At 43.9% G+C, this 144,179-nt stretch overlaps 2 protein-coding genes across 6 annotated transcripts in view; one reads left to right on the top strand and one right to left on the bottom strand.

Annotated features, from left to right (window-relative positions):
• MLLT10 (MLLT10 histone lysine methyltransferase DOT1L cofactor) overlaps positions 1 to 7,380 on the top strand; it is a 220,057-nt gene extending 212,677 nt beyond the window's left edge. For all 5 annotated transcript variants that reach the window (XM_075271697.1, XM_075271694.1, XM_075271693.1 and 2 more), the window contains 4 exons: positions 659 to 1,008; positions 1,117 to 1,219; positions 1,533 to 1,736; positions 3,481 to 7,380. In XM_075271697.1, coding sequence (XP_075127798.1) covers positions 659 to 1,008; positions 1,117 to 1,219; positions 1,533 to 1,736; positions 3,481 to 3,525 — 702 coding nt within the window. In that variant the 3' untranslated portion in view covers positions 3,526 to 7,380. The remainder of the gene's footprint in view (positions 1 to 658; positions 1,009 to 1,116; positions 1,220 to 1,532; positions 1,737 to 3,480) is intronic.
• Positions 7,381 to 32,213: 24,833 nt separating this feature from the next.
• On the bottom strand, positions 32,214 to 129,611 carry DNAJC1 (DnaJ heat shock protein family (Hsp40) member C1). The gene is made up of 12 exons (XM_075271732.1): positions 129,340 to 129,611; positions 106,605 to 106,706; positions 106,314 to 106,360; positions 81,453 to 81,618; positions 79,766 to 79,863; positions 74,610 to 74,703; positions 69,060 to 69,150; positions 65,876 to 66,048; positions 46,286 to 46,405; positions 36,909 to 36,957; positions 35,035 to 35,474; positions 32,214 to 32,445 (listed from the first exon to the last, which is right to left on the bottom strand). Exons 1-12 carry the CDS (start codon positions 129,490 to 129,492, stop codon positions 32,377 to 32,379), a joined length of 1,602 nt encoding a protein of 533 aa, XP_075127833.1. The 5' UTR covers positions 129,493 to 129,611; the 3' UTR covers positions 32,214 to 32,376.
• Positions 129,612 to 144,179: the final 14,568 nt, after the last annotated feature.

The following is a 144,179-nucleotide window of genomic DNA, read 5'->3' as shown; positions in this document are numbered from 1 at the left end:
ATGTGTTTTCTTTGCAGTGATGCAGTGAATCAATATGAATAATTCCACTATCATTGACTTTTCTGACATTATACATCACATTAGAGGGGTCCTTCTGTATATAACATGACATTATGGGGGTCTCTCCGTATATAACATCACATTACGGGGGTCTCTGTGTATGACATCACATTACTGGGGTCTCTGTATATAATATCAGATTATAGGGGTCTCTGTATATAACATCCCATTAGAGGGGTCTCTGTCTATAACAACCCATTACAGGTGTCTCTCTGTATATGGCATCACATTACAGGTGTCTCTTTGTATATAACATCAGGGTCTCTGTATATAATATCAGGTTACGGGGGTCTCTATATAAAACCATATTAGGGGAGTCTGTCTGTATATAGCATCACATTACGATGGTCTCTCTGTATATAACATCACATTATGGGGATCTCTGTGTATGACATCACATTATGGGGATCTCTGTGTATGACATCACATTACGGGAGTCTCACTGTATATAACATCACATTATGAGGGTCTCTGTGTATAATATCACATTACGGGGGTCTCTCTGTATATAACATCACATTATGAGGGTCTCTGTGTATAATATCACATTACGGGGGTCTCTGTATAACTTGTCTATATATTTTTTAACCCTTCTAAGGAACTTGCATCTAGTGGGCAAAGCACCAGCAGTTCTTCCTCTCTCTCCACTCCGCCCCCTGATGGTCAGAGTCCAGCACAACAAGTCCAAGGGGTCCAGAGGATCAATGGTGTCACCATGGGAACACTAACAAGTGGCATGCAGTCAGTCCCGCCAGCTCTTCCTGCCGTGCCGGGAGTGGGTGCAATCATTGGAGCACTTCCAGCAAACCAGCTGGCCATTAATGGCATTGTTGGGGCTCTGAATGGAGTGATCCAGACTCCGGCCACGTTACCCCAAACTACTGCCCTCACCCACGGGACAATATTGCCTAATGTTACACACCCCATCTCTTCTACATTAACTAACAGGTAAGGCCGGCTCTGGCCATCTATGGAATAACGGGGCTGCCATGTGAGATTTGACTGTGTGACCGACCCCTATATAATGGTGGTATATAAAGCTGTGCCTTCTTACAGTGCCTCAGGTTTGGGACTCCTCTCCGACCAGCAAAGACAGCTGTTCCTCCATCAGCAGCACCAGCAATTCCAGCAGCTCCTGAGCTCGCAGCAGCTGACCCCGGTAAGTGTTACCATGCAGGGTATGGCCGCTCTATGGGGGCCCTATTACCACCACCATATGTGGACCCCGTAGTGTTAATGAACTCAGAGCAGTCAGTCCAGTAGACGTGTGCGGGGTTACAGTGAGTCTGTCAGCAGAACCCGCATATCACCCAACCCGCCGATAGATAGGATAGCCCACCCCCTAGTGGTGATATTTATGCTATCCGAAGATGCCTATAAGTAACATGCATTCTGGAATGACTACTATAGATGATGGAGAACAAGGGCAGGTGAAGTTTGTGTCTTTACGTGTTTTTTTTTGTCGCCCCCAGGAGCAGCACCATGCCCTCTTATACCAGATCATGCAGCAGCAGCAGCACCATCACCAGCCTGACCTTCAGCAGCTGCAGATCCCGGCCGCAGCCCAGTTACCACTCAACAACCTGCTGGCCGGTGCTCAGGCCACCACCCTGCACTCTACCGCCACCAACCCCTTCCTGGCCATGCACGCCGACAACACAGCTCACAAAGTCGCAGTAAGTGTCTACAGATCTGCTATTTATCAGCAGTCGTGAGAGTGCCGTCTCCTGGAAAGCAATGATATTACCACATTCTTGCATGACATGCACACAACCATAGTCATGTGCAGGTCTTTGGAAAGCACACAGATAGCACAGACCCTATCAACAGAATAGACAGGCAGAACCCTGCAAACACTTAGTGCTGTACACCCTGCACCTGGAGCGCTGCACTAACTGCATGCTGTGCTGCTTTCATTCTTCGGATTGGTGGTGTCCCTTACCCAGTGCTCACATCAGCTCCATTGTATCAGTTTTTCTGGTTTGTCAGAGGACACCAGTGGAGCCCGTGGAACCCATCGACAATAATAAAGTCCGACGAGTGTCCATTCTTTTAATCTGAAACCGCTGCGCTAGGGTTGAGCCAATCCTGACTTTTCAGGATCGATTTTAAAATCTGATTTCTGATCATTTTTCATTCGAACCCGATCTCGATCCCAATTCCGATCCCAATGCAAGTCTATGGGATTTTTTTTATTAATCGGAGATCGGATTTTAAAAGCAATCCTATTCACTATACAGCATGGAATCTAAGAATTGTTAGGATCCACGCTGTGTAGTGAATCACTAAGTAGCCAGAGGATTTTTTTTTAAATCCTCTGGCTACTTAGTCCCCCCTGGTGTCCACTTACCTCCAGAGATGGCTGCTCCGCTGCTCTTCGCCTCGCTGCCGCTCCAGCTGCAGTCTTCTTCTCCCTTCGCTGCCCCCTCCCTGCCAGGTTAGGAGAGTGTGGGCGGGTACTGGGAGGGGAGACGTCACGTCTCCCCGCCCTATACCCGCCCACACTCTCCTAACCCGCACTCTCCTAACCTGGCAGGGAGGGGGCAGCGAGGCGAAGAAGACTGCAGCTGGAGTGGGAGCGAGGCGAAGAGCAGCGGAGCAGCCATCTCTGGAGGTAAGTAGCTACTAGAGATGTTACTTTAGTCTCCCATTAGCGCAGGGGGTTAAGGCTGTGTGCCGGCTGCTTCCATTCATTCCTATGGAACCGCAGCGGAGCCTTCACACTGTGGGAAATACTACCGATCTCGATCCCACCTAAAAAGATCGTGTTCGGAATTCCGATCGCGATCGTGAAATTTTCTCGATCGCCGATCGGAATCCGATTTTTTTCCAAACACGATCACTCAACCCTACGCTGCGCTTTTTCGTTGGTTGGCTGATTTTCGGAGGTCACTGCAATAGAGTCTCCAAATGGAAGCAAACCCATCCCTAGATTATTATGGCCCCCACTGCTGTGATCTCCATCTATTACTACTACAGAAACAAAGTTATACAACTCACATCACACTTGGCTGTTTCCAGCTCCCACAGCATTGAATGGCTGCTGTACGCACATGCTCAGTCACAGCTGGAGGAGTAGTGAGAAACCCCCTCTTACTAGTGATTAGGGGAAGGGGTTAGATAGGGGATTGGTTATGGGTAAGCCCTTTATCTGTGACCTGTTTGGTAGGTATAAGCTTAGACGGATGATGAGCGTCAGAAGACTGCCCTCACTCACAGTATAGCAACTGCAGCTACTCTCCATAGACTTCTGTGTAAAGTAAATCAGCTTAATAAGTGGAGAAGGAAACAGATTTCTTCAATATCATCTATGACACCTCTTCTTATATTCCCCTGTACTATTCAGTGGTTTATAACTGGTAAGTGGTATATATTCATCAGGGCACTGAATAATACGCTGAACGTCTTCTATCTCCTCAGAGACTTGGAGAGAAGAATGGACCAGTTATGCAAGATAAGAGTTGATGGGTGAGACGCCCAGACCTCCAGGGGTCCACCTGGCACTTGACTTTCTGAAAACCCAACGTCTTCCTTTTTGTAGCAAAGAAACAATGCAAACGAAGACCTATTGACTGTCCTCCATGTTCACCTTCATCCCTCCGACAAATGGGGAAGTAGCACATTGCAGGGTGTTGATGGACTCGCGACTTCGGAGGGAAGAGACGGCAGCCTGACAAGGCTTCAGATATTTATTCCTTGTGACTTTCTTGTTGCTTTGTTGCACTGATACTTGGCTGTAATAAGTCTGAGAAAGGTAAAAACACTGTTGTCCGTAGGAGTGCGATGCTGGACATGACCGGCGTCTCCTGACTGCTAGGGGGCGCTTGTGATACCTTGGTGCAATTCTGCCACTGGTCACTTAAAGGTATTAATGAACAATATAATTGTTACCAAACGTGTTGTCCAGCACCTGAGGACTCTAGTAAGAGATGACAGAAGGGTTGGTGAGGGGACAAGCGCCATGTTATTCCAATAAAAGTGCCTGAGGTTCCCAGAGCAGACATGGGGAAGACTGCCGGAAGCATTCACATTGCACTAGAGGCTCGATCTGTCTTCTATGCCACTACTCCTGCCTGTGGGTCACGCTTATTTATTTCCGAACAATGACTTATGCAACCCTGGGAAGGATTCCTGACACTTTGGGGGAGGGATTCGTGTTAGAGAACTAGTGTTGTGGCGCCATTTTTTTGTAGCACATAAGGACTGCCGATTCCAAGACGGGGAGAATTTATAGGTGGAGCTTACAGGGTTCATGTACCTGTAATGATAGGTATTCCTGGGACTGAGAGGAGCGGCATGTGATGTTTTACTCTTCAGCTGGGAATGCTACCATTTGCTCAGTTCAGCAATGTCCTGGTTCATGCACCGCGCTAGCTAGGATCGATCCTATCAGGACATGTGACCATGTTGCCCTGACTGTGACCCCTGCAACCCCTCTATGACCTAGAACACATCTAACCCCGGGATACTCGAGCTTACCATTCACATGAATGGCCACCATATCAGACTACATTTCCCTTGTAGTGGCCGCCATATTTGTTTTTTAGGGCTCCAGATTCTTGTGGCCATACACATTAGGAAGTTGTTTCCTGAATGCTCGCTCAGTTGATAGAGATTCCTTCCAACACCTTATGCACATACACACAGGGCTTGTGTGAGGTTGCGTGTGTTCCCGATAAGAACAGGGGAAGGTTATCTATACAACATGCCCAATCCTTATTTACCCCGAGATCTGCCTTCATCATAGACACTTCCATATATTGCCAATTCTCCCCTGCGCCCCCTAAATCTCCAGGTCCAGCCAGGTTTCATCTCAATGTGTATGGGCATCTTTAGGGTTAACCTTAACCCTTATAGGCTGTGGTAAATACCAGGAACCTGCTGAGCTAAGCAAATGGAAGACGCCAAGACCTACATAGTACTAGAGCCGGAAGAAAATACAGCAGGATTTGGAAAAGTAGACTTGTAAAGTCATTCTGTCCCATACAGGTGGTTTTTCCTGAACGTTTCTGCAAAATGAGGCTGAAATAATAATAATAATAATAAAAAAAAAAAAAAAAAAAAGTTAAATATTTACCTATGACCCCAAAAGTTCAGGGGGTTCTCTTTCCTTATAGGACATTAGGGAGCAACTAAAAAATTACAGCTACTAAGGGTAAGCTCACACAGAGGAAATTTGGTGGCAAAATCTCAGCCTCCCATTGATGTGATATTGTCGCAGGTAAGATTTCCGCATGGTGAGTCCCTCTGCAAAATCCTCTGTGTGACCTTTCCTATACACATAGGTGGTATGTGGGGCGCCCAGACGGGTCATGACAGGGGCTCTCCAGTTGTTGGTTAGACTTCCTACAGCTGTGCATGTAGTGCGGGTACACTCAGGACAGATAGTTCTGGGCTCAGTTCTCCAACACCTTTCTGTTCTCGCTTTGGGGGGAGGTTGATCAGAGGACGCCTCACTATGGACGTCCATCTGCCCTAACAGGGTGACGGGACTGACCTTCAAATATCAAAAATGGGGGGGAAAAACCAGCAAGGTCAGAGATGAGGGGAACATTTGCAGGAGAAGTTTTTAGGGTCATGTTACCCAGGAAATATTTTTGGGGTTTTGTTTCCCAGGACAAGTTTTTGGGTTATTTTTTCAAGGAGAAGTTTTGGGGGTTATGTTTCCCAGAAGTTATTGGGGTTATGTTTCCCAGGAGAAGTTTTTGGGGTTATACTTCCAAGGAGAAGTTTTTGGGGTTATGTTTCCTAGGAGAAGTTATTGGGTTTATGTTTCCCAGGAGAAGTTTTTGGGGTTATGTTTCCCAGGTTGAAGTTATTGGGATTATGTTTCCTAGGAGAAGATTTTGGGCTATATTTCCAAGAAGTTTTTGGGGTTGTTCCCTTCTCCTTTTGCCCGTTGTACTTTCCTATTTTTGGGGACTGAATAAGGACAGGAGAACGGACCTCTCGCTGAAAATCTCCACTTTGGGTCCCTGAATGGAAACATCCTTTGTGTCCATCTATCGGCTGAAATCCTGTCTAGAGCATGTGCTGCTCCTACAGCGATACACCCTGAGATGTAGCAGAGCTGCCTTTTGTTACAAGCCCTGCAGCTGTGCGAGCAGTAGATTTTCAGGACACAATTTCAGCCTTTAGATCAGACGGTTCCGTTCACTGGCGTTAAAATAGCAAAGAATTGGAAAAACTATTTAAAGGGGTTGGCAGGAATTTTTAATTTATGGCCATAAACATGAGATTAGTGGGGGCCTCTACATGGATCAGCCGTATGGGGGCGGCTCTGACACTGGCACTATACACAGTATAGTGGCCGAACAGCGGTACTGCAGCTCAACATTGTAGTCAATGGGGGCAGAGCTGCAGTTATGGGGACCAAAGCCAACCCATCCGGCTGTGTTCTGTGTATAGAAATAAAAATTCCCGGAAAATCCCATTAATCCCTTATTTCCCCGCAGTCCCACCTCCCTGCTGCTCTTTACCTCCCGATCCAGTCTGGACATATAGAAATGTCCCCTCGGCCAATCATTAGCTGAGTTGGGTCATCGCCATAGCCAGGTTGAGTGGGCACTCCCTGTGGCCGGTACCAGACGTAGAGAGCAGTGAGGACCATGTAGGGGTCTGAATATAAGTTAAAGGAAAAAATATTCCTTTTTGAATTTTTTTTTAACCCGTTTTGGCCTTTTTCTGGGGTGACCCTATCTACCTAAAACTAGGACTGGCTCCACCTCACCAGCGCTCTGAGCACATTACACAGATACGTCCATTTTGAAGTTGCTCCCTAATGCCTCCTGTCATTGACACCCTGCGGCCCGGGCTCGTGGAGCTGTAGCGATGACGCAGTCGCGGGGCGGCCGGCCGGTCTGTAGTCATTGTCTGCATTATTAATGGTAATAGAGATGTAGACCCCGCTGCAATCTGACCTCCACTGTGCGTCTGAGCGCGACCACGCGTTTCTCCAGTAATGTGTCTTGCAGGTTACTGCTCAGCCCTTACCTCATTCTGTACATAAGGAATTTTTTTTTTTTTTGTGAATCTGTTTTTGTATTATTAAAGAAAAGTTCATATGGAGACGATAATATTCTGATTTGTAAGATTTCTAATCGGCAAATGGAACAAAAAAATAAATACAAATTAAAGTTAATTTATTTTTATATTTTCAGGGGGATTTTAAGACCTTGGTAAAGTGATTTTTGTACACGGCGGCCGGCGCGCTCCAGTTTTTCTATGCTTTGAGAAATTGGTTTGCGCTCTTACTTAGATGTCAAAATCCATGTGTATTGAGAGAAATGTACAGGAAGTTTTCAGAATAAATTTTAATATTGTACACCCGAGTTGGCTGCGTTACTGTGTGATCGCCATGCGGCGCGGTGTCCCCTCCCCCCCCTCCCCGGCTCTGTAACACACGGCTTTGGAGGCCCACGTGTATACAGGTAGTCGTGTGGGTGGGGAGTGGGGCCATTGGATAATACCGCTCACATCTACGGCTTTTTATCAGGAATCTTGGCTTCGGGTACAAAGACAAAATTTCATTTAAAAAAAGATGCTGCGGTGGAAAGGTGAGTGCGGATAAGCTGTGTAATACGAGAAAGTGTCTTATGGATATTAATAGTAATAGAAATGGATAGCGAAGCTAAAACAGTCACAGGAACCGGCCGCGGCAAAGGGGCAAATAACCAAGTGATCAGCCAAGACTTTAAAGTGCCCCTCCGACAATATAGGCGTATTACATGAGACGTATTTAGGAAGACTGGTGTATTGAACACCGGTCTTTATAACCTTGAAGGAACAGCCACTTCATTTGTAAGGAGACGGACATCAATCCATAGCATATCCAATGCTACATCCTAACCCTTCCACACTGAGGGGCATCAGTAGCTCCATTCTAGTGATGGTGGCGCCCTCCAGTGATCATATAGTTATCACCTGGGCTATGTCACTGTAATAAGCTTGCCTTCTGGAAGTGAAAGGTTTCCTAGTTATCCCTTTGATCTCATGACTTCTCCCTGATAAGCCTTAGAAGAGGAGCCCAGTAGCAAGTGTTCAGTTCTCCTACAGCACCACCGCAGGGGAAGTGAAGTATTACACTTGTCCATATAAAGCCTGGGCTTGCTGGGTCCTCCTTAGCTACCCTGTCCTAATAGATCCTTAAAGGAAGGCCCTGTAGTAGGATATATAAAACTAGATGATCATTTTAGGAGAATATAAATTGTACAATGTAATGTAATATATTAAGGAACATGTCACCAATTGTGTTATTTATGAATACCAGAGTGTGAAGTCACTTTTTTCTATTCTGTTTTTAATTTATGATAGAATTTAAAAAAAATACAATTTCCTATACATGACTATGGGAGCGGCCATCTTGCCTGAGCTTTTCCTCTGCTCTGTTCACAGCATTTAGGGATATGCTTTACAGCATGAACCTCGTCAGCGCAGCCTCTCACTTCTACCAAGTCCGTTCTCTCTACGCTGCGCTGACTAGGTCAACCAGACCAAAACAGCCGTCCGTAGCTGAGGAACTGACTTGGTAAAAATCGCACATTATGCAGTAATGGCTTCTGGGAAAGTCGGGCATGATGTACAGGGTGCTTCCTATAGAGGGCAGCATAACAGAGGCACTGTCTTCCTATTTACATCTTGGGAGACAGATTTGCATACTCTCTGTGACGTAAATGAGATAACTGCTGCAAAGAAACCCTCTACAAAATTGGCAAGTGTGAGTCTATTATTAGGCTTGGTGGTTAGAGTAAAAACTGTACAATTTAAAAAAAATGGTAAAAATAAATCTTAAATATAACTTAAAAACGTAGTTTGAAAAATATCGTGTTTTCTGGCGAGGCATTCCCTTTAAGTAATGTTGATTGTTTAGCGGCCGATGCTCCAGTCCCTCTGCGTGCTGGTGCGTGCCGGATTATCACATCTAGAAATCTTCTGAGCAGGTTTCCCCGCGGTGTTCCCTCTCTGTACGTGGCTCTAATGTCTGCTGTCTTCACGTACGAAGCCTAGAACCCACAATAGGATTCACATTGGGCTTGTGCTCGGCCGGAGGACGTCAGCGTGGAATTTTCGAGTTCATCGTCACTCAGTAAAACATTCTTGTGTGCGCGCAGTAAAGCTGGCAGTTTATGATGTGGCAGGGACATTGATTTTTACTTTTTATTAAAGATTTCGCAATAAGCAGGACGATTGCTCTCCCCATATGTGCAATGCATTTAAAGGAAGCAGATCAAAGGACACCATATTTTATTTCACCATGCACAGAGCAGGAATCCTTGCCCTAACATTACTAGCACCCTATTAATCATGGGCTTGGCAGGTTACCACTTCCAAGATTACAGAATATAATTTAGTCTGATGGCATCTACATCTGTATATTAAATGTAGCGGAGGGGCAGCTCGCCCGCCGCCCGCCCACTCTACAATGAGGCGCTTTTATTACCAGGGACTGCTAAGAATTATCTGCTCCAGGTGTCATCGATTGTTTAATACATGTTCATGGCGAAGAGTGGACTGTCGTCATCGTGAGCGCCCACCGAAAGATTCCGCAGCGCCCCTTATACCACACACTAAGGAAGAGAATCCGATTGGTTACATTAAATGACATCACAAGGTGTTTCCATCTTAGGCATTGGATATGTTGTATATGGGATTGCAATATGGGGTTGATAAGGTTAATAAGAGAATTTTGGGTTAACATTATTTCCTTGAGATACTTGTGCTTTATTGTGAGAGTCATAGAGTTGATTTACATGTCAACACCTGTGCAGAAGAGCTTACAATCTATGAGGATGAATCTAGGGGGGCGTCCCCATCTGGGTTATTTAGGACTGCCTACATCCCTACAAGTGAATGGAAATATCTGCACGTGCCCAACCATGGAACCACAAGGTGGGGTGATGTATGTACACAAAATAAGTGGGGGGGGGGTGTCTCAGGGCTGGGTATTCCATAACTACTAGAGATGAGCGAACACTGTTGGGATCAGCCGATCCGAACAGCACGCACCCATAGAAATGAATGGAAGCACCTGTGACGCCGGCCGGCCGTCGGCAAAGTCAGCGTCACAGGTGCTTCTATTCATTTCCATGGGTGCATGCTGTTCAGATCGGCTGATCCCAACAGTGTTCGCTCATCTCTAATAACTACCCAATATGGAACTATCCCTGAGATGTGGACGCCAGTATATCACAGATATATAGAATACTCAGGTTAGGACCGACCATATGTGCAGGTTTGTATTCAAGTGCATGGTGGAGGAAAGTAACAATAGAGTCAATACTGGCATCAAATTTGGAAATCTGGTTATCACGTAGCGGGCTGCGGAGTTGGGGGCAGTCTAGGGTGGACTCAGACTAAAGCCACCGACTGACTCCAACTTCAAAATCAATGATATAAATAGAATTCTAAATATTATAGAATGAATTCCATAGTTTGTTACTTATTGACTTTCTTAAGAGTCAATCTCTGGCTTTTCCATGAATTAGAGGATCTGCCTGTGACTGGCCCTGGCTGGAAGGAGTCGGAGTCAGATTGTGGAACAATAGAGGAGTCAGAATTGGTGTTTTCGCCGATCAACACCACAGGGACTGGTAAAAAAGCTTCTAATTGCACAAATTGGGACTATGGCAGATGTAACGGAGGTGAGAGATTAGGATTACATTGGAGGAATTCTCAGAAGTTACAGAATTACCGAGTGGCCATCTTTTAATGTTTTTGTACAGTTGGGAATCAGTTCGTAGGTTTTTGATCAAATATTCAATGATCTAAATGATGAGGGATTGCTGGGCCTTGTTGTACATTTTACATATAATATATTTATCAAACCAGAGCTCAAAATCCTATAAGCCTCAGCCATTTTCCTATTTTCAATTTTTGTTTTTGACTCCCCGCGTTCCAAAAGCCACAGAGCCGTATGCGGGGATTCATTTTTGCAGGACACAATGTACTTCATAATGATATCATTTAATATTCCATACAATGTACTGAGAGGCTGGAAAAAAATCAGAATGGGGAGGAATTAGAGAAAAATGGCATTTGCACCATTTTCTTCTGGGTCTTGTTTTGAGGGTGTTCATTCCTCAGACTGACTCTTACCTGGGTACTGGGCATCAGCTGAAAGAAATACTAAACCTAATCCTAGATTTCCATGTATGGGGCTGTGTAAGGTGCCTTTTTTTTGTTGGGCCAGATGTACTTTTTATTTATACAATTTTGGGGAATTTCTGATGTTGTATTTTTTTTTTTCTTAGACCCCCAGGGAACCTGATCATTAGTACAATACACTACAATGCTAATGTATTGCAATGTATTATAAAATGCCTTGAGTTCTATTATAGGCTACCTAACACAGCCTGCAACAGATTGCTTTTAGGACAGACCTGGGAGACTTCAATAGCCCCCCAGCTTCCTAGCTAGTGGCTCGTTGACCCAGATCTTATTCCGGGGACAGTGATCATCAGTAAAATAGTGACGCCCATGCACCACCAGTAAAACAGTGCCTCAGTCAGATTTGACCAAGGCATCAGTAGGGTTAATGCCCACGATCTGTTTAACACAGCCCCTATACTTAAACACCTGACATTTGCCATAATAGTACGTCAGGTGTTGGGAAAAGTTAACTGATAAAATAAATGCTGACTGTAACCACCACTAGAGGGAGCCTATGAGCTGACTGCATAGTATATAAAGGGGTTAACCTAACATAGGTGATATGTGCCTGATCGGTGGCAGTTCCTACAAAGGTAGCCAAGTACGCTGCCCGACTATCATTGCTAGTCCCGCATAGATTAGAGATTAAGTGTTGGTACATGGTTGACGGCTGCTCCATTGAATCTGTATGGGATTGGCAATGAGAACCAAGCGTTTGTTCTTTTCTTCAGTGGGACCTCCACCATCGGGCCCTTATCATCTATCCCATGTAAGTTGGTATTTTGGGACAACCCCTCTACATATTGAGTTCAGTGTTTAACAGTACGACCTTCTTAGCTCCTCCTAGTGGTGACTGCAGGAAGCCAGAATTATATAATTTGGAGCTGTCAGAAAAACATCGCTCTGGTCCCTTAGATAATAATTAGAGATGAGCGAACACTAAAATGTTCGAGGTTCGAAATTCGATTCGAACAGCCGCTCAATGTTCGTGTGTTCGAACGGGTTTCGAACCCCATTATAGTCTATGGGGAACAGATACTCGTTAAGGGGGAAACCCAAATCCGTGTCTGGAGGGTCACCAAGTCCACTATGACAACCCAGGAAATGATGCCAACACCTCTGGAATGACACTGGGACAGCAGGGGAAGCATGTCTGGGGGCATCTAACACACCAAAGACCCTCTATTACCCCAACATCACAGCCTAACAACTACACACTTTACACACTCAATACCACCTCTCTGACAGTAGGAAAACACCTTGAAACATGTGTATTTGGCACTTGCAGTGAGGAGAGCTTGTCACCAGCAGTGAATTTGGCCCTTGTAGTAAGTTGAGGTTGGCACCAACATTTGTTTTGAAAATCAGGGTGGATTGAGCCTCTAACCAGCAGAGTTTGGGCAAATTCATGGTGGAGGGAGCCTCTAAAAACCCCAGTTTGGACCAATTCATGATGGAGGGAGCCTCTAAACAGCCCAGTTTGGGCAAATTCATGGTGGAGGGAGCCTCTAAAAACCCCAGTTTGGACCAATTCATGGTGGAGGGAGCCTCTAAACAGCCCAGTTTGGGCAAATTCATGGTGGAGGGAGCCTCTAAAAACCCCCAGTTTGGACCAATTCATGGTGGAGGGAGCCTCTAAAACCCCCAGTTTGGACCAATTCATGGTGGAGGGAGCCTCTAAACAGCTCAGTTTGGGCAAATTCATGGTGGAGGGAGCCTCTAAACAGCCCAGTTTGGGCAAATTCATGGTGGAGGGAGCCTCTAAAAACCCCAGTTTGGACCAATTCATGGTGGAGGGAGCCTCTAAAAACCCCAGTTTGGACCAATTCATGGTGGAGGGAGCCTCTAAAAACCCCAGTTTGGACCAATTCATGGTGGAGGGAGCCTCTAAAAACCCCAGTTTGGACCAATTCATGGTGGAGGGAGCCTCTAAACAGCCCAGTTTGGACCAATTCATGGTGGAGGGAGCCTCTAAAAACCCCAATTTGGACCAATTCATGGTGGAGGGAGCCTCTAAAAAGCCCAGTTTGGGCATATTCATGGTGGAGGGAGCCTCTAAACAGCCCAGTTTGGGCAAATTCATAGTGGAGGGAGCCTCTAACCAGCCCAGTTTGGACCAATTCATGGTGGAGGGAGCCTCTAAAAACCCCAGTTTGGACCAATTCATGGTGGAGGGAGCCTCTAAACAGCCCAGTTTGGACCAATTCATGGTGGAGGGAGCCTCTAAAAACCCCAGTTTGGACCAATTCATGGTGGAGGGAGCCTCTAAACAGCCCAGTTTGGACCAATTCATGGTGGAGGGAGCCTCTAACCAGCAGAGTTGGTGGAAATCAGGGTGGAGGGAGCCTCTAACCAGCAGAGTTGGGGGAAATCAGGGTGGAGGGAGCCTAGTATTAGCAGAATTGTGCAACGCTTATGGTGGATGAGTATGAGGATGCGGAGGAATTGGAGAGGTTGAGTACAGACATGGAGTTTCATGTTGGGGTGCTTTACACAGGTGGGCACAAAAATGAAGGCTCTATCCAGTGGTGGTTCATTTTTATCAAAGTGAGCCGGTCGGCACTCTCAGCTGACAGACGGGTGCGCTTGTCAGTGATGATGCCACCGGCTGCACTGAACACCCTCTCAGATAGGACGCTGGCGGCAGGACAGGACAGCACCTCCAAGGCATATAGGGCAAGTTCAAGCCACAGGTCCAACTTCGACACCCAATACGTGTAGGGCGCAGAGGGGTCGGAGAGGACAGGGCTGTGGTCGGAAAGGTATTCCCGCAACATGCGCCTATACTTCTCATGCCTGGTGACACTAGGACCCTCCGTGGCGGCACTTTGGCGAGGGGGTGCCATCAAGGTGTCCCAGACCTTAGACAGTGTGCCCCTCGTTTGTGTGGACCGGTGAGAACTTGGTTGCCTACTGGAGGAACTGCCCTCCCTGCCGCCAACGTCACATGCTGGAAACATCTCCATCATATTCTGCACCAATTGCCTGTGGCAAGCATTGATGCGATTGGCCCTCCCCTCTACCGGAATAAAAGACGAGATGTTGTTTTTATACCGGGGGTCAAGGATAGCAAAGATCCAGTACTGGTTGTCCTCCATGATTTTGACAATACGCTTGTCGGTTGTAAAGCACCCCAACATGAACTCAGCCATGTCTGCCACAGTGTTAGTTGGCATGACTCCTCTGGCCCCACCGGAAAGTTCAATCTCCATTTCCTCCTCATCCTCCATGTCTACCCATCTGCGCTGCAACAATGGGACGATTCGAAGTTGCCCGGAAGCCTCCTGTATCACCATCACATCATCGGACAACTCTTCTTCCTCCTCCTCCTCCTCCTCCATTAAACGCAGTGAAGCGGACAGATGTGTGGACCTACTCTCCAGCTGTGACGGATCGGATGCTATCCCTAACTCCTCTGTGTGATCTGAGTTATCCCTGATGTCAATCAGGGATTCTCTCAGAACACACAAGAGAGGGATTGTAAGGCTCACCATCGCATCTTCAGAGCTCACCCTCCTTGTGGACTCCTCAAAGAACCGTAGGATGTCACAAAGGTCTCTCATCCATGGCCACTCATGGATGTGAAACTGAGGCAGCTGACTTTGTGGCACCCTAGGGTTTTGTAGCTGGTATTCCATCAAAGGTCTCTGCTGCTCAACCACTCTATTCAACATCTGAAACGTTGAGTTCCAGCGTGTGGGGACGTCGCACAAAAGCCGGTGTTGTGGCACATGCAGGCGTTGCTGGAGAGATTTTAAGCTAGCAGCGGCTACTGTCGACTTGCGAAAGTGGGCGCACATGCGCCGCACTTTCACCAGTAGCTCTGGAACATTGGGGTAGCTCTTTAGGAAACGTTGCACCACTAGGTTGAAGACGTGGGCCAGGCATGGAACATGTTGGAGTCCGGCAAGCTCCAGAGCTGCTACCAGGTTCCGGCCGTTATCACAAACGACCATGCCTGGGCCCAGGTGCAGCGGCTCAAACCATATTGCCATCTCATCGAGGAGGGCATCCCTCACCTCGGAGGCAGTGTGCTGTCTGTCCCCCAAGCTGATCAGCTTCAGCACAGCCTGCTGACGTCTACCAACGCCAGTGCTGCAACGTTTCCAACTCGTAGCTGGGGTCAATCTAACAGCGGAGGAGGAGGCGGTGGCGGAGGAGGAGGCGGTGACGGAGGAGGAGGAGGGGGGTGTTCTTCTCGTGTCCCTGCCAGGAATGTTAGGCGGGGAGACGAGGTACACCGGGCCAGTTTGGGAAGCAGTCCCAGCCTCAACTACATTCACCCAGTGTGCCGTCAGTGAAATGTAGCGTCCCTGTCCGCATGCACTTGTCCACGCGTTGGTGGTCAAGTGGACCTTTGTGCAAAGCGCGGAACTAAGGGCCCGCCTGATGTTGAGTGACACGTGCTGGTGCAAGGCGGGGACGGCACACCGGGAGAAGTAGTGACGGCTAGGGACGGCATAGCGAGGTGCCGCAGTTGCCATCAGGTCCAGGAAGGCGGGAGTTTCAACAAGCCGGAACGCCAACATCTCCTGGGCCAGCAGTTTAGCGATGTTGACGTTCAAGGCTTGCGCGTGTGGGTGGTTAGCAGTGTATTTCTGCCGCCGCTCCAATGTCTGAGAGATGGTGGGTTGTTGTAAAGAAGCGCCTGATGGTGCCTTTGATGGTGCAGGAGAAGGAGATAAGACAGGAACAGGGGAGGATGAGGGAGAAGTCAACAAAGTGGCGGAGGCAGATGAAGTGGTGTCCTGGCTCGTCCTCTGGAGTGCATCGCCAGCACAGTCAGCAGTGGCAGTGGCAGAGGCAGAGGCAGTGGCAGTGGCGTGAACGGCAGGCGGCCTTTGTCCTGCCGTTGCTGCCTGCCACTGATTCCAGTGCTTGGATTCCAAATGACGGCGCATTGAAGTGGTGGACAGGTTGCTCTTCTCAGAGCCCCTAATCAATTTCGAGAGGCAAATTGTGCAGACAACACTATATCTGTCCTCGGCGCATTCCTTGAAAAAACTCCACACCTTCGAGAAACGTGCCCTCGAGGTGGGAGTTTTTCGGGGCTGGGTACGAACTGGAACATCTTGGGAGATTCCGGGTGGGGCCTGGCTTCGCCTAAGCTGCTGACCTCTGCCTCTGCCTCTAGCTACCCTTTTTGGTGCTGCACCTGCCTCAACATCCACACTACTTTCCCCGCTTGACATCCCCCCTGTCCAGGTCGGGTCAGTGTCCTCATCATCCACCACTTCCTCTTCCAACTCCTGTCTCATCTCCTCCTCCCGCACAATGCGCCGGTCAACTGGATGCCCTGACGGCAACTGCGTCACATCATCGTCGATGAGGGTGGGTTGCTGGTCATCCACCACCAAATCGAACGGAGATGGAGGAGACTCTAGTGTTTGAGCATCTGGACACAGATGCTCCTCTGTTAGGTTCGTGGAATTGTGACGTGGAGGGGCAGGTTGAGGGACAATGAAAGGAGCGGAGAACAGCTCTGGGGAGCAGGGACAGTTGGGGTTATTGTTCTGTGAAGCTTGGGAATTTTGGGAGGAAGGAGGACAAGACTGTTGGGTAATAGGAAGAGAGGAGGCAGAGTCTGACTGGCTGCTGGACAATGTGCTGTAAGCGTTCTCTGACAGCCATTGCAAGACCTGTTCCTGGTTCTCGGGCCTACTAAGGTTTGTACCCTGCAGTTTAGTTAATGTGGCAAGCAACCCTGGCACTGTGGAGTGGCGCAATGCTGCCCCACAGGAGTAGGCATGGGACGCCCTGTGGCTTCACTGCTACCTTGCTCCCCAGAACCATTCCCCCGACCTCGCCCACGGCCTCGTCCACGTCCCTTTCCGGGAGCCTTGCGCATTTTGAATTCCCAGTTAGAAATTGGCACTATATACCAGTAGCAAAAATTGTGGGTGCACGTAACCCCAATATATTCTTTGAATACCCAGTCAGACAATGGCACTATATACTAGTAGCAAGAAATGAGGGTATTTATAACCCCAATATATTCTTTGAATTACCAGTCAGACAATGGCACTATATACCAGTAGCAAGAAATGAGGGTATTTATAACCCCAATATATTCTTTGAATTACCAGTCAGAAACTGGCACTATATGGCAGTAGCAAGAAATGAGGGTATTTGTAACCCCAATATATTCTTTGAATTCCCAGTGAGACAATGGCACTATATGGCAGTAGCAAAAATAGTGGGTGTATATAGCCCCAATTCTATTGCTAGGGGACTTGCAGGGTATTTCTGGGGTGAAGGTGGGGGGGCACACCGTTGGTCAGTGTATTCCATTCAGGATCCGCGGAAAGCTGGGTTGCGGCGATTGAGCCCGTCAGTGCCACGTTACACTGACAAGCTTCTCCCTGGAATTTAGCTCTTACAAGAGCTGTTGGTTGTCTTCTCCTTCCTATCCTAGCCTGTCCCTGCCTACCCAGAATCTAAGCCCTAGCTAGCTGGACGGAAACCTCCGTCCCCGGTGAATTGCAAGCTCAGAATGACGCGAAGCTGGGCGGCGCTGTTCTTTTAAATTAGAGGTCACATGTTTTCGGCAGCCAATGGGTTTTGCCTACTTTTCTCAACGTCACCGGTGTCGTAGTTCCTGTCCCACCTACCCTGCGCTGTTATTGGAGCAAAAAAGGCGCCAGGGAAGGTGGGAGGGGAATCGAGTAATGGCGCACTTTACCACGCGGTGTTCGATTCGATTCGAACATGCCAAACAGCCTAATATCCGATCGAACATGAGTTCGATAGAACACTGTTCGCTCATCTCTAATAATAATACATCTCTTATTTAGAGCTTTTGTTGAAGGGTGGACGTTTACTTTAAGACCATAAGACCTTCATTTTGTTAAAGGCATCATCAGTCGAGGATGTTGGCGATACTCAGCCACCAATATGGGGCCTACTGTGTTGCTGGGTCAGCAGGTGCCGCAGCTACTGTTCCCTATAGAATAAGGCTCTTGGCTCTTTAGTCTTATTTTTCTATCGGCTTCTTATAAATGGAGTTTACTTTCCTTTAATAAAATCCTATAAATGTTACTTGAGGAATATCTCAGATCTTAATGCAGGGCTCCGAGCGCCAAACTAAATATCTTTCCAGACAGAAGCTGCAAGTTCATGAAAAGCCTGGAAGATCCGCTGCCAAAAAATGTAGGTAGTAAATGAAACGTATCAGGGCAGAGGCGTCGTGCTCAGCAGAATGTACAGAGTATAGAAGCGAAATAGAACTCCCTAAAATTACCCCAAATGTTTCTATTGCAATAAAGATTCAGCACCAAAAAAATCTCATTATTGGAGAAATTGGAGCCGGCCCTTTGGTTTTCTCCTGGATTTTTTATTTTTTTGGGAGGGGGAAATTTTATTATTACTTTTTTTTTTTTTTAATAAAATCACAGCCACCAGATGTAGAATGGGAGAGAGAATTTTTCCTTCAGATAAAAGAGGTCTCTACATTGTATCACCTTCTTGGCGTTGTTGTGTTCTCACAATGTCCCATCACAAGAATGAGAACAAAGTTTATCTGCTGTTCTACATTTCCGAGACTAATTTCTTCAAATTCTTTTCTATTTCTTGTGGTTCTTTATGATAACTGCAGGGTATTCAAAGAAGAGAAAAATGCTCCTTTCTCCACTCCTCAGGATTTTTTTTTCTTCCCCTGCTGGTCTTCCTTGCTATAATGACTTTCACTCTTAAATCCCTCTTGAATGCCATTTTGGAAGAGCAGAAGGTCACAGAAGTATCGAATTACATAGAAGTCTATGGAAAGGGGGAGGGGTGAGAAGAAGAGACTGGCTACTGGAGCTGAATAGAAAGTTTCTTTCTCCTCCCCAGTGCTTTTTGACATCATACATCAGTACTTTTCTATGTCCTCCATGTGGGGAGACGGAGACCAGCTCCGTAAAGGGACCCTATCACTGGATTCCCTTTTTTTTCTTGATAACACGTAGGAATAGCCTTAATAAAGACTATTCTTGTCTTACCTTTAGATGTCTTCTCGGTAGAAATCCAGGTTTTCTTTGGTATGCAAATGAGATCTCTTACAGCACTGGGGGGCGGTCCCCAGCTCACAAACAGCACTGGGGGTGTCCCCAATGCTGCGAGAGAACTCTCCAGCGCCGCCTCCATCTTCTGGAACGCCCTTTTCCTATGTCTTCTTCCATCCTGGGTTTTCAATTTTCTCGGCCTTGGGCAGAGCCGACTGCGCATGCCAGGGCCAAAAGAAAATGGCTGCTTACACCAGCTTATGGAGCGGAGTACTGGCTGTTATAACAACCGCTAGCACATGGCCTGAGAAACTTGTCATGTCAGTGATTCTATAGAAGACTTTATTGGAACAAAAAGTAACAGTTGTCAATAAACTAGTACACTTCCAGGTGCACTAAGTCAGGTTTCACACATAGGAGAGTATGGGGGGAAGGTTTACTTTGAGGATTTCACCTGCCTAAAACTATTCATATGAGTCTAGTGAAGATTTTTTTCACCACCAGTTTCCAGTTTTCAAGCCTGTTGAGAGGAACGGGAAGTGGAAGAAAACATGACACAGTTTTTATACAAACTATGTCAAAAACCCTGCTTTTTTTAATTTTTTTTTCCTCCAATTAATTTCAATAGTCTTTGCAATGTAGAATCTGCCTGAAGATGGGTCGTGATACTTTTATTTCTCTCCATCTGAAAAAGTCAGGTGGAGGCAAACAAAAAATCTTCTACTGACTTCCACTGAAATGAATGGGAGGTCTTAAAGGGATTCTCCCATGTCCTTGTTTCAGCAGTTTGCCTGCACTTCCTGTATTTCTCTCCCCCCTCCTCCCTCTCACTGAACGGGACACAGAACACTTATGAAGATCAGATAATATGCAGATGCTTGTACAGAATGGACTCTCTGTTATCGGTGTGTTTACATAGAGAGATAACAGACTGCAATTAGCTGAACGATTGTCCTGCCGGCGCTGTGTAAGTGACGTCACATCCTATTTTCCAGGTCCGTGGTTATAGCAACACTGTGTAAACAATGGGAGGAATAAATTCACATCGCAGGCAAACAAAGCAGCATTTCTTAAGCAATATATTTAAGAAAAGTCTTCAAGTTACACAAGCTACCAGTATAGATAGGATCCTTGAGATGGGACAACCCCTTTAAAATCTGACTGCATAGAAATACTCTGTGTGAACATATCCTAATAGTGAAAGGGATAGATCTGAAGAAAGTTGTCCCTGATTTCTTATTCCATGGCCAAAAAGTATTTCCAGTTCTGTCAATTTTAATAAATCCGTGGCTTTTTTTTTTTTTTTTTTATCTAAAGTTCTAGAGAATGTAAAACTAGGACGATGGGGCACATTTACTATTACAGTTATGTCACTTTCAGGTTGTACTTCCTGTATTTCTCTCCCCCCTCCTCCCTCTCACTGAACGGGACACAGAACACTTATGAAGATCAGATAATATGCAGATGCTTGTACAGAATGGACTCTCTTATCGGTGTGTTTACATAGAGAGATAACACTGCAATTAGCTGAACGATTGTCCTGCCGGCGCTGTGTAAGTGACGTCACATCCTATTTTCCAGGTCCGTGGTTATAGCAACGCTGTGTAAACAATGGGAGGAATAAGTTCACATCGCAGGCAAACAAAGCAGCATTTCTAAAGCAATATATTTAAGAAAAGTCTTCAAGTTACACAAGATACCAGTATAGATAAGATACTTGAGATGGGACAACCCCTTTAAAATCTGACTGCATAGAAATACTCTGTGTGAACATATCCTAATAGTGAAAGGGATAGATTGTCCCTGATTTCTTATTCCATGGCCAAGAAGTATTTCCAGTTCTGTCAATTTTAATAAATCCTTGGCTTTTTTTTTTTTTTTTTTATCTAAGGTTCTATAGAAAGTAAAACTAGGACAATGGGGCACATTTACTATTACAGTTATGTCACTTTCAGGTTGTAAAATTCTCCAAAATTTTGGTGCATCAACACATTCACCAAATATACATATTATAAGAATAACAGATTTATGAAGATACAGATTTATCAATTGTAATAATAATTGTCTTTAACATGTTATATAAATAATATGATACAATTTACAGTTTTATGCCGATGTCCATTGTTTAGATTTTTTTAACCCCTCCTCATCCGGAAAGAGGTGACTTGAAAAGTATTTCTTTAGAATACAGGGGACAAATTTAACGAACTTAACTGAGGTTTTCGGTACCAAAAAAAATCACAGATATTTACTAAAATTCATTAAAAATTAAGAGAGTCTATCTTTAAGACAGAAACCACGATTTGAAAAGATTTTTTTGGCGCAGACACAATAAAAGGTAAATACTAAACAGTAGAGTTGATTCGAATACTAGATCCAAATATCTCGCTCCATAGGAATGCATGTTAGCGGGCGGCGCTTAACCCCTTGGTGTTCGGCCGCTTCCATTTATTCCTATGGGAGCGAGGTATTCGAAACTAGAGTTTCAAATAGTTTTCGCTCATCTCTACTAAACAGCATTGGCCTCAATAGTAAAGGTGGTGAAAATCTAGATAAGTAAATAGGAAATTACAGACATTTTTAGTAAATCTGCCCCATTGTAATAAACCTGATCAGATGTGGAATAATCGGTTACATTGCGTTTTAATGGCGGTCACTTGCACCTATAGCTTTGTTCACCACTGTCCGCACAGAACAAGTTTAGTTTACAGTCTTCGCCCACACTAAGGACACTGTGAGTGTACACGAGCCTATTACAGACTGTGACACGTAGAAGATTCCCATATCTCAGCCTCATGGTCAGGGGCCAGAATAATATTAAAAAACATTGACGGAGGATTGCACAGTTAGACGTCTTAAAAGTGGAACCCAGATTCCAATTTGCAGGTCTCGCAGGAAGTCCCCCTGGGACGCTATATGTGAACACGATCAGAATCGGAGACTTCAAATAGCTCCTGTTAAAGTCTTTCATCAATAGTGCGAGTCCTTACAAAGGTGATGATGAAAGTGATCTTCAAAGGCTGTAACCTAGCAACCGCACCACGACCTGCCGCCTGTCCGTCCTCTTCATCACGTACAACTCTCCAAAGTCGCCTTCACTCGCAGGATCGAGAAGTTTGTAATCCTTCAATCCGCCGCGACACAAACAAATACATTTGTTCTACCTCCCACATCTTACCAGGGCTGTCTGCTAAATATCCTGCTATGGTGAGGGGTCCTGAGCTGCACTAAGACCCCCCCCCCCCACCAGGCCGCAGTTATAGTGCGGGGCGAATACCAGAAAACCCAGCAGGTTTAGTGGAGACTGAAGGACAGGAGGAGGCATTGTCCTGAGAACGGGGATCAAAAGTTGAAAAGTAACAGAGGTGGATTGATGTTTTTGGGTCGACTTCACACAGTTCTCATAGGACACAAGGAACATTGCATTGTAAGGTAGTGCTAAACTCCATACTGGGTCTTATACCTATGATCTCTGGCTGATCTGACAGTGGGCATTTATGGTAGTTTCCATGGCATGGTACCAGCCGGAATCATCTCTACTCACTTTTGGTACCAGGTACTTTGTTTTCCAGGGCAGATATATTACCCTGTCAATGTCGCTGGTCATACTGCAGCGAGCAGCAACCCAGTAGAGGAGACCGGAAGATGGGAGCAGTAGTGACACCGGCTGTGCCACCTGCTAGGCCCAGGACACTCCTCACTTACTGCAATCCTTCTGCAGGGCTGTACATGGCCAAGGGGGAGGTCCTGCAGCACTAACTGATGGAGAAGATAATGATCTGGTTTCCCCCGGGGCACTTCTAGTTGGGAGAGGGGACGTCTTCTAGGTGAGTCGGTGTGATGGTGTTCAGGAGGGCCCTCGACAATGACTAAGGAGTCCAGTGTTGCAGGGTAAATCAAAGAACTCTTTATTAACAGCGTCAAGGGTTTCAGCAGCAGCTTGTAGATGGGTTACAGATACAGTTCAATTCCCAATGCCTTGGACATAGGAGGATGGCCAAGGATAACACAGACTCTGCAGAAATACACTTGCACTACTCCTCCTCTCGCACCACTCCCAGCATAAGTAGATAGGGATTGTAGCAGGGTAGAGACCTGATAGGGACCTGGCTACCTGGAAACTAGGCCCGAATGAGTTACTGCTGTCAGGGTTCTCTGTTGCTCCTACTGGCATGGCTGGCAGATCTCTCAGAAATGCACCAAATTGTCTCCCTGTCTCAGGAGCCATTTCTGGATGAACCTGGGATAAGGAGAAATCCTCCTAGGGCTGAACTGGTTAACGTTGGGATCCTGTCTAACTTCTCCTTCTGCACAGAACAGCATAACGTGCAGGACTAGGCTGCAGACACTCCACCGGAGACTATAAACTCTCTACAACTCCACCCAGTGGCCTGTGATTGGCTAGGGCACAAGGCACAAATTTGAACTGTAGAGGAGGAAAATTACAGAACAATTTACATTTAACATAAAACACGTAGGACAGGACAAACCAAGACAACCTGCAGGTACAAAGGGGAGACACACACAAAAAAGTAGCAGCTCAGTCTGGGATGCTGCAATACTAATGATGCAAAAGTACAAGGTGCCAAGTACTATCCAGGACCTCGTCACTGGGGGAAAAGCAAAGTGAGCCAAGTCAAGTAATGTCAAGACTGTGCCTCACGGTGGAGAGACACAACCGGTTCCTGGTAAAGTCAAGTTGATCCAGGGTTTAATACAGATTGTTGGATTTGGGGTCAGGAAGGAATTTTTCCCCTAAGGCCTGGTTCACATCTGCTCATGGGTTCCGGTTTGGGAAGTCTGCTTGGGGAACAGAAACCTAATCCGCATAAAAAAGCGGTTACTTAGGAAACTCATAGACCCCATAGACTATAATGGGGTCCGTGTGGTTTCCGCACGAAAAATGCGGAGAGAAAAGCGCCGCTTGCTGCACATTTTTAATATGAAGGGAACAGAATGGCCTGAACACAGATGTGAACTGGGCCTAACAATTGATCTTGTATTTTTTTTTTTACCCACCTCTAGATTGACACTGTAGGTCAGACTGAGTCTTCATCCAACCTCATCTACTATATTGCTGGGTGATACCGTTGCCACACGTACAATACCCAAAAAGCATCTTGGAAGAAGCCTATTAGATTTAGGTTATGTTCACACACCCAAGCCAAGGCTCGGTCATGTGAGTGCAGGATCGGTGCAGCACAGACCCATTTACGAGTGAATCAGGTCAGCAAAAATGGCCCAGTCCTCTTTTTTTTTGACGGATCATGGATGCCACATGGCCTGAATCCTATTGTTTCTATGAAACAGGACCTGGGCACGATACCTTCCAGTTGGCATAAGATTGCTATTGTAACACCCAGAAAGCAGTAATGCCTCTCTACACCAATGCCAGATCCAGGAGACCTCCTTAAGGCTAAGGCCCCACGTGGCGTCCTGCAGCAAAAAAGTGCTGTGGGAAAAACTGCAGCTGCAACGCATCATGGCTCTTCCCGCAGCACCTTGCACTGGCAGTCTGTAGAGGTTTCCTCTGCTTCCATTATACCCACAGGGAAGCCATCAGCGTTTCTGTAGGTATAATTGACATGCTGCAATTTCCAAAGCTGCGACAGTTTTGGAAATCGCAGAGTGTCCGCTACACGTATTTTGCAGCAAACTGGGGATGGGATTCTCTAAAATCCCACACACTTTACTGTAATTGTAAAACGCCACATTTATTTCTGTGGCATTTCCACCACCTGGGGCCCGGCCTGAAACTGGCCATAATGTAGTCACCTTTGGTAGGTCAGCACGCTGCAGCTGTAGGTCCGTCTGAACAAGGACATAAAATATATCTCTACAGAAAGTGAAATTTATCTGTGTTGAAAGGGTTAAAAAGGTCTCACTCTTAAATGGGGAATCCTTGCAACGGATGTCTACACCCCCCAGGACCTCGTACACACTGCAGACTTCCCGCAGCCTTGAGGTTGTTCCATCACAGACACACAACAAGCCTGTGCCAGGAAGAGACAACCACATTGATGCCGCCGTATTAACCATCTCAGCGCCAGGGCACTGCCAATTGTAGAAGAGGAAAAGCTAATTAATTAATCCTAAATGGACTTGGTGCTATTCATTGTGACGGCTGACATCACCTGACTACATCTCGGAGACATCATCTGTGCACTTGTAGCCTGCAGCGTCTCTGGTTTCTCAGTTTGCCTGCAAGCTATCTGCTATAATGGTTACATATGTAGGCAGCAATGAGGATTTTTCACTGGATTTCAGCCTGTAACCAACCGCAAATTGGATATACAGACACAAATGGCTGCAGCATAAACTGCATCTCCCCGGGACAAGATCATCAAGTGTGACACCGGCAGGTCTGTGCTCCGAGGATGTGCAGAAACCTCCTCCATATAAACTGCTCATTCCATCCCCTCCTATCATGTAAAACCGCAGCACATCAGACACGACCCCCTCTATAGGGCAATTGGTAAATTTATTACTAATCCTGCAGATCCTGTAATATAATAAGGGCTCATTCAGACCCTCACTGCATGCACAGGTCACACGTCTTAGTTACATAATGTGACCAGAGCCCTGTAATATTTCTTTATATTAACTCACAAACAGTTATAACCAGGACAGGGGAGTCGGCAGGCAAACCTCCAAAGTCGCCATGAACAACTAACCGCCATTGTCAGAAAACCTGGAGATTCCGATGAAAATAAATGTAGCAAACTATACCGCTAATGTATTCATTGTAAATTTATTTTGAAGCTGGAGTTGGTAACTTATTTCCATCTGTGTCTCCATTGCCTTGGTTGTAGCTATAAACAAGGGCACACAGGGGTGAGTGCAAAAAAATAAAATAATAATGATCCTGGTTCTTGTGGAAATCCCTATAATCTTGTGTAAGGAGAGGAGATCCCTTCACGGGTTCTTGCCACATGTTACAAAGACAGATGTAGCCAAAGGCTCACCGAGGGTCCACATAGCAGAATCAAGTTCTTCATTAAGGCTGAGACCTCACATTGCAGAAACATAGCTTTTTCTGTTGCAGATTTTGCACCAAAGCCAAGAGTGGCTACAAAAGGAATGGGAACTCTATAAAAAGTTCTTATGCTTCCCTCTTCTGCTCAATCCACTCCTGACTTTGGCTCAAAAAACCGCAACAAAATCTACAACAAAAAAAGCTACGTTTCCGCAATGTGGGGCCTCAGCCATCATAAATGGGTTTTTTGGGACTATAATACTGATGACACAGCAATGTAGTACTGAGCCTATCCTAAAGATAAGGCCGAAGTCTGGGAACCCCCAGGATCAGCTGATTGAAGAGGCCACAACCCTTGGGTGAACTCTACCTCCTCACCAGCCCAGTGACACGTCCATTGGTCACATGGTCAGGCTTATTGCTATTCAAGTTGCAATACCAAATGCAGCCACTATATAGCATACAGCGCTGTGCTTGGAAGGCCTCAATAATCAATACAAGTGTCTTGAAACCCCCCCTTAATGGTCTGTACCACCTTAGGTTACGTCATTTTGTAGCATCAGAAAAAAAACATGTGAATCTGGCTACTGGACCACAAGATAGAAACTGATCCCAGTCATTTGCCCTTTGCAGCAGAGCTCTGGTTAGCTATGAACATAGGCACTAAAACTAAATGTTTTTAGCAGAAAAACTCAGTAGTGACCGGTGTCAGTGGTGCAGCTCAGTGGTGACCGGTGTCAGTGGTGCAGCTCAGTGGTGACCGGTGTCAGTGGTGCAGCTCAGTGGTGACCGGTGTCAGTGGTGCAGCTCAGTGGTGACCGGTGTCAGTTGTGCAGCTCAGTGGTGACCGGTGTCAGTTGTGCAGCTCAGTGGTGCCCTGTGCCAGTGGTGCAGCTCAGTGGTGACCGGTGTCAGTGGTGCAGCTCAGTGGTGACCGGTGTCAGTGGTGCAGCTCAGTGGTGACCGGTGTCAGTTGTGCAGCTCAGTGGTGACCGGTGTCAGTGGTGCAGCTCAGTGGTGCCCTGTGCCAGTGGTGCAGCTCAGTGGTGACCGGTGTCAGTGGTGCAGCTCAGTGGTGACCGGTGTCAGTGGTGCAGCTCAGTGGTGACCGGTGTCAGTGGTGCAGCTCAGTGGTGACCGGTGTCAGTGGTGCAGCTCAGTGGTGACCGGTGTCAGTGGTGCAGCTCAGTGGTGACCGGTGTCAGTGGTGCAGCTCAGTGGTGACCGGTGTCAGTGGTGCAGCTCAGTGGTGACCGGTGTCAGTTGTGCAGCTCAGTGGTGACCGGTGTCAGTTGTGCAGCTCAGTGGTGCCCTGTGCCAGTGGTGCAGCTCAGTGGTGACCGGTGTCAGTTGTGCAGCTCAGTGGTGCCCTGTGCCAGTGGTGCAGCTCAGTGGTGACCGGTGTCAGTGGTGCAGCTCAGTGGTGACCGGTGTCAGTGGTGCAGCTCAGTGGTGCCCTGTGCCAGTGGTGCAGCTCAGTGGTGACCGGTGTCAGTGGTGCAGCTCAGTGGTGACCGGTGTCAGTGGTGCAGCTCAGTGGTGACCGGTGTCAGTGGTGCAGCTCAGTGGTGACCGGTGTCAGTGGTGCAGCTCAGTGGTGACCGGTGTCAGTGGTGCAGCTCAGTGGTGACCGGTGTCAGTGGTGCAGCTCAGTGGTGACCGGTGTCAGTGGTGCAGCTCAGTGGTGACCTGTGTCAGTGGTGCAGCTCAGTGGTGACCTGTGTCAGTGGTGCAGCTCAGTGGTGACCGGTGTCAGTGGTGCAGCTCAGTGGTGACCTGTGTCAGTGGTGACCGGTGTCAGTGGTGCAGCTCAGTGGTGACCGGTGTCAGTGGTGCAGCTCAGTGGTGACCTGTGTCAGTGGTGACCGGTGTCAGTGGTGCAGCTCAGTGGTGACCTGTGTCAGTGGTGACCGGTGTCAGTGGTGCAGCTCAGTGGTGACCTGTGTCAGTGGTGACCGGTGTCAGTGGTGCAGCTCAGTGGTGACCTGTGTCAGTGGTGACCGGTGTCAGTGGTGCAGCTCAGTGGTGACCTGTGTCAGTGGTGACCGGTGTCAGTGGTGCAGCTCAGTGGTGACCTGTGTCAGTGGTGACCGGTGTCAGTGGTGCAGCTCAGTGGTGACCTGTGTCAGTGGTGACCGGTGTCAGTGGTGACCGGTGTCAGTGGTGCAGCTCAGTGGTGACCGGTGTCAGTGGTGCAGCTCAGTGGTGACCGGTGTCAGTGGTGCAGCTCAGTGGTGACCTGTGTCAGTGGTGACCGGTGTCAGTGGTGCAGCTCAGTGGTGACCGGTGTCAGTGGTGCAGCTCAGTGGTGACCTGTGTCAGTGGTGACCGGTGTCAGTGGTGCAGCTCAGTGGTGACCGGTGTCAGTGGTGCAGCTCAGTGGTGACCGGTGTCAGTGGTGCAGCTCAGTGGTGACCTGTGTCAGTGGTGACCGGTGTCAGTGGTGCAGGTCAGTGGTGCAGCTCAGTGGTGACCGGTGTCAGTGGTGCAGCTCAGTGGTGACCTGTGTCAGTGGTGACCGGTGTCAGTGGTGCAGCTCAGTGGTGACCTGTGTCAGTGACCGGTGTCAGTGGTGCAGCTCAGTGGTGACCTGTGTCAGTGGTGACCGGTGTCAGTGGTGCAGCTCAGTGGTGACCTGTGTCAGTGGTGACCGGTGTCAGTGGTGCAGCTCAGTGGTGACCTGTGTCAGTGGTGACCGGTGTCAGTGGTGCAGCTCAGTGGTGACCGGTGTCAGTGGTGACCGGTGTCAGTGGTGCAGCTCAGTGGTGACCGGTGTCAGTGGTGCAGCTCAGTGGTGACCGGTGTCAGTGGTGCAGCTCAGTGGTGACCTGTGTCAGTGGTGACCGGTGTCAGTGGTGCAGCTCAGTGGTGACCGGTGTCAGTGGTGACCGGTGTCAGTGGTGCAGCTCAGTGGTGACCGGTGTCAGTGGTGCAGCTCAGTGGTGACCGGTGTCAGTGGTGCAGCTCAGTGGTGCCCTGTGTCAGTGGTGACCGGTGTCAGTGGTGCAGCTCAGTGGTGACCTGTGTCAGTGGTGCAGCTCAGTGGTGACCGGTGTCAGTGGTGACCGGTGTCAGTGGTGACTGGTGTCAGTGGTGCAGCTCTGTAATGCACTACTACTGGGCCATGAGAATGTGCAGGAGGACTGAACATTTGCTCAATGTGGTTGTAGAGTTTCCCTTACTTGTCATTCATGTGCAAGACCTATGTCAAGTGGGTTGTCCAGGGCCAGAAAATTAAATGCAGACAGCAGGGGACGGCTACAACACAAGAGACCTGACTTACCTGTAGCCTTCACTTCTGGGCCGCCACTGCTCGGTTTGTATACAGAGCTGCAAGAGTGGGGATTTCGATTTTAACACCCATTTTACATGTGGGGGTTTGTGAATATTTTGAAGTATACTTCATTAATCAATCTAACTTTCGCTTTAATAGAAAACAGACTCCCCGGCAACCCAATAACTGAGCTGTTGCTAGGGAAAGTCTGCACACAACAATATTGTAACATGCAGAGCTGAGGCATTTACCAGAGGAGGGGAGGTCACTTCAAGTGGCTGTATCTATGGTTGTATACTACCTAGAAAAATGGTTCTGGTTTCACAATTAGGGTTGAGCCGATCTTGAGATTTCAAGATGGATTTTAAAATCAGATTTCCGATCATTTTCCAGCTGATCTCAATCGTAAAATTTGCTCGATCTCCGATTGGATTCCGATCTTTTCCGATCCCGATCCTCAACCCTAGCCAATGCTTCTCTATGGGAAAAGTCACTTTTAGGGTTGAGCCGATCTTGAGATAACCTCTGATCTCGATTCTGCTGGAATTCTGTCAAAATTCCGATCACGATCGTGAAATTTACTTGATCGCCGATTGGAATCCGATCTTTTCCGATCCCTCAACCCTATTCACAATTTTTGTAACTAATGATATCTCTAATTACTTTATACTTCGTACCATTGTATCTCGCTATGAAAACTGAGAATGTCGTTCTTGTGATGCTAGAACTATTTTTGTAGGTGGTATAAAACCAGAGATACAGCCATTTGAAGTGACTATCCCTCCTTTGGTAAATACTTCAGACTCCCAGGCAATGCTTCCCATACTATTGGGAATTTTACATCCTCTTTTCTATGAAAAGCAAGTTAGATAGGTTAATAAAATATAATAAATCATGGTAAATGGGAGTTACACTTTCACACTCCAGAGAATCACCACTCAGCAGTATACAGCTAATACAGTCCTATGAAAAAGTTTGGGCACCCCTATTAATCTTAATCATTTTTAGTTCTAAATATTTTGGTGTTTGCAGCAGCCATTTCAGTTTGATATATCTAATAACTGATGGACACAGTAATATTTCAGGATTGAAATGAGGTTTATTGTACTAACAGAAAATGTGCAATATGCATTAAACCAAAATTTGACCGGTGTAAAAGTATGGGCACCTCAACAGAAAAGTGACATTAATATTTAGTAGATCCTCCTTTTGCAAAGATAACAGCCTCTAGTCGCTTCCTGTAGCTTTTAATCAGTTCCTGGATCCTCGATGAAGGGATTTTGGACCATTTCTTTCTACAAAACAATTCAAGTTCAGTTAAGTTTGATGATCGCCGAGCATGGACAGCCCGCTCTCAAATGATCTGAAAACAAAGATTGTTCAACATAGTTGTTCAGGGGAAGGATACAAAAAGTTGTCTCAGAGATTTAAGCTGTCAGTTTCCACTGTGAGGAACATAGTAAGGAAATGGAAGACCACAGGGACAGTTCTTGTTAAGCCCGTAAGTGGCAGGCCAAGAAAAATATCAGAAAGGCAGAGAAGAAGAATGGTGAGAACAGTCAAGGACAATCCACAGACCACCTCCAAAGAGCTGCAGCATCATCTTGCTGCTAATGGTGTCACTGTGCATCAGTCAGCAATACAGCGCACTTTGCACAAGGAGAAGCTGTATGGGAGAGTGATGAGAAAGAAGCCGTTTCTGCAAGCACGCCACAAATAGAGTTGCCTGAGGTATGAAAAAGCACATTTGGACAAGCCAGCTTCATTTTGGAAGAAGGTCCTGTGACTGATGAAACAAAGATTGAGTTGTTTGGTCATACAAAAAGGCGTTATGCATGGCGTCCAAAAATAACAGCATTCCAAGAAAAACACATGCTACCCACTGTAAAATTTGGTGGAGGTTCCATCATGCTTTGGGGCTGTGTGGCCAATGCTGGCACCAGGAATCTTGTTAAAGTTGAGGGTCGCATGGATTCCACTCAGTATCAGCAGATTCTTGAGAATAATGTTCAAGAATCAGTGACGAAGTTGAAGTTACGCCGGGGATGGATATTTCAGCAAGACAATGATCCAAAACACCGCTCCAAATCCTCAGGCATTCATGCAGAGGAACAATTACAATGTTCTGGAATGGCCATCCCAGTCCCCAGACCTGAATATCATTGAACATCTGTGGGATGATTTGAAGCGGGCTGTCCATGCTCGGCGACCATCTAACTTAACTGAACTTGAATTGTTTGTCCAAAATACCTTTATCCAGGATCCAGGAACTGATTAAAAGCTACAGGAAGCGACTAGAGGCTGTTATCTTTGCAAAAGGAGGATCTACTAAATATTAATGTCACTTTTCTGTTGAGGTGCCCAGACTTTTGCACAGGTCAAATTTTGGTTTAATGCATATTGCACATTTTCTGTTAGTACAATAAACCTCATTTCAATCCTGAAATATTACTGTGTCCATCAGTTATTAGATGTATCAAACTGAAATGGCTGTTGCAAACACCAAAATATTTAGAACTAAAAATGATTAAGATTAATAGGGGTGCCCAAACTTTTTCATAGGACTGTATGTACCCTAGGCATGGGGATATAACAGAGAGGAGTCCGACATGTTACAGCTCGTGGAGCCTTTGCAAAATGAAAAGGAATATACCAAAATTCTGAAATTAGAAATTTGGGATTTTCACTTATCCAGACATTACAATCGGGAGGGGGGTGTAATGGTGACTGCCCTCCCTTTTAAGAGGGGGAAAGACAAAACAAGTAGACCGTATGTGATATAAAAATATGATTTACTCATTCCGCACATAGAGTTGGCATTTTTATAATTCATATATTCTAAGGCACGTTGAATGTCAAAGAGAATACTGAGGTCCAGGTAGCGGCTCTTACATCCGTCTTCTCCATGCCTCCATCATTGTTGTCGTCGTCCTGACTCAACTTTTTGCCTGTTTCTTCTTCTGTACCAGTTCTACCAGCATCTTATACCTATATATACAGTCCTCCTGCAGGGGAAGAAGACACAGCCATTACGAAAGTGAAGCTGAAGAAAGGTGTGGGGTTGTAGTCAGCGGACGCCATATCTGCAGACGCCCCGTCTAGAGTTACTCTGGATACAGCACATTCTTCTGGCGTGGAGGGTTACACCTCCCATTACTGACAGTCCTGATAAGTCTCTTCAGGACTAACAAAGGCAACTTGTTGAAAAGAATACAGAAAAATGATACAACTTATCAGAAAGTGTGATTGTACTAAAAGGGTCAGAAGAGCGAGGGCATCGGCCTACTATTGGGTGATCGTACTGAGGGCCCACCAGACATCATGATTCTGGGCCCCCTCCAACAACCCCTAGGGAATAGACCACAGGACCTTGCAAATATGGCTGTCTGTTGCTGGATCATTATTATATTAGAGCCCGAGCCCACTAGAAGATCCTATGGTAGGCCAATAGGACATTGCTGACCCATAATAAATAGACATAGGTGGTGATGGTGGGGGAGTTTGACATGCACAGTGTTGCCTACATAAACTTAAGGATATCCACTCCTTACTAATCGGTCTTCCCCTCACTAAACTCTCCCCTCTACAATCTATTCTGAATGCAGCGGCCAGGCTCATCTATCAGGCTAGACGCTACAGCGATGCCTCTGGTCTGTGCCAGTCACTACACTGGCTGCCTATTCATTATAGAATACAATATATAGTTATCCCCCTCCCCCACAAGGCTCTCCATAATGCTGCACCTCCATACATTTCTTCCCTCATCTCTGTCTATCGCCCAACCCGTGCTCTCCGCTCACTCAATGACCTAACACTTACATCCTCTATTATCAGAACCTCCCCCGCTCGTATACAAGACTTCTCCCGAGCTGCACCACTTCTCTGGAATGCTCTACCGCGGACAATCAGATTAACTCCCAATTTCTACAGCTTCAAACACAAACTAAAGACACATCTTATCAGACAGGCCTATCACAATGTCTAACGTAAACCCTTCCGTACTATAATTAGAATCCCCAAAATCTAACCCTCCTCTGTCCCCGCTCCCACATTATCCCACATGATATGATGCCATTTCAGGATAACTTTATAGGTCCAAGCTCCATCCACATGTTACAGGACACGGCTGGTGATGGCTCATAGTTTTATGTGTAATGACAGTCACCTCTATTACAACAGTGTCTGACCTCTGTATAAGCAATGCCGCCCCTGCTACCTCTTGATGTTCCAGATACTTGTTATATGGGGAATACAAAGTATCTGCTCCGAGACGAGCAGACAGGTGACCATTTATCTGACCTCTATGGATCACCTCGTTCTATAAGTCCTATGTACCATACAGCGGTGGTCTCTATGCAAACCTTCAATCTGACAGCTCGGGGTCAGGTTCCTGACAGAGTTCACACAATTCAGCAGATTTTATTCCTGGTGAATGATATGGACCTCATATGGTCAAGGGATCTCCATCCACTTCCTCGCATCCCTGAATGAACATGAAAGGAGTTTGCGATTGGGATACTTGTGCCCTGCTTAACAATTGGGCAGATGCTGAAGCCTGTTCTCAAGTGATTTCCATCATGGTGGGGCGAGCGTGCTGGTAACCATGGCCACATTGATTATAGGGAGAAGAAATGAGGAATTGTCAAAGCCACCTACAAAGAGCAAATATGGACGCCTGTCAAACAAGGCCAACCACTTGTGGAGTGGACTCTATAGGCCTAAATCAAAGGTAAAGAGAGAAAGCCCGGCGCACACTCCACTCTGCTCCAGATCAAAGCCTCCGCCTGGCGCTCTAATGGCTTTCATGGTGGCCTCTTGTTGGTCAGCGAGACCTTTGTTTTCCCTATTGAATCAGGTCTATGGGGAGGCGGCTCCTGCGGGAGGAATGTGGCCTGGTGAGGTAGTAATCCCGTATACTTCTGTATTTCCATCACTATCTGAAGAACTACAAGTCACCTGCACATAACGGAGCCGGTCCAATATCTAGAGACTTCATATAATGTCTATGAACCAATATCCAGAATATACAAGGAGTTATAGATCAGACTAGTCATCATTGTAACGGCCATCAGAGTTTTCACAAAGCTTTCTGATGTCTAGTTTTTGGGAATAAGTGTTGGTCTCCCACTTGCCCCAAGTATAGTCAGCGTCTACCGCCATAATACGGAGCACATTACATCTGAAGGGAGCCGTTTCTGTAGCAGAGCTGAATAACATTAGCGGACATTTCTGTACAAATTCACCTTTAAGTAAAGGACTGACCATGTAATGCAAAGATAGATGAGATCTAACAGAAGGGGGCAGCAGTGACGGAGAAGTCTTAGGGGTATATGTATAGATTCCTTAATGGGCCATATAGACAGGGGAGCACAGGACACTATGTTATCCTGTATTAGTATAGTAGTGTGACCGCACATGAGCTGCTGATGTATTACATCTGAGGATGTCCATGTCTGCACCACCTTTTCTTCTACCATTACAGAGATAGACACATAGCCAAGTGCCAGATGTCATGTCTAAAATACTACATAAAGGACTGCTCAGATCACTATCAGTATGGGCCACCATGTAAGACATCCATCGGTCACTGTTACCTTTGATTTGCCAGGAACACACTTGGCTATCTTATCCCATCTCTCGCTGGTCCCCTTTGGATATTGCTGCAGCGCCAGCTCCAGGAGCTTCTGTTGGTTCTGAGTCCATATCTCTTCTTGTCCTCGACTTCGCTCCTTCCTCCTGCTCTCATCATCGCTTTCCCCCAGTCCCTCGGCCTCCTGCTCCGTATCAAAGTCTCTTTGCCGCCTGCCTCTGACCCTTTCCTCTGCCTCTTCTTTGGCGGATGCGGCGAGGTCTGCGGGTTTTGTGCTCTTCCTTTTGCGGGCTCGTGCGCCTGTCATTGGGGCCTCACCCTGACCAGTTGTGACGTCCCGCTCCTCATAATCGGCCTCATCGTCCTCTCGCTGAGTGATCAGGCTGTCGGGTAAAGTCACATTCGCCTTTGCTGTGCATCGTAAATCAGACAATCTAATAACACCTAAAATAAAGCAAAAAAATATTCATTGCATTACCCAAGTGGAGAGTCCGCCATTCCCGCCATTATAGTGCACCCAATATCACTGTCAAAGTAAAGGTGAAATTTATTAAGACTGGTGTGAAAAATTGTGCAAGAATTATGAAGAGTCTCCAGTAACTGAGGGGCCCGGGGCTGGTGTAGGCGCCGTCTATAACTTGTGGGGTTGTCTCACTAATACATACATACGTTTGGTCAATATTCTCGTTAATAAGAGAAAAATGTACAAGTGACACATGTAGAGATCTGCAAAGATGGGACAGATTTATTAAGAATGGCATTTAGCACACCAGTCTTAGTAACGGCCCAGTGCACAGATGACGCCGGGTTCACACTACGTCCAGCAGTCCGTTCTCAGGTTTCTGTCTTCTGCATGCAGAAGACTGAAACCTGTCATGCCAAGTCTGACTGTGAGCGCCGGTGAGTGTTTTATGCTCTTCACGGCGAAACCGGTTTTTTTAAACTGGACACGGAGTACTACATGTCCGACTCTGTGTCCGTTTGAAAAAAAAAACGGTTTCGCGGCGGAGAGCATAAAATGCTCACCGGCGCACACAGCCGGACACCTTTCAAACCCATTCAAATGAAAGAGTCCTGCTGTTTTCCGTCTCCTGCCCCTGTTTTGTGCAGGAAACGGAAACCTGCAAAACGGGCTCCCGGGCGCAGATGTGAACGAGCCCTGATTTGTGAATAATCCTATGCACCAGAATACAGGTTCCCAGCAGTTAAGACATGGCCTAATGATAAAACTCGCACCAGTTATAAAGACTGTCGGGCCAAGGCTCGCCCAGCTTTTATTTGCACAATGTGGAAAGTGAGGTGCAGAACGGGGGTTGTGGGGGACATTTTCCATAACAAAGCGCCTTGTCCAAACGTGCACCACATCATCATCCATCTATGCCAGAAAACTGGAAGAGGGATTAATAAATTCCCCCCGGTGTGTAGTCACGTATGGATTCCTGTAAAGACTCAAATACATCAGAGTGAATGTGCATCGGGGAGTGGTAATTTGCTTACCTGGTCCTGGGGATCGCTTATGATGGACATTGTTGGAAGTCCAGTATTATTCAATGTGAAGCAGCGTTACAACCCCCCCCCCCTCTCATAATCTCAGAGGTAACGACCTGTGCTATATGGGCTGACTATAGTAAAACCAACCCCCATAGCACAGGAAATTAATTACCTGTAAAATTGGGGCAGAAAGGGCAAAATGCTGCATCGACCCAATGTCTTAACATAGTCAGAACCCACCTGCCCATCATATGAGATTCCTGGGACCAGGTAAGTAAATTAAGACAACCCCTTTAACATTAAAGAATAACCCAGAAAAAAAACGTTACTGTCTTCCCATATCTTCCATTCATCCCTAGATATGGTGTCCCGTCATAACGTAGATACCTGGAGAGTGGGAAGTGAAATCCTTCGCCTGCTTTGCCTTCGTTGTTACCTACAAGACACAAGTAAAACTGTTGTTTCTAAGGATCCCATGAAAGTCCATTTTATACGCAAGACGTCCTTGCACAGACTAAAACTAAAGAGGCAACAATGTACGAGGAACATATAAGGGGTCACTACGGGACTTCCCATTGTCTTGAGGACTCCGTCATATTCTCCGCCATCTTGGGTCTTTATGACCGTTGTGAGATTGTCACTAGTTGTACATGTAGAATCTGATCCTCAGTTCCTGTGTCCATATTTCATGCAGGGACCCCATCGTCTGGAGTGCAAATTTCTGGGTAACCATGTCTCTTGTGAGGTTTAGAGGAGACCGGACCCTCCTATGTCTCAGGATTTAAAGAATAATTGCCCAAAAATCCATTGCTATGGATCCCAGTCAACAGACGTTATGGGGTACATCAGTTCCTGGAGAATTGGGCTCCCTGGTACAGACTAGAATTGGGCAGCTACCCGCTGGAAGTAGTCTTGGGGGTTAACTTCGTTTCATTAGTCACATTAGCGCTGGCTGCCTGCCAGGCCCATTGTAGTGAAGAAGGGCGGGCAGATGTGAAAACCCCAAGGGTCAGCGGATTCTTGTGAAGACAAATAACTGTGTTACAGCCGCTCAGGCCTCGTCTCCAGCAGCAGGCAGGCAAAAATAATACCGCATGTCGACAGCACATCATAATATTAATTGGGGATCACAGGGAAAGCCTCCCTCTTGACGGATAACCTCACAATATTAGGCGCCCGGTGGTCCATCCTACAACAAGAGTCTACCTACAGCAAGGCCCCTCATGGAAGCCAGTGTCCCCCACTGCGCCTCATACAGTTTGCTTGACTCTGAAGGAGAATGAACCCCAAAACTGGTGAGCAAGTGCCCTGCACCTGCAATGAGTCCTAACAGAGGGGGACCTAACCTCTGCGCACAGGGACCCCTCTTATCTTGTGCAGGACCCCCCTCTTAACACACTACAATGGGCAAGGAGGAGGGGGTAGGGGTAATAATACCCAGCAGGCCTTTCAGGACCGGCGGTGGGTGGCATTGGGAAGCAGAAAACATGGCTGCATATACATACTGCAGTGAGGGCGAGGAGCCGCCTGTAGTGTATAGGAGATCCCCCCCTGGTCCGCAGCCCTCCCATACTCAATAAAATGTAACTTTTAATATGCCATTTAAAAAGATACACTCCAGATAACAAAAAGTGAAAAAAAAAAAATCAGAAAAAATAAATGCACAGTGTTTAAAATAAACGCCAACGCGTTTCCAGGTTTCACTACCTCTTAGTCATGGCTTATTTTGGAATCTCAATCCATTCCTTTATAGATGGCCACAGTTATTCAGACACGTGTTACTACACACCTACAGCCAATATACAAATGATCTCCTATGTTCCATACTGGTCAATGACGTTTCTTACAAACCACTCACATTATATCGCCTGTCTCATTAGATCTTATCCTTGGCCCTAGATCACAAGTAATAATAATAATAATGTTATTTATATAGCGCCAACATATTCCGCAGCGCTGTACAATTTGTCGTATAATAAATTATATTCCATGAATTAATTTCATCATTATATTTTACCTTAATATCACCCCAGGTTTAATTCCTCCCATCTTACAACTGGTGAGGGATATTGGGGACAGGTTGTGGACAGCCTTATACGTCGCCTTCCTATCTCATGCACAGGAGATCTGCGCACACTTTTCCGTACAGTTACAGGCTTATACGTAGTCAGAAAGGTGTTACACGTGCAAATGTTTTATAATCCACAGCACAGAGTTGGATTGATTTTGGAGCGGTTGTGTTCGATATCCCACTGTTCCATATAAATCCACTCATTCTAAATCCTGGCCAAACCTTTCATTCAATAAAACAGGCTGCCATAAACCATGCACAATATTTCTATTCTAGATTTAATGTCAAACTTTTGGAAACCAATGCAAAAATCTACTATAGGCCCCTCTAACTATGTGCCATTTATAATACTGGTGCCAAGGGGCCCTCTCAGGCTACAGGGCTCAAGTGTAATAGAAGCACCTACTACATGAACAGAACCATATACACACATTGTAGAGAAGCAAGCATTTTTGCAAATATAAATTTTGCAGATTTCCTCTAACCATCTTAGTGGTGACATCTTTTTGTCTTGATCGGTTGTCAATGGATATGACCAAGAACTTTCTATGTTCTGGGACTTGTCAGACACCCAGCCATGATGTCCTCATTGTGTCCGGGTTATCTCCTCATACATGTAGTGTCCTCCTGATAACCAGCTATGATGTCCTTATTGTGTCCGGGTTATCTTCTCATACATGTAGTGTCCACCTGATAACCAGCCATGATGTCCTCATTGTGTCCGGGCTATCTTCTCATACATGTAGTGTCCTCCTGATAACCAGCCATGATGTCCTTATTGTGTTCGGGTTATCTTCTCATAATATAGTGTCCTCCTGATAACCAGCCATGATGTCCTTATTGTGGTCAGGTTATCTCCTCATACATGTAGTGTCCTCCTGATAACCAGCCATGATGTCCTTATTGTGGTCAGGTTATCTCCTCATACATGTAGTGTCCTCCTGATAACCAGCCATGATGTCCTTATTGTGGTCAGGTTATCTTCTCATACATGTAGTGTCCTCCTGATAACCAGCCATGATGTCCTTATTGTGGTCAGGTTATCTTCTCATACATGTAGTGTCCCCTCCTGATAACCAGCCATGATGTCCTTATTGTGTCCTGGTTATCTTCTCACACATGTAGTGTCCACAATAAGGACATCATAGCCAGGTTTCTGTCAAGTCCCAGACCATAGAAAGTTCTAGCCTTCATGGTCATATTCATTGCCAACCGATCAAGTCAAAAGAAATCACCACTAAGATGGCTAGAAAAAATAAATAAATCTGTAAATCTTTACAAAACTCTTGCAAAGATATTTAACTCTTACATGTCTACAAGTCTCCATACGGTTATGTACTGTACACATCTTACATAGTGTTTGGTAGATACAGTCTAGGCCTGAGCACCACCAAGCACCAAATCAAGGCCTAGACAGCGGGATCTCCACACATGTCACCCAGAAACATGTCTGCTCCCGAGCTGTAACATCTTCTTCTATGTTCCTGTAATACAAGATGCCGCCATTGTCTACAACCGCTGTAAAGAAAGAGGGGAAGAAAAAAACCCAAAACAAAACAACAACTTCACAAGCGTCTCGGAGGAGAAACACGATGCAAATGTCACATTTCTGCCTAATGTGAAGGGTTGAGCGGTTGCAAGGTTTAGTGTTCCTTAAATTAACTTCTACGATTTCTCCTTGGAGACCAGAGGGACGATTTATCTAGCCGAGCACTTCTGCTCACATGGCAAGGCTGGCCGGTAATTAAGAAAGTCCTCTTAAATCTGCCCACCTGTCTGTTGTTTTGCTGCCTACCTGAGCCCTTTTCCAGGCAGCAGGCAAATCCCCTATCAGTCTGCTATCGCAACCTGAATGCAGGAGATTAGTAACCACAGAGCGCGGCAGAATCGGTTTACATCCCCTCGGCCTCAGGAGGCGTTCTACTTCACAAGTAGGAAACCCGAGAATTTGTGGCCTTTAATTTAAAAAAGCTGCAGCTAATAATCACATTACGGCCTGTTTTGCATGCCAGACCGTTTGTGTTTCCTGTTATTTTTACAATTTAAGTGGCCTTTGTGGTTACAAAAATCATCTGGTGAAAGCTATAAATTAACATTGTAAACATTTTACCCGTGCTAAGAGCGTGTGTGGCCACTGTAAGATGGTGTAATGATTCGCATATTGCTCCTTCCATCGGCTCCGCTCGCAACAGGACAAGAGGCCTCTGCAAATGGCACATTAGAGGGGGAGGGGTCCAGTAAATAACACGTCTGGGGTCCTAACATGTCATTTTAGAATGACGCCCCCAGTCCTTGATCTCGAAGGCCATGGTAATAGTCAGAGCGCCCGTAAATAGGACATGGCCATGTTCTTCTCTCAACCGCAAAGCATTAGCTTCATGACCTCGTGACCGTGTAAGGGTTACCAGGTCTGTGACACGGAGCACTATATATATATATATATATATATATATATATATATATATATATATATATATACACACACACACTTAAGTGCCTACTTATACCCCAACCAGCACCGCACCTCCCATGAGGCGACCTGAAGCGACCACTTCAGGCGGCGCTATGCCAGGGCCCCGGGGAGGGCGGCATTTTTGCTTACCTAAGCCAGTCCAGGACAAGCTTTCCTGGACTGGCTTAGCGTCACCGAGCGGTGGATTGGGGAGGCCCTGTGGACGCAGCGCTGCTTCAGTGGCCTCCCCTCATGCTCAGGCAGAGAGCAGGTCCTCTCCTTCCCTGTTCTCTGCCTGCTAACGCCGCTCCGACACGCCCCCTTAGCTCCGCCCCGCCCCCTCCTCCGGGGGGGGGGGGGGGGGGGGGCATTTCTGTCGTCCGCCCAAAAAAGGTAGGTTCACCCCTGACCCCAACCCATTGTTGAGTATTTGCCATATACATTACATGGACGGAAGTGTTGGGACATCTATAGGAGCTTTAATGGCATCCCATTCTAAAACCGTAGGCATTAAAGGGGTTGTCTGAAATATAAAGAATTGAGAGTCTTCAGTAGTTGATACCTTTTTTTAATGGCTAACTAAAAATGATGCCAGATTGTGAGCTTTCGGGGTATCTCAGATCCCTTCCTCAGGCATAGTTTAGGGGTACTCTGGAAAGTTTAGGGTCACTTACCTCATTCACTCTTGATGAGGAACCCGGGAGGTTTCCAACATAATCCCAACCCCTGGGTCATGTGATTGGAAGCCGCGCTCTGACCTTTGGGTCGCCCTGCCCCCTCTTCCATTCTCCTATGCTATGGGCTGGCTGACTATGCAGAGAACTGCTGTCAATCACGTGCCCCGGGGGTCAGGACAAGGCCAGAACTCCCATCATCAAGAATCCGCCTAATTAGGTAAATGAATCTAAACAATAATATGGAGTTGCAGCTTCCACTCTTCTGAGGTGTCTTTCTACAAGATTTTACTTGTGGGCACTTTCGGCCATTTATCTAGAAGAGCATTTATGAGGCCGGACGAGAGGGTTCGCCATTCATCCCAAAGGTGTTGGAATGGAAGATTTCTATCATCAACTGCACTAAACTCACCCATCCTCGCCTTTATGGTCCTTGCATACGATTGTCCTTCACTGGAACTAAGAGGCCAAGGGCAACCCCTGAAATAAGCCCTCCTCCTCCATACTGTATAGTCACTCAGACAGATAACCTTCTCCTGGTATTCACCAAACCCAGCCCGGTCCATCAGATTGCCAAATAGAGAACCCTCCCCCATACATATGAATGCTGATCCTGCCATCGTATAAAGAAATCCTGTTTCTCAAGACATTCCAAAGGGGCAAGACAAGATCTTACTGTCCTAATGGTATACGTTCATGTCACCTCCACCTCAAAAACATCTCCAGAATACACCCTTTCCTTACCAGAGATACACTAAAGACACTTATTGTCTCTCTGATTCATTCTCGCCTTGACTACTGTAACTCCTTACTAATCGGTCTTCCCCTCACTAAACTCTCTCCTCTACAATCTATTCTGAATGCAGCGGCCAGGCTCATCTATCAGGCTAGACGCTACAGCGATGCCTCTGGTCTGTGCCAGTCACTACACTGGCTGCCTATTCATTATAGAATAAAATATAAAGTTATTACTCTCATCCACAAGGCTCTCCATAATGCCGCACCTCCATACATTTCCTCCCTCATCTCTGTCTACCGCCCAACCCGTGCTCTCCGCTCACTCAATGATCTAACACTTACATCCTCTATTATCAGAACCTCCCACGCTAGTATACAAGACTTCTCCCGAGCTGCACCACTTCTCTGGAATGCTCTACCCCGGACAATCAGATTAACTCCCAACTTCTACAGTTTCAAACGCAAACTAAAGACGCATCTTTTCAGACAAGCCTATCACAATTCCTAATGCACAAAATTGTCTGAACACTGTATAAGCAATGCCGCCCCTGCTACCTCTTGTGTCACCCTCTCTACCTCATAGATTGTAAGCTCTTTTGAGCAGGGCCCTCAGTCCCATTGTGTGAAATGACGTTCTTTGTTATGTATGTCTGTATCTGAACCCTATAAATTGTACAGCGCTGCGGAATATGTTGGCGCTATATAAATAAAATGTATTATTATTATTATTATACGATATAAAAAATAAGAACAACCATTTTACTCCCACATCGTGCACTCATGTGTCAAAGTGTTTAAGGCAGCGAGCCCGTAGTCATGTGCGTAGACAGACACTGGACGGGGAAAAATAAACTGGTCGGATTGTTCTTGAGGAACGGCCATGGGTAGCGAGCCTGGGGCTACACGCTGAGCGCGGAAAATGGGTCAAGGAACAGATGTGAATTAGCTGATGGGGAGAGCGGGCTACAGGTAACCAGGTCAGCCGGCAGGAACTACCATCACAGGACGACGTCTCCTCATCATTTGGGGGAAGCAAACCCAATTAACCCTTTCCGGAACTGTACAAAGTCATTAGGAGTCGATGTGAAGTGACAAAAGCATCTTAAGTAAAGAAGGTGAAAGCTTCTACAATGGGAAGGTCTGCAAAGTGGGGAAGACATTATCGGTAGGAAGGAACATGTGTCTTAAAGGTTTCCAGAGCGGGAAGGGCACAGAATGGCACGCCATCACTTACAGGACTGCCCAGGTACTACAAAACCAGGAACAGAAATAGCTACAGTCTAGTCAGCCCATTACTATCGTCATACAAGACCTGGAATATTGGCACAACGTGATACATCTTAAGATAAATGTGCATGTACAAGGTGCTCTACAGACCTTACACCCACCGAGGGGTCCTAAAGATCATTCTGTACTCGTCATATACATATATAACAGGATAGGACACCAGGAACCAGTCACGGGCTTTTCTAATACTTATTATGGACACTTATCCCCCTATGCACAGGACAGGGGCTTAATGTGCAATGCCGGGGGTCCCCCATGTGTACTTGCATTGCTAGCACCCCATCTAAGTCTATGGGGCTGCCTGGGGTCACATCCTCGGGAGCCCATAGATGTGAATAGAGCACTGTTCATTCTGGTACACTGGTGTGCTACTCACAGGAGGACTTAGGGGGACTTTTGGTTTTCCATTCTCCTGATCACTGGAGGACCCAGCGATCAGATACTTATCCCCCTATCCATAGGACAGGGAATAATGGTTTTTAACAGCACAAACCCTTTAGGTTTTTGTGCACTGACTCTTTGCAGCAACAGGTAATTATGTAATTTTTTAAAGAATTTTCAAATTTTTTTTTAGGTCTCGATATTTTTTTATATATTTTTTTAAACTCCTATATCCTGCAATTTTTACTCTGACAACTAATCATTTGCCAATTCTGTAGGGGTTTTCTTTGCAGCAGTCACCTTATATCACATACAGGAATGAATCAGACAATAACACCTCTATAGATAACACCACTGACCCATCATTACATCACTACTGACAATAGATGGTGTCACAGCTTATCTCCCCCTGTCCCATAGACCTCAGTGAGACGGCTCCAGACTATTGCTGCCTACGGCCATAAGAGTGCTGTGAAGCATAGGACTAAATGCACAGGAGAAGCTCAGGCAAGATGGTCGCCCTCCATTCATACTGTACAGAAAAAAAAATAAAAAAATTATATATTTTTTTTTTCTTTTAATTTCTTCTACAAGCAGGGAATAAAACAGATTAAGGCTGACGCCCCGCATTGTGACATTGTGGAAACGCAGCTTATTTTCTAAGCCAAAGCCAAGAATGGCTACAAAAGGATTGAAAAATGCACTCCTGGATTTGGCTCAAAAAAACGCAGAAAAATGCAAAAAAAAAAATAGCTGCATTTCTCCAATGTCGGCCTAAGGCTGAAGCCCCATGTTGTGGAAAAGTTGTGTTTTTTTTGTTGCAGATTGTGCAGCAGTTTTTTGAACCAAAGTCAGGAGTGGCTACAAAGTAATGGCTATGGCATACAGAAAAAAAAAAACACATCAGGACTTAATTAAAAAAACAAACAAACTGCCAATACGTTCTCCTGAGGTCGAGGCCCCATGTGGCGTAAATGCTGCAGTTGGCTGTGGCGTTTTACAGTCCCTGCAAAGTAAATGCAATCCTTCGAATCCCATCCACACACACATGTGCAGTGGACACGTTGTAATTTCTCAAGTCGTTGTGGTTTTGGAAATCGCAGCATGTCAGTTATACCTACGGAAATGATGGCGGTTTCTCTATAGGTATAATGGAAGCAGAAAGTCCACTCTACAGACTGTGAGAAAAACCACTACTGGGTGGCCAATAATTTTAGGCCTTGGTGGGCACCAGGGGCAGAGGGTACAGTTGCACCCAGGCCCAGGAGCCTTAGAGGGCCCATGAGGTGGCTCTTTCCAATATGATGAGACCAATATAGTAAAAAAGCAACACATTACACATGGGGGCCTAGTACAGATTTTGCATTGGGATCCCAGAGTTTTATGTTTCGCCTCTGGTGGGCATCTTAGTTCCCAACTGACCAGAAAATGAGGACTTATTGAGGCAAAACGGTGGCTCAGTGGTTAGCACTTAGCATGTTCTCTCCGTGTTTGCATGGGATTCCTCCCATTCTACAAAGACATACCGATAGGGGAAAAAAAATAAAATAAAATGATGAATGATCCGATTCCTATGGGGTGGTGGGAGCACTAAAGGCACGCGCTGACACTTTTTTGCATATGATGAGAGTGTTTTCTTTATACAGATATTCTTGATGTTTGTTGCCACTAATGTCTTCTCTTCTATGATCGTATACTGTATAATTTTGAGTCTTCTGGTTAGATACACGAGATCTAGTATCATAGACAATAGTCAGACTCTTCTCCCTTCGTATCGATAATTCCCCTCAAGCCTATGAAGGACACTTAGTAAGTGAAGGTTTTATTGAAAATATATTTAAGGAGATATTTAAGAAGGAAGTCAATTCAGCCATTTCCCCTACGGACTGCGAGGGGCTACTTCACCCAGTATAAATGGCGTTGTTTTTCTGTGATCGGGTTACAGTAGCCTAAACCTCGGAGCAGTGACCCCCGCCCCATCCAGCTGATCAGTTACAGCTGCTCATAGTAGTGCGGGACGTGCGCACATCTGCTCCATACTACAGCGAAGGCTTCCAGGACCTATAAGGATTGTGGTCACAGTGTCAGACATCATCCTGGGCCGTCTCCTCCTCCGCCTGTCTTGTTGGGTTTGTCACTTACTGTACCGAAATCAACTCACATCTGCCACTGATCGACCCAATTCGTGCGCAATCTTCTCCCATCGGCCGGGGGTCCCCCCTGGGAACTTGGCCATGCTTCTTGTCAGCTGGCTCAGGTCCTCCTCTGTCCATTCTGGGGACTGCAAGACAAGAAATGACATTACAATGAAGGACTCAAACAGCGCCGAATGGGGGAAATCAATAGAAATAATAATACAGGAGTAGAATTAAGATCTACAAGTAAGGCATTAAGGTTCACATCTGTACCGATACGTCTGAGATAACTGGACAAAAAAAGTGCCGCATGTTTAGTTTTTTGGTACGGCCATTCCAATTTAAAAAAAAACAAAAAACAAAAATGGACTCCTGATTATAGTCCATCGGGTCTCTTGGGCTCTGTTTTCATCATGAGCTTGTAACCCTAGAGTCAGCATGAGCCAATGATGATCTATCCATGTTATAATAAGGGAGATAAATAGAAGCCCCAATGGCCGACGTACACTCACTAGAGAAGACCCGGGGAAAAAATATGCAAATCTATTCTCCAGGATGTAATTAGGAGGACAGTGCCTCTGTATGTCGCCCTCTAGAGGGCAGCCCCCTTAACATCACGCATGACTCAGTTAATAAGCCTACTAACATGATACGGAGTTTATTGCCAAATTAGTATTTCTATTCCAAAAGGAACAGATTCCCAGCTATGGACAGCGCTGTTTCGGTCTTTTGGGCCTCCTCAGCATAGCGCAGGGAAACTGATTTGGCAGAGTGAGAGACTATAGACCAGGGTCACACTTTATTTTGTGCATGTATAGATATAGCAGGGCTGACCTGCCCATTATAGCGACCCTTCGATTAACTAAAAAAAAAAAATCAGAACAAACATAGAATACCTAAAAAACCTAGTATTATATCCTCCGATTTCCAGCCCCCTCTACCCCTCCACACATAAAATGCTCATGGGTTTCTCAGACTACACTATGTAATCTGGGGCGCTCTGCTTCTTGAGGTTAGGGGTGTATCTTAGACTACCAGCACACGGGGCACGTGCCAATTTTAGAAAGGTGACCAGGCCGCAACAGAACGGTTACAAAGGCGGATATAAATATATATTATACAATATATTTATGGTGAACCGGAGGACTGCCTTAACCTTATGGGGCTGCCTAATACGTTGCCCCATTTTGTACTAAATGATACACTAAGCTCTGCTCCACCTGAGCGATCTGGCTACATTTGCATTTTTATTTCCGCTTGCATTTTTTTTTCTCCCCTTTTTCTTGCAGCTGCAACACGATGTGGTCCCGCACATGTCAGAGAGGACAATAACGGCAGGGATATTGAGAAGCATAACCTTTACAGATAAATAGCTCATCTAATCACCTTTTCTGATAATGAACAGCCATGCATCAAGCACTTTCATTAGCGAGCCATCAGCACAGAACAACAGTCAGAGGTGAGTGACCCCAGGGACCATCTCCCCAGCTCCAGCAAAGCTTCTCCCTGACACTAATCCTCCCTGTCATTCTCCCACTGTGCTCTAACTACGCTGACATCCGCCTGCCGCACTGCAAGCTTACCGGGGCCCTCTCTGTCTCCCCTAATCAATGGTTCCACCGCGCTCTTTTCACCATGTCCAAATGGCAGCTTCACTCATAATCAAAGAGCACTGCCCCTGTTAAAGGGCTTCCCAAAAGGCACCGCCATTTGCATTCATTTGCAAAGCAAACTACTTTTATTCACTTTGTTCTGCTATCAGCAATGTTCCCCCCGAAGCAGATGAATTAGCATAAATACAACCTGCCACTTAGGAGTCAGTAAATAATGGCCAATCGCGGGCTGGATCGTATCAATCATTCTCTTTCGGGTCCACGTGATCCTTTGTTTGCTTAATTTCGAAAAGCCTCGAATATATTCACATTTATTGGGCTGCCGGCGTTATAAATCACACCAATAAGGAAGCTCGGAGGAGCCATGGGTGCAAATAAAAAAATGATACTATAAATATATATATGCACATATATATATACACACACCGCATATACTCGAGTATAAGCTGACCCGAATATAAGCCGAGGCCCCTAATTTTACCACAAAAAACTGGGAAAACTTATTGACTCGAGTATAAGCCGAGGGGGGGAAATGCAGCAGCTACTGGAAAATTTCAAAAATTAAAATGGTCGGAGTTTTTGGGTGCAGTAGTTGCTGGGGAAGGGGAGGGGGTGTTTTGGTTGTCTATCTGCCCCTTCCCTGAGCTTGAGGACTGAGTTTTCTTCCCCCACTTGGAATTCAGTCTGGCTGACTATAGGGGATCTGCAGTGCTCCTATTAACCCCTTCCCGATGGAACAGGAGCACTGCAGATCCCCTATATTCAGTAGACCGGGCACTGTCAGACACAGGGATACCTAATGTGTTTGTGTGTCACAGTCATTGTCTACTTTTATATGTATTCTAGGGAAAGGAGGGATTTACAACAACTTTTATTTTATTTTTTTAATTATTTTTTAAAGCTTTTTTTTTTTTTTTTCTTCACTATTTTATGGGAGACTCAAGTATAAGCCGAAAAACTGTGTTGAAAAACACGGCTTATACTTGAGCATATACGGTATATAAAAATTTTTTATATATTTTTATAATGACCACTAAACACCAGGGCTGGCTGCATAGGAAGGTATTGGATCTATTAGAATGTTTTTGTAGAGGAGGAAGATGGAGAATACAGAAGAGACACATGCAAACATGAGGAGAACCTGCAAGATCCATGCAGATGTTGATCTGCACCACTGGGGTACTGGGTTTGAATCGGACCAAGGGCAGCAGATATCCCCTGAGCCATTATGCCTGCTGCACATTGTGGAAAAGCTACTGAATCCCATCCACACATTGCGGGAAAATACACAGTTTGGATATTCTGTGATTTCCACAACCATCATGGTTTTGGAAATTGTAGCTTTTCAATTCTACCTACAGAAACGTTGTTTCCCTATAGGTATAATAGAAGCTTTTTTTGCTAAAAGCGCTGCAGGAAAAAACACAACACGTTGCTTTCCTGCTATGTAAGGCCTTGGCCTAAAGACGTTTTATGTTACCTTTTCAACTGATGTCCTATCAACACCAAGGACCCCATGGATCAACTATTTCGAGCAGTGGTGGGGCTGCTCCAGCTTCACAGACCATGTGACGTTACATTGACTGGTCACATGGCCTGATTGCAGCTCAGTCCCATTCAAGGGAATGAGCCAAGCCGTGATACCAAGCACAACCACTATATATTGTACAGCAAAGTTTTTGGTAAGCACTTTAAGGGCAAGTTCAAACGGGGTTTTTGGGACCGGAACCTGAAGCGGAGGCTGCCTCAAGTTCCAGTCCAAAAGACGGGTAGCCGCGAATGAATGCCGGTGCACTGCTCCAGCATCTGGTCACGCACTCCTCTCCAGATTAGCTCCAATGAATGGGCCTAGTCAGGAGGAGGGAGTGTCTTCAGGCCAAATCGCGAGGTGATTTCAATGGGAGCCGTCTTTTCGGTCAGGATTTTGAGGCGGATACGGCCTCAAAATCCTGACCAAAATACCCCGTGTGAACTTACCCAAAACAATGGATAGGTGTGGGTCCCAGAAAATGTTCAATTGACCCATCATAAACAAAAAACCCCTTAGAGGTGTGGGCTCATAAACATTCAGCATCTTGAAGAAATTGAGCTAATATCACCCATAGATGTCAAGTCTTGAATTTATTAGAATAGTAAACAAAAAAAATGAACAAAAAGTTTAAACCCTCCCATGGCTTCCTTTGTTCTTACCCTGTTATTATGGATAAGGGCACAACCCTATTGGCAATGTTATGGCTCGCGATGACTAGGCACCGGGGATGTGCGGCGGGTACACAAAACCATTGGCCCTGAGTATTTTGTCTCAGCCCGACCCGTGTTCAAAAACTTCTGACAGCCATAGTCACCGGCAGTAATGACCCGCTAATTCATTAAGCTGGAGTCCCGTAACAATAACAAAACTATACATCTAATTATTTATATCAAAGACTGTAGATTTTTTATTTTTTTTAAATTTTGAAGCTAGAGCCGGAAAATTTTTTAACGGACTTCACCCAAAATGGGTCCCGGCTCCTGGTCCACAACCCTGCGGGACATGCTGGGGATATAAGGTGGCCATATCACATATAGGATGACAAGTGCCCGCTGGATGCAAGGACCATTCTGTCCGGGACTCCAGGACGTCACCTCTTTTCTCAGGAACCTCCTGTTCATTTTGGAAGAACCGGCAAGTAAGATTATGAGCGACCTTTACTTCCTTATATCAGAGGACCCCTTTATACCATACCAAAGGGGGGAAAGATGATTTCCAAGATATTGAGGCTGCTGGGGTGACAGTAATACCCGTAGGTACACAACAATTTATATACAACATCATAAACGTATCATACAAAGTCCTGTCATAATACAATTCATCTAAGAGAAAGAGTGTTTAATAAAGATACAAATAAAGAACATTGTATCCATTTTATAATGCAAGACAGATGCCATAGTGAGAAAAGTGTATGAAAAATGTAAGAAATCAAAACTCACATATGAATACGGCCCTAAATGTATGCACAACTCTTAACTAAGACACAGGGAAGAAAAAAAAAAAAAAAAAAAGACACAAAAGCAGGCACACAAAGCAGCGGAGGATCCGCTCCACCTCGGCAGTAGTTAACTGTATCTTTAGATAAGGCAGAGCCTACTGTGATGTGACTAGCGCCGCGACCACGAGGGTGGCCCTGGTGTGAATGTTTTAATATGGAGCCAACTGTAGCTGTAATTCACATGAATGCATAAGCATACTGCTTTGTCACTTGGAAACATGTGCGTCCAATATTACTGAAACATTGGGCAAAGAATTCATCTGTACGGCAGTGCAATGGAGGACACCACATGGTGAGTGGACAGCTGTCGTAGCTTCGCTAGCATTCACATTCTGCATCAAAAACAGGGTCCAGCTCTCAGATTGAATCTCCATACTGAATACTAAATGGAAGTTCAGCGAGGCCCAGGCTGGCGAAGAATAAAAATTCATATCATGTCCCGGCTACAATTATAAGAAAATAAAACACACATAATGGACACGGTTACAGGGAGGAACATGGTTGGAACGGCAATTCCAAAATCAGCAACGTTTAATTGCCATCTGTTCAGGCCCGGCTATTACCTGTGCTCGCCTTTGTCTGTCTATGTGGCGGCGTATACAGGGTATAGATTATAGGTTCAACATAGAACTCAAGGAGTCGAAACATTTAGACTGATTGTTTGATTTTAGAAGAATCTCTCCTGATTTTTTTATGGTGTATCATACACGAATATACTATTAGCAAACAACACCTAGCGGGGGAGAACACAAAGATTGTCAAAGGTATAGAATATACACAGAAATAACACACACACACACACACACATATATATATATACACACACACACACACACACACTGTAAACAAATTTGTCGGTACGAGACGTATTTGGGAAAAATAGAGCTATTCCGTATTATAATCCCAAACATACCCCTCAGAGAGAAACCTGGCGACATACCGTAACATTGAGCTCATTTAATAACTAAATAAATAAAATATTAATACTAATTAGTACCATAGGTAAAGTCTGTATTACTTGGCTTGTATGGCTTCTTCTCTAGTGCACTCCAGGTCAGTACAGCTAGGGATATCATATAAGTCGTCTTATATTAAAGCCTTATCAGTATGGTTAGGAAGAATGAATGTCTCTTGCACCAGATGGGTATACGATTCTAAGTAAAAATCAAGGTAGTTCATCCACAGCTTCTGTCAGGGCCACTTTATATTAGGGCCCATGCACACAACCAAGTGTACATCAGAGTTTTTCTAAGTGCATTCTATGACTCCGGATCCATTTGGTACCCTACGGATCCATATGGAGGATTATAGAGCAGGTCCTATTCTGCTGAGAGTTAATGGAACGGAACGGCTCCGGAAGCCCCACAGATGTGAATGCATCACAGAACGCACTCCGATGTCCCTCCGAGTGTCATCCCTCTGCATTCAGTGATAAATTCAGCCCAAACTTCGATGCCTAAACACGGCCGTGTGCATGGATCCTTATAGTGCTTAAAGGGGAACGGTCACCTCTCCTAACAGGTCTGTTTTAGTCAATCATATTCCCCCCATCTATTCTGATAACTCGGTTATTCCCCCTAGAAACGTATGAATAAATTGACAACTGGGTGTTACCAGTTTAGCTGGGGCGTGTCCCTCCAAAGTCTGACAATATACAATCAAAGCATTTTTCAAGCGGAATAAGGGACAGGATACCGGAATGGAAACCAAACGCTGATGTGCGCCCAGCCTTATACACACACGAGGATACAGAACAAATCTGTCTATATTACATGTTTTTAAAATTAAAAGGTATTTTTTACAGTTTATTTTACAGTATTTTTCTTTGTTTGCCATAGGCACAGCTACTAATTGGTGCTAAGCATTGACTATACAAACAGAGGGATGTAACGCTACGGCGTGGAGTGGGAAAGTGATAACAAGGGGTATGGGAACTCCCAGTTGTCCGTTTATTCCTGCATTTCTAAGAGGAGTCACACACACAGCACAAAGTACAAAGAAATCTTCCTCCAGAATTGTCATTTCATGGGAATATAGATATTTCCTAGGACGGACACGTGCACGTTAAATATGGTTTAGTTGGAGAACTTCTTTAAGTTACTTTACTAGGGTTTAAATTTCAACTCCTGTTACATTTAAGTATCCAGCATATTAACCCGCCCCCCAGATAGATAGGATGGGGTCCCCTGAATCAGATGGAGTTTACCTTTGTTGCTGAGAGATTGCTATTGATCAATATACAAATGGACTCTTTGGAGCAATGATGGTGCAACTGTTGCTCCAAACAGGTAAGTGACTACGCCCCCATTGCTGCAAAGAGATCTTTTGAATTTTTACCAAAAAAAACATTGGATATCTCAACAATGGCTGCACCAATTCACTTTGGGCAAATTACAGCTTGATTTGGGTGCCCCTAACCTATCTGTCTGCAGGGCCGGGTTAACAGTCTTCAGTCCTGAGAAACTTGGTAGGTTTTACAAATTTGCCAAGGATTTTAGCTCCTATATTTTGGGTAAGTCATTTGCTACCCAGAATTCGTAGCATGGTCTGCGTACCTCACTATTATGCCTTCTGACTTCATATATACATGGATTTAGAGCAATTTTTTTTCCCTTAGATATTTTTGCTGCAGAATTTGTTTTTTTTTTCTTGACATACTGTGTACAATCTTACCCAAACTAGTATTTGGCATCAATGCCGGCTGGGATGTAAGGGTCGCCGTCTACGCAGGTGGATCCGGGAGGTCACAAATTGTTTGGCAGCTGCAGATATGGTAACCTTGGAGGCCACCGGGCCCCTCCGCCAGTACAAGAGGACATATAGACATCTGTGTACAAGGAGCGGCAGCGCTTTATCAAGTAGTCCTCCGAAAGGAGCTCCAAGGCCACTAAATCCTTCAGATTTCAACATCTAATTCCTGTGACAGACTTTGAAGGTTTTGTTCAAAGAGTATTTGATCTGGACTGTCTCAGAGTTCACTATCATTAACCATTTACTCATCCGTCACCAGGTCAGGCCGAACACCAGGATGCTTTAACTTGTAAGACGGCTATTTCTTACAATGAAGAATGGACGGTCAGTAACAGAGGAGTTCTCGTAGTCAAGACGTCTTTGTTGGAATCTAGACTACTTTTTTATGTCTTGGAGGGAAAAAAAAAATCACGAAAACTCAGCACAGAAGAGTTAACAGTAAATGTAAAGTGCTATAAGGATGTCATGGACGGTTAGAGTATTAGCCTTTGTAGGGGGCCACTGCTTATACTCCACACCTCAGCTGCTGCAGAACCTCATTTCAGTCATATTTTATAATATGGGCACCTTCTTGGCCTGCTTTATAAGGGCTAACCACAGTGATCCCCTCCATACAATTTCACCATGGTGCACCTATGTAACCAACTATACAGTTACACAAATACAGTGAACATAGCGGGCGCCATTATTTTAAAGAAACAGTAAATCTCATAATAAACGGTAAAAGCAAACAGAAAACCATCTTGTCCTCGCCGTTTGTCCGTCTGCAGCACTTGCTGCATAGTTCTGGAACAGTCTAGTAAAAAAGTTTTGCAGGGAACAAAAGGTTAATCTCTGCTGGTCGCTACCATTTTCGACTAGGAACCTGTGCACCAAACATTAAAGGGCAAAAAAATTTAAGAAATTCTGAAATCTCAGAAGAGGCAAAAATACATTTTAAATAATCTAACCAGCGGGCGACTAAACTTTACACGAGAAGAGATCACCGTATATACTCGAGTATAAGCCGAATTTTTCGGGTCGGCTTATACTCGAGTATATAAGAGTAGAATAAAATAAAATAAAAACGTAAATAAAACATTTGCACAATTTTCACGCTCAGCTCCCCAAGGCAGGGGGTAGCAAATGATTTAATCCTCATTTGTTATAAAATATTAAGACTCCGGGCACATTAAAGGGAATTAGAATAAATTCGCCAATTTCGGTGGTCCATTATCTAATGTGGATGGGGTTCCTGGAAGAAGGATCGAGCACGCCGATTTCCAACGCCCGATTCTTTAGCTACAAGTGAAAGTCAGCCATTGGGCGATACTCGTGTTCAGTGCAACTTACAACACAACGATCCAGCAGCGTTCACATCTATAGGAGGAAGTAAGATGGACGCTGCTAGCGATATACGGCAGAATAAATCCAGGGCTCTCCATCAGTCTGTGAAGGAATGAAGCCAGAGGATACAGGCGCGCGTGAAGACGGTGCAGGCCCGGACCTCGGCAGCAGGAGGTTACACGGACTCTCTCCAGATGGCTTTAATCACTAAACCACAACAGATTTTTACTGGAGAGGACGGCACATGTATAACCCAAGTCGCTGCAACTCAACCATTGCACTGGGTTTCCTACTCCTTGCCCAAAATAACCAAACTTTACAGTTTATAAAACATACCCTCAAGTGAGGCGGTGGAAATATAATGAAATTCTGCAGTTTTATATCTAAATGAAAAAAAACTTACATTAAAATGATGTTTTACCACCAATCTCACCCACATTGGGAATGGAAAAGAGCCCTCATTCAGTACGGATTGATCTGACTATATGTATTTCTAGCAGTCTAAGAGCTTTTATAGTACAGGGCTCCGAATCCTCTGCATAGACCTACAGTAAGGGAGAAAATTGTGAGCCCCATATAGGGATCACAATGTACTATTTTTTTTCCTATCCGTATGTCTTTGTAGAATGGGAGGAAATCCACACAAACATGGGGAGAACATACAAACTCCTTGCAGATGATGTTCCTGGTGGGATTCGAACCCAGGACTCCAGCGCTGCAAGGTTGCAGTGCTAATCACTGAGCCACCGTGTTGTATGGTCTTTGAAACAGATGTATTAACCAATGACATTCAGGTAACTAAATCTATGGTCATATACTCGCATCTAACATCATCTATCTACAGTGTCTATCTTATCTATAATATCTATCTATCTATCTATCTATCTATCTATCTATCTATCTATCTATCTATAGTATCTATCTATCCATCCATCCATCCATAATATCTATCTATCTATAGTATCTATCCATCTATAGTATCTATCCATCTATCTATCTATCTATCTATCTATCTATCTATCTATCTATCTATCTATAGTATCTATCTATCCATCCATCTATCTATAGTATCTATCCATCTATAGTATCTATCTATCTATCTATCTTATCTATCGTATCTATCGTATCTATCTATCTATCTATCTATCTATCTAATATCTATCTATCTAATATCTATCTATCTATAGTATCTATCTATAGTATCTATCTATCTATAGTATCTATCTATCTATAGTATCTATCTATCTATAGTATCTATCTATAGTATCTATCTATAGTATCTATCTATAGTATCTATCTATCTATCTATAGTATCTATCTATCTATAGTATCTATCTATCTATCTATAGTATCTATCTATAGTATCTATCTATAGTATCTATCTAATATCTATCTATCTATCGTATCTATCTATCTATAGTATCTATCTATCTATAGTATCTATCTATCTATAGTATCTATCTATAGTATCTATCTAATATCTATCTATCTATCTATAGTATCTATCTATAGTATCTATCTATCTATAGTATCTATCTATCTATAGTATCTATCTATCTATAGTATCTATCTATCTATAGTATCTATCTATCTATAGTATCTATCTATCTATAGTATCTATCTATCTATAGTATCTATCTATCTATAGTATCTATCTATCTATAGTATCTATCTATCTATAGTATCTATCTATCTATAGTATCTATCTATCTATAGTATCTATCTATCTATAGTATCTATCTATAGTATCTATCTATCTATCTATAGTATCTATCTATAGTATCTATCTATCTATCTATCTATAGTATCTATCTATAGTATCTATCTATCTATCTATCTATCTATCTATCTATCTATCTATCTATCTATCTATCTATAGTATCTATCTATAGTATCTATCTATAGTATCTATCTATAGTATCTATCTATAGTATCTATCTATCTATAGTATCTATCTATAGTATCTATCTATAGTATCTATCTATCTATAGTATCTATCTATCTATAGTATCTATCTATCTATCTATAGTATCTATCTATCTATAGTATCTATCTAATATCTATCTATCTATCTATAGTATCTATCTATCTATAGTATCTATCTATCTATAGTATCTATCTATCTATAGTATCTATCTATCTATAGTATCTATCTATCTATCTATCTATCTATCTATAGTATCTATCTATAGTATCTATCTATAGTATCTATCTATAGTATCTATCTATAGTATCTATCTATCTATAGTATCTATCTATCTATCTATCTATCTATCTATAGTATCTATCTATAGTATCTATCTATAGTATCTATCTATCTATAGTATCTATCTATAGTATCTATCTATCTATAGTATCTATCTATAGTATCTATCTATCTATAGTATCTATCTATCTATCTATCTATCTATCTATCTATCTATCTATAGTATCTATCTATAGTATCTATCTATAGTATCTATCTATAGTATCTATCTATCTATCTATAGTATCTATCTATCCATCTATAGTATCTATCTATCTATCTATCTATCTATCTATCTATCTATCTATCGTATCTATCGTATCTATCCATCTATCTGTCTCCCATCTATCTATGTATCTCCTATCTATCTATGAATCTATCTATCTATCTATCTATCTATCTATCTGTCTCCTATCTATCTATCTATCTATCTATCTCCTATCTATCTATCTATCTATCTATCTATCTATCTATCTGTCTCCTATCTATCTATCTATCTAATATCTATCTATCTATCTATCTATCTATCTATCTATCTATCTATCTATCTCCTATCTATCTATCTATCTCCTATCTATCTATCTATCTCCTATCTATCTATCTATCTATCTATCTATCTATCTATCTATCTATAGTATCTATCTATCTATCTATCTATAGTATCTATCCATCTATAGTATCTATCCATCTATAGTATCTATCTATCCATCTATAGTATCTATCTATCCATCTATCTATCCATCTATCTATCCATCTATCTATCGTATCTATCCATCTATCTGTCTCCCATCTATCTATGTATCTCCTATCTATCTATCTAATATCTATCTATCTATCTAATATCTATCTATCTATCTATCTAATATCTATCTATCTATAGTATCTATCTATCTATAGTATCTATCTATCTATAGTATCTATCTATCTATAGTATCTATCTATCTATAGTATCTATCTATCTATAGTATCTATCTATCTATAGTATCTATCTATCTATCTATCTATCTATAGTATCTATCTATCTATCTCCTATCTATCTATCCATCTATCTATCTGTCTCCCATCTATCTATCTATCTATCTATCTATCTATCTATCTATCTATCTATCTATCTGTCTCCTATCTATCTATCTATCTATCTATCTCCTATCTATCTATCTCCTAGCTATCTATCTATCTATCTATCTATCTCCCTATCTATCTATCTATCTATCTATCTATCTATCTATCTCCTATCTATCTATCTATCTATCTATCTATCTATCTATCTATCTATAGTATCTATCTATAGTATCTATCTATAGTATCTATCTAATATCTATCTATCTATCGTATCTATCTATCTATAGTATCTATCTATCTATAGTATCTATCTATCTATAGTATCTATCTATAGTATCTATCTAATATCTATCTATCTATCTATAGTATCTATCTATCTATCTATCTATCTATAGTATCTATCTATCTATAGTATCTATCTATCTATAGTATCTATCTATCTATAGTATCTATCTATCTATAGTATCTATCTATCTATAGTATCTATCTATCTATAGTATCTATCTATCTATAGTATCTATCTATCTATAGTATCTATCTATCTATAGTATCTATCTATCTATAGTATCTATCTATCTATAGTATCTATCTATCTATAGTATCTATCTATAGTATCTATCTATCTATCTATAGTATCTATCTATAGTATCTATCTATCTATCTATCTATCTATAGTATCTATCTATAGTATCTATCTATCTATCTATCTATCTATCTATCTATAGTATCTATCTATAGTATCTATCTATAGTATCTATCTATAGTATCTATCTATAGTATCTATCTATAGTATCTATCTATCTATAGTATCTATCTATAGTATCTATCTATAGTATCTATCTATCTATAGTATCTATCTATCTATAGTATCTATCTATCTATCTATAGTATCTATCTATCTATAGTATCTATCTAATATCTATCTATCTATCTATAGTATCTATCTATCTATAGTATCTATCTATCTATAGTATCTATCTATCTATAGTATCTATCTATCTATAGTATCTATCTATCTATCTATCTATCTATCTATCTATAGTATCTATCTATAGTATCTATCTATAGTATCTATCTATAGTATCTATCTATAGTATCTATCTATCTATAGTATCTATCTATCTATCTATCTATCTATCTATAGTATCTATCTATAGTATCTATCTATAGTATCTATCTATCTATAGTATCTATCTATAGTATCTATCTATCTATAGTATCTATCTATAGTATCTATCTATCTATAGTATCTATCTATCTATCTATCTATCTATCTATCTATCTATAGTATCTATCTATAGTATCTATCTATAGTATCTATCTATAGTATCTATCTATCTATCTATAGTATCTATCTATCCATCTATAGTATCTATCTATCTATCTATCTATCTATCTATCTATCTATCGTATCTATCGTATCTATCCATCTATCTGTCTCCCATCTATCTATGTATCTCCTATCTATCTATGAATCTATCTATCTATCTATCTATCTATCTGTCTCCTATCTATCTATCTATCTATCTATCTCCTATCTATCTATCTATCTATCTATCTATCTATCTATCTATCTATCTATCTATCTATCTGTCTCCTATCTATCTATCTATCTAATATCTATCTATCTAATATCTATCTATCTATCTATCTATCTATCTATCTCCTATCTATCTATCTATCTCCTATCTATCTATCTATCTCCTATCTATCTATCTATCTATCTATCTATCTATCTATCTATCTATCTATAGTATCTATCTATCTATCTATCTATAGTATCTATCCATCTATAGTATCTATCCATCTATAGTATCTATCTATCCATCTATAGTATCTATCTATCCATCTATCTATCCATCTATCTATCCATCTATCTATCGTATCTATCCATCTATCTGTCTCCCATCTATCTATGTATCTCCTATCTATCTATCTATCTAATATCTATCTATCTATCTAATATCTATCTATCTATCTATCTATCTAATATCTATCTATCTATAGTATCTATCTATCTATAGTATCTATCTATCTATAGTATCTATCTATCTATAGTATCTATCTATCTATAGTATCTATCTATCTATAGTATCTATCTATCTATAGTATCTATCTATCTATCTATCTATCTATAGTATCTATCTATCTATCTCCTATCTATCTATCCATCTATCTATCTGTCTCCCATCTATCTATCTATCTATCTATCTATCTATCTATCTATCTATCTATCTATCTGTCTCCTATCTATCTATCTATCTATCTATCTCCTATCTATCTATCTCCTAGCTATCTATCTATCTATCTATCTCCCTATCTATCTATCTATCTATCTATCTATCTATCTCCTATCTATCTATCTATCTATCTATCTATCTATCTATCTATCTATCTATCTATCTATCATCTATCTATCATACACACACTGCAAATACAGATCACTTATGGTGGACCCATGTGTCTCCATGGTAACAGACTACAAATAAACTATGTGTAGTCTGACCCTACGTACTGCCATGTCTCTACCCACTATTAACCCTATGTTAGTACACATTAAAGGGAGTGTAACTTCAGAATCAAACTGTAAATGGATTGCAAGTATTCTTCATGTAGACACAGCGCTGTATAGGAGCTATAGGTGAAAGCTGAACTACAGAGAATTATTGATTTAATGACATGACCAGGTATTAAATCTGGACCTATGTCTATAACACATCCTTTCCGTCCTACGACCTGCTGACTGATCGCCTCCATGTTAGGGTTTATGAGCACCGACCGCCATGTCCTATATATATATATATATATATATATATATATATATATATATATATATATATATATATATATATATATATATATCCCTCCTCTGACCGTCACACATGGGTTTACGACTACAATGTTATATAAACACCAATACACAAAATAAAATTCAATTACATAATGTAAAAAAAAAGTGACCCCTCAGCAGCGGAGCTGCAGGAATTCGGCATAATCAGATAGTGATTGATGGAAGACAGAAGAGCGCTTGTATACGGTAAGGACGATGCTGGAAGATCAAGGGAACAATTGGTAATATGAGCTTGACAAAGGAGCTAATCTTCTGAAAATAGTAGAAAAGAGGAGTAGGTGAGGGGGTCACTACAATGCCGAAATTAAAGGAAGATGAGTGATATGCAAAAGGCCCCTTGTTTCAAGTTCTTATAGGAATGAAAATGATTAAGTCAGACATAGGAAATCACTGCAAGACCCCAAACACAGATGAAAGCCTACAATAAACTGCGGCAATGCAGGGTTTATTGCTTTTTCACTTCATTTGAGAACAAAAAATTTTTTTTAAAAAAAATCGTTAAATGTAGTTGCATATAGGCCTTAGCAAAGAAACGTGTGATAGACAGGGGATTTTATGCCTTTAAAGGGATCCTACCATTCAATCACATTTTTTTTTTTTTTTTTATCATTAACACGTCGGAATAGCCTTAAGAAAGGCTAGTCTTCTCCGCATCACTGTTCCGTAGGAATCCCGCTTTTTCTCGGTATGTAAATGAGTTCTCTCGCAGCACTGGGGGTGGGTCCCAGTGCTCAAACAGCACTGGGGGCGCCCCCAATGCTGCCAGACAATTCTCCAGCGCCGCCTCCACCTTTTTCTGGAAAGAGGTCTTCACCGCGTCTTCTTCCGGTGGTGGCTTCTAACTTCTAGACTTCGGGCCTAGGGCAAGCCGACGGCGAATGCCCGCCGGCCACAAGAAAATGGCCGTTTAGAATACTGTGTAAGCGGCCATGCGTAGTCAGCTTTGCCCTAGGCCAACAAGTTAGAAGCCACCACCGGAAGAAGACTCGTGAAGACCTCGTTCCAGAAGAAGGTGGAGGCGGCACTGGAGAGTTATCTCGCAGCATTGGGGACGCCCCCAGTGCTGTTTGAGCACTGGGGCCCGCCCCTGTGCTGTGAGAGAACTCATTTACATACCGACAAAAACCAGAATTCCTACAGAACAGCGGCACGGAGAAGACAAAAGGTAAGAGAAGACTAGCCTTCCATCTATCTATCTATCTATCTATCTATCTATCTATTTATCTATCTATCCATCCATCCTTAGGTCTATCTATCTCCTATCTAACTATCTAATATTTATCTAGATATATATTTATTAATTTATTATTTCCAAAAATATGTATATTTTTTTAAAAATATATTTTTCTATATTATATTTTTAATATATAATTATATAATATATACTATATAATTTTTTAATATGTATGTGTGTAAAATACAAATATACCCCCATATAGAACAGAACGCATAGAAGGGTTGTGTCTGGGATTTACAAAAATATCTGTGACTTAACCAATACACTTCTTGTCCGGGAGTGATTTTGTTTTTATGTTATTAACTTTTCTGTCCTTCAGTAAAAATTTTTTTTTTTTTTTTTTTTTTACTCCCAGCCAACCCCCTTTAAGTAATAACAGTATGCAGTTAGCTCCCTCTAGTGGTGCCTGCAAATAGCCAGCAGGTTATTTAGTAAATTTAGGACTACGAAGGGGATTTGGAGCCTTGTATCATAAAATCTGAGCTCCAGCCACTATTATAAGATACGAGGAAATTGATCGAGCCAGAATTTTAGACCTAAAAATGACAATGATAAAAGATGAAGATTTAATTTAAGGTCGATTCCATAATAGCTACAAATGTACCAAGTCTCAGATTTCAGAGTGGAAGCAAAGATTAAGTAGCACAAGTCAAGAAAAACATAGCAGGGAAAAAAAAAATCCAATTGGCATGGTAACCTGTCCTACCACAAAATGAGATGAGCTCATAGTTAAAGTGATCCGTGCAATTAAGGAGCCGAGCTCCATCCTAAGGGAATAATAGAAATGTCTTAGCATAAGCCTTAATACGGCTATCAGCGCAGAAGTGTCCCTCAACTCCCCTTGATGACAGAGAATCCGCCATACAGGATTAAAAGTAGCAGGTTATTAAATTTGCAGAAAGTTTGTGGTGTTTGAATAAATCAGGGTCCCCCGTCCCCAATTAGTCCAACCAATCACATTCACTTTAGAACCTCCGGCATTGTGACAAAAAAAACGGGGCACCGCAAAAGAAATAATGAAACACCAAGGAGAGAAAGATAATGGGGCGTAGAGAGGGCGAAATAATAGGGAGCCGAGAGAAACAGAAATAATGGGGGGCAACGGAAAAAATATATGTAATGGGGATCCAAAGAGAAAAATAAGAGAAAAGATGGAGCAGTGTGAGAGGGAGAAGTAATCAAAAAACAGGGTACTAGAGAGGAATGATGGGGCACAAAGAGTGGGAGAGATGAAAATTATAGGGAGGCGTTAGAGAAGTAACGGGGGCACAGAGAGATGGAAAAAGAGAAATAATGGGGGGCAATGGAAAAAATATATGTAATGGGGATCCATGGAGAAAAATAAGAGAAAAGATGGAGCAGTGTGAGAGGGAGAAGTAATCAAAAAACAGGGTACTAGAGAGAAATGATGGGGCACAAAGAGAGGGAGAGATGAAAATAATAGGGAGGTGTTAGAGAAGTAACGGGGCACCGAGAGATGGAAACAGAGAAAAAATGGGGGGCAACAGAAAAAATATATGTAATGGGGATCCAAAGAGAAAAATAAGAGAAAAGATGGAGCAGTGTGAGAGGGAGAACTAATCAAAAAACAGGGTACTAGAGAGGAATGATGGGGCACAAAGAGTGGGAGAGATGAAAATTATAGGGAGGCGTTAGAGAAGTAACGGGGGCACAGAGAGATGGAAACAGAGAAATAATGGGGGGCAATGGAAAAAATATATGTAATGGGGATCCATGGAGAAAAATAAGAGAAAAGATGGAGCAGTGTGAGAGGGAGAAATAATGGAGACAAGATCAAAAAACAGGGTACTAGAGAGGAATGATGGGGCACAAATAGAGGGAGAGATGAAAATAATAGGGAGGCGTTAGAGAAGTAACGGGGGGCACTGAGAGATGGAAACTGAGAAATAATGGGTAAATAAAGGGATGCTGAGAGAGTCATAATGGGAGGCCAAAAAAGGAGAGAGAAATGAGGGGGTAAGAGAGAAGGAAAAAAGGGAGAGGAATAAGGGGGCAGAGAGATGTATATACATACACACACATTTAGAATAGGTGGGAAATAATGGGGCGCAAAGAAAATTATTTTGAGGCACCAAGAGTGCTATGAGAGAGAAATGATGGAACACAAAGATAAAGAAACAAAGGGGCAGAGCGAGAAATAATGGGGCACCACGAGAGAACTATAATTATGGGGTACCAAAAAAAGAAATAATGGGGTGGGAGAGATAATGGGATGTCGAGAGAGAGATATAATAATGAGGTGCGGAAAGAAATAGCGGGGTGCAGGTAGAGAGAAAACTAATGGGGCACCATGAGAGAGAGAATGGGACTGTAGAAAGGAGGAGATACATCGATTGCTCCACCACGCTGATGTTCTGTTCTATTCCTCGTACGCGATCGCTTAGTCTTCAATGATAACAAAAACAGTTGTTTAGTAAAAGGAAAAAAGGGATTAAGGCGCCGGGTGATGTGACGGGGACAGAGTCAGCACAGAGAGGTGAGGCAGGAAACACTCGCAGGATTTACAGCCTGGCCATTCTGACGATTGTTACAAGACCTGAACAGAATCTCCATCCTTATCCTCCGCAGGAGGCCACAACTATTTGTGTAACAGAACGGTCGGATTGCCAGATCGGTTTTGCTGTTGGCAATCAAATGATGGCTAAAAGTTTTCACCTATTGGTGAAGCTCAATGTGCAGAAGAAGCTTGTGCAGGTCAGATAGCACAAATAGATGGAAAACCCCCCAACAGATATGGCAGAAGAGAGGTCACCTAACGTCTCCTACATAAGGAATGGGGCTCTCCAAGCATGTGCACAAAAACAGCCGGGTAACATAAGAGCCCGCACAGACATGTGACGTATATAGTATATGCATTAATACTGCTTTGGGGAAATCACTAAATAAAGGAGCACTCCGAGGTTTGCAGAGGGTGAACAAAGTAATGCAGAGTACTGCAGGAAAAATGGACTACCTGCGTTATGCCTAGCGCGTGGCCTGAGCGACGCATGAAACGGATGGCTCTGAGCCCTGTATAGTGGACGACCACAAAGACGGAATTCAATAGGAGCGGAGCTGCAGTACCAGTGGCCACAGCCATTTGCTTCCAGCTCTGTATACTGCATAGTACACAGGTACCGCCAAACAGCTGAACAATGCAGAAGCTGGCTGTTGGACCAACTTTATTCAGATATTTATGGGCTATATTTTAAAGGACATACCAAAAAATTATAAAAAAAAAAAGTTTATGGACAACCCCTTTAAGCCCCACACAAAGCAGAAGACAAAATCGGTTTTACCTGAAGGGTGGCCAAAAACCGATATAAATGGATTATCTCTACATTGTTGTTTCTTGCCTTGCTTTAAGTCAGTGGTGACAGGTCCTCAAAAGGGGTCGCCCCCTTGTATACGTGTCGGGTGACTAATACATGGACTATCCTGGTGCTGAAGTTCACATAAGACACCGGAGACAACAGCTTAATTTCCAAGAAGTTTCTCGTACCTTCTTTTTCTGCGTTTTATTTCGATTCTCCAACCAGTCATCCATTTGCTCTTCAATGTCCTCAATGCTGACGCCTTGATCGTACGACGGGACGTAAGCACCAAAATTAGAATCAGCAGCTGAATAGACAGGAAATTCAGATTTCGGCTTTTTCACTTTTGGCTTCTTCTCTTCTGCAAACAGAAAGCAAATGAAAGAAATCATTCAGACTGCTTCTATATAAAGAGCCTGTTCGACTCTAAACACATTGTGCAGTTTCGGTTCGCTTCTCGTGTGTTGTGGTTTCTGTATAAAATGGAAATCAAGTAGCAGTGCTGGATCCTGCGCAGTACGGGCACCCGACAGATCCAAGTGATTTTCAATGGGGTCTGTCGGGTTTCAGCAGTGCCCGCTGCACGTAACACTATTTTATCCTGTGCTGGCGTCTTATCTCGTGAGTCAGTGATTCTGTCTGTACTCCATACACAAGCATATCAGTTTACAATGAAGTCTATGGAGTGGGAAGGAAAAGTTAAATATTTAAAAAAAAAAATTTTTTTTTTAAATTCCCCTTTAAAATAATTTGCACCTTTTAAAATATGAGAATGGAAAAACCAAAAATATACATATATTTGTTATTGCAATGTTCATGACAACCTAACATTATTATAATATTTTAGCCACATGGTGGAAAATTAAAAATATTTTTAAAAAAATTAAAAAGTAATTCCAAAAGTCACCATTATTGGTTATCCCACCATCCAAAAAAAAAAAAAAACAGAATACAAAGCCATCAATAAGCCTCTTGGTTCCTAAAAGGATACTAATGAAAAAGTGTCCTTGTAATAAGACCTCTTCATACTTGGCATCACCATAATCCTACCGCCCGCAGAATAAATTACCGTATATACTCGAGTATAAGCCGACCTGAATATAAGCCGAGGCCCCTAATTTTACCACAAAAAACTGGGAAAACTTATTGACTCGAGTATAAGCCGAGGGGGGAAATGCAGCAGCTACTGGAAAATTTCAAAAATTAAAATGGCCGGAGTTTTTGGGTGCAGTAGTTGCTGGGGAAGGGGAGGGGGTGTTTTGGTTGTCTGTCTGCCCCTTCCCTGAGCTTGAGGACTGGGTTTCCCCCCCCCCACTTGGAATTCAGTCTGGCTGACTATAGGGTATTTGCAGGGCTCCTATTAACCCCTTCCCAACGGAACAGGAGCACTGCAGATCCCCTATATTCAGTAGACCGGGCACTGTCAGACACAGGGATACCTAATGTATATGTGTGTCACAGTCATTTTCTACTTTTATATATATTCTAGGGAAAAGAGGGATTTACAACTTTTATTTATTTTATTTTTTTATTAAAGCTTCTCTTTTCCACTATTTTATGGGAGATTCTGTACATTACTATTGTGGCTGGTCATGGACATTTTTTTTAATTTTTTTTGCTTGACTCAAGTATAAGCCAAGGGGGGACTTTTTCAGCACAAAAACTCGGCTTATACTCGAGTTTATACGGTAAGTTTTTTTTACCATAAAATAAAATGCACAGAATTTATAGTGCACAAATCAATGGCAAAATTGCTGTTTTTTTTTTTTTTCTCTCCAAGAGTTAAAACAATGTTAATTACTAAATGATTAGCGTCACAAAAATGGCGCGATTAAAAAAATTTAACTATCCCACAAAAACACAAAAAACAAGCCCATAAATGACTAAGATGGCAAAGTTATGGATCTTGCAATAGGATGATAAAAATATGAAAAATAATGGTGTGTCCTTTAGTGGTTAAAAGGCATTTTCTGTCCCCAAATAAAATGTTCATACAGACAGTATGTGATCTGTAGGGATCCGACACCCAGATCCTGCACAGATCAGCTTTTCTAGCAGGTGTCTATCCTGCAGGGAAGGACAACAGCCTGAAGATTCTACTTGGGGATGGAAAACCCCTGAAATTTTCCTACAATTTCTGGAAAAGAGTAAGTGACGTTCCAGACTCCAGCACAAGATTTCATCTTGTCCCTTAACGGGACGATAGAAGTCGCTCATGTCTATACACCCGTCAGAGCCTTGACACATGTCAGACCTAAGAAGAGAGGATCCAGCAGGATGAGTTTTTGCTTTCCCTGGAGATAAGCGGCTGCCGCATATGAAGGTAAGATGTGTTAATGAGGATGGTAACACTTTAGAGGGGTTATCGAGGAATAGAAGTATTCTGATACCAGCCACAGCCCATGAGTGGCGCCATTTTAGTTTTTTTTGTTGTTGTTGTTTTTGAATCTTGGACACCCTTTAAGACCTTTTCGAAATTAGTAGGTGTCATGTGAACCCTTAGGGCATAATGTTGTGCCTTTAATATCCTGGAAATATAATACTGAATATAAAAGACTTATCTTAAAGGGTTTGTACCAACTTTTGAAGTCACTGTGATGCCCCATTCTGATGGAGCCACAGGCCAAACATGTGTCTCTATGGCAGTACAGTGTGGGCTATATCCGGCTCTCCCATGGGGAATGAATAGTGGCCAAGTGTATGTCTGACCTGTCGCTCCATAAGGACAGGGAACTGTATGTCTGTTCTCAGGATCAGCGGAAGTCCTATCATTTAGCACCACCCCCTTAAGGATAGGTCATGGATAGAAGATCTGTGATGGTCTGACACCCGCCATCCCTACTGCCCAGATGTCTGAAGAGGCTGCAGGGTTCGGGCGAGTGCTGCAGACTCCTCGCTGCACACCAAGCACAGCGCTGTACATTGGATAGTGGCTGTACTTGGTACTGCAGCTGCACATAGACCATGTGACTCATGAACGTACCAGACATTGAACTCCCCCAACGTGACAATGACGACCTATTCTGAGGACACATCATCAGTATCTGTGCCACCTAAATAGCCCTTTAAGATTCAGAAAGTGGCACCCTCTCAGGACCTGGGGGTATACGTGTGGTTGGCCATTTGATCTGCATTTTATAGCAAAAGGCGAACCTTTTATAGCGGAAAGAGCGTAAATTACAATCTGTAAATGGCATCTTAATCTGAGATCCCAGTGACAGGTCTTCATATCTGATGCAGATGTTCCGCACATGGCAAACAGAAGAAATGTCTCCAAGTTTAACCCTTCAGCTCCCTGTGGGCACAGAGCCCCCCCGGCAGGGTGCAGACGGCCACAATACGGATAGACATAGACAATACGACCGCACGTACTTAGCAGGGTCTCCAGCTCCGCTTGGGCTTCAGCCTCTTCTTTCTCTTTCAGTTTCTGCTCATTGTAGTCGGCATAAAACTGCTTGGCGTCCTGTTTAATCATAAGAATTAAAGGATATAAATATCAGACAGTATCACATGGGTTAATAGACTCCCCTTCCCCCATTAACACCCCCCTCCCCCCCAAAAAAAAAAAAAAAAAAAATCTATTGCTTTTCTGATCAGGAAGATTTCTCACATCCTCCTGAGTGACAAGTGGCATAAGACACCTCTCCCAACATCCTGCAAGTGAGAAATTCACATCTTAAACCAGGCAGTGAATCGGTGAATGTACAATCTCGTTAATTTTGTAATTAACTTTATTTGCTAATTTCGCAACTTGGGTGGAGCCGAAGATGTAATCTGTAAGCAGGTGAGGGGTTAATGCCGTACAGTAAGAAATAGAAGGGTTAATCGTTTATTTTTGTCCATTAACAAAATGAAGTGAATGAAGAAAAGAGAAATGTAAATCCCATCAATATTCGGTGTGACCTTTGCCCTTTGCCTTCCATCAGTTCTTCTCGGTACTTGCTGACAGGGTTTGGCAGAGCTCGGCAGGGAGGTTGTTCCCGCCATCTTGGAGAACTAAGCACAGATCTTCTGTGGATGTTGCTTGTTCCAATCCGTCTGTCTCTCCATGTCACCCCAGACAGACTGGACTCCTCCTCCACAGGGCAAAGGTCGCGCCAAATATTGATGAGTAAGTTCTTAATCTCACTAGGTGTGCCTTATCCTCATCGCCATAATGTCTTACATGATCCTCCTGCTGCTTCTGAGGGAGTTAGAGAGAGTCATGGAGCAGATTCTCCTCTACTGTGTGCAGAGTATGGGAGACATTGTAGCAGCCAGTCTTCACTGGAGAAAATTAATAATAAAGCCTTCAGAGATGAAGACGGCCACAAAAGTGGAAAACAAGTCATATATTGGTCAGATGTTGTGATATTTCACAAGTACATATAAGTTACTACTGACATATGCAAAGTCTGTCATAAGGTTAGAACACAAATCCTCACACACAGACTACTATATATTGACAAATAGCACACAGTGCTCATGTAGCGACTCAGTTACAGAATTCAGGTTGGCTGTTAACGTTCCAAAAAAATTTTCATCACATTTCCAGCCTGTTTGACAATACACCAAAAGGTTGAGACAAATCACTGGATATGGTTTCCTGCAGTCTACCATACTGCAAATAAATAACGTATACCAGCCTGGCAAAGTCCTCTCCAAGACGGAAAACAGGGCGATTTGGGACCCTAAACCCCAGTCTATAAGGACCTGTGGGTGGTTTAGTGTCCCAAATCAACAAAACAAGTGGTGTAAATTTACTAATCCTTCTGCACCTAGAAAGTGGCCAAAAACGCACCTTAACTTGGCACATAATGGGAGACCTCATCACCTCATCCACTCCCACTTGCCAATTGTTTAGACAGTGGGTAGACCAGAATGGGAAGTTAGGTGGGATGAGGCATGAATGCCCTGCTGTGCCAGATTTACTATAACTCACTCCAGATGATGAGTATGAGTTACACCCGACTGCCGCCATTCTGAGATCAGGCACATTTACACTTGCCGTACATTACAGCACATGAGCCCCGAAGACATGAAAGGTCTGGGATTCTACCATTAAAACCTTTTTTTTTTTGTAGATAAGACGTCGGAATAACCTTTAGAAAGGCTATTCGTCTCTTACCTTTAGATGTGATCTCCGCCGCGCCGTTCCTTAGAAATACCGACTTTTACTGGTATGCAAATTAGTTCTCTGGCAGTGATGGGGGCGGGCCCACTGCTGCTTGAGAACACGATCCTGCGACGCCTCCATCTTCGGCTGGATCCTCCCCTTCTCTGTCGTCTTCCTTCTGCGTCACCTCCGACGCCTGCGCCGTTCGCTCTGCCAGTGAGACACTGCGCATGCTGGCCGGTGGCCATTTTTGGTAAGCCACATTTGCTCTTGTAGTTCAATGCAGGAGCGGCCTCCCAAAAATGGTCGCCGGCCGGCATTCGCACTCGGCTTTGCTGGTGTCTCACTGGCAGAGCGAACTGCGCTGGCGTTGGAGGTGACGCAGGAGGAAGACGACAGAGAAGGGGAGGATCCAGTCAAAGATAGAGGCGTCGCAGGATCATGTTCTCAAGCTGCAGTGGGGACGCCCCCATCGCATTTGCAGCGCTGGCGCCCGCATCGCTGCCAGAAAACTTATTTGCATACCGGTAAAAACTGGAATTTCTAAGGAGCGGCGCGGCGGAGATCACCTCACCTCTAAAGGTAAGAGATGAATAGCCTTTCTAAAGGCTATTCCAACGTCTTATCCACAAAAAAAAGAGGTTTTAATGGTAGAATCCCTTTAATAGGCCAAAGCCAGTTAGTAATTCAGGATTGTCTGGTGCCTTTTGGCAAATGAATTCAGGCTGGTGTACGAAATTCCAGTCTTAATACATCCCCTTGTGTTTGGTATTGCAGATCATCCCCAATGCAAGAAAATAAGCCCCTTTAGCATTCGGCATGTACGAGGACACATCTGTACAAGGGATCTGCACTGTTCACCAACCTCATCCATTCTGACCAAACCAGATTAAGTATATAGAAAACCTACACATATAACTACACGAAGCCCTTCAATGGCTGGCACTGGCATCTTTATAGCACACTGTGCCCCGTTTACAGCTCATGACTGTTATTTCATTACTTTTGTATAAAATCGGGCTCTTTCCTAGCGGCCATATGTCATCGGTACGACCTGTATATCTCTAGCAGCGGGGGCTCAAACACAATCCAGCGGACAACCTGGAAGACAGCTGGCGTCACCAAGGCTTCTAGAATCTAAGGGATCAGCCTGATCCCCAGTTATAGCCCTGAGATACAGGCTCAGCATGTATGGTATGCCGGCAATAAAAGTAAGGGTCACAAGGACAAGAGGTGGTCAGTGCAAACCTAAAACCCATCCACAATGCAAACGGATGCACTAATCTGTGCGCTACATTTATAGGCGGATACGGTTACTTATAACCTACATCTATACGTACTGTAAGCTCTAGAAAAGTTATATACTCATCGTATTACTGCAAATAGCAGACTGAAGCTAAAAAGTAAGGATTGTATAATACCCCTGCAGCATGTACACCAGTGCGCCATACACCGTGCTGTAAGAAATACGGACTTTTAGCTAAGGTTTGGGGGAGGGGAGGAAGGTTTGCCTCTCCAGGTTTCAGCAATGATTATATACTTTTTTATATACATTTATGACAGCTTACAAGGTAGAGTCTTACCCTCGCTCCAGGCATTGCCCTCATATACAGCCCATTATAGTAATAAGGATAAGGTTCTGTGAGGACGCTCACGTGTGCCATGTTATTACTGCATGGGTCTTAATTCTGCAACAATACTGGCACCCCAGGTTCTGCGCCGACTCCGGAGGTTGCTGCCACCAGGTGGAAGCCGAGGCGCAACATGCCGCAGAATCCGCCTGAAGAAAAGGCAGCCCGCTTCTTTTTTCCATGAATGGCAACATGCCACTCACGGAGAAAAGTAGGCAAGCGGTCTCCATAGACCACCGTTGTCAGGAGGCGGATTATGACGTGGATTACGCGCCATAATCCGCCCCCTCTGTGCCCGTGTGAACGAGCCCTAAGAATGCATGGTCAATAAAGAGACAAAATGTCAGAATGTAACTGGCAACAACATGGTTACATCTCTAAAGCAACGAAAATAAACCCAAACTCACGAGTCACGTCCTTGCCAGTTATATTCTATAAGCTATAAATTATATACTACTATCGTTTTTCACTTAGCGTCTTATACTTTGTAGCAAAGCTCCAGTGACCTGTGAACTTTCTCCTACATCATGCACATACATGATACAGCGCAGGATTAAAGGAAGGTTTCCATATTAGACATTTATAGCAAAGGCGTAGAACCAGAGTCACAATTTTTATAATATATCCAGAGCTGTAATCACAATTCTGTAGTCTTCAGAGAATAAATCTCGTAACTTTCCTTTTTTATCTCTGTCTGGACAGAGTGTGGTTTTGTAAGCGCTGTCCCCACGCAACATACACTGTCTACCAATAAGTATTTGGACCCCTGCGGTAGAATAGAAAAACACCATTTCTTCCTATCCAATACTTGGTAGACCCCAGCAGACGCTTGCTTACGGATGGGATTGATGGACACAATACTCCCGGATGCCTGGTGACACTCCTGGTGTATGTGAGCCATCGGTTGGGTGCGGTTTCTCTGCCCAGCACTTGTCAGTCTCTATCTCCCAGTTTCGGGGGTCTGCCAACTCGGGGCACATTCTGACAATCACTGTTCACCTTCCACTTCGTAATCACATAGACCACTGTTGATTTTGGGTAATCCAGTTCGTTTGCTACGTCCCTTAAGCATCGACCATTTCTGTGGTGCCCCACAATTACCCCTTTCTTGAAATTGGACAATTCTGCACTTCGTGGCATCTTGCATGCGACTAATGCCAATGCTGGCATATAGGGATCACAATGTACATTTTTTTTCCTATCAGTATGTCATCCACACAAACACGGGGAGCACATACAAACTCCTTGCAGATGTTCCTGGCAGGATTCGAATCCAGAACCCCAGTGCTGCAAGGCTGCAGTGCTAACCACTGAGCCACCGTGCTGCCCCCATTTTTTCCAAGTACTTGCAATGAATCCACAGTGAAAATCTGCTACAACAATTGACAAGCTGTATCACAGGTCAATTTCCGTGTGGATATTTGTTGGGCTAAGGTCACACGGCAGTTATTGCAGCGAGACCAAAAATCAGCCGCAAAAATCTTTACAGTTAACAATTAGAAGCAGATTGCATTTTCAAGACCTCAGTGGAAAAATAGTAAATCAAAGCATGCTGCAAATTTTCACATCTTGCATGAAAATCTATGAATTTTCCCTTTGCAATGCAGATTCAACATTTGCACCCTGTCCCAGAGGATTAAAAAAAAACAAAAAAACAAGAACTTACAAGGCTTTCTAGATGCAAAGACACACTGTGCATGTGTGGAAGGACACGGCTGGTGATATGCCAACCATACCCAGCCCATGCCATGCTCCTAGATGAGCTGTATAGCAGGACGCAGCTACATCTATACAGAAGTATCATCATGGCTGATGCCACTGACACATCCGATCCAGAGCAGGGCTGCTGTTGTCTACATGTGGACAGCCTGTTATTACCTGTTGTGAGAATTATTACGGCATGGTATCATGAGTGTTTTCATATGAAGGATATAACTACTGGAATGACAGCTGCCAATGTGGATTGTGCTTAATGCATATAATTCACAATAGAACTAGTGCTTTCTAAGATGGAAAAATAGATCTAGGAAATCCCAGACATGCAAGAAAGCTACATGGTAACATGGAGGAACGCCCACGAGAAAAGCGCCTGTTTAATCTTCACAACCTTCCTATTACAGCGGGTGGAGAAGGGAGGCATTTGTGGGCAAGCACTCAACGCCCAATTACGCTGCTGTGTACGGACAGGGCGCTCACCTGGAATAGCTGCGGCAGCGATCTGACCGTGAGATAAAACCAGACGCCCAGCTTGAAAGGGAGCAAATCCCGCCACTGTGGTTTCTCAAGGACCCTAAAAAATAAAAAAAATTGGGGGTTAAAAATAATTCCCATACATAGCAGGCTGCAGAATGCCGTTCACAGACAAGTCTCCAGCCCCTCTCTGACCTCTCCTACATGACCTTCTAATCTGATTTTTTACTAAATAAAAATGAAACTATTATTATTTAGCCATAAAATGGCGCACAAGGTCTTTAGGAGAGGAGATTAAGGGGCTGCAGGACCATCTGAGCGCCCGCTTCACTGGGACTGGTATTCTGCAGCGCCCATGTACTGTGATACATACATGCTGCAGAATACAAAGGGTGCAACATTTGTTTGAAAAATTGACCAAGTACTTTTGTGTCTTGTTTTAAACCTAATTCCTCATAGATTGTAAGTTGCTGTGAGTAGGATACTTACCTCAATTATTCTAAAGCGGGGTCAGGAACCATTTTGGCTGAGGGAGCCATGAATGCCACATGAATGCCAATATGTGTCACAACACATATTGACGCAGGCCCCAGTCGTGACATCTGGGACGTCACACAAGTAGGCCCGAAGCCTGCCCGGAGAGGTAAGTGACATTGTTTTTTATGTCCCCTTACCTCTCCTGGAAAGAAGAAAAGAAAAAACCCCCGGCACCGAGCCGTTCCTTGTGTAATACCTTTGGTATATAGTTAATGAAAAGGAAAAAAAAAAAGGGTATGGAGAAATCAATACAGGTGTCCGCTCACCTGGCTAGGTTGTGTTGGACACAACAACCTATAATCGTAGCAATCAGAGAACCAGTGTGTTACTGGCAGGCAGCCGCTGATGGCAGTCACGTAGACGTCAGGACAACAACCAAAATACAGGACCAGCCTCGCGGAGAAAGGCAGAAAATCAGCGCTCACCCGGTTTGGAATAGGAAAGGCAACTTTATTTGGCACCCTGAAACGGAGAGAAATCTATTGGATTTACAAATATGATTGTTTATTTCCGAAGGGTCTTAATGAGACCTTGGAGGACATCACCCAATGACATTTAGTGGCATTCTGGTATAGTTTCGGCCCTTTGGGACCATCTGGGTAGACACAAAACCATTTTTAAATATTATGTCCCTTTTAGATAACTAATTTATTTTAATTGTAGTTTTAATATAGACCCATATATATTAATTCATGGGTTGTGTGTATACAGGGGATAGGTATATATGTGTGTATATATATGTGTGGATATAAGAATGCCACCATGATTTAGGTATAATCCTATGTATTGTTACACCAAAAGGATATGTATATTTATCTATTTTTTCTTATCCTATCATTTATTCATTTTTTATTTATTTATATATTCCTCTATTTATTTAAGTAATTCTCCAACTATTTATCTATTTTTCTATCATACATTAATTCATCTAATATGGTTCTTGTTTTCATTTTTTCATATAGTTTTATTATTTTTCATTTATTTATTACTTATTTATTTTTATATTTATTTATTTATTTACTTATTATCATTTAAAAAGTTCATCAATCATTTTTCTCCATCTTTATGTTGTTACCCCTCCTGGGCTTATTAATGGCCATGGTAGTAACATAAGACAGGTACAATGTTCTTATTCAATCCTTGGTAACATCTCCACTAACCAAAGAAGCGCTCCGTGCACGGAGCAATCCAAATTCTATAGCCGCATGTCATTTCTATTGACATGCGCTCCAGACAGGCAATGCGCATGCGTTTGGAAGATACCTTGCACATGCGCACTGTAGTATCTTCCGGACGCCGCGAACACGCGGCGCCCGACAGCATGTGTATCGGTTTGGCGCGTGACGTCCTTTCCTGCCATACACATAGCTGATTCCTTTATAAACGGTGGTAAGCCTGAGCACTTTAAGCAACCTGTCCACAGTGGTGGGGTAAGTGTGCTCTCTATGTGTTTTTTCATTTTATATGTTAATTATGCTTGGCACAAGTCATGGTAATTGTAACAAATTGCAACAAAGTGAGGTTATAAACCGGACTATAATAAGTCCTATTGACGAGCAGATTCTAATATGGTCTGAAGCAGATGAACATACATGCCTGTTTGTCTGTTTGGTGTTGGAACCTGGGACTTTTGTGTATATACATTGTATACTCTCTGGTGAATATTTTAGTGAATACATTGTAAACTATTTATTAAGATGGAGTTCCATAATGGAATACACACTTATACATATATTTATTTATATATATATTATTATTTTTTACTTGCTGATACTTTTTAAGATTATGGGGTGTTTTAGCTGAATGTAATTATGAATATTTGTTTTAAAAGATTTGTATTGCACTTGAAAAAGGGCTTGTTGCCCGGAACGCGTGGTGCCAAATAAAGTTGCCTTTCCTATTCAAAAAAAAAAAAAAAAAAAAAAGTGCCAAATAAAGTTGCCTTTCCTATTCCAAACCGGGTGAGCGCTGATTTTCTGCCTTTCTCCGCGAGGCTGGTCCTGTATTTTGGTTGCTTACCTCTCCTGGGTCTCTGATCATTGTACTAGAGGGTCCGAAAAAAAACCAAGTGTAATAGTGCTTGTGTGGCCGAGCCCTGGTAGTTATGCCCCTGTCTGCAAGCAAGATGCAGCCATCAAAAGAGACACATCTGGGTCGCAAGCCATAGGTTCCCGACCCCTGTTCTTAAGGTTAGGGTGTTACTTTGTATTGTTGGACTTCTTTATATATGTATCCCCTAAAAAAAATGCTACATAACATGCTGGTGCTGCATATAAGGTATATACAGTACAGGAGCGGGTTATACCACTGTAGACTGCAGTATACATACCTTTAGAGCTACACCCATCCCTCTATAAAGGACATGCGATAATCCGTGTTACGGAGGTCATTACTTAGGTGGTCATCCCTATATATCCATCACTTATATGGTCTCGCTCATTCCTGTCTGGCATCCTTATCACATAGACTTACATCATTTCCCATGATCTCCCACAAGGACTAGACAGAATAACAAACCAAATATACAAAAACCCGTGTAACGGCAGAGCGCCATCCCGGATCCTTCATTCACAGATCTGGTCCGGCCTGATGGTTATAGGTAGGACGTTCTAACCAAAAGTCTCAACAAGTCATTAAAGGAAGGCCTTAAAATCAATACTGAAATAACTAGTTTGGAAAGCTGTACAAACACGCCAATGTCTTAAAACAACATTAATGTCATCAGCAGTTCAGTGAAGCATTACCGGCTGATGTCACCAGAATAGAAAACAGGCAGAGCGGCCTCTGATCTCCTCTTTCCATTGATCCAGCTCCTGCCCCTGCTGGGTGAACTATTCAAAAATGCTTTAATTCTCTCTAGAAGTCAATAGGAAAAATGGTTTTATCTTTCAGGACGGCGAATGCCATTACCCACCAAGCTGTACATCCGCCAAGCGCGGCCTCGACGTCACCAACTTTATAGGGAGAGGCTGAGAACAAAGTAGCGATGGCTTTCATCGTGGCCGCCGTTCATTATCAAAGTTTCTCCGTATCCGTGTAGAGCGGGAGGTCATATACTCGCCGACTCCTTACACTGCTAAAAACGATTTATTCTCAGCTTTCCGAAACAAAGGTATAGGATGATTTTTGGACATGTGACCATTTCGATGAATTAGTAGGTAAGTGCAACTCAGTGTTAAGAGGCCAACTGGTAACTGGAATACGTCTTTTAATTGGAAAAACCCCATTGCTTAGAGTATTACTTTATGTTGCTCAGGTCAATGATAGCTCCCTTCTTATAATGTCCAGAAATTTTACAAAAGAACTGGGTAAGGGTGTGTTCACATCTGCGCCCTGTCTATGGTTTAGCCAATCCGGTCGGTATCAGTCTTCTGCCCCACGAAACTGGACAGGAGGCGGAAACCCGGCGGTCAGCTTTCAGAATGGGTTTGTAGAGGTGTCCGCCTATGTGCGTCTTCTGCTTGTCCGCAGGAAAAATGTTTTTGTTTATTGTTTTTCTTAGCCAGGCACAAAGTCGGACATGCAGGACTTGTGTATGTATGTATGTATGTATGTATGTATGTATGTCCAGTTCAAAAAAAAAAGCTGACCACCGGGTTTCCGTCTTCTGTCCAGTTTTGCGGGGCAGAAGATGGAAACTGGCCAGATTGGCTGAACTGGAGACCGGGCACAGATGTGAACCCGCCCTAAGAAGAGTAATACTGATGAAAAAAAAAAAAAGAAAAGAAATTTGTACTTGATACAATAAAGGGGCTCCATCAGCAAAATTTTGCTGTATGAGCCCCACATATGCATGAATAGCCTTTAAAAGGGCTATTCAGGCACTGCTAATCTTATTTTAAACCCCCATCCCATTTTAAAATAAAACTATAAAAATATATATGTAAATCATACCTGAACGTGCACGCTGGGCAGTGATGCACGATCTGACTTCATCTTCTGGCACGCCTACCTCTTCTTTCTTCTTGCAGTGACGCCCTCTGGTCCTGGCTCTTCCACGTCTTCAGCGTTCTCTTCTTCCGGCGTGATGGCTTCAAATCCCATGCCTGCGTAGTAGCGCTTCCCTCCGTAGCACTACTGCACAGGCTTCGGCGCCATTTTTAGCAATGGCAGTTCGCGAGCGTACTGCGCATGCGCAGTACACTCGTAAAGTTGTAAGGAGAACTGATCATCCTGAGCGCCGAAGCTGCACAGTAGCGCTGCGGAGGGAAGCACTACTAAGCAGGCGTGGGATTTGAAGCCATCACGCCGGAAGAAGAGGACGCTGAAGACGTGGAAGAGCCAGGACCGGAGGGCGTCGCTGCAAGAAGAAAGAAGAGGTAGGCGTGCCAGAAGATGACGCCAGATCGTGCACGACCGCCCAGGGTGCACGTTCAGGTATGATTTACATACATGTTTTTATAGTTTTATTTTAAAACAGGACGAGGGTTTAAAATAAGATTAGCGGTGCCTGAATAGCCTTTTTAAAGGCACATTTTCGGCACCTCCACAGACTCCTAACATCCCTGAAATTAATAAATCAATAAATCTTTTCCTCAGTTATAAGCGGAGACAGAAATTCCATGCTTTTGATCCAGCAGAAGAGCAACCATGTAAAAGTTTCTGCACAAAAACCAGGATCTTACCGCTCATTTTTTTCTAGTAGACTGGATTTGACTTCTTCCCCGGATTTCCCTCCGGCTTTCTTCTTCTTTTCTTTTTTCTTTTTGCTGAGCAGCTCATCCTACAAAAATAATCCACTGGATATTAGCAGTTCCTTACCTTTTAGAACCATTTATTAGAAGCGGTAAGTTACTAATGACCACAGCGCTCCCAAGCCATGAACTAAAGCGGATATGTAAGTTAGTATCTACGGGGGATGGTTACCGGCTATTTATCATCTTCCCTTCCATTGGGGTATAGCTGTGATCTAGGACTACAGCTCAGCTACAGTGCTTACATGGAGTCTGAGACACGCCTCCTATCTCCTCATTGGCTCCCTTCCCTCTTCCTGCAGCTTTGGAATTTCAGATTGGCTACGGTGTTTAAACACAAGCCCCGCCCCACCAGGAAGTCAATGCATGGACAACGGTTCTCCAAAACGGCATGGTTATAACACACCGATCACTAGGAAGAAGATTATCAGGTAACTGCCTCATGGATTCACACCAGCGCCTGAACTCCGTTTTCAGGTTTCCATCTTCTGCATGCAGAAGACAGAAACCTGTCATGCCGAGTCCGGCCGTGAGCGCCGGTGAGCGTTTTATGCTCTCTGCGGTGAAACCGTTTTTTTTAAACCGAACACAGAGTACTACATGTCCAACTCTGTGTCCGGTTTTAAAAAACGGTGAGTGCATAAAACACTCAACGGCGCTCACGGCTGGAGACTTTTCAAGTCCATTCAAATGAATGGGATTGAAACATGCCGGCAGGTTTCCTTCTCCTGCCCCTGTTTTGTGCAGGAAACCTGTAGAACGGACTACCGGGCACAGGTGTGAACGAGCACTAAGGGGAAGGAGTTTTCGTAAGGAAGAAAAAAAAAAAAAAATATCAGGAAAAATCCTTTCAATATTTAATCAAGAGGCCGATTTTTCCACAGGAAGTTTATTTTTTTTCCTTTTTAAATATAGATTGTGAGCCCCATATAGGGATCACAATGTACTTTTTTTTTTCTATCAGTATGTCTTTTGTAGAAAGGGAGGAAACCTACGCAAACACGGGGAGAACATACAAACTCCTTGCAGATGTTGTTCCTGGTGGGATTCGAACCCAGGACTTCAGCGCTGCAAGGCTACAGTGCTAACCACTGAGCCACCTTGTTGCCCCCCCACAGGAAGTTCTCAATATTTAAAAAACGTTGTATTACATGGCAGGCCTACAGATGGGCGACTATCTGTATAATACACGAGCAGTCCTCTAAACTCCAGATAATAATAATAATAACAATAATTAATAATAACAACTAATAATAATAATAACAACAATAATAATAACTGATAGTAATAACAATAATAATAATAACTGATAATAATAATAATAAATAATAATAACACCCCTACAAATCAATGAGCAAACTAACTTATTGTACATTTTTTTCCGTAATCAAAAAAAGTCTAAAATTTTAAAGAAAAATTCCTGTATAAACAAAAAGTTGACAAAATCTAGAAATAAAGGAACAAAAAGATCCACCTCCCGCTCGGTGTGCCAAGGAACCCTGGTACAATTCGCATAACAAAACATTCTCCGGTGATAGATCCCCCTTAATGCAATAAAACGGAGGCACGGCCAGAAATAATGATTTCTTCTTAATTCCCATTTCTTATGAATACTCACCAGCTGCTTCTCCAGGTAGATGGACCAGACCACGGCATAATGGCCCACTGTGAAAATAATGAACAGGAGCAATGCTAGCTCGGCATTGCTCATCTTCCTCACCCGCCTGTAATAGAACACAGGCTGTCGCCAATCCGGGAGGCCATTAACAAGGATATCATCGTACCTACGACAACAAAACCATTGGCAGCTTTCAGTGCGGAGCCAGCAAATAAACATCAATAATAGCAGGAAAGAAGGAAATGTTAATCACATGTACAGAACGCCGGGAATTCTCACAGAACATTAAGTCTCATTTACACATTTAGGGAATTCAACATTTTGCAGGAAAAGTTCTCATACACAGCAACGTCATGGGCAGGAGCCTGAACATGGCCTGTTTTTGCCCCTACATTTCTGCACCACAGCCCCATATTCACCCCAGATGAAATTCTGTGTAATATAATATGTGATAAAGAGTAGAGATGAGCGAACAGTGTTCTATCGAACTCATGTTCGATCGGATATTAGGCTGTTCGGCATGTTCGAATCGAATCGAACACCGCGTGGTAAAGTGCGCCATTACTCGATTCCCCTCCCACCTTCCCTGGCGCCTTTTTTGCTCCAATAACAGCGCAGGGTAGGTGGGACAGGAACTACGACACCAGTGACGTTGAAAAAAGTAGGCAAAACCCATTGGCTGCCGAAAACATGTGACCTCTAATTTAAAAGAACAGCGCCGCCCAGGTTCGCGTCATTCTGAGCTTGCAACTCACCGGGGACGGAGGTTTCCGTCCAGTTAGCTAGGGGTTAGATTCTGGGTAGGCAGGGACAGGCTAGGATAGGAAGGAGAAGACAACCAACAGCTCTTGTAAGAGCTAAATTCCAGGGAGAAGCTTGTCAGTGTAACGTGGCACTGACGGGCTCAATCGCCGCAACCCAGCTTTCCCAGGATCCTGAATGGAATACACTGACAGTGTATTCCCGTATACCCGATATATACCCCCGATACCCGTTCCAACGGTGTGCCCCCCCACCTTCACCCCAGAAATACCCTGCAAGTCCCCTAGCAATAGAATTGGGGCTATATACACCCACTATTTTTGCTACTGCCATATAGTGCCATTGTCTCACTGGGAATTCAAAGAATATATTGGGCTTACATATAACTTCAATTCCAGGGAGAAGCTTGTCAGTGTAACGTGGCACTGACGGGCTCAATCGCCGCAACCCAGCTTTCCCAGGATCCTGAATGGAACACACTGACAGTGTATTCCCGTATACCCCATATATACACCCCAAATCCCCGTTCCAACGGTGTGCCCCCCCACCTTCACCTCAGAAATACCCTGCAAGTCCCCTAGCAATAGAATTGGGGCTATATACACCCACTATTTTTGCTACTGGTATATAGTGCCATTGTCTGACTGGGAATTCAAAGAATATATTGGGGTTACGTGCACCCACAATTTTTGCTACTGGTATATAGTGCCATTGTCTGACTGGGAATTCAAAGAATATATGGGGGTTACGTGCACCCACAATTTTTGCTACTGCTATACAGTGCCATTGTCTCACTGGGAATTCAAAGAATATATTGGGGTTACGTGCACCCACAATTTTTGCTACTGGTATATAGTGCCATTGTCTGACTGGGAATTCAAAGAATATATGGGGGTTACGTGCACCCACAATTTTTGCTACTGTTATACAGTGCCATTGTCTCACTGGGAATTCAAAGAATATATTGGGGTTATGTGCACCCACAATTTTTGCTACTGCTATACAGTGCCATTGTCTGACTGGGAATTCAAAGAATATATTGGGGTTACGTGCACCCACAATTTTTGCTACTGGTAGATAGTGCCATTGTCTGACTGAGAATTCAACAAATAATTTGGGGATTCATTCACCCTACATCTCAGGCTCTTGCCATATTCACCCAGGTTGTCAGTGCTGCACCAGCTCGTTCCCAGACAGCTCGGCCCGAAAAACACGTTACCTATATAGAGGATTTGGACAATGAAGACAACATGTTCTAAATCTAATGTCTGCACCTTCTCCAGAATTAAAATAAAGGCAGCGTTTAACTTTCAAATAGCACTGCACAAAGGAAGAGCTTATCAGCTTGTCTCATGACATGCTACTGAAAAGTGTCATTTGTGTATCTTAATGTAAATATAGTTGTATAAGCTTTTTGGGTTTTAGGCACTGCCAAGTTATTTATTACCACCCGCTCCCTTATAATGATGACGCCAAAGTCACTGTGGGTGTTCAGAGCTCACAGCTTTGGTTGACATTTGTCTTGCTCTCTGTCGGTACCAGCTGTCTTTTTGGATACCGTAAAGTTATGTTGACTTTATTAACAGCTATAGAAGCTTTAGCCAGGTTGTGACGGTGTGTAACCCTAACAACACTAAGTGGGATGCACATTAATAGTCAGTCTATGTACGCTAAACGTATCACTGAAGTAATTTTTTTTCCCTCTCCCCTAATATAAGAAAGGAACAGACATTAGACCTAGACCGGGGTTCGAGGCTTGTAAAAATCCAGTATTATTTGTTCTTCATGATGTGAAATATGTGTTGAAAAGCAACCCAAGATGAAGTCAGCCATGTGTGCCAGTGTGTTACTTGGCATGCCTTTGCTGGCCCCAACTGTAAGGGTCACTCTCCATTTCCTCCATTTTCCACTCCCCTTCACACCATTTGTGGTGAAGCAATGGGATGCACTGAAGTGCACCCTCTAGCCTCGTGTGGGACAGGGACATCAGATGCCACTCCAACCCCCTCGTCTTCCTCCGCCAGCCAACGGTGCGAAGATGAGAGGAATGTGCTCTGAATGTTTTCTGCCTAGCAGAGGCTAGTTCTCACTTATGAAAATGGCCCCACTTTGACCTGTATATCAGGCACAATGGTGTAGGTTTCAAAGAAACATGGCACCAACAAGTTGAAAAACGTGGGCCATGCGTGGACCGTGTTTGAGTCTGGCAAGCTCCAGATCTGCTACCAGGTTCCAGCCATTATCACAGGCGCAAAAATGCCAGGCCCCAGGTGTAGCAGGGAAAAAAAAATGCCATCTCAGCCAGGATGGCATCCCTGACCTCGGAGGCACTGTGCTGTCTGTCCCCCAAGCTGATCAGTTTCAGCACGGCCTGCTGACATCTCCCCATGCCAGTGTTACAGTGTTTTCCGCTAGTAGCTGGGGTGGAGGTTGCAGCATCGTAGGGTTTCAGTCTACTCCTGCCATGAATTTTGGCCTGGGAGAGGAGATAGGCCACCCCAGTTTGCACCCGGGGAACAGACTCCACCACATTCACCCTGCCTGTCATTAAAGATAAGCACTGCAGCATCCCTGACCACAGGCGCTTGTCCATGTGTCGGTGGTCAAGTGGACCTTGCAGCAAAGCGCAGAGCTCTGGGCCCAACTGATGTTATGGGACACATGCAGGCGCAAGGCAGGGACAGCACACCAAGAGAAGTAGTAACGGCTAGGCCCAGCATAGGGAGGTGCCCCAGCTGCCATCTGCTGACGGAAGGCCTGGGTCTCCAGAAGCATAAACAAACACCAACATCTCCAGGGCCAGCAGTTTATCGATGAGGCTGTTAAAGGCTTGGGCATGGGGGTGGGTTGTGTTGTACTTCTGCCTGCAATGAAAAGCTTGGGAAATGTGGAGTGGCTGGGAAGAGGCGCATGATGGTGCAGGCCAAAAGGGCGCATGAGGGTGAACTCCCCAATGTGTCAGAGATAGGTGTGTAGGTGTCCTTGCATCATATACTTGCACCATATTTGGCTTTGGAAGTTAATTTTGTGCCAAAAAGTGGTTAAGACAGCGATCCCTCAGCTACTCCCGTTACACTGTCTAGTGAAATTACCATCTTTGGAAGTGGACCACCACTTGTAAGATCCCAAAGGAAGCAGGCAAGAGATGTGCAGTGCAGAAAAAAAGATGAGAAAATAAGTGTAGGCTGTAGAGCACAGAGGGATCGGAGAGGACAGAGCTGGTGTCGGCCAGGTATTCCCACAACATGCGCCTATACTTGTCCCTCCTGGTGACACTAGGCCCCTGAGTGGCAGTAATTTGTCCAGGGGGGCCATTAACGTGTTCCAGACCTAGGAATAAGTCTTCCAACAGGGTAGAGTTTTGCATGCCTTTGCTTCTACCCACTGTTTTTGCTGCTTAGCTTCCCTCCACATCTACACTGCTTTCACCCCTAAACATCACCCCAGTTTATGCCTTTGTTTCTACCCTGTTTTTTTGTTGAATTAGCTTCCCTCCACATCTACACTGCTTTAGCCCCTAAACATCACCCCAGTTTATGCCTTTGCTTCTACCCTGTTTTTTTTTTGTTGAATTAGCTTCCCTCCACATCTACACTGCTTTAGCCCCTAAACATCACCCCAGTTTATGCCTTTGCTTCTACCCAGGTTTTTTGTTGATTTAGCTTCCCTCTACATCTACACTGCTTTAGCCCCTAGACATCACCCCTGTCCATGTGGGGTCGGTGGCCTCGTCATCCACCAACTCCTCTTCCAATTGCGCACTGGCCCCTTACTGCAAACCGCACATGACCACAGCTTGCCCTGATGGCAACTGTGTCTCATGATCCCCACTTAGGTCCAGACAAGTCGGTGGCGGGTCCAAAACCCCAAAATTGGAAGGAAATGGCGGATGCTGCAGTATTTCTAACACCTGTTCCTGGTGCTCGGGCCTGGTCTGTGTTGTACCCTGCACCCTGCTTAACGCAGCTGCCATATCCGAAGTTGTGCTGAGCGCATGCTAATGTTTCGTGTCCAGTGCAATGGATGGGATGGGATTTCACATAAGTCTGCCACTCATGGTTGAGCAACTGAGGGAGTTGACTTTGACGAACCCGAGGGTTTTGGAGTTGGAACTACATCAAAGGTCTGTGCTGCTCACACACTCTGCTCAACACATGATATGTTTAGTGCCAGCAGTGTGGAGACGTCGCACAACAGCCGTTGTTCCAGCAGGTACAGGCGTTGTAGGAGTGCATAGAGGCTAGCAGCGGCAACTATAGACTTTAAAAACTATCCGCACAAGCGCCACACTTTCACCAGTAGCTCAGGAACATTGGGGTACCTTTTTAAAATGATTAGCAGCAATGAGTTAAAAACGTGGCCCAGGCATGGAATATGTTGCAGGCTGCCAAGCTACAGAGCCAATCCCAGGTTACGGCCATTATCACACATGACAACATGCCTGGGCCCAGGTGCAGTGGCAAAAACCACATTGCCGTCTCATCGAGGATGGCATGACTCACTTTGTAGGCAGTGTGCTGTCTGGCCCCCAAGCTGATGAGCTTCAGCACGGCCCGCTGACGTCTCCCCACACCAGTGTTGCAGCGTTTCCAGCTCGTAGCTGGGGTCAATTTAACAGCGGAGGAGGGTGGTGTTTCAGCCCTCCTCCCAGGAATGTTGTGTGGGGAGACAAGTCAGGCCACCACATTTTGCGACCCGGTCCACGCCTCAACTACATTCAACCACTGTGCCCAAATTGAAAGGTAGCGTCCCTGTCCGCATGCACTTGTCCATTCGTAACTGGTCACATGGAACTTTAGGGCTAAGCGCTGAATTTAGGGACCGCCTCATGTTTGGGGGAAAGTGCTGGTGTGGACGGCACAGTGCGGTGGCGCAGTAGACACTCTGCCCAAAAAGGGCAGAGTGTCCCCCAGCCGGGATTCCAACATCTCCTGGGCCAGATTTCTTGAGATGAGGCCGTTGAAGCCTTGGGCATGTGGGTGGGTTGCGCTGTACTTTAGCATGAAATGAAAGGCTTGGGAGATGGGGAGTTGCTGGGAAGAGGCGCATGATGGCGCGGGCAAAAGGAGAAATGGCAGGAAAAGGTGAGGATAAGGATGAACTCCCCAAAGTGTCAGAGGCAGATGTGGAGGTGTCCTGGCTGCTGGTCTGGACTGCAGCGCCAGCCCTGTCAACAGTGGGAGAGGCAGTGGCCGCCAGGCCAAACGGCGATTATCCTGCGCTTGCTCTCACCCACTGAGCCCAGGGCTTGCCTTCCAAATGATGGCACCCGCAAGAGGTGGTGAGATTCCTCTCCGCAGATCTCCAACCCATCTTGGACTTGCAAATTGCACTAAATTTGTCATGTAACTGACATGTATATGATGAGTCTATCCATTGTCTGTTCATTTTGGTGAAAGTCAGCCTGTCAGCTGACAGACAGCTGTGCTTGTCAGTGATGATGCCACCGGCTGCTTGTACCCCCAGTTTTTGCTGCTTAGCTTGCCTCCACATCCACACTGCTTTTGCCCCTACACATCACCCCTATCCATGCCTGTGCCTCTAGCCATAAGTCTGCCACCCATGGAAACTCATGGTGCAGAAAGTGAGGGAGCTGACTCTGAGGAACCCTTGGGTTTTGTAGCTGGTACTCCATCAAAGGTCTCTGCTGCTCACACACCCTGCTGAACATACGGTATCTAGGGTTAGAGCGTGTGGTGACCTCGCACAACAGTAGGTGCTTCAGGCAGATGTAGGCCTTGCTGGAGTGTATTGCGGCTAGCTCCAGGTACTGTAGACTTGGGAAAGTGGGTGTCCAAGTGCCGCACTTTCACCCTTAGCTCAGCTAATTTGGGGTATGTTTTTAAAAATCATTGCACCACTACATTGAACACGTGGGCCAGGCATGGAACGTGTTGGAGGCTGGCAAGCTCCAGAGCCCTCCAACAAGACAAAAAAGCCTGGCCCCAGGGGCAGCGGGGATAAACAAATTGCCATCTCATCCAGGATGGCATCCCTGACCTCAGAGGCAGTGTGCTGTCCGTCTCCCAAGCTGATGAGCTTCAGCCCAGCCTGCTGACGTCTCCCCACACCAGTGTTGCAGCGTTTTCAGCTCGTAGCTGGGGTCAATCTAACAGCGGAGGAGGAGGAGGGTGGTGTTTCAGCCCTCCTCCCAGGAATGTTTTGTGGGGAGACAAGTCAGGAAAATTCTTGAAACAGGGGAGAGTTTTGCATCTTTGCCCTTGCTGCCTATGGACATCCCTTTGCCTCTAGCCACCATTTTCCCTGCTTTGCTTGCCTCCACATCCACACTGCTTTTGCCCCTAGACATCACCCCAGTCCATGCCTTAGCTTGTACCCCCAGTTTTTCCTGCTTAGCTTGCCTCCACATCCACACTGCTTTTGCCCCTAGACATCACCCCAGTCCATGCCTTAGCTTGTACCCCCAGTTTTTCCTGCTTAGCTTGCCTCCACATCCACACTGCTTTTGCCCCTAGACATCACCCCAGTCCATGCCTTAGCTTGTACCCCCAGTTTTTCCTGCTTAGCTTGCCTCCACATCCACACTGCTTTTGCCCCTAGACATCATCCCTATCCATGCCTCTGCCCCTAGCCATAACTCTGCCACCCCTGGAAACTCATGGTGCAGAAACTTTGGGAGCTGACTTTGAGGAACCCTTGGGTTTTGTAGATGGAACTCCATCAAAGGTCTGTGCAGCTCACACACCCTGCTCAAGATATGGTATTGTAGGGTTTCAGCGTGTGTGAATGACGGACAACAGCCTGTGTTTGGACAGATGTAGGCCTTGCTAGAGTGTTTTTAGGCTAGCAGCGACTCCTGTGCACTTGCAAAAGTGGGCGCACAAGCGCCGCATTTTCAACAGTAGCTTCGGTACATTTGGGTATGTTTTCAAAAAACTTTGCACCACTAGGTTAGACGTGGGCCAAACATGGAACGTGTTGGAGGCTGGCAAGCTCCAGAGCCGCTACCAGGTTCCAGCCATTATCACAGGCGTAAAAATGCCAGGCCCCAGGTGTAGCAGGGAAAAAAAAATGCCATCTCAGCCAGGATGGCATCCCTGACCTTGGAGGCACTGTGCTGTCTGTCCCCCAAGCTGATGAGCTTCAGCACCGCCTGCTGACGTCTCCCCACACCAGTGTTTTAGCGTTTGCTGCTAGTAGCTGTGGTGGAGGTTGCAGCGTCGTAGGGTTTCAGTCTACTCCTGCCATGAATTTTGGCCTGGGAGAGGAGATAGGGTACCTCAGTTTGCACCCCGGGACCAGACTCCACCACATTCACCCTGCCTGTCCTTAAAGATAAGCAGCATCCCTGACCACAGGCGCTTGTCCAAGTGTCGGTGGTCAAGTGGACCTTGCAGCAAAGCGCGGAACTAAGGGCTCACCTGATGTTGAGTGACACGTGCTGGTGCAAGGCGGGGACGCCACACCTGGAGAAGTTGAGACGGCTAGGGACGGCATAGTGAGGTGCCACAGTTGCCATCAGGTCCGGGAAGGCGGGAGTTTCAACAAGCCGGAACGCCAACCTCTCCTGGGCCAGCAGTTTAGCGATGTTGGCGTTCTAGGCTTGCGTGGGTGGGTGGTTAGCGGTGTATTTCTGCCGGCGCTCCAATGTCTGAGAGATGGTGGGTTGTTGTAAAGAAGCGCCTGATGGTGCCTTTGATGGTGCAGGAGAAGGAGATAAGACAGAAACAGGGGAGGATGAGGGAGAAGTCAACAAAGTGGCGGAGGCAGATGAAGTGATGTCCTGGCTCGTCCTCTGGAGTGCATCGCCAGCACTGTGAGCAGAGGCAGTGGCATGAACGGCGGGCGACGTTTGTCCTGCCGTTGCTGCCTGCCACTGATTCCATTGCTTGGATTCCAAATGACAGTGCATTGAAGTGGTGGACAGGTTGCTCTTCTCAGGGCCCCTACTCGATTTCGAGAGGCAAATTGTGTAGACGACACTATATCTGTCCTCGGCGCATTCCTTGAAAAAAACTCTACACCTTCAAGAAACGTGCCCTCGATGGGGGAGTTTTTCTGGGCTGGGTACAAAAGGGAACATCTTCGGACATTCCGGGTCTGGCCTGGCTTCAGCGAAGCTGTTGACCTCTGCCTCTAGCTACCCTTTTTGGTGCTGCACCTGCCTCAACATCCACACTACTTTCCCAGCTTGACATCCGCCTTGTCCAGGTTGGGTCGGTGTCCTCGTCGTCCACCACCTCCTCTTCCAACTCCTGTCTCGCCTCCTCCTCCTGCACAATGCGCATGTCAACTGGCTGCCCTGACAGCAACTGCATCTCATCGTCGTCAATGAGGGTGGGTTGCTGGTCATCCGCCACCAAATCGACCGGAGATGGAGGAGACTCTAGTGTTTGAGCATCTGGACACAGATACTCGTCTGTTAGGTCCGTGGAATCGCGAAATGGAGGGGCAGGTTGCAGTACAGTCAAAGGAAGGGAGAACAGCTCTGGGGAGCAGGGACAGTTGGGGTTATTGTTCTGGGAAGATTGGGAATTTTGGGTGGAAGGAGGACAAGACTGTTGGGTAAGAGGAGGTAGAGGCTGACTGGCTGGTGGACAATGTGCTTTAAGCGTTATCCGACAGCCATTGCAAGACCTGTTCCTGGTTCTCGGGCCTACTAATCTTTGTACCATTCAGCCTAGTTAATGTGGAACTTTTGTGCAAAGCGCAGAACTTAGGGCCCGCCTGATGTTAAGGGACACACGCTGGTACAAGGCTCAACTCACCCTAAGTGCCAAAAACACTGCTGGTGCAAGGCTCTACTCATGCCAAGGGCCTCATTCTCTGCTGGTAGCTCAGCTTAAGGTCCTGTAACTTTGTTTGGAAGGGCTCATGTTAAGGGCTAGAAAAGTGAATTTTGGAAGGTCTTACCACATCTCACACACACACACACACACACACACACACACACACACACACACACACACACACTCAAAATGACAGTTAAGGGTGAGGGCTTTTGGAATTCCCATTGCCTATTCCATTTGTGGTTGTCATGGGGAACGTGATTTAAAGGGGTGGTTGTTACTGTTTGTTGAGCTTAAATTGGGGTTTGTGTCCATCCATTTGGGGAGTAAAGAAGGTTTCCAGGTATTTTCCCACTTTGATAGAGGTTTTTTTGAATGTGGAAAGTGTGTAGTTGTTAGGCAGTGATGTTGGGGTAATAGAGGGTCTTTGGTGTGTTAGATGCCCCCAGACATGCTTCCCCTGCTGTCCCAGTGTCATTCCAGAGGTGTTGGCATCATTTCCTGGAGTGTCATAGTGGACTTGGTGACCCTCCAGACACGGATTTGGGTTTCCCCCTTAACGAGTATCTGTTCCCCATAGATTATAATGGGGTTCGAAACCCGTTCGAACACACGAACATTGAGCGGCTGTTCGAATCGAATTTCGAACCTCGAACATTTTAGTGTTCGCTCATCTCTAATAAAGAGCGATATAAATTTATTTTAATTTTTTTTGCCACTAATATATGAAATTCCTGAAAAAAAATAACTAAATGGACAAGGAATCCGCCATCAACTATCATGGCCGCTGAATTATACATGCAGCTTTTTTTAGACAATTGTTTTAACCCCTCATAGACAGGCACCTTTTAGCATTTTTGGGTATGTGTGGTCTTAAAGGGATTCTACCACTAAATCGCTTTTTTTTTTGCTTTAGATGTCGGAATAGCCTTTAGAAAGGCTATTTGTATCTTACCTTTAGACGTGGTCTTTGCGGCGCCGTTCCTTAGAAATACCGGTTTTAATCGGTATGCAAATGAGTTCTCCGCAGCAATGGGGGCGGGCCCAGGTGCTTAAACAGCAATGGGGGCGTCCCCACTGCTGCCAGAGAGCTCTCTCCAGCGACGCCTCCATCTTCAGCTGTAACCCCGCCTCTTCTGTCTTCCGTGTCGGTCCAACCTCCGACGCCTGCGCAGAACGCTCCTGTATTGAACTACAAGAGCAAGAGCGGCCTCCCAAAAATGGCAGCCAGAGACATCAATTTCACGATTTTAAGAAATGTCTGGTCAGTTTCTTTGAAATGATGAATTAATTTTTTAATTCATTTAATTAACACCAGTGACTGATGGTTCAGCGGTCTCTTCCATACAATGAATGAAGTGTATACACACCACTGTATTGTCACATGGTATAACGCAGGCCTTTAAAATGTGGAAAATTTCACCTTCAAAATGCTTTTAGACCTGGAGGACCTGGTCAGGGGCGCGAGCGCTGTAATTGCAGGAGGATGGCGCACAATTGGCAGGGCTTATTATAATCATTATCATCTACAAGGTGAATAAAATGCTGCTGCTGTGTCATGGAAAGAAAATGCCAAGCTCCTCCAACCCCCTCCAAAGCGGCACTAGAGGCGAACACAAATGGAAAACATGTGCAGATGTACAATGATATACATGAGACAGTGTTACCTATATTCAGTCCTGTACCAAGTGTTAGCATTTCTACTTCAATTCTGCAATAAACTGTTCCTCTGCTAATCCTCATGGATTTGTACAAATTGACAACCAGGTTTTACCATTTCCCTTGGTAACCTGTCACCAGACCAGAAAAGTACAATGACCTACATCATGTGATCGGCGCCATCACCCTGAGCATTTTAGGGTTTTGTATCTCTAAATCTGTTCAGGTATTCTGAAGATATAAGCCCTTTTACGGTTGATGCAATTTAGGGTTTAGTAGCCACAACCAAGATTTGTTTTTTTGTTGTTAATTAAAAAAATGTTTTTAAAAAATAAAAGAGAAGCTTTTCTATGTTTTTTTTTTTTTAAATTTCCCCCTGTAATATGTGGATGAGATTAACTGAAACCACATTCAAACGCTTTTTTTTTCCCCCTAGGGTGTTTTCACAAAACGCTGCTTTTCTGCAACGTGGGGGTTTATCCGGGACGTAGTCTATATTTACATAACAGTTGTAAAAATAATAATAAAAACAAATAAATATATATATATATATATATATATATATATATATATATATATATATATATATATATATATATATATTTCCTATCCTACAAATATTATAAATGTGAAAGTTTGTGGGTTTGGATGATTGTGGGTTTGGATGTTTGCTCCTCAATCACAGCCAAACGGCTGAACGGATTTTCAGAATTTTCACACAGGACTACATATTGGTCAGGAAGGAAACATAGGCTACTCTAAAAGTGGGTCACTCACCCCAAATCAACACAGCGACCGTCAAAATAGGTAGTGAGGTCACCCAGGGGAGTTGGTATGTGTAGCACTGGTGGGGAACGTTGTCGCGTGCCGCAGCCAGGTACCGGATGCCGTGTCTGGATGGGAGTGGCAGGCTTCGGTGCGGTACGGTGAGGAAACTGGCTCGGCGATGCCGCACATGTGCAGGGAAGGCAGACGTGTGCGCGGGGGAGTGTGGGCCTGTGTAAGTGGTGATTGGCGCAGGGAGTGAGGGCGGCGCGGATGAAGTCGCAGGTAATGCGGGTACGGTATATACATATGGAAAATGATTGTTTTTGTACCGTGTCAGCCAGTGGGTAGGAAATATAAAAACATATAACTTGAGTCTTCAGTAGTTGATACTTTCAACTACTGAAGACTCTCAAGTTTTTCGCATAAAATATATATATATATATATCTCAAATTAATAAATTAATATTATATACATATATTTTAATAATTCACATGGCCACCTTAATTTCATTGTCGCTGAATGGGGGTCATTTACCTGACCGACATTTTGACAGTCTGTTGTTGGAGACCATCAAAATATAGGCCATGCTCTATTATTATCCTTCTTCACAGATCCCTCTATACAATGTAATGTATGAGGGATCTGTGAAAATGGCCGCCCCTCGACAACAAAACGGTCGTGTAAATTAAGGCTTGAACTCTATGGTTTAGTCAAAGGAAATCCCTTTAACTTGAAAAAAAAAATTTGATAAAATTTTAAAATAGAATAACAAAAATAATAATAATAATAATAATAATTTAAAAAATCTGTAAATATGATGTATGTTTGTTTTTTTTCTTATTCACACACACAATAATGTGATGCACATCTGGAGGAACAAGTTTACCTACATCGCACAGATGTATCAATAAGGAATGAAGAAAAAAAAAAAAAAAGTAAATTTTTTAGTTTTAATTTAAAGAACTCCAACCTGTTACCCTCCCATCCAGCCGCCGTCATTGGGGATTCTGATCACATTCTGCCAAGAATTAAAATCAGCTTTGAAAGGCCTAATTTGGAGCAACACATTGACCAAAATATTTTAATTAAAAATATTCCGAGTTAGTGGCAAGCCTAATTACAGGAATAGAAATAGGGCCTATATTGTCATGCAGGTCACTAGGACTCCGTAGTAGGTTTTTCTCAAGTAAATTGACCAATCCAGGAATAATAGCGCAGCTGCTAAACTGCCAGTCTTGACATGTAAATCAATTTAAAACCAACAAATGCAGTTGCTACTTCCATACTTATTATTAAATTGATACCTAGTGTTATTTGGAGAGAGCTGGAGAGGGAGGAGAGAACGGCAAGAAGGGGGAATAAAAAAAAAATTTAAAAAAAATTTATGGATTCCAATTCTAAATGTTTTTATTTTTTGAGCAGACGAGAAAATTTAATTGCTAGTTGGCAAAAAGGAAGAAAAAAAAAAAAAGTAAAAATATACAAACACATTTTAGAGAAAAAAAAAAATAAAGCCTGACTTTACGGAATGAGGTTTTGGGGTCGGCCACACTCATCAGTTTTTAAAGTGGGTTTTGGCCATGCGGGGGTTAACCCGGTATACATTTAATGCATTAGATGCTTAAGAGAGCACTTTACTCAACAATGTCGGCTGCTCCCTGCAAACGTCTCCAAGGATTAATCCGTACAATCAATTCCCCATTGATTTTACTATCAATGAACATCATGGCCCGCACAACTGTCAGTTTTAAAAGAAGATAGCTTCCATTAAAACCCACTTTTGGAACAGAGGCTGAAAAAAAAAAATAACAGAAATCATTTAAAAATAAATAAATTGTAGCATAACCTAGTAATGAAATGTATGCAGTGTGCTGGGTAAAAATGCAGTGTAATGGGGTGTAAAAAAAAAATTAAAAAAAATATATAAAAAGATCATATAATAGACCAGGAGAAAAAAAAAAAACAACAACAACAGTAATGAATATCAAAAGGGTTGTCCAGCAAGATTTAAAAAAATAAAAAATAAGACAGAATGGTTGGAAAAAAAAAAAAAAAAAAAAAGTATTGCTCGCTTCACCATTCCCCCACTGCTACTCTTCTAACACTTTCCAGGCCCTCCATTGCTCTCTACTTGCTTGTCCATCTCAATACACTAGAAATCCCACTCAGCCAATCACTGATGGACAAGGATTACCACTATAGCCTGTGATTGGGCGAGTGATTGTGTTCTGTGAATTGTGGAAAAACAGGAAGTAAAGAGCAGCGCGGTACAGGAGCAGGAAGTAGAGAGCAGCGCGGTACAGGAGCAGGAAGTAGAGAGCAGCGCGGTACAGGAGCAGGAAGTAGAGAGCAGCACGCTACAGGAGCAGGAAGTAGAGGAGCACGGTACAGGAGCAGGAAGTAGAGAGCAGCGAGGTACAGGAGCGGGAAGTAGAGAGCAGCGTGCTACAGGAGCATAAAGTAGAGAGCAGCACACTACAGGAGCAGGAAGTAGAGAGCAGCGCGGTACAGAAGCACGAAGTAGAGAGCAGCTTGCTACAGGAGCAGGATGTAGAGAGCAACACACTACAGGAGCAGGAAGTAGAGAGCAGCTCGCTACAGGAGCAGGAAGTAGAGAGCAGCACTCTACAGGAGCAGGAAGTAGAGAGCAGCGCGGTACAGAAGCACGAAGTAGAAAGCAGTGCGCTACAGGAGCAGGAAGTAGAGAGCAGCACGCTACAGGAACAGGAAGTAGAGAGCAGCACGGTACAGGAGCAGGAAGTAGAAAGCAGTGCGCTACAGGAGCAGGAAGTAGAGAGCAGCATGCTACAGGAGCACAAAGTAGAGAGCAGCGCGGTACAGGAGCAGGAAGTAGAGAGCAGCGTGGTACAGGAGCAGGAAGTAGAAAGCAGCGCGGTACAGTAGCAGGAAGTAGAGAGCAGCACACTACAGGAGCAGGAAGTAGAGAGCAGCACACTACAGAAGCAGGAAGTAGAGAGCAGCACGCTACAGGAGCACAAAGTAGAGAGCAGCGCGGTACAGGAGCAGGAAGTAGAGAGCAGCATGCTACAGGAGCACAAAGTAGAGAGCAGCGCGGTACAGGAGCAGGAAGTAGAGAGCAGCGTGGTACAGGAGCAGGAAGTAGAAAGCAGTGTGCTACAGTAGCAGGAAGTAGAGAGCAGCACGCTACAGGAGCACAAAGTAGAGAGCAGCACACTACAGGAGCAGGAAGTAGAGAGCAGCGCGGTACAGGAGCAGGAAGTAGAGAGCAGCGCGGTACAGGAGCAGGAAGTAGAGAGCAGTGCGCTACAGTAGCAGGAAGTAGAGAGCAGCATGCTACAGGAGCAGGAAGTAGAGAGCAGCATGCTACAGGAGCAGGAAGTAGAGAGCAGCGCGGTACAGGAGCAGGAAGTAGAGAGCAGCGCGGTACAGGAGCAGGAAGTAGAGAGCAGCGCGGTACAGGAGCAGGAAGTAGAGGAGCGCGGTACAGGAGCAGGAAGTAGAGAGCAGCTGTCAATACTATATGCCTTATTTAAAGGATTTTAGCACAAGAAAGCCACAATAAACACTGCTCATTGCCTATCCCTGGAGGAACTTAAGACTAAGAAATTGCTGTCCACTCCAGACACAAACCCTTTAACAATTCCACCAACATGCAGCACACAATTTCCAATTCCATGGCAATAACACCAACAGTCTACCATTTCTCTGTTATTTCTCCTAGAAATGTATGAAGAAATGAACAATTACGTGTTATGAGTTGGGGGTGCGTCCATATACAAACTGACACCAATCAAAGCCGCCGGTATCAGACTGTGTAGGGACACACCCCCTTGACAATGTGAAAAGTAATGCCCAGTCGTCAGTTTATTCTTACTTTTCTATGAGGAATAAAAACTGGAACGACAATGCACAGGTTTAAGAAAAGATGTTTCAGAATTATTCCAATTATTGACTAAAACAGACATTTCAGGAGAGGTGACAGGACCTAAGGTGATAGGAAAGGTACAATATCACTGCGTCTATGATACTCAAGGGCAGGGTCACACTACTGATGTTACAGAGGACCGGTCATGTTTTTCTTCACATGCAGTTTTATGTATCTCTAGTAAGCAGACAGTGTGCCGAATTCCCATTATGTGCCCTGGGGCTGGAGATATCTGCCCACTGTCGGAATTGCGTTCTTGACAGTCTAGCCGGGCTGTGAGGATCGCCCCCTCCTGACACTACTCGTTCATAGCCCTGTACTGTCAGAGGGGGCGTCCCTTACTGCCCAGTGAAGACACTATCCTGTGCGGAACATCCCCCTGACTGTACTCTACAGGGGGATGGGGGGCGTTATTAAAAACATATAAAAAATAGAGACATTTGTTTATTTTTTAAGGACGGCCACAAACGTCTGGTATGCAATGTTTTTGTGCCCATCTTTAAAAAAAAAATAAAAAAATTTCTTTTGTACATACACCTCTATGTAATTTCCATTTGCGGCCTTTTTTAGGCATCCATTCACCAAACCTGCTAAATGAATATTAAAAAGAAAACGGAGTCTTCCAATAATAACTCTACTTTTTATAGGTTTTACGGCATCCAAATAGCTTGTATAATAGGCCGAGCAGTGACTGATATTTTTATGGATACAGTTCCCCAAGGTAAAAGGATTTTACTTCGTATAGACTCGGTGACTACAATCAAAGTGAATGCTCAGTATTGTTCACACTGGGCCAATAAATGCAAGAAAAAAATGTAAAAAAAAATTAAATTAAAAACCGAGATACAGGATAGGGAGAAGAGAAGGCTATCCTATCAGGAAGGTCTTTTCAAGATTATTTAGCTCCTCCAGGTAGAGATTGGTGTGCACGTTGCTGAGAGGCTGAGCTGCAGTTTTGGGGAATTTTTTTTTTATTTTTTATTTTTTCATAGGGTTCAACAATGTGACCCACATGCCCAGGAAAGGAGCGAGGCAGGATTCTTTACATTGTTAATGCACATGGGGGGGGGGGGGGGGGAGCAGCTCGCAGAGTGCACACTCAGTGTAATGAGCCCGGACTGCGGCACACAACTGTAATACACGGCACTGCTATACAGAAGCCTTTCACTACACAAGAATGTAAATGGGGGCCGAGAGGACACAGACGCGAGATCCGAGCCAAGTGGGGGGGGCCGAAACTCAAACATGACACGCTCAACACACATCAGCCTCGAAAATAATGGCAAAATTTTTAGTTTTTTTTTTGTTTGTTTTTTATTTTATTTTTTTAAAGCAAGTCAAAATCTGAAAAATAACTTAGTAGCAGTAAAGACTGTTTCGATATAGAAAATTTACCAGCAAACAATGAAGGTTTTCCTTTCGGTTTCCATGAGTAACACTGGCCAACCATATTTAGACCAGTATGAAAACTGGTCCTGTTGTCTCTTGGATTGGTATTTAAAGAGGACCTTTCATCAGATTGGGCACAGGCAGTTCTATATACTGCTGGAAAGCTGACAGTGCGCTGAATTCAGTGCACTATCGGCTTTCCCGATCTGTACCCGGTGTAAAGCGCTATCGGTCCCGGTACCGTAGCGCTTTACAGTCAGAAGGGCGTTTCTGACCGTTAGCCAGGGACGTCCTTCTGCCCAGCAGCGCCTATCGCGCTGTACTGTGTGAGCGGGGAGGAACGCTCCCTCCCTCTACTCACAGTGCTCGCCCATAGACGAGTATTATCAGGAGGGGAGGGGGCGTTCCTCCCCGCTCACACTGTATAGCGCTTTTCCCGGGGCACAGATCGGGAAAGCCGATAGTGCGCTGAATTCAGCACACTGTCAGCTTTCCAGCAGTATATAGAATTGCCTGTGCCCGATCTGATGAAAGGTCCTCTTTAAATACCAATCCAAGAGACAATAGGACCAGTTTTCATACTGGTCTAAATATGGTTTATCAATATGGTAGGAAAAGTGTCCAACGCATCACAACAGCTTATCAGAAAAGAAAGATCTACAATAATTGGATTTTACAGACAAGACAGACCATTATTCCGTCAACTAAACTGCCAGACAACGGCTATTGACTGCTCCCCCCACCATACACATGCACCCTCCTGAATGATAGTGTATGTCCACTGAAAACCAGGAGAGTTCATTGGAATTCACTATTTCTGATACCTCCCCCCCCCCCAACTTCATCTGCGGAGGAGCTTGTCGGACACCCCCATACACATAAGATAACTGACTGACTGCGCCTAAAAAGCAGGTTCTTTTCCTTGGGCCCTTGAATTTATATATTTGTGATGTGCTAAAGGGAGTCTGTCATCAGAAGGCAGAATATCACTAGCCCGGCAGATAGATAGGTTAACCTCTACTAACTCCTACTGTGTTTTCGCCTTGTGAATTGCAGGCTCTTTCCAATACAGCACCATTGTTGTCAATATGCAAGCGTCATGGTCATTGCTCCAAATTGACAAAACTTTGACACAAGAGGGTAACACTGTTTGATTTAGGGGACCCTAACCTATTTATTTGTAGAGCGGGGCAATTGGGTGACTCCTTTTAAGTTTACTTACCATGTAGGGACATGTGTTTCATTGACAACACATCTTCCATCCATTTACGACCATGGTAAAACAATGGCGCAAATATTACAAATAAATAACACAACATACATGCGGTTCACACGAGACAATGTCACACCAAATAAACAGCTCTGCTACGTCTGTGTATTCCGTGTACCAGCAGGTTAACTCACTTTATTCAATATCAACATATAAGAACACACCCTCTTCCCTTTAGCAGACCTGCTATTTTTCAGCGCCCCCCCTACTCGCAGACTGTATCTTATTACATCCGAGCCAGCGGCTGCCATCACTAGCCGTAATAACATTTGTCGGATATTACAATCCGTCCACATACAGGTGGCAGAATGACAAGAGTGACACTACAGCCGCGCACTTTATATGGGGACTGATACATCTCTTATATAGAGTTTTCTTATGGCTGCGGTATCAGATATATAAAATGTTATTTCATGATAGGAGCGTTATTTCTATTACAGGAATTATTAATAAGAATTGATCGATATTGGACATTTGTCACTTTGATTTCCGTACGAGCCAAAACCTTACCAATGGATGAAAGATACACTTTTGTAATGTTTCTTCAATCCTGGAATTGTACAGGTGAATAGGAGACACTTTATAATATATCATATTAAGGACACACTTATTCAGCAGCTCTTCTCCTCCTCCTCCTCATCTTCACTCAGACTGTTTATTTATATAGAGATCTGCTCTGTATTCACCAAACACAATGCAGTCTATGGAGAGGGGAGGGAGAGGAGGAGGCGGTTTATTGATTATTGCCCCATTCTGTGCACTATTAGAGTTTCTCTCAAAACATAACCGTGTTAGGCTGAATCAGGGGCATAACTACCAGGTAGTAGCTGCCACAGGGCCCAGGACATTAGCGGGCCCGGGAGCAGCTGCTACCAATGCAGATTTTTTTTATTTTTAAAAGGACGTTACCTGCTGGAGAATCTCCAACAGGTAATGGGCCCTATTTACTGAAGCGCCGGGGGCTGTCTGAAGATAGGGAAGAGAGGAGCTGCCTCCTCCACAGTCCATCTTTTAACAGTAGTGAAGCCAGCAATCACAATTCACTACTGTACCCAAGCAGAGGCCGCCTGCTGTCCGGGCCCCTGCATGATGACAGTGGGCAGGAGAGACTTCTATCTCCTGTCTGCTGTCCCCAAGCCCCAATACCTTGTGCCGGCATTTATCCTAGTAGGTTATACGACCTCTGTCATGACGTTGAAGGACCTTTAACCTACTAAGACAGAACCAGAGTAGTGTGTGAGCGGAGCTAACCGGAGTGTACAGGTCAGTGTACAATGGGGGGAAAGGACTGAAGGCTGTCTGTGAGCAAGAGGAGATAATAGGGTTGAAGACTGTGAGCAAGAGGGGTAAATGGATGTGTTTTTTGGCCCCCCATTGCACATCCATTTACCCCTCTTGCTCACAGTCTGCACCCCCGCTTCCCCCCTATGTGAGCAAGAGGAGGGAATGGGTGGTGTAGGTTGTGTGTGAGCAAGAGGGGTACATCGGCGTGCAGGCTGTGTGTGAGAAAAGAGGGTGACGTGGGGGCGCAGGCTGTGTGTGACAAAGAAGGGGGAATGGGTGGTGCAGGCTGTGGGTGAGCAAGAGTGGGTGGAATGGGGAGTCTCCCCCCCCCCACCCTCTTGCTCGCACACAGCTTGCACCCCCATTCCCCCTTCTTGCTGATACACACGCTGCACCCCACGTCACCCTCTTGTTCACATACAGTCTGCACGCCGATGTACGTTTCTTGGGGGACCCCATGTCAAAAGTTCACCACGGGGCCCCGACATTCCTAGTTAAGTCACTGAGCTGAATTCCCACGTGGCGTAAACACCAGGGTTTTGTCATAGTGTAGAGGACCACAGCAAAAACTATGGCATTTTATAGTGTCGGCAAAGTGGGTGGGATTTGCAAAAATTGCAAAAAAAAAAAGCAGTGGAAATGCTGCAATTTCCAAAAACACAGTATGTGAATTATACCTACGGAAACTGTGACGTGTGACCACTGTGGATTTTTCCGCAGGGCTTTTTTGCTGCAGCCTGCTACATGGGACCTTGGCCTTAAAAAGTTCCCTGACAAAGTGTAGCAGAGATAGCAGATGCAGTTATTTGAGTATCTTTCCCGGTATCCTATCACTCTCCCTCACTCTCTATGTAAAAAGTATATAATAAAAAGTTTATTCAAGTTATTCATCTATACTATTCATTTATGAGAAGCTGTTTAATAATTTGGAAGGCCCCTTACAGTAACTTTCATCAGAGGTCAGCCAAACTTTGGTCTGGTTGACAGCTATTACTCCCACACTACCCTAGACATGCATGCTCATCCGGGGCAAGTGTGGTCATGGTGGAGAAAAGAATAAACCACTGCCACAAATACCAGGTGCCCACTCCTCCATTCCCCTCTGCATGTAGGTAGAGAGGTGATGGTCCGGCCAACTTTACCTTAATAAGAGCTTTGGGCGCTGTTCACATCCTATATTTAGCATCCATTAAGCCGATCGGTTTAACAGATACAAAAATATAATGCTGATGGATGGACATCCAAAAACAGCATATGCTACACTTTTGTGCGGTGCATCAGTATTATGAATAATTTGCCAAGTAGGTGTTACTATTCCCTTTGCAAAGAGGTGTCTCCCTCTCATTCTGAGCCCGTCAGCCCTGATTGGACACTGAGTGTGTAGGAACAAGCCCCCAACGGTAACACCCACTTGGCAGTTTATAAACTTCTATTAGGAATAACAGCAGCGTTCTCCGGAGGCCATGTGTAGCTGTTGTATTAAGAGCCTGCCCATACGCAGTAATGGATCTATTCACACAACAGTTGTTTTTTTTATATATATGGCCTGTGTGACAGATCTTTTAAATAAAAGAACACGCCGTTGTCCGGGCCATTTTGACATATCCTTCAATAGACTCAAGTCCAGGAGGAATCTGTGAAAACTGGTTACCCTTGGGCGCACACTATGCTATGAAAAAAGTACTTTCATGTGAATATGTACAACTCAGGGTTATAAGAAAAAAAACCTCCAAAATTGTTATAATGCGGGGGAACAGAATGCATTATTTTTAAATAAAATACACGTTAGGATGGGCAATGGTGACCAACTGCTTCACCCAAAGTGTGAGAAGGAGCTATCGGAGATCCTTCCACCCAACCGCGGTCAGACAACATAATCTACATCGGGCTAAGTGGAGATCACTCCGCACAGAGAACTAAATCATCCTGAAATCTTTCTTTTATCTTCCTAGTTGCTATGACTGCCAGTATATCTCTATCTGCTATGAGCTTGTATGTGTTCTCTCCTGTAATATATTACTCTATTATCTATGTTGCTGAATTTCCCCATGGTGGGACTATTAAAGGGGCTCTATCAGCAAAATCATGCTGAAAGAGCCCCACATATGCGTGAATAGCCTTTAAAAAGGCACCGTAAATGTTATATTAAACTACCCCCCCCCCTCCGTTTTAAAATAAAACCCTAAAAAAAGAATGTGATGTACTTACGCATCATGCACGCTGGGCGGGCATTCAGGGTGCGCCGTCTTCTTCATCCCCGCCTCTTCTTCCTCTGACGTCCTCCGGTCCCGTTCTCCTCCGGCGCTCGCGAACGGACACTGATATAAAAAAAATGGCCTGGGCGCCCGCGGAGTAGCCGTAGTAGAAGCTGCATGCTACTGCGCAAGCGCCCAGGCCATTTTTTTATATCAGTGTCCGCTCGCGAGCGCCGGAGGAAGACGGGACCGGAGGACATCGGAGGAAGAAGAGGCGTGGACGAAGATGAAGACACACCCTGAATGCCCGCCCAGCGTGCACGATCCGTAAGTAGATCACATTCTTTTTTAGGGTTTTAGTTTAAAACTGGGGGGTAGTTTAATATAACATTTACGGTGCCTGAATAGCCTTTTTAAAGGCTATTCACGCATATGTGGGGCTCTATCAGCATGATTTTGCTGATAGAGCCCCTTTAAAGGATCTTCTTAAATATTTAAATGAGACATGAGACATACTATTACTCTTTACTATGGCTACAACTTACAGAATACCTCCTGCTATCCTCTTGTATAGGAGTAAGAAGCTTTTGCAAAAAAAAAAAAAAAAAAACTCCTTTATGGTGTAAGAGTATAGTAAGGTGGATATATGAGGAATATCTGAAGACAATGTAACACTCCCTGTGCCAAATGGAGCAGATACACAGTGTATACCTAGGTGCTATGAGCTGTACCAATAAAACGCACGCTCAATTTCCTTTCCTATTATTCCTGACAGGTTTCATTAGCGGTGCTAAAAAGAAATCTGCTTTTTTTTGCATTGGGAACCTGCGCTTGTACACGCGCTCTGTCGAGCCATCGTGGCTTGTGTCAGTGCCAACGGCTCGCTATTAAATTACACGCGCCGGTGTTAAAAAAAACAAAAAAAAAACAAAACAAATAAATAATACAAAAAGTTCTATAGAATAATTCATTCCCTATCTGTTAGGTTGTTACATGGTCAAGGGTTAACCATTGGTGTAAATGGAACAGGTTCACTAAACTAAGACTAACCCTTTATGGGCCACTGATAAAAAAAAACAAAAAAATTCTTATAAGATTTTTATACACTTGTAAAAATTCAAAACAATCAAAAACTTCATGCAGAATTTAAAATTTTTAATTAAAAAAAAGTCATGGTAAACTTCCTTCATCTCAATGTTCTGCTATTGAGATCTCCAGCCAATGACTCGGATCCCATAAGAATTACAAAGTCAGCATGGATCTCTACCCCATACACCGCTCCATAAAGGGTCCACCTAAAATTTTTGTTGTTTTTCACAGAAAACCCTACTCTCCTTTTTGCAGAGGGGATAAAACGGCCCGAGCCCCGGCAGAAATAGCTCCGATAGTTATGTATTTATTTTATCTCAATTACCAAAACGGCCCAAAAGATTAAGTGTTTATGGGGGATTACTGCTTGCCTCCAGCCAAATCGAGGCACAAGGCCAAAAAAAAGGAGAGAAAGTGCTGTATAATAAACCAATAAAGGGCGGCTGAAGTTGCGTGTTAAAATAAAATGGGCGGACGTCGTAGATGGGGTGAAATCGGTTTCCACCTTCTGATACACGTAACTCCCATCGCTCCGTTCTTCGCAGTGTTTTGGAGAATTACACAACGGATAAGAGATGAAAATCTAATGTGAAAACACTGGATATAGAACAAAAGCACAAAACAGGTTCCCCGCAAGGTAAACAGCGGGTCGTAAGTCTGGTACATACAAAATAACATGTTCTAGAACTTACTACTATATCTAGAAGACTGAAGCTATGCTACGTAGGAAGTGATACAAAGTAACCCACTACAATAAAATAAAAGTTTTATATAAAAAGGGGGAGTTCTTGGCACTCCAAGAGTTAAAGGATTTCTCTTACAATGACAGGGGGATCGACACTTTGGATGCCATGAAATCCCATCAGGGTTTCTGAAACTCTGCACAGGATGATGGATTGCACTTTGTAGGGTCTAGAACGTGCCTTGTAACACGGACTGGACCCGCACGGAGATAATGATCTGCTGGCTTGGCAGGGTTTAAAGCGCACACTTCAGCTTGTTCTCCCTTTTGGGTTGTACGGTGGTGTAGTGCCAGGCGTCATGGCCAAAAAAATGTGTCTAATGAAGTGTCTGAGATGAGTAAATAAGAAAATTAATGTTAGCAAACAGCTGATATTAATGCAGTGCTGAGAGTCTATGAAGGATTTGGTTTGTTGCCCATGCCTGTGTGCCTGTAGCGATGTACTAAGCCCCAATCTCATGCCTTTGGCAAGTGTAAACACTGGCTTCTTGGGAAGAAGCGTGCACAGGTATCCAGAGATGCGTCCTGCCTTAGTAACAGGACTGGGAAAACCTTAGTGTAAAACACCATAGTCACACATTGCAGCTTGGCAGCTGCTTTGCCATGTATTTTTTATATCTGGGGTGAGGAGGGGGCTTAAGGTATAAAAGGAAAGAATACTACTAAAACGAGTCAGTCAAAGGTCATTTTAACACTGCATCAAGCATGGAAAAAAATACTGTGAACGTGGCCTTACACATAAAATACATCCAAACCTATGAAACATTTAGAACCTTAGGTAGGTTACAAAATATCAAAATACAAAAACATCATTCAAAAACATTCTTGAGTATTAAGATACAATGCAAAAAAAATTGCACAGTAAAATCAGACTGAGTTTTAGTACTAGAGTAAGCGTCCTAACTTTGTAGCCATTTTACATCAACCATTGATACTAAATTGAAAAAAAAAAATCTAATAAAAATAATAAAAAATAATAATAATAATAATAATAATAATAATAATAATAATAATAAACAACAATGCAGACGCAAGCAGTCCTTACCTCGCTCGTCGCTCCTCATCTTTTAATACTTCATAGATTGCAACCAACTAGAACAATAGAAAGTAAACCAGTGTTTAACCAAAAAATAAAAAAAAGTTCTACGATGACTACCAAGGTCTAAAATTTATAGAAAAAATAAAAAGTCAATAAATTTTTTAAAAAATTATTCACCTCTATATTAGAAATCTGCGACTAGATCACTAGAAAATTTGACTATATAAATAAAAAAAAAATAAAGCAAAAAGCCAAGAAAAAGTGGATAATGGCTCCCGAGCGATATTATGGCCTTACTTGTCTGAACTGAGTCTCTGCATTTTCCTCCTTATTCTTGTCGGGGTGCAGCGTTAAGGAGAGCTTGCGATAGGCTTTTCTGATGTCAGCAGCTGGAGCATCCTGCAAACAAGAAGAAGTGGGAGGGAGATGAGGGAACACAAAGCAAACTTTTGTAAAGAAGCTGAAATTCCCAGAGCCTTGTTAAGATGTAGAGATAGCCAACCAAGCACAGGACCTAAGGCGATGTAATTCGAGACATCAGGGAACAAGCTCCAGAGACCCACATGAATGAACAATTATTCAGCCTAATTTCACTTTCTTCCCAACTTCTCCGAGAATATCATATCTTACCCCTTGTAAAGCAGATATTATTTTCTTTACACTCAGAGACTTATTAACCCGCGAATCTTTACAAGACATACAGACAACTTAGGAATGCCTGGCTTTCATCCCCCCATAAGACAAAGCTAAGAGGGTTACATTGGAGGGTTAGACATTGGATTTTACTCTCACCGGTCAGGGTGGCTTGGGTTTCCTTGAACAAAAAAACAGAACTGAAATTCCACATGGAATCTATTACTACTGTATATATTAAAAATACAAAAGCATATGCTATACGATATAGTCGGTATTTATTTACTATACAAGTCGGAAAAAATATCTGAAAATATTTAGTAAATTAAAAAAAAAAATTTCCTGGCAGAACTGGCCCTTTAAAACGATTTTACAACATCGGTTGCAATGCTTAATTTTATTGCCTGGCTTGATATGTGTGTGTGTAAATACACATACTATATTTTATATATATATATATATATATATATATATATATATATATATATATATATATATATATATATATATATATATAGTATTTAGAGAGATTTTTTTTGAAAAAAAAAAAATACTTAAAAAAATAAAATCCTAATGAAGCAATTATATATAAATATTTTTTTTTTTAAATTATGAATTTATTGAAATTTTTAAATATATTTGAAAAATCATAATTAAAAAAATTATAAATATTAATATATAATTTTTTCATTAGGATTTTTTATTTATAGATTTTTTTAAATAAAAATTTTTTTTCAAAAAATTGAATATAAATTTAAAAATTACATATATTCTAGCTAGGATTTTTTAATTTACAAAAAATTTTTATAAAAAATTAAAAATAAAATATATTCTAAATATTATTATTATATTTAATTAAGCACACAATTTACATCTCAGACTATACATTTACTGATCTGTTACTAGATACCGCATACTAGTAAATGTTGTCATGGCCTACAATAAAGCATGTGCTGGGGTATACATTGTAAAACACACACGTACCGTCCAAACCTGTAAGTAAAATCTGATCAGACTGTGGACGATTTTCCATATATTTAATCTCCCCACTACGTACAATGTATATCCAGTATTAAATCCTTACAAACCCAGCCAAACAGTTCAACCATTATTAAAAGCAGAAAAACAAACCATGTTATTGCTCAGGGGAATACACAGGAGTAGAAAAAAAAAAATTTAAAATTTTTTTAAAAATTAAACTATTGGTAAACTATTAGTTTTAGGGGGAGGGGTTAATAAAAAAAATTGCACAGAAATATTTAAGGATGAAAAATTGATTTCACACTGAAAATGCAAACTCAGGTGGATTTGTTCCTCGAAAAGGGAAATCCAGTGAAAAGGGATCTGGGCGCTCGGCCTCCTGCTGATTTCCATAAAGAGCGCTCTGCTATTCTGTAAACAGCACCCAAATTCTTTTGCCAACACTCAGATTCCCATCACATTCTAGGCAAAGACCCATTGAGATCTGAAGCCAACTGGTGTTGTAAAGATGGTGCCATAGAAATGAACAGAATGTCACTGGCTCTTCCATGTGGATACTGAAACTAATACAAAATCGTTTCTTCATGACCATGACGTAATGGAAGAACATCCGACTACAGCTGTAACGAGTCACAGAAATTACACAGCAGAGCGCGCAGCGAGCCGGATACCGTGATACAACCATTATTTCATATTTTCTTTTCTGACATATATAATACTTAAAATTTGTTCACTTTTTTTTTTCAACATGAAATCTACTTTCACTCGTCTTAGACTCTACAACCTGTTGATGGGCTTTGTTTTGGCACAGTGTTGCAATCTACATCAATCTAAATAAATAATAAAAAAAACCTCCTTATCCACGTGCCAAAATACTAACAGAGGACGGCAATTTTTAACAGTATAAAAATTCCATAATTTGTCTAATTTCAGCAAAATCCACAAAAACATAAAAACTTAAAATATACAAAAAAACAAAAACCGATTATAACAAACACTAAATGAATCTAAAATTTCACCTGATTTACCAAGAAAAATGTTCATCAGTGGCAACTAATACTATAAAAAAGGCTAAACTTTTATTTATTTAATAAAAGAACACACTTAGGGGGAAGAGCAGAGATTTATTTTGATACCATCGACAAATGTTCTCCTTTAATAGGGTTTCCATTCAAACAAAAAACATATAGAAAAAAGTAAAAAAACAAAACAGAGGGTATATAAGAGGCTCGCAATGACCCCAATGATAATTAAGTATCAGGCTATTGTCTCTCTTCCAGCCTTACGGATTTTGGATTATTTTTCCAGTCCCTGATTCTATTAGAAATACCTGCGCGATACATCTCAGAAGTTCGGCCATCTCTTTTACCCTTTCACTGCTGAAAGCGGTATAAAGACGTGCACGCCTGTAGAAGTTCTCTCCATTATAACCCTACGTTTTAATGGACCATTGAGATGTCAACATTTTTAATTTCTTTTGGTTTTAACCACTCTGATATTACAATTATTCGCACGTCATATAACGGACTGACAAGACACCTAGGACCAGTGCTAAAGGTTGTTGGTCCGATTCTTTGACAATACACACATAGGACTGTGCGCATCCTAAAATCAAAGTCATTTTTAGTTACGATTTTCTACGGCCTTTTTGGACAATGTAAATAATACAAAAACAGCTTTTTAAACAATCCATATTTTAAGACATAAGATGCGAGTCTCCTGTGTTGCAAAACTTCCATTTACCCCTCAAAAAAAAAAAAAAAATATTGAAGGCAAGGAATATGGTATATACTATATCACTGGACATCACTTTTATTGGAAGGAATATGGTAGTAATAAAATCTCTACAATTATAGCCACCAAAAACTCAAGGGAGGGATCAGAAGTAGCGTGAAACGGCTCCTGATTTATTGATAATTATTTATTGATCATTATCCTACCAAACAATCAATAGGGAAAATTTAAGCAGAGTTTGGCTATGGGAAATAAATTTTTAAAAAAAGCTAAAAAAAACAAAACACTACAACAAAAAGAAATCAAAGTAGTTTCGTAATCTTTTCTTACAAAAATATTTTTATAGTTATTATTATAAAGTAAAGATGCCGTAAAACAATTATTTTTATTTTTCAATATTTTGCAGAGAATGAAATGTCATAAAATTCATTTTTAATTTCAATCCATTCAAATTCTAGAATTTTACACTGTAAAGCTAAAATAAACCAAAAATAAGTAACGATTGTCAAATTGCTGTGACAAAAAATAAATAAAATGAGAATTTAGAATTTTTTCACTAGTATCAAAAATATTTTTAGGGTTATGACAAAATTATAAATGTATACTCAAAACTAAGAAAATTAACATGCGCACAATTAATAGGAATTACTTGGAATTTCTCACTTTGCCTATAAAGTGATGTCAATTCTATGTTCAATTAAGACGTGTTTTTGTTTTGTATAGAAATTTCTTTGTCGTAACAAAAACTTTGTACACAGATAAGTTGATATTTGACAAATAAATATTTGATTTTAAAAAAATAAAATAAAAAAACAAAACAAAAACCAAAGCACTCTTCACAGCCCAGAAGGTTGTGTAAAACAGCTAGCCCTGAATGACATAAATGTCCTCCCTCCTTATGTAGGAGACGGGAGGGGGTGTGCAATGTTTGGAAGTGCTGAAGCTCCATCTAGAGGCCCTTATTTTAATATAAATCATCCAACTCCAATACTACAGTAAGGTGATCATTGGGAAAATGTGGAAATTTCTCTAATCTGTCTGATATTATTATTATATATACACAGTATATATATATATATATATATATATATATATATAAACTATTGTAGCATTGTATAATTTATACTTTGTTAATGGAGTTTAAAAGGTTTTAATATTTTAGTGTCATGCAGATTTTCGAAAAGCCATATTTATAGCAGCAAATATAATAAATGATACATTAAAAAAAACATAAGGAAATACAAGTCTTTTCACAAAGATGACATCCAAAAAAATACTGAAAAAAAAAAAAAACCCACTCAAAGCTCAAGAAAATAAAATTAGGAAGAGTGCTAAAAAGTTAAAAATTGCATTATTTAATTTTTTTTTTATTTCATATATATATATATATATATATATATATATATATATATATATATATACACTCAAGTATAAGCCGACCCCCCCTAATTTTACCACAACAAAGTGGGAAAACTTATTGACTCGAGTATAAGCCGAGGGGGGGAAATGCAGCAGCTACTGGAAAATTTCAAAAATTAAAATGGTCGGAGTTTTTGGGTGCAGTAGTTGCTGGGGAAGGGGAGGGGGTGTTCTGGTTGTCTGTCTGCCCCTTCCCTGAGCTTGAGGACTGAGTTTTCTTTCCCCCACTTGGAATTCAGTCTGGCTGACTATAGGGGATCTGCAGTGCTCCTATTAACCCCTTCCCTACGCAACAGGAGCACTGCAGATACCCTATATTCAGTAGACCGGGCACTGTCAGACACAGGGATACCTATGTCATTTCCTACTGTTATATGTATTCTAGGGAAAGGAGGGATTTACAACTTTTGTTTACTTTATTGCTTTATTATATTTTTTTAAAACTACTTTTTTTTTTTTTCCCCACTATTTTATGGGAGATTCTATACATTACTATTGCGGCTGGTCATAGACCCCACTCCCCAAAAAAAAAAAAAAAAAAAAAAAAAAAATTATATATATATATATATATATATATATATATATATATATATATATTTAGTTAAAATTTGCATTTAAAAAAAAAAATTATTAAAATTAAATTGGTTAAAAAAAAAACGCAGCAAAATCTGCGAAAAAAAAAAAAAAGCTGCATTTCCACAATGTGGGGCCTTAGCCTGAGAGAGAGAGAGAGAAGACGGGGAATCGGTCCGTATTTGTAGGGCTGGGCAATCATTAACTAAATCAAAATTGCGATTAATTGGGCATTTCAGATCGATGATGAATAATGGAGATGCTTTAGGCCACGCCCCTTCTAAAACCACACCTCTTTATGGAAGAGTACGTGTCGAGCAAGATAATGTCTCCAAGTTTAATGGGAATTTCTGGGACTGAACGCCAATGGCCTATAAGTGGGGGTCCGCACCCAGGAACCCCAAAAGGTCTGCAGTTGCCGTGCTCATGAGCACAGTGGCTTCCTGTGTTGATGTCATCATGTTCAGTCGTCATATGGTACAGCTCCAGCTCCGTGTCATTCAAGACAATGGGGCAGAACTTCAGTACCAAGCAGAGCCCTACAATGTATGGTGCTAGGCTTAGTATCTAGTGAGGAAGCAGTAGTGCTCGACCTAATGATACAGTGGGGCAGATTGATTAAGCATGGTGTGGGAGGCTTAAAAAAATTAGCAATTTTTTTGAGCAAAAAAATGCAGCTTTTTCTCCATTCTGCACTGCCCACATAACTTTCCCAAAAAGGGCTTGTGACGAGGGTGTACAGGGACATCAGCCCCACTCTATATCACAAATCGTGCAGGTGCCCCCTCCTCTGGTTCAGGTCGTTTTTCATAAGTTTGTCCTAATATCTTTAAACAGCCAATCGGTAGGGGGGTCCTTGGTGTTGAGCCCCTCACCGATCACATACTGATAACCTATAATAACATAGCAGAAAATAGAATTTCTGTTGGATTTTGTACATATGTATTACATAGTGAGCCCTACCCTAGCTGACTGCACGTGTTGTGGAAAGGACGATATGGAATATTGGATTTTAGATTTTTTGCCGCAGCTTATTCCCCTCTTCCTACTGTACGCACGCACACTTAGCCAAACCGAATAGGTACACATAGGTGGATTGAGAAGGATAAATGTAAGCATAATGAGTATTTAGACACCTCATGGTCTCAAGAGCGAAATGAAAAATTTAATCGCCAAGATGGGGAACCCACTACTAAAATATTCCACAATACTAAAATATTCTGCAATATCAACAATCGGCCATAACCGGGCGCATTCAACAAGAATAACCTGCGAGGACAGGAAATAAAGCAGATGGTATTTAGCAGAAGAAAGGTGTGAGGATGGGCCGGGAAGTCTCCTTCAGTAATTACAGGAGCCAATCCAGGGAACGCATCCGGCATAGAAGGTGCATTAGCTTTGATGGATGCGGCCTGCAGTCATTTATCAGAAATGGTTCTCAAGTGTTCCCAATGAAGCGCGCATCTGAAGACATCACAAAGAACGCCCTTTTACCAATTCAATCCTGGAAAGAAAAAACCTGCAGAATTAAAAGAATCCGCCGAGCTTGTTTCCCCGTTACAACGTATCAGTCTGTTAAAAGGAGTCAATAAATTATACAGCTACCTAAATTGTGTAGACCGCAAAGGCGGCCATTGTTTACATTTAATGGAGACACGGCTAGGAGACTTGTCTTCGGGCCATCATTTAAATAACTTGCCCTTCCTAGAGTTAAATGAATTACAGATTAACCTGTCAATGGGAGAAGATGGAGGGGAGAAGGAGGACAAAGCCGTACAGGCAATATCTACAAAATGAAGGAAACAGACATGTTGACATAGTCCAGAGAGGTGGGGGAATCCTATCGCTGGTTACCAAACGTACAACACCAGGATACTACAGGCAGAATGATAACCTACATGATTTCTGGACCTGATCGTGCGGACATATGGGTGCAAGGATCTCACACAGAGGGTTCTTGGTTATATTGCTAGTCTGTCTCTATACTATCAGCCATGTCAAGTCGATCATGTAGCCCCTGCCAAAACCATTTGTAGGATTTGCTCTTTTCACAACCTTAAGTTCACAAAAAATGCCAGTCCATGTCCTCACCATCTCCCGCCTAGACTACTACAACATTTCCTATCTAATACGCGCTCTTCTACCATTAGCCTTGCTAGCTGGTTTTTCCACCCCTCCCCTAGTTTCTCTTCTGTCAGCCATACACATTAGATAGCCATCAGCCGAGAGCTCTCTGGACAAGGCTCCCCCAAAAAAAGATGTTTGGCCGAGTGGTTCATGTGTACTAAGGTGGGAGAAAGACACAGTCAGACTCCTCTAGTAAGGTGTTATCTGCCTGCCAACAAAAGGATCAGATCCCTGAAATCCACCTGTCCACTCATAATCTCTCCCAACATGTGCATTCGGGGAGCCCCTATAACCCACAAACCATTGAAATTGGAAGGTTTGGCAGATACCATGCAGGCACACTACACAACTTCTATAAAGGCCCATGGAGAGAGGGGCCCAGGGCTCATGATCATTTCCTGTTTCTTGACCCGATCATCTTCGCCCACTTCCCGATTCACTGTATTTCCATGCAGTAACCAATAAAGAGAGCAGAGTGTAAGGAGATTTTTACAGGTTCCACTGGGTTCAGTGGTTGCTGTATTACAGTAATTCCTATGCACGGAGCTCCCCTAGTGCTGGATGGAGGCAACAAGTTGTATCAGAGCTGTACAAGGGAAGTACCGTATATACTTGAGTATAAGCCGAGTTTTTCAGCACAGTTTTTGTGCTGAAGAAGCCCCCCTCGGCTTAGACTTGAGTCAAGCAAAAAAAAAAAAAAATTTTTTTGGGAGGAGGGGTCTATGTATAGAATCTCCCATAAAATAGTGAAAAAAAAGAAGCTTTAAAAAAATACATAAGTTGTAAATCCTTCCTTTCCCTAGAATACATATAGAAGTAGAAAATGACTGTGACACACATACACATTAGGTATCCCTGTGTCTGACAGTGCCCGGTCTACTGAATATAGGGGATCTGCAGTGCTCCTGTTCCATCAGGAAGGGGTTAATAGGAGCACTGCAGATACCCTATATACAGCCAGGCTGAATTCCAAGTGGGGGAAGAAAAAAAACCCAGTCCTCAAGCTCAGGGAAGGGGCAGACAGACAACCAAAACACCCCCTCCCCTTCCCCAGCACCTACTGCACCCAAAAACTCCGATCATTTTAATTTTTGAAATTTTTCCAGTAGCTGCTGCATTTCCCCCCCCCCTCGGCTTATACTCGAGTCAATAAGTTTTCCCAGTTTTTTGTGGTAAAATTAGGGGTCTCGGCTTATATTCGGGTCGGCTTATACTCGAGAATATATGGTATATGGAGGCTGAGTCATACAAAGAAAATCAAAATGATCAATTTTTGGCACCTGGACATTAAAGGGGTATTCCCACCTCACATACTCAGCAGTCTTCACTCTTGTAAAATCTTCTTTCTTCCTGGTTTCTTGCCTCATTTGGTGGGCGGGGTTTCACAGGCAACCTGCCGTTTAGCTCCGCCCCAAATTCGCGTGTAGCCCCGCCCACCCATATTGGACTATGAAGTACAGGCAGCAGCAACTCCATTCTGTGTTACATACAGAGACTGCCTGTCTCTGCCATAATGAACACAATTGAATTCGCTAGCCTGATAACTGGGAGAACAGAAGAAATGAAAGCAGCTCCTCTATCTGAGTGCAGGACCTAGGTCATGTGGTGTAGACACAGGAATAGCTAGATACACAGGTTCGCTCCCGTGCACTTAGCCCCTCCTCCCCCCTGAGAGCAGCAGATACATCATTTGACTCAGGAGCAGCTAGGTCAGGGCTGTGGCCACAAAAAATTGAATAAAGTAATATAGTGGACAAACAAAGGAGTTTTGCTGAAGCAGTGTATTTAGGAAAAGTCTTACATCCACATTAACAAGCAGTATAGATAGGATCCTTGTGATGGGACTACCCCTTTAAATTGCGATTTACTTCCCAATTGTGCCATACTTGCCATTTATCTTAAAAGCGGGCAGAGAGGGATTGGGGCTTCACACTCAAATTTACTGGTACAAAAAATGGCTCAGCCTCTAGCTGGCGTAGATTTCAATTTCTGGTAGATTACCACTTGAGATCCACCAAATTATTACTTTTACCACATTAGCACATTTCCCATTTCTTTGGTTTGTTTTTTATTCCCCACCATCTAAAAGCCATAATTTTTTTTTTTTTTTTTTTTTTTTTTTTATAAACCGCGCCGGTTTGAAACGCAAGTGGGCATGAGATTCACATGAATCTTTGCACCTTAGTGTGAAATCCGAGACTAAATTTCACTTCTATCCCCTCTTTATTTTTCTCTGCCTTAGGCCGGTTGCAGACCACCATTTGCTTCTTGCCAGCAATGATTTAAAGGCATGGGTGGTGTACGGGGAACATGCGGATGTCACCCATGTGTTTCCTGTTCTTCCGAGGCCCCTATAGGAGGGCTGAACAGTAGGGCAGGAATAGGACCTGTTCTATAGTTTGCAGCCTGGATGGTCAGGCCGCACACATGACCATGTAATTCACGGACATGTGTATGAGTCCATAGAAATGAATGGGTTAGTGTGCTATCCAGAAAAGACACGGACAGCACACCGATCTCGGCCATGGTTGTCTGGAAGAGGCTTAAACCTGAACACTGGAGAAGGGTCTTTTATAATACAGGGAAGAGGAGGCTGGAGAGGTCACTCCCAGGCACTATAAAACTTTGAACAATGGTTCTGGTGTCATATGAAAGAGGAGATTCCTTCATACGACTCCAGGATCACAGTCCTCCCTGTATTATTTCCAGAGATATCACCACCTGATAACACAGGATCAGTCGCATACAAATACAATTGTGTGTAATCTTTGTTTCTTTGAAAAATAAGACATCGGGGGAAATTCCTCAAATCCCCTACAGCCAAAAAGTATTGGATTTGTGGTTCTTGACTAATGCCACTTACGACTAAAATAGTTACAACTGTAGTTTTTGCGCTGGTCACGCCACTTTTCTGGGCCTGGGGTGTGATGCTCAGCCTCATACTGAATTAAGAGAACCCTCCACTGGTTCAGGGAACATCAAGACCAGCATAAAATACGCCAGGTGTACTGTATATACTAGAGTATAAGCTGACCTGAATATAAGCCGAGGCCCCTAATTTTACCACAAAAAAACTGGGAAAACTTATTGACTCGAGTATAAGCCGAGGGGGGGAAATGCAGCAGCTACTGGAAAATTTCAAAAATTAAAATGGCCGAGTTTTTGGGTGCAGTAGTTGCTGGGGAAGGGGAGGGGGTGTTTTGGTTGTCTGTCTGCCCCTTCCCTGAGCTTGAGGACTGAGTTTTTTCCCCCCACTTGGAATTCAGCCTGGCTGAATATAGGGTATCTGCAGTGCTCCTATTAACCCCTTCCTGATGGAACAGGAGCACTGCAGATCCCCTATATTCAGTAGACCGGGCACTGTCAGACACAGGGATACCTAATGTGTTTGTGTGTCACAGTCATTTTCTACTATTATATGTATTCTAGGGAAAGGAGGGATTTACAACTTTTATTTACTTTATTTTTTTATTAAATATTTTTTTAAAGCGTCATAGACCACCCCCCCCCCCCCCCCAAAAAAAAATAATAATAATTTTTTGTTTGATTCGAGTATAAGCTGAGGGGTTTTTTTTCAGCACAAAAACTGTGCTTAAAAATTCAGTTTACACTCGAGTATGTACGGTAATTTTTTTCCCCCACTTTAAAAATTTTTACATTTTAATAATAATAAAATAATAATAATAATAATAATAATAATAATAATAATAATAATGATAATTAATTTTTAACACACCCACAGACAGGTTGGAATAGAAGCTTCCTAATGAAGTTTTTGTTTTCAATATTTTTATCCCAGAAAAAAAAAAAAGCCTCATATTTTCTGTTTTTGAAGAATAACTTAAGAAATATAAAAAGAAATGTCAGACTTGGAAGTCTTTAAATTAAAAAAACAAAACAAACGTTTATTTCGACAATCTCTATCATGCTGACATCCACCCCCAAAGTCACAATGAATGGATTTCTTGGTAATGAGTTGACAATATTGTTGGCCCAGATTGGGTCTGAAACGCATTAACACTAAATCTCAAGAGCTATTAACACTGGAATGTGTCTCCGCTGGAAAACCTGAGCGTTAAAGAAACCAGGACAAAAGTGTTGTCATTACCAACTTGTACATCGCCTGGGCCGTACCGCGCAAAATAAACAGATGTAAGCGCTCCATTCTAAAAGCATTCGAGACGCGCCAATCCAACAACATTCATCTTTCCATGTAACACTAATACGCCAATTGTTAACATCACTTATGTAAACTGAAAGGTCACCATCTCCCCGAGCACCCATATTACCGGCTACAAGAGACACTCCAACAAACACTGGTGTCAGGAGGCTCCATGAAAACACCTTTCTACACCCCCTCCAAAACCCATTTGCTAGGTAAGGTCAGGAACAACACACTGAAAGTGTTAATGGTGCCCACAGCCGGGTGAAGTTCTAACACATCTGTGAGCTGTGCACAGCCTAGTGACAGTGTGCAGGTATTACATGCAACAAGGGATCACAGGAGCAGTGCAAGTAGCAGGGATTTTTAATTTTTTTTGCATGCTCCATATAGGACTAAGATTTTTTGTGGTTTTACACAGGCCTGGAGTAAGGCCAGTAGTGGTAAATAGACATACCCACACCCCTAGGGTCTGACCTTTTACTACCCAATATGGGAGAGGTGGCTGAGCATGCATGTGGTTATTTCCACTAAAGTCTATTTGAGCTGTAGAGACAGTGACTCCTTCACCAAGGATTGTGTCTTCTCCGCCACAACACACTACACTTCCAAAACCAGCAGTATTTAGACAGCACCACACTTTAAGCTATCAACAGCCTATACTATTATTACCCATACCTCCCAACCATTCCGATTTCCGCGGGACATTCATGATTCCGGTGACATGTCCCGTGGTCCCGGTTGGAGGACGCAGATCTGAGTTGAACACATACGCTGCTAAAACAACGAGCTGTCACAGGTCAGCTCCTCGCTTCGCCGCTGCACGTCGCCTACTGGCTGTTTAGACGCAATGTGATGACATCACATCGTGTCTACAACTGTGCGCGAGAGAGAGGAGCGGAGAAAGCGGCAGGGGAGCGAGGAGAAGGTAAGTGTAATGTGTACACTGAGGTGGAACGTGAAACTGGGGGCAGATGAAGAAGAGGATGGCATGAATCTGGGGGCAGAGATGTGGAGACATGAATCTGGGGGCAGAGATGGAGATGACATGAATCTGGGGGCAGAGATGGAGATGACATGAATCTGGGGACAGAGATGGAGGGGACATGAATCTGGGGGCAGAGATGGAGGGGACATGAATCTGGGGGCAGAAATGGAGGGACATGAATCTGGGGGCAGAAATGGAGGGACATGAATCTGGGGGCAGAAATGGAGGGACATGAATCTGGGGGCAGAGATGGAGGGACATGAATCTGGGGGCAGAGATGGAGGGACATGAATCTGGGGGCAGAGATGGAGGGACATGAAACTGGGGGCAGATGAAGGGTGTATATGAAACTGGGGGAGAGATAGAGGGGGGACATATAATTTACGGGTGACTGTAGGAGGATTATGCTGTGTGTGGGCACATGAAAAATTAATGAGAATGGGTGGAGTCAACACAAAAGTGGGTGGGGCTACATTTGCCACCGCGCGCCGCACGTTTTGTCTCTCTTTCGGTTCTTCAAAAGTTGGGAGGTATGATTATCTGTTAGGACGGGTTCACACCTGCGCCCAGTGTCCGCTTTGTGGGTTTCCGTCTTCGGCAAGAGAAACTGGACAGGAGACGGAAACCCGGCAGTTAGTGACCGCCCATGAGCATCTTGCGCCTCTCCGTGGCAAAAGTTTTTTTTTTTAACCGGACACAAAGTCCTGCATGTCCGACTTTGTGTCCGGTTAAAAAAAAACATGTTTCACTGCGGAGAGCAGAAGAAGCTCACGGGCGGCCACTTTGTAAACCCATTCAAGTGAAGGTGTTTGAAAACTGACCGCCTGTTTAAGTCTCCTGTCCAGTTTCTCGGGCAGAAAACGGCAACCCGCAAAGCAGAGACCGGGCACAGGTGCGAACCCGACATTACAGTTTCCAAGGCAGTATTTAATGGTCCAGGCCATAGGTCCTTTCGGGGGTCTACATCACAGGTCACAGGCCCTGGGTGCAAAAATGGGTGCAATCGACAGCTGCATATCTATATCCCAATCCTAAGGCGAGGTTCACAAGTGTGCAAAAACCGCTGAAAATGCACGGAGGACTTTACTCTCCACTGGTTTCAGTATATAAATGGCGGACCACCGACGGACCGCATTAGAGTCTTTGAGGTCCATTGGTTTTTCAACGTAGGCAGAACTACAACCTTGTTTTTTTCATGACTGCAGCTTTCCGGTCTCATCTTCGAGTAAAGTTACGTAGATCGCAAATGTTGACATCTGAACATTCATCCTAAATCGGAGGGACGGCATTAACCAACAAAACCATCTAGAAAGCTTTAATCCCATAAGGACTGTCGCCTAAGAGGAGCATATAGGACCCCTTTAAGCTAAGTAAGGTCCGGTGAATGGCCAGCGAAGACATCAATTCTTTTTATTACACGCTATTGATTTTCAATTTGTTATGAGAGTTACCAGACTAAGCATCGCTCCAACACACAAGACATGAATTAAGAACTTTTATAATGTATTCAATGGGGAACTGTCGAGAACGGATTTAGGAGGCGGCTGCTAATAACCAAGGGCTGCCGAAGTGACTAATACAAATATCTCAGCCGTACTATATAAATTACTGAGACATTTAGGAAGTCACAACTGGTGGAGAGGAAGAATAGACGAAAAGTGCAGCTTCACCTCCGGACCAACTACACCTATCTACAGCGATAACGGGAAGGTCTCGGCTCTTCATCGTTACGTTTCATCGGCTGGTTATAAAGCTGTAGAAATAAAATAATCACCCACATTTACTAAAACTCACCAAAACCTAACACGGTGCTCCGGACTGTATGATACATATGGCAACACACACTAACTAAAGAAAATTTACACCTACTATTGGTTGACTCACACCAATTTTTCACTCTCCTTCCTAGAGCCATATGGGCACTTAATTTTTGCAGGATACTTTGTATTGATAATGTTTAATATTCCATACATTGTACTGGGAACATGGAAAATAATTCAGAATGGGGTGGAATTGGAGGAGAAAAATAGGCATTTTTTTATTATTTTTACCACCGTACACATACAATGGTATTCTCAAAAAAAAAAAAAAAAAAAAAAAAATTCCTCTAACCATCTTAGTGGTGACATCTTTTGTTTTGATCAGTTACCAATGGATACGACCATGAATGCAGGAACTTTTTATAATCTACAAAGGACATGAGAGGTGCTGTTTCAGCTGCACGGTGAATGGAGCAAAATTTCTAGCAAAAAAAAAAAAAAAAAACAGCAATGGCAAAAATGCACTTTTTTTTTCTATTCCTTCTGAGAGTTAATAAAAGCTAATCAATTAGGTAAATCTATCCCCATGATAGTGTCATTAAACACTAACACATGTCCTGCAAAAAAACAACGTCCTCAGGCAGTAACATTGAAGGAAAAATTAAAAAAAAAAAAAGCTCTATGTCTTGGTATGATTAAAAAAAAAATTTATTAAAAAATTGCGTTTAGCCATCAAGGCCTAAAAGAGGCCAGTCACTAAAGGGTTAATTGGATCTGCTAAAAGGAGCTTATATATATTTTATTAAAAAACAAATAAATAAATACAAACACAAAGTGAATGCAGGCCTATGCGGCCATGGAAAGAAAGCTATTAGAAAGTCCGCTATAACCTACAGCACACACTCGCTGGAGATGGCGCTTTCCATCCTAACGCTGTAAACTGAGTGACATTGTAAATGTATGGTGGATGGCGCCAAAGTAGCTATGTAGGTTTAAAGCATTACTCCAGTTATAAACCACTGCCCAGAGGTGCAGAAATAGAGCCCCCCTCCTTCCCAAAGGTTGCGACGGCAGCCAGAAGGCCATTGCACCTGGGATCTGAGATCCAAGGTTTAAAGAGGACCTTCCACCATTTTGCCCACAGGCAGTTCTATATACTGCCGGAAAGCTGACAGTGCACTAAGTTCAGCGCTCGGTCGGCTTTCCCGTTGTGGGCCCAGTGTGAAGAGCTTACGGTCCCGGTACCGTAGCTCTTCTATGGTCAGAAGGGTATTTCTGACACTCAGTCAGAGACGCCCTTCTTCACAGCACAGCCAATCGCGCTGTGCTGTGAGAGCTTGGAGGAACTCCCCCCTCTCTCCCTGATAATGCTCGTCTATGGACGAGTACTGCGAGCAGAGGGAGGGGGCGTTCCTCCCGGCTCTCACAGCACAGCGCGATAGGCTGTGCTGTGAAGAAGGGCGTCTCTGACTGAGTGTCAGAAATACCCTTCTGACCATAGAAGAGCTACGGTACCGGGACCGTAAGCTCTTCACACTGGGCCCACAACGGGAAAGCCGACAGTGCGATGAACTCAGCGCACTGTCAGCTTTCCGGCAGTATATAGAACTGCCTGTGGGCAAAATGGTGAAAGGTCCTCTTTAAGACCCCTTGGGACAAGAAAAACAAAAACAAAAAAAACAAACATAAAAAAATAGGCATCACCATGTGTGCATAAGCCCCCCCACACTATCTAAATATAGCATTATATATCCCATACAGTGAACACCATAAAAATAATAATAATAATAATAATAATAATAATAATATTAACCCCTTAAGGACCAGGCCATTTTTTGGTTTCGCATTTTCGTTTTTCCCTCCTCACATTTCAAGAGCCATAACTTTTTCATTTTTCAGTTCACAGAGTCACATGATAGCTTATTGTTTGCGGGACAAATTGTACTTTGTAATGGCACCATTCAATATGCTGTGCAATGTACTGGGAAGCTGGAAAAAAATTCAGAATGAGGCGCAATTGGAGAAAAAATGCATTTGCGCCATTTTCTTATGGGTTTAATTTTTACAGCATTCACTGTTTGGTACAAATGACATGTTACCTGTGTTCTACGTGTCAGTACAAACGCGGTGATACCAACTTTATATAGTATTTGAAATTTTTTGATACTTTTAAAAAAATGATAAACTTTGCAAAATAGAAAAAAAAATGTGTCATCATGTTCTAACACCTGTAACTTTTTAATATTTCCATGTATGGAGCTGGTTGTGGTGTCTTTTTATGCGGGACAAGATGACGTTTCTATTGATACCATTTGGGGAAAGATCCGATGGTTTGATCACTTTTTATTCAATTTTTTATAGGAGGCAAAGTGTTGAAAAAAACGCTTTTTGGCTGTTTTTATTTTTTTTGCCGCTACGCCGTTCGCAGTACAGGATAAATGTTTTAATATTCTAATAGTTCAGGCATTTTGGAGCGCAGGGATACCTAATATGTTTATGTTTAATGTTCTTTAATTACTTTTATAGCTGATCTAGGGAAAGGGGGGTGATTTGAACTTTTATATTTTTTTTATTTTTTTAATACTTTTAAAAACTTTTTTTTTTCTTCTGTTACATTTATGATCAGACCCCTTAGGTACCTTGAAACCTAGGGAGTCTGATCGCTCATACTATTCACTGCAATACTACAGTATTGCAGTGAATAGCAGAATCCCAGCACTTCTATTAGACGATGCCTCTGGCCTCTGGCATCATCTAATAGATCTCGTGCAGAGACAAGCCTGGAAGCCTTCAATAGGCTTCCGGCTGTCATAGCAACCGATCACCGCCCTCATGTGACGTTCAGGAGGGCGGCGATCGGGGAAACATGGCGGCGCCCATGCCGCCGGCGCCGTTTACACACTGCGGTCACGTTTGACCGCAGTGTGTAAAGGGTTAACAGCAGCGATCGGCTCGGGCACCGACCGCTGCTGTTAGTGGCAGGTCCTGGCTGTATTATACAGCCGGCATCTGCCGTGTATGGAGCGAGCTCAGCGTGTGAGCTCGCTCCATACATCCCCATGCGACCCATGACGTACAGTTACGTCAAGGGTCGCTAAGGGGTTAATAATACACACACTACAATGCACAAAACAACATTATGGTCACCTCTCTCTCCCCAATAAATAGAAATTAAAAAGTGATTAAAAAGCCATACACAGAAAACATTGGGACCATAAAAAGTACAACTTTTCTCCGTCAACAAATCACCAACAAAAAGTTATAGGCGTCAGAATACAGTGACCCCAGGAAAATTGTACATTTTCAAAAGTACAACTAGTCCCGCAAAGAGTACCGTATATACTCAAGTATAAGCCGACCCGAATATAAGCAGAGGCCCCGAATTTTACCACAAAAAACTGAGAAAACTTATTGACTCGAGTATAAGCCGAGGGGGGGAAATGCAGCAGCTACTGGAAAATGTCAAAAATTAAAATGATGGGAGTTTTTGGGTGCAGTAGGTGCTGGGAAGGGGAGGGGGTGTTTTGGTTGTCTGTCTGCCCCTTCCCTGAGCTTGAGGACTGAGGTTTTTTTTCCCCCCTCTTGGAATTCAGTCTGGCTGAATATAGGGGATCTGCAGTGCTCCTATTAACCCCTTCCCGACGGAACAGGAGCACTGCAGATCCCCTATATTCAGTAGACACAGGGATACCTAATGTCTATGTGTGTCACAGTCATTTTCTACTTTTATATGTATTCTAGGGAAAGGAGGGATTTACAACTTTTATTTACTTTATTTATTTATTTTTAAAGCTCCCCCCTCCCTATTTTATGGCAGATTCTATACATAACTATTGCGGTTGGTCATAGACACCCCCCCCTCCCAAAAAAAAAAAAAAAAAAAAAAAATATTTTTTCGCTTGACTAGAGTATAAGCCAAGGGGGGCTTTTTCAACACACAAACTGTGCTGAAAAATTCGGCTTATACTCGAGTATATACGGTAAGCCCTCACTTAGCTATGTCAACAGAAAAATAATAAAACGGTTATGAATCTTGGAACGCAAGCATGAAAAAAGTCACAGAGCATTAATGGAAAATCTACTCTGCGTCCCTATAGAGTTAAAAAGATCTGTTTCCTTCTCCACTTATTAAGCCTCTGTCGTCCTCCTCATCTTCACTTACACTGTTTGTTTACATAGAGGTCCATCTCTGTATTGTACTCACACACAGAACTCTATGGAGAGGGGAAGGTGAAGAGTTGTCTGGTAATTGTGCAGTGTAAGGACTCATTCACATGGGGACAGGGGGCAGAATTTGGCGCGGAATCCACCCCTCACAATGGTGGTCTATGAAGATCGCTAGCGAGCTGCCCTTCCTTCAGGTGGATTCCGTGGCTCATTGAGGCGCGGCGTCCACCTCGCGGCAGCACCCTCTGGACTAGGCCCATTCATTTTGGGCCTACTCCGGAGCGGGAAGCCTCAACTGACAGTTGTGGCAGGCATATTTTGGTCCCAATTTTGACGCGGCTTCCCGCATCAAAATCAGGACCAAAATACGCTATTCCGTGCCCGTGTGAACTCGGCCTAACACTAAGTACACACTAGCATTTGTGTCTCAGTACAAGACTCAATACTCCATTCCACTTAAGTGAGGCTGAGAGAAAAGTTCCGCAAGTTTCTGCAGAAACCCACCAGTCCCCATTATAGTCTATAACATCCGTGGATCCCCACATGTAACCGCTTCCTAAGCAGACAGAGTTTCCATTTTTTGGGCCCCCAAGCAGACCCAAAGGACGGAAAACTCAATGCTAATGTGAACCCAGTCTAAGAGTTGACTCTGCAGAAGGGTCTTATCTGGAAGATATAGCAGTATCAAAAAAGTCCTCTCTCACTGGCAGAGTAACAGTATAACATCTGTGTGTCTTTTCAAGCAGCCTCCTCCTCCCCCTGCCCTCTTCATAGATCTGTATGTAGACAGCAACAGCCTGAAAAGTGGGATAGGAAACAGATCCCTAATAGGATGGGATATAGTACAAACTTCCTTATAGTCACTGGTAATATTCTTTTATGCAAACTTGATTATAACTGGAAAAAGTAGTTTGAGTATTAAAGTATAATCACGTTTAAAGAGGACCTCTCACCTCCTGGGGCACATGTGCTGTAATACACCGTTAAAAAGCCGACAGTATGCTAAATGCAGCGCACTATCGGCTTTCCAGTCCTGTGCCCCAGGTGAAGAGCTATCGGTGCCGTAGTTTTTCACTGTCAGAAGGGCGCCAGGAACGTCTTTCCTCAAAGTAGCGTCTATTGCTCTGTACTGTGACAGTGGTGAGGAACACCTCCTCCCCTCCTCATAGTGCTCATCCATAGACGAGTACTGCGGGGGTGTTCCTCACCGCTCTCACAGTACATAATAATAGGCGCTGCTGTGAGGACGGGCATTCCTGACTGACTTTCAGAAACGCCCCTTCTGACAGTGAAGAGCTACAGTACCGGCATCAATAGCTCTTCACTGGGGGCGCAGAACGGGAAAGCCAAATTCAGGACACTATCGGTCTTCTAGCAGTGTATTAGACCGCATGTACCCCAGGAGGTGAAAGGTCCTCTTTAACAATTTACTCATACCCCTCAATACACTTATCCTCAGCTCACTTCTGAATACCTCCTTGGAGGGGCTGCTAAAACACTGAAGTACCAAAATACACGTATCTATAGAAGTGTATGTTAAGGGATGCAGGACATGTGCAAAAGAGAAATAGATTACGGGTTGGTTCACATCTACGTTTGTATTCCGTCCGCATGGGGACCCTGCCGAATGGAATACCAAACACAATTGCAGGTGCTGTGGAGAATATGCACACAGACCCCATAGACTATTATGGGGTCCGTGTGCTGCATTTTTGTCCATGTGCTCACATTTCTGCAGCTAAAGTTTTCAAAATTTTCTTTTTTTTTTTCCATTTTTTGAAATTGCAGCTTTTCTGCATAGTTTTTTTTTTCTACATTATGTGGATGGAATGAGGCAAAAATCTAAATAATTTTGTTAGTAATGTAAAATACAGCGTGTTTTTTTCTGCTATGTTTCAGTAACATGCGACTTTAGACTGACCCAAGTAGTGTTCAGCTCTTCATCATTCGGGTCCCCATGGACCTAAAAAGCAGTTACCTGAGGACTTGTAGACTATAATGGAGTCCGCTAGATTTACGCCAATCCTTCTTGCAGGACTTTTCTCTCCACCAAGTTTAGGCAGAATCTCCTACAGACTCCAACAAAGATATGACCTTAGCCTAAGGCCAGGGGCCCTATGTGGCTTAAACATCGTGGTTTGGCCTTGACGGTAATGCAGCAGAAAAAAAAACAGTGCTTTACAGTCTCTGCACAGTAGATTCTAGAAATCCCATCCACCCATTGCAGAAAAACACAATTAGCAAATACGCTGAGATTTCCTGGAATTTGCAGCAAGTCGTTTATACCTATGGAAACGCCAGCGGTTTCACTATAATGGAGGCAGAAGGCGCTGTGGGAAAAGCCAGGATGCGATGCCGCCACAATATTTCCCAAAGCGATTTTTTTTCCCCCTATCAGTATGTCTTTGGAGTATGGGAGGAAATCCATGCAAACACGGAGAGAACATACAAACTCCTTGCAGATGTTGTCTCTGGCAGAATTTGAACCCAGGACTCCAATGCTGCAAGGCTGCAGTGCTAACCACTGAGCCACCATGTTGCCCCCTCCCACAGCGCTTTTTTTTTTTTTTTACTGTGGCCTACTACATGGGGCTTTAGACTAAAAGGATTTTCCAAGACTTACATAGTAATGACCTTAATAGGAAACAATGAATAATCTGTATTTGCACAAGACTGGAAACCCCTTTAAGGAATATACTGATAGTACAACAGAAAGGAAAGTAGCGGAATTCAATCTCTGAGCCGTCCCAAGTTGTTGCAGCTCTATATACAGTACACAACAGCTTCTTTCTATTCTGCTGACAGACTTCCAGACTAGAAGTAACCCTGCTGTAGGATACGCACGGATATCTAACCTAAAGGGGTATTCTCATCATATATAGCTTATACATGGCTGACAGATGGAGAGGACACCTCTGGAATCTGCACTTAGCTCCAGAATTACATTGGACCCCAAAGGACCCCACTGAACTATGAAGAGGACCATCCGCTCCTGCCAAGGAGTTCATCTATTGCAGCACAAAATATAGCTGTAGAAATATTTTTCTGTCACATACGACGGATCAGATGAAGGGGACAATACACATTTATGTCGGCCAAATCTGCAGATTTTGAAGGAACTGACTGACTGACATATATGGGGTCCTCCATACAGGGAACCTGCTGGGGGAGATAAGGACGGGGCAGTTGGATTGCAACAGGTCTCTTCCTCTTGTAGACAGCTGTCAGTGGTGGCTGCCGGCCGCTTTCTGCTCCAAGGCAACGTCATGAGGAAGTCAAGCAAGAGAGCTGGCAGCCAAAAAGCCGTCATCTAATATGTCTAGCCAGTCTTACTAACATTAGGAGCCATCCCTCTCTCCACATCTCACCTCATCTCTAGATCCTTCCTCAGAGTGATGGAGATCTGTAGTAGTCACCCAAAGCATGGATGGATGGGAGCTAAGTAATGGGCAATGAAAAATCAAGAGAAACCATATGGCGCCAGATCATCAATGCAAGCCAGAATGAGAAAGTGATCCATCATCTAAGATTGAAGATGGACAAAAAGACCACTATTCCCTTCCGTCACTTGTCATACGGCGGCGGCCCCTTCCGTCACTCGTCATACGGCGGCGGCCCCTTCCGTCACTCGTCATACGGCGGCGGCCCCTTCCGTCACTCGTGATACGGCGGCGGCCCCTTCCGTCACTTGTCATACGGCGGCGGCCCCTTCCGTCACTTGTCATACGGCGGCGGCCCCTTCCGTCACTTGTCATACGGCGGCGGCCCCTTCCGTCACTTGTCATACGGCGGCGGCCCCTTCCGTCACTTGTCATACGGCGGCGGCCCCTTCCGTCACTTGTCATACGGCGGCGGCCCCTTCCGTCACTTGTCATACGGCGGCGGCCCCTTCCGTCACTCGTCATACGGCGGCGGCCCCTTCCGTCACTCGTCATACGGCGGCGGCCCCTTCCGTCACTCGTCATACGGCGGCGGCCCCTTCCGTCACTCGTGATACGGCGGCGGCCCCTTCCGTCACTTGTCATACGGCGGCGGCCCCTTCCGTCACTTGTCATACGGCGGCGGCCCCTTCCGTCACTTGTCATACGGCGGCGGCCCCTTCCGTCACTTGTCATACGGCGGCGGCCCCTTCCGTCACTTGTCATACGGCGGCGGCCCCTTCCGTCACTTGTCATACGGCGGCGGCCCCTTCCGTCACTTGTCATACGGCGGCGGCCCCTTCCGTCACTTGTCATACGGCGGCGGCCCCTTCCGTCACTTGTCATACGGCGGCGGCCCCTTCCGTCACTTGTCATACGGCGGCGGCCCCTTCCGTCTGGCGGTCCCATACTTTGCTAGCGCGCTCTCTATATAACCCTCAGTTGGTTGGATTTAACCCTCCGCTCGCCGCAGTCATGGGCTCCACCAGATGCCACAGACATGAGAGTGACAACCTGCAGCCACACAGTAAGCAGTACACAGAGCCGGCCCCTCCATCACCCCAATTACCTGCTCCACCCCGAGGAACTGGTAGAAGTTTTGCTGAATCTCCTCCACCAAGTCAAAGAGCTCCAGATCCCCGCTGTCCCAGGCTGAGGTAGGGGACAGGTGGCAGCAGCAGCACAGGAGCAGCAGAAGGCAGCGAGCCCCGGGCAGCCACATCCTGCAGGCCAGCAGCGCACACAGGCCGCTCAGCCGCTATGTCCTCCCCCTCCTCACCGCAGACGTGGCCGCCAGGCCCGGCTACAACACTGCTTACAAGTTCAGCTGCAGGAGCTCGGCATGGGGGGCGGAGCCGACTACGTCACACGAGTCATAGAGAGCCGGCAGGACTGGCTGTGATGACACAGCGGTCACGTGGTAGGCTGGATCACGTGACTGCAGTCCCTCTGATTTACTGACTGTGTCTAGTCTGCCGGGGGGTGGCAGAATGAGAGGCTGGTGAGGATGGGTGCGGGGCTTAGTATTAGGGAGCACAGTCACAGAGTGATAATAGGTACAGGATGGAAACCTTATGCACCAGAGACCTATGGAGGGACTTGTTAGCAGGGCTCAGCTACAACTACAACTCCCAGCATGCTCCATTCACTTCCATGGGAGTTCCAAGAACAGCAGAGCAAGTGTGCATGCTGGGAGTTGTAGTTTTACCACAGCTGGAGTGCTGAAGGTTTCCTGCCCATATGTCAGACCATGGAAGCTTTGCTTAGCAAATTGCTTTTGTCTACCAAGGAGGTCTTTCTTTGCACATCTTATCTTGCAGGCAGCTGTGTGTATATAGGAGTCCCTTCCCCTCTGCTGGCTTACATTGGCTGTCTCAGGGAGGGGGCGGGGCCTCCTGTAGGCATAGTCAGGGCAGGGCAGGGAGGTCTTTCACTTTCTCTCTCTCTGTTTAACCCTTGCCCTGCCACCTTCTAACCACAAGCTATGGAGCAATCACAGGAGCTGCAGCACTACCAGCGGCTCATAGAACAGCTGCTACATAAAGTAAGTCATAAAGGGACAGCATGGCTCTCCAGTAGCATGGGGCTTCAGTCAGCCAGTGGGGCATACGGCCCGTCCAGTGAGGCCAGGCCACCAGCCCAGCTCTCCCCAAGCACCCCTCCTACACGCAGCAAGGTTAAAATGGGATTCTATCATTCACACACTATTTTTTCTAGGTACCACGTCGGAATAGCATTACAAAAAGCTATTCGTCTCCTACCTTTCGTCATCTTCTCCGTGCTGCCGTTTACCTACAATCCTGGTTCTTGTCGGTATGCAAATTAGCTCTCTCGCAGCACTGGAGGCGGGCCCCAGTGCTCAGACAGTACTGGGGGCAACCCCAATGCTGCGAGAGAACTCTCTCTAGTGCCGCCTCCTCTTCTTCAGCAGCGTCCTCTTCAGCCTCTTCTTCCGGCGGTGGCATGTAATTTCTAGGCCTTGGGCAAAGCAGACTGCGCAAGCCCACAGACTACGAGAAAATGGCTGCTTGCACAGTATTGTAAGTGGCCATTTTCTTGTGGCCTGTGGCACAGTCTGCTCTGCCCGAGGCCTAGAAGTTGCAAGCCACCGCCAGAAGAAGAGGCTGAAGATGACGCTGCTGGAGAGAGTTCTCTCGCAGAATTGGGAATGCCCCCAGTGCTTCTATTAGCGCTGGGGCCTGCCCCCAGTGCTGCGAGGGAGCTAATTTGCATACCGACGAGAACCAGGATTGTAGTCAAACGGTGGCACGGAAAAGACAACGAAAGGTAGGAGGCGAATAGCTTTTCTTAAGACTATTCCGAAGTGGTGCCTAGAAAAATTAGTGTGTGAATGATAGGATTCCTTTAAAGCCCCTGTGCATGGTGGTTAGGCGGAAACAGTGCCGGCCATCGGACACTGTAGCCAAATGGGCACATGCCCAAAAGGCCAAGCGGACCAAGGGCCTGGTAGGCCTGGGGTCAGCACATGGCTGCCAGCAGATAGCTGCAAATAGCTTCACCTTCCCCTAATCAGCTCCCAAATAGCCCACCCGCCACACAGTTATATTTACCCCCACATGCCCCTGCCCAATATTCTAGGACCGCAGGGGATAAGTTCAACTCGGGCTCAATAGCTGCTGCCCCCCATGCGAACCCAATGCTCCTATAATGCCCCATGCGCCTAGACTCTCCAGAAAGTCCCCTAGGTCTCGTGACTCCCGGCATTTGGATGACTACCCTTACAGGATTTCTGAGGAACACAGATCTTTTAGGTCCAGCACCTCCCTGCATAACAGTAGGAGCCCCCGCCATAGCCGGCATAGATCCCTCAGTGGATCATCCGCTGGGAGTCCCCCAAGTCAGCGTAGTGCTAGGTCCCAGAGGCAAGGCAGAAGGCGTCGTTGTGGCTATAGTATGGAGATGTCTGCATCGGACTCCTCTGGCTCATCCTCTGGATCTAGAAGGTCACATGGCCATGTGGGTTCAAAGAGTCGGAGAAGAGAGCCCACGGCCACACGGGAATCGTCGAGCGTCCCAAAGGCTATGGTAACAGGACCAGCCCTGCTGCAGCCACTCTCGGACAGTGCACAGCCAACCGTCATACCGACTGGTGAATTGATTTGTTCACAAGCATGGTCTACATAGGCTTCAACTGGTGCGAATGTTTTTTATATGTTTAAGGCATTGTTGTTAAAACTGGAGTGGAAGGCACCGTATACACCAAGCAAGGCTACGCCACAGCAGAATACGGGTATGATGATAGAGATGAGGACAATGCTAGAGAAATTGGTCTGGACATTTTTCTAGCCGGGTTCCAAGATGGAATAGAAAGGGTGCTGTTCCTGCTAAGGTGGGAGATCGGACATCGTTGTAGGCTTACACTGAGATCCGGTGGCATATAGCGATGAAGAGGACCATTGACGTGTTCCACCGGAGACAAATCCAACACATGCCCACCAGGAGGTGACTGGCACCTGAGGGGGGGGGGGGGGTAACAGGGTTACTGCATATGTGTTATTTATATGTGATATATATGTAATAAAGCTGTGGCCGACCCCACCCATTAAAAGGTAACTTTGTCCGTAACTATGTTGAAAGGTCATACAAAGAGGTTTGGTGGAGGGGAAGGGGTTTTGGTCCGTGAGAGAATGTTAAATTCGACCAGTCTAAAATTCTTAGCAGGGCATGCATGGTCTAATAAATCCTTGTACACCTCCCCAAAGAGACTTAGTACCTCTTCTGTCCCAGGTCAGGACCTCTCACACAGACAGACAGCTCTGCACTGGTGAGAGGCAATAACCTTGTCTGCGACTCGGATCTTCTTCCATATGGAGGAGTTGTTCTCAATCTGGCTAGTTTCCCAAATTATGCTCTTACCTTTCATGAAAAAAAAACACACAATGATCTATAGGGAACTCCCTGCGAAAAGGTGGCTCTAGAGCAAATTCCTCTTTTCCGCCGAGGAGGTCTTATTTGCATATACCACACGACTTAAGATGCAATGTGAAATGAACCTAACATTCATTTGCATTGCTGCACATGTATTCTGCTTTCATCTCATTAGAATCGGTTGTCCCATCTGGATGACTTCAGTCCATTGGTCACTAATGAACATATCTGTTGTGCTTCCATTGGTACTATTCCGTTATCGGGCCAGCAGCAGCGCATTTCAGCACCAGCTTTCGGGACAGCAGTTCAGTTCAGCAGCGGGAATTACAATGACATCCGAGGACTGCTGGCCCGATGCTTGTGCCCAGTAGCCAGTACATCAATGACCCCCCCTCCATCTCCTCCTCCTTCCAGTGCTGCCCCCCAGCTCTCCTTACATCTACCCCGTACCCTCTCCCCGCCACATGACTAAGCCGATGCTGGCCCGATGATAGAGGCCGTGCTTGTGTGTAGTAGGCAGTACATCGATCGATGCCCTCATCCTCCTCTTCCTTCCAGTGCTGCCCCCCAGCTCTTCTTACATCTGCCCCGTACCCTCTCCCTGTAATAGGCCTCACCGTAAATCTTGAGCAATGAATGCTACTAGATAGCCGCCGGACGCTGCAGAAAGTTTGTCCCTCCGGCTCGCTGTAGCTCACCGTTCCTATAGTCGGCGTGTTTCTTGTCAGGGCCTGGATTGAGCCCCGGTGTCTTTCCTTTCGGTCTCGGTACTAGCGCTGAGGTGAGGCCTAGTCGTGTGGCGGGGAGAGGGTACGGGGAAGATGTAAGGAGAGCTGGGGGGCAGCACTGGCAGGAGGAGAAGGATGGGGGAGGGGGGTCATCGATGTACTGGTTACTGGGCACAAGCATCGGGCCAGCAGTCCTCGGATGTCATTGTAATTCCCGCTGCTGAACTGCTGTCCCGAAAGCTGCTGCTGAACTGCGCTGCTGCTGGCCCGATAACGGAATAGTACCCTTCCATTTCTATGGGAGCGTGCTATTTGAAACGGCGGTTTTAGTATGCAGAAGGAGCAAGGTGCTAACAGTAAAAGCTAGATTTTTAAACGAGTTTCCCATCTCAGGGTTTCGCCTGCCCCTTTGTCTCCTCTCCCCCATGAATGTTGCCGGCAGCCAGCCGCTTAACCCCCCGCGTGTCGGCTACGTCCATTCATTTCTATAGGAGCGTGCTATTCGAAACAGCTGTTTCGAATAGTGTTTGCTCCTCTCTATTAAATAACATTTTTTAGGTTATAACATCAAATTGGTCAGTCTGGCCTTTGTGCAATGTTGGACTCTTCAATTGATATTTGAAACCAAAAATGTTTTGTCTGGAGAGTATCACTGAGCCTAGATTTATTTTAGAAAAAGGTCTCCATCTCATCAAAATTGATCTGAAAGGTGCGTTCCACATGATTTATATGGTGCTAAAACAAAGATGCGGTGCTAAAACAAAGATGCCTCTTGCAGGTCAAGTGGAAAAACAGTTTGTTCCATTGGAATATTACATTTTTTTGACTCTCCAGTGCACAATATCCTTTTTCTCACATTACGGTGACAAATATCGCACCGTTCCAAAGGCGTTGCTCCCTATTTTATCTGGATAATCTAGTGGTGTTTCATTCAAATTAGCAGATAATGTTAAGAGATTATTTATTCCTGTAGAGGCATGATTTTTTAGTTAATGTACAAATGATGGCCTTCCAGCCAACAAATATTGTGGCATTCTTTGGGTTCACCAATAATTCTCTAGCCTTTTCTATAGACCCCATTATAGTCTATGGGATCCGTGTGCTTTTACTGCACAGCGCTTGCAAATGCGTTTGGTATTCTGTTGGGGGTGGGTCCCCATGCGGTCTCCCCCGAACGAAATACCAACCCTTAGCCTTAGAGTCATTGTGGTGACGATGGCATGCTTGTTTTATGAGCGACTCCAGCAGACGAGCTTTCGCTTCCATACATAACGTTTGTTTGCATAGTTCTCACTCCACGACCAGACCTGTCTCATAGAGGTAAAATACATTTGTATATCCTGTATCGCACTCCATTTAAAATTGAGCAATTGGATTCTTTTTTTCCAAAACAGAGTCGGATATAGATATAGACATTTTCAAGCCGCTCTCTCTGACTCTTTCAAAGCAGGTGCAAAAGAAGTTGCCTTAGTGTCCATTTTAAAAGCAACCAGATGGACCTCACATAGAACCTTTGTTACATACTAATGGTATCCCTCAGATTTGGAAAGAGTTCAATTCTTAAGTGCTGCCACCAGGTGTGTGCTATTCTACCCACTAATTGTTACTCGGTGACTGCTTTCTGCCAAACACAGCACAGTTTGCATGAATATAGGAATGCAAATTCCATTTGTTCAAGGGTTAAAGAGGTTGGCCATTTTACATAAAAAGAGCTGGACGAAGACTGTCATTTATAAGACCTAAAACTATAAGTGACTTTATATTTTACCCCAGTTCAGACACTGAGACCTCCTGACTACTACGGTATCAGCAATGTAAAAAGTAAAGATTGGGATCCTCCACATCCCTTGTTCACAAGATGGCGATGGTCATGTGATTTAGTACTTGACCACTTACTTTGAATGTCTTTTCATTGTAGGGGCTTCTGAAGCAAATATTACCCTTCAATATGGTCTCATAATAATCTCTAATCCCATGGCCTCATTCCCTTTATATGTGTGCAGGAGAAATACGGCACAGGGTGAAGGCCCCCAGGGCTACCATGTTATTACTGCTGTTACACCCTTCTAAATAGATAGGATAATATACTATATGTAAATATATATATAAATATAATATATTAATATCACATATTAATCTGCAATACAAAAGTATTGAAGTTTATTGTACAAGCATTTATATTAAGATAAGATAAGAGAATCCTTTAATAGTCCCACAGTGGGGAAATCTCAGCATGTTACAGCAGCAAAGTAATACAGATACAGGATAATACACAGTAATATATTACAGAAGGAGACACACATAAACTGAGTAAAAATACTATACTAGAAGCCCATAGCAGCTAAGGAAGAAAAGAAAGAAGGAAGACTTCAGGATCATTCAGCTCTCTCTTCGCTTGGTCTGATGTAGATTATACAGCCTGGTCACGGTTGGGAGGAAGGATCTCCGATAGCGCTCCTTCTCACGCTTGGGGTGAAGCAGACGGTCACTTACAGTGCTGCCAAGTGCCGTCAAGGTCTCATACATGGGGTGGGATTTGTTCTCCCGCATGGAGCTCACCATGGACAGTATCTTTCTGTCACCCACCACCTGTACTGGGTCCAGGGGCTCCCCAGGACAGAGCTGGCCCTTCTGATCAGCCTGTGAATTTCATTTCTGTCCCTGGTTGATATACTGCTCCCCCAGCAGGCCACACCGAAAAAGATGGCTGAAGCAACCACAGAGTTGAAAAATGCCCTAAGAAGTGGCCCCTGGACTCTGAAGGCCCTCAGGCTCCTGAGCAGGTAGAGTCTGCTGTGGTCCTGTCTGTGCAGCGCCTCCAGGTGATCAGCCCGGTCCAGCTTATTATTGAGGACCACATCCAGGTACTTATAAGTCCTGACTATTTCAATGCATGTCCCTTAGATCTCCATTGGGATCGGAGCACTTCTCCACTTACTAAAGTCCACCACCATCTCCTTGGTCTTCCCAGCATTAATCCTGAGCTGGTTCCACTGGCACCATTCTACAAAATCCCTTTTTAAGTCTCTGTATTCCCTGTTGTCACCATCAGAGATGAGGCCGACTATAGCAGAGTCATCAGAGGACTTCTGTAAGTAACAGCTGGATGGGTTGTGCCTAAAGTCAGCAGTGTACAGTGTGAAGAGGAATGGGGCAAGAACTGTACCTTGAGGTGCCCCCGTACTACAGATCACAGTGTCAGACATACTGAGGTCGGTTTGTGAGGTAGTCTAGTATCCAGTTGGATAGGTGATGGTTCACTCCAACAAGGTCCAGCATATCCCTCCGTAGCCTTGACTGGATGGTGTTATCAAGTCCCTTAACCCCTTCCTGACATCCACCATAATAGTACGGCGCTGCCGGGAAGGACTTCCCGCAAACCACCATAGTACTATGGCGGCTGCATGTTGCGCACACAGAACCTGTGTGCGCCCCATGCCCTGCGTGTGTCAGCCGTATGTTACGGCTGACAATGCCCTGTAACACCCACGGTCGGAACCGGGTCCGATCGCGGGTGTTAACCCCTGAGATGCCGGCGGTCAAACATGAGCGATGTTGGTAATGGGCAGCCCGGGGTCTGAAAAAGTGACCCCGGGTCTGCCCTTCACGTACCTGGTTGATCCTGCCAAAAAGGAAGCTGTCAGCCTCGTGCGTCTACACAGGCTGACAGCTTCCTGTACACTGCAATACACGTGTATTGCAGCGTACATGTGGTTAAGCAGATATCAGCAGATCACTGCTTCAATCCCCCATGGGGGCAGAAAAAAAGTTATAAAAAAGTAAAAATAAAAAAGTTTAAATACGTTTAAAATAAATTAGAAATAAATAAAGCCCTCAAAATCCCACATAAAATGTTTTATTATATAAAATAAAGAAAAATAGAAAAAAAAATTACATATTTGGTATCACCGCGTCATTATTTAACCCAAACGACGAACATCATAAAAAAGAAGTAGAAAACCGCACAAAATAATGATTATTCACCACCTTTGCCTTAAAAAATGTTCAATAAAAAGTTATCAAATGGTCAGATGAAAACCAAAATGGTACCAATAAAAAGCAGCGGTCATCCCGCAAAAAATAAGCCCTCAATCACCTCTGTCTACAGAAAAATAAAAATGTTATGTCTTTCAGAAGATGGCGATGCAAAAATTATTGATTTTTTCCCCTAAATTGAATTTTATTCTGCACAAAGAGCAACGCATTAAAAAACAATATAAATGAGGTATTGCTGTAACCGTACCGACCCGCAGAATAAAGGTAAAATGTTACTTATGCTGTACGCTGCGCGGGAAAAAAAATAAATACTAAAAAGCAATGTCAGAATTGATGTTTCCTTTTACATCCCACCCAGAAAGAGTTAATAAAATGTAGTCAATAAGTTACAGGCCCCAAAATGGTGGCATTGAAAAGCACATCTAATACCGCAAACACCAAGCCCTCATATGACCACATTGCCAGAACATAAAAATAAAAATCTAGCTTGTACAATGTGAAGACAAAACCCCAAAAGTCGCCAAATCATTAGGACATAAGTGGCTGCGACTAGAAGGAAATGTATAAGCTGTGCGAGCGTTTTCAGGGGACCCCCCATATTTAGAGCTTATGAGAGAGAAGACACCAGCGCTGATCCCCCAGAATGCCCCTCTTCCCCGTCCGTGTCATAGGAGCTAGTGGGAAAATAGATTGGGATTTGGTGTACCCAATTTACTCCGCACAGCTTACACATTCACTTCTGAGTTACTAATGCTCACTACATCACTTTGATGGGTGCGGTTTTCAAAATGGGGTCACTTTCTAGAAGTTTCCACTGTTTTGACTCCTCAAGGGCTTTGTAAATGCGACATGGTTCCTGAAACTGATCACAGCCAGATCTGCCCTCTAAAAGCTCTTTGGTGCCTTCCCTTCTGTGTCTCGCTGTGCATCCATATATTAGTTTACACCCACAAGTGGGGTACTGTGGTAGTCGGGAGAACTTGCATAATAAATTGTGGAATGCGTTTTCTCCTTTAACCCCTTGTGAATGTGCAAATTCTAGGGCTAAACAAAAATATTAGTGAAATAAAATCAAATGTGTAAAATTTCACCTCCATTTTGTCTTAATTCCTGTTAAGCATTTATAGGGTTGAAATACTAATGTGTTACGAAAAAACAATCTCAAAATCACTTTGGTAAGTTAAAGCGTTCCAAAGTTATTGCCACATAAAGTGACACATGTCAGTTTTGAAAAATCGAGCTTGGTCAGGAAGTCAAAAAGTGCCATCAGCGGGAAGGGGTTAATTTTAAAAAATAAGTATAAAAAAATAAAAGTTCCATCTAACATCTAAAATAATCTATTTCCTGATAAACTCTTGAACTTTCGGTTTCTTGAAACAAACATACTTCAATCTTATTCCAGAAATAAAATAATAAGTTATATATTACGCACAGTCAACATCATAAAAATGTAACGACACATTTACAGTATTTTGTCTTCTTGCCTCCCAAAACAAGAAAATATAAAAAGTGATGAAAAAGTCAGTAAAAACTACAACTAGTCCTGCAAAAAAAGAAGCCAAAGAGAAAGCTGAAAAAAAGGCCATTGAATGTATTCACCCATTAGCTTGTAGGTGGTGTTTCCCTGCAGTGGAGCCTCCTCTCTGCTTCTGATCAGACATCATGTTGATTTTAGACCTCCCCCTGCCTTCTGCCAAAATCCAGAGAGAGGAGACTATTGATAGTGTATGGTCAAAAGAATATGGCAGAAATACACTTGTCCTAAATTCATTGGCGGACAAGGCCCAGTGACTGGTGAGCCATTGCAGCATATGGTTCCATCTGAAGAGGTCACCCTGTCAATGGGCTTATTCAATTTGATCAAAATGTTTACCAAGAACCTAATGTTCATTTATTGAGATTATATATATATATATATATATATATATATATATATATATATATATTATTAATATTATAGTTTGTGAGTTTGGATGTTTGTGGGTTTGTGTGTTTGGATGTTCCTCAATCACACCTGAACGGCTCAATGGATTTCCTAGAAATTTCACACACACCTACATATTGGCCAGGAAGGGGTAATAGGCTACTTTAAAAGTGTGTCACTCACCCCAAAACGCCACGGCGACCCTCCAAAGTTGTCTCCAGCTCTGTGTCGGCCCGGGCATGATTGAAGGAGGTGTTGGGGGGGGGGGGGGATTAGGACCAGAGGACAGAAGGTAAGTAGGGGGCCCGATTAAACATGTGGACGGGGGGGGGGGGGGGAGAAGGTGGGTCACAGGTGGGGAAGGGGTAGAAGGGGTATGGGGAAGGGGGGGAAGGGGAGGTCTGGGGGCGAAGGGGAGAGGCCCATGCTGGCCACAAGTAGAGGGGCGTTGGAGCCCACGGGCCGCGCTGCAAGTGGTTTGCGCAAGCATCAGGTGGCCGCAGACGTAGTTGCGGGATATAGCTAGTATATATATAAATATTTATTAGGTATAGCAGTAATGCTAGCAGAGTGCTATTGCAACTTTTATTTTAAGATGGGCCATCACACACCACAAAATGAATGTTATCTCAGGGTAAGTTCACACGGAGTGTAATTTGGAGTGTAATTTTTACATGTGTAAGAAAATTTACACGTGTATTTTGGAGTGTTTTTTTTTTCACGTGGCGTTTCAGTAGCGTTTACGGAGCGTTTTTTGAAGCGTTTACTGAAGCGTTTTTTTACACGTGTAAATGCTCCAAAAAACTCCGTAAACGCTACTGAAATGCCACGTGTAAAAAAAACACTCCAAAATACACGTGTAAATTTTTTACACGTGTAAAAATTACACTCCAAATTACACTCCATTTTACTCCGTGTGAACTTACCCTTAGGCAACCAATAAGTTAGGCAAAAGTTCCATTGTTTACATGTTAGAATTGATAAACCAATGTTTACAGCCGCGGAGTGATTGGGATTTTTTTGTAATGACAGGAACGCCTAAAAACAACAATTTCCACTTACAGTAAAAGGTTCCAGTGTTCCCGCACTCTCTAGAATAAATGAAGTGACTGACCCGTTCTCTGACAAATAACTCTTCTTAGAGAAGCCCTTTCATTAATGAGCGAATTAGAAATGTGGCATTTTCTTGCTCCGGAGCCATTGTTTCCAAAACTGTGAAGTCAACTGGCCCTTCACTTAAGTGCACTTCTACATGGCCTCCAATGCCAGTGGCCACCAAAAAGAGATAATACCGAAATACAATGAGAGGCTTGGACACAATGGTTAAAGGTCTAACTTACAGACAACGAAAGCTGTGAAAGAAGAGAAGTCAGAATCAAAAGTGCGAGAGAGAATGACAGCTGCAGAAAGGAAGTCAAGATGAAGTGTATGTCCTACATGAAGCAGAAGACTGACAATGGTGAGAAATAAGATTGAAGTATGTTTGGCCCAAGAAACCGAAAGTTCAAGAATTCATCATGAAATAGCGGACTTAGAAATGTCAGACCAATAATCTTCCTGCCAGTATTTTCTTTTCTATACCAGATGGTATATAACGTTTTATTACATCAAGATTTCCCTCCAAAAACTTTATAAAAAATTTTAATTAATTTATTTTAATTAAAGAGATTTACATTTTTAGACAGTTCAAGACTCAACCTTTTTACAAATATAAATAATTCAAAATTTTGTAAATTTTGTAAGTTTTAAAGATTTTCTGTAACAATCTTAGTGATGACTGTTTTATATCTTAATAGGTTTCCAATGGATAGGACCATGATATTGTGAGACATCCAGCCATGGTTTCCTTATTGTTGCTGGGTTTTTCTTCATACATGTAGTGTCCTTGCCTGACAACCCATCATAGAAAGTTCCTGCATTCATGGTCACATCCATTGGAATATCAACAGGTTAAAGGGATTTTATCATTAAAATGGCATTTTTTCTCCCTAACACATAGGAATAGCCTTAAGAAAGGCTATTCCTCTCCTACCTTTAGATGTCATCTCTGTGCCACCGTTCGGTAGAAATTCCGTTTTTCTTCTGTATGCAAATGAGTTCTCTCACAGCACTAGGGGCGGTCCTCAGCACTCAAACAGCACTGGAGGCGTCCCCAATGCTGCGAGAGAAATCTCCAGTGCTGCCTCTATCTTCGCCTGGAATGGCCTCTCCCTGCGTCTTCTTCCAAGCCATCAGGCCTTGGGCAGAGCTGAATGCGCATGCCCACGGCCATTTTTTAGTGGCTGCTTACACAAGCATACTACTCAAAAGATGGCCACGAGCATCTGCATTCGCCTCGGTCCGAGGCCCGATGGCAGAGCCGTGCTGTGGCACAGCTGCTGCTGTGGGATGAGCTGAGAGAGTGGACTCCCCGCAGCATACGATGCTTACTGTAGTGTATGCACAGTGGGCATCTCCCAGCTCATCCTACAGCCGCAGGAACAGTGGATACAAGATACGGCATCACAGCAGAGGCAGCAGTCGGCTTTCCTGTGCACACGGAACATCGCGCACAGTTTTTTGGGGATGTCTTACTTTCAGGGGGTGCCTTATATTAGGCAATTCAACAAAACCTCAGCCATGTCTTACTTTCGAGGGATGACTTATTTTTGGGGAAACACGGTAGTAGAAAAAAAATGCTAGCGGAACCCATTAAAATCAATGGGAGGCGCTTTTTTTTCAACGTGGAAACTTCAGCGTCAAATAACGTGCCATTTTTCTCCATGTGAATGGACCCAAAGTGTGCATAGGAGCTGTGCACACAAAGCACTAGGAGATTTGTAACCAAGGCTATTTGCTATTTGCTTTGTGTTATTTTTCATTTACCGTATATACTCGAGTATAAGCCGACCCGAATATAAGCCGAGGCCCCTAATTTTACCACAAAAAACTGGGAAAACTTATTGACTCGAATATAAGCTGAGGGGGGGAAATGCAGCAGCTACTGGAAAATTTCAAAAATTAAAATGGACAGAGTTTTTGGGTGCAGTAGTTGCTGGGTGCTGGGGAAGGGGAGGGGGTGTTTTGGTTGTCTGTCGGCCCCTTCCCTGAGCTTGAGGACTGAGGTTTTTTTCCCCCCACTTGGAATTCAGCATGGCTGACTATCGGGTATCTGCAGTGCTCCTATTAACTCCTTCCTGATGGAACAGGAGCACTGCAGATCCCCTATATTCAGTAGACCGGGCACTGTCAGACACAGGGATACCTAATGTGTATGTGTGTCACAGTCATTTTCTACTTTTATATGTATTCTAGGGATTTACAACTTTTATTTACTTTATTTTTTATTATATATTTTTTTAAAGCTTTTTTTTCACTATGTTATGGGAGATTCTATACATTACTATTGTGGCTGGTCATAGACCCCCCTCCCAAAAAAAAAAAAATATTTTTTTTTTGCTTGACTCGAGTATAAGCCGAGGGGGGCTTTTCTTTTTCAGCACAAAAACTGTGCGGAAAATTCGGCTTATACTCGAGTATATACGGTAGATGCTTTGGTACAATAAAAGTGGTTACATTGGTTAAAGCTTTTGTAAGAGGATCGCAAGCGATAGTCTACAATCTGTATCACATCTGGATCTTTTTTTTTTCTGTTTTGTGAAATAATTAGCAAATATGTAAACCATTAGGTACTAAGGTTAACAGAAGGGAGGTCAGTAGAAAATAGGAGACCTCTAGAACATGATCAGCATTCTTAGACCACAGAACCCCATATGTTAGTTGTTACACCCAAGCTAATTAAACATGCATATAAGATCCCCCCTAATTCATTAAAAGAAAAAAAGAACTAGCACATCCAATTAATTATGACACTTAAATCCCCAATTAATTATCAACTCGGAAATAAAAGGACTTCATGTACATCACAACCGCTATACCCAGAAGATTTGTTATTATTGGACCACCGCGCACAGATCCCGCCACCTAGCTTACACCTCCATTAGTTCACACATTCTGCTGATTTCCATCTATTCCTTGTGGTAATACATTCTAAATAGGAAAAAAAAATTTGCACAAGACACCTCCGTACTACATGTTTTGTTGTAAGACGATATGCTGATGCTCTAAGATGGTCTGACATTTGGAGGACATATTGGTCCTTCAATTAAATGCATTATACAAGATTAGAAAAAGAAACTAAATTTCTGCTTTCTTTTAGATATAGCACCACTTCTGTTCACAGGCTATGTGTGGGGTTGAGCGATCGGGATCGGAAATGTTCGGATTCCGATTGGCAATCGAGTAAATCTCACGATCGTGATCGGAATTCCGATCCTGATCTTTTCAGGCTGGAACCGAGATCAGAGGTTATTTCCCACAATGCTTGGCTACTGGCCAATCATTGTCGGAAAAGCTTAGCACACATAGGAATGTATGGAAGTGGTGTGCCAGCTTCATCCATTCATTCCTATGGATTTACCGCAGCCTGCCACTCTTCTGCTTTGCCCCTGTTTTACCGTATACTCAGCTGAATATACGGTAAAACAGGGACGAAGCAGAATAGAGGCAGGCTGCGGTAAATCACTGTGTGCTGCGCTGCTGTGAGGACGACGAGGAAAGTTCGCAAGTAGATAGATACTACTGTACATTGACTGGTCTATCTACTAGACAAGTCAATCTATCTACTCGCGAACTTCGCTCAACTTACCTGCACAGAAGTGCTGTCGCTACCCTCTTCTGGTCCGGTTCTCTCTCCTTCACATGCCTTCAGAGCGCCCTACGCCCCCCCCCCCCCCGCCTCCCTAGACTAGTATCATAGAGATGCTGGGAGAAGGAGGGGCTTGTGGCTTAGGAGAGTGTGGGCGGGTACTGGGAGGAGAGACGTGAGTGATG

Source organism: Leptodactylus fuscus, chromosome 4 (genome assembly GCF_031893055.1).
Source record: "Leptodactylus fuscus isolate aLepFus1 chromosome 4, aLepFus1.hap2, whole genome shotgun sequence".
Taxonomy (NCBI): Eukaryota; Metazoa; Chordata; class Amphibia; order Anura; family Leptodactylidae; genus Leptodactylus; species Leptodactylus fuscus.
Note: the sequence above shows the minus strand (reverse complement) of the source record. Positions and strands in the feature narration are given on the sequence as shown.

Excerpts from the sequence above, each read along its gene's own strand:
- DNAJC1 (XM_075271732.1), bottom strand. The coding sequence starts at position 129,492 with ATGTGGCTGCCCGGGGCTCGCTGCCTTCTGCTGCTCCTGTGCTGCTGC. Across the intron at positions 74,704-79,765 it reads CTACTAGAAAAAAATGAGCG|GGTCCTTGAGAAACCACAGT; the intron begins GTAAGATCCTGG and ends TTTATTTTTTAG. Across the intron at positions 36,958-46,285 it reads TGGGTCGATCAGTGGCAGAT|GTAACAACGAAGGCAAAGCA; the intron begins GTGAGTTGATTT and ends TGTGTCTTGTAG.